Below are 144,179 nucleotides of genomic sequence, written 5' to 3' on the forward strand. Positions count from 1 at the left end.
CACAGAGATGAACTCCGTGTTCCAGCGGCTCCTCCCCCCTAATATGGACTCATACGCAGAGTGCACTGAAACAAGCCCGCCCTCATCAACTGACAGAGGAAACGTGCGTGGTGGCAACGTCGCTGGTAACCACAGTAACAATGCTGTTCCTCAGGACAATCGAAGAGGGTTGTTGCCTGGTGGGAAAGGTCCTGCTTACCCCCCAGGTGTGGCTGCATGGGCGGCCAATACCCACTATCTAAATCCTGGAAACGGATCCGTAGGAACCAACCATGTTTCCTCTTCTTCCTCCTCACCCGCCACCTCCACTTCCACTTCCACCTCCACCAATGGACAGCCGCCACACCTCAAATGGCTGCCAGCCATGGAGGAAATCCCAGAGAATTACGAGGAGGATGATTTTGATAGCGCCTTCCATCAGGGTCACCCGGGCGGCAAGCGCAGCGAGAACCGCCACGAGGCCGGCATTGACACTAGTGAGCTGGTCCACGAGATCAACAAACTGCTGCAGGACGTCAGGCAGAACTAGAGAGAGGAAGAGAGAGGGCAAAGTACGGTTTCATCACATTCTGGCAAATGCTTGTTCTTTGTGCCAACATATATAAACTTTATGATGACTGTTTCTAGTTCACTGTAATGCTTGTCATGTTTATTTTACCAAATATCCTCTTTTTCACTCTGTGCTGAGAGACTCACAGAGAAAAGTCCAGCCGGGCACTGAAGCTGTGACTGAGGTGATTTAAAGGCATCAGAGTGAGCGCTCGAAAAACAGATTGCTTAGTTGTTATTACAGTGTCTCTGTAAGTTGTTTGAATGAGTCATTTCAAATGGAAATCCTCCAAGAAAAACTGTACTCTTTCTTCATCTGTAATGTTTACAGCAGCGTGAACAAACTCCACAGGGAGAAACCAACAGTTATGTGATCTAATTCCTGCTTTTACAGTGTACAGTATTGTACAGTGTGTGTGGAAAAAGGCAAAACTCACTTGAATATTGTGCTGTCTTCTGTTTTGTTATTATGGAATGTAACTGTACAATTTGACCTTTGTATTTTAAAAAAAAACACACTCTTTTTTACTTCTCTATATTTATATGTGTCCATGTATGTTTGTACAGAAAAAGAAAAAATGTCTATTTTTTATATTTGTCACTGCATGTCTTAATATCATTTATGTGTCTTTTTTCTTCTGCCCTGTTGATTTTATAAAACAACTGTATTTAATTTTGTTATTGAATGTGTGTGTGTGTGTGTGTGTGTGTGTGTGCATTAAAAATAATCACATTCCTAATGCAGTTCCATGTTGGAAGATGTTTGTATGGTAACACTGTGACCATTGGATGATAAATAAAGTGGAGAGATTCATAACAGAGTTTTGTCTGAAAAATATTACTGGTGTGTAACACTAATTCTGTAATGTTTTATGTGTTTTCCTCACATAAGTGCGTCCATTTGCCCCCATCTCTTAGCACCCCCTAATGTCCAGCAGCAAAACTGCACCCTCTGTACGCACAGCCAAAATCTGCTATGTGCTTTTTCGGCAAACGCTCCCCAGCCTCATTATGCCACAATCGACATGCGTGACTCTGCTAATAAACACGCCATTAGCGGTGAATTTATTCCCAAATGATCTCTTTAGATTAAAATGCATTTAGGCCTTAATTTAGTTTCAGAGTGGGGATTCTCTGTTTCAATGTCTCTCTCATCCATGAAAGCATCACGTTTATGGTAAATATGCTGAGCAAATGAACAGCATCTGATAATAGCTGCACATGATGAGAAATCACAAGCAAAATATTGTACACCACAGCCATATGGACTCATAATTTAATTAAATACAAAGTGAGGGGTGAACCCCTCCTCTCACTCACCCTGTTGGTGATCATGAGGGCTTAACTTGGGGATGATATACTCACGAACACAAACACTTTAATGTTACTCACACACATACACACACTAAGTTAGAAATAGGGAACATTCAACAACTAAGGCTAAATGAAGCAATTAACCTCATGAGACAGAGCTTTAACAAGGTAAAGGTTACAATTTGCATTCACACACGCTCACACACATGCAGCCACTAAACACAAACGCCCTCAGGACCACACACATAGACACTCACAAGGATATACAGTAGATCGGAAAATTCATGTGAACACACACACATTTACCCTCACATGCACATGCAGACACTTAGACCTAATAATGAGCTCATTTGTCTTCATCATTGAAGAGGCCAGGCCTCAATAAACAACAAGCACTGATGGTGTGCGTGAGTGAGGGAAAGTACACCATGCTAAAGGTGCTAAATAAGCTTAGCCTATACTGTAAATCAAACTGGCTTAATATCTAAGTGCAGCAGAGCAGCAGTGAGCTAATACTCTGCTGAAGAATATCTGTGAGTTACTGGTCGTGAGATGATGTAGGGCCCACATGGCTCTAAAGGAGTATATTTTGGGAAATATGCTTAAAGTTGTCAGCCCTGCGACTGACTGGTGATGACCAATCCAGGGTGAACCCCGCCTCTTACCTGTGGATAAGCAGTATAGAAAATGGATGGATGGATGCTTAAAGTTAGATAACTATATCAATATGAAGCTTTAGCATAACATAAATACTGGAAACAAAACAGGTGGAAACAGGTGGCTGGGCTCTGCTTCAAAGCTAACAAAAACCACCATGTATGGTCATTACTGTTGTCAACTATATCTTTTATGCCAGGTTAGCAGTTTCCTCCTGTTTCCACTCTCTTTGTTGTACTAAACTAGCTGGTCGTTAGCGGCAACTTCATTTTAGCAGACATGACTTGACAAGAAAGTGAATAAGCCCGTTTCACAAAATGACAACCTAACTGCTATCAAAATAATAACTAGATTAAGCTTTAGCGATATGGCCCTGGTTAACATGAGAAAATTAAGCCCACAAAGCAGCATAAGCTGGATGTATTTCAACACAATGTGTCTGTGTCACTTCAAAATTAGATTGGCAATGCATGATGGATGATCTTTAGCAACAAGAAATTTCTTTGGCATTGGGTAATGGTGTGTGTAATAGAAAAAAAACACACAGGGTGAGAGATCCTGTAGCACTCATTTATTACCATGCAGATAATTCATTTTACACAAATACAGCAGAGACACTGATATGATGTTGAAATATAAACTTCATGTTATTATTGTCTTAGCAAATCCACCATTAAATTGTTTGTCAGTCTCACTTCCCTTTCATGCATTTTTACATTCAGACCTGCTCTCTTCCATCTTCTCTCTCCCCCCTGCATACCTCCATATCTCACTCTCATCTTCTGGCTATTTCTGTCTGTCCATCTGTCTGTTTGAGACACAAATACACACACCAATAAATATTCTCCCTTCACACACAAACACGCGCATCCGAGTCCCAGCAGCATGCTCAGCTCATAACGCAGCCCTGTGTCCCCACAGACATTATAATTTGCAATGCTTTTCTCTACTTCATCTCATCTCAGCTCGTCTTGTCACTGTCTGATTCCCCACAATCATTATTTTGCTAATTGTTTACTTATTATTGTCAGAATGACACATTTGTTAAGTCCCACCATGCTTATTTCTTTAGAGAAATAATTTCTAACCAAACTTCCAAACTACCTCCTCATCTCTTTGCCTGCAAATTGTGTTGATTGTTATTATGGCAGGAAATTACGAAGACTTGTGTTATTCAGGGTTACTGGGTGTGCTGACATGAAGTCAGCTCTCATCTTAAGTCAAACACACCACGGTGACCCTCAGTGCGCACACTCAGTACAAGTGTCAGGGACACAGGATATTGGAAAGCCTGTAATATAAACAGAACTCAGGTGTTGTGTGTACCACAACAAGTCGCTGTGATGAAACTTGCCGTGATGAAATGTCTTCTATGTCTTTATTTTTAAAAGAATTTCACACAGATTTTTACAAAGCTGGACCAGACCTTTTTTCTCTTCTAATAGCAGCCATGTGTTGCAGTGGCTTTCTTGCCCATCTCTCTGCCAAACAGTTTGAAGGCCAATTTATACACAGCTTGATGGCAAGTGCAGCCGATTCCTTTAATCATTGTTTGACATCATCCCCAGATTACAAACCACTGACTTGTTCCATTTTATTTTCTGGAATTTGTATTTGCCAACATGAGGATTTAACTGATTTAATTGAGTCTCCACATTTTAATAAATAACATTTTGGGGGCAAAATTTTAGTAGTAGCTAAATTTGAGAAAAACAAAAATACCAACCCTGTGTAAAGATGCAATCATAAAGTATCTGCTTTCTTACGCTGAGCTTTTCCACAAGAGACATTTTGATTTGTCGCAACAGGAAAAGCACAGGTGTTACTAATCAACAATGGTTCTGTTGTAGGAAGTAAGGCAGTGCAATTAGCCTTGTTGTTAATCACACTTGCATTTGATGAGTCAGAATGTAGGATAAAGATGTCCTCAGTCCACAAATTGTCTATTTAACTTATGATTCACTCCACGTGGTAACAGGTATGTAGAGCGCATGTACACCTAGCACAAATAACTGGCACAACTGAATATGTTCTACAAGAATTATATGCAAGCTTTTGTCATAAAAAGTAACACATTCCAATATTTCTGCAATATACACACACACAATCTATACATGCTTTGTTGTCCATGCGCAATTTAACACTGAATGAATTATGTGATGTTGTGATTCAACTGTTATGAAGCAATTAGAAAGGGATTTGTCCAGTAGATGGCACTGTGGGACCTGTCTTCCAACAATAAGGGATATGCATGAACAAGGACTCCCGAAGAGTGGTAGGGAGAGAGGGAAAGTGTTATGGCTGAGTCATTTTGTCATTCTAATTGCATCTTGGTTTATGTATCTAAAGGTTTTTGTCCCATTTCATTTCATGCAGCCACAACTTGTAAGATGTGTTTTTTCTTTATTTGTTTGTTTGTTTCTTTTTGTTTTTCCTGAGTGAGCATGCACTCGTCGTTGTCGCTACTAATGTGTGTGAAAAAGTGCTTGTTTATGTGCCTGCATGTGTGAAGCTGTTGTGGGGGTGTTAGTATGAGTCTTTGCATGTGCATGTGTGCATATGAATGTGTGTGTGTGAGTGAGTGTGGTTGGCTGTGTTTGCTGTACTCTCACCCTCTAATAGATATCCTCATCTGGCTTGCCATTTAGAGCTGGAGAGCAGCCAGTTGTACAATGCTATCCCTCTCAGATTCTCTCTCTCTCTCTACCTCCTCTCCTTCCCTCTCTGTCCTCTCGCTTACACCGTCTCTCTTTGGACAATTGGATTAGGGCAGAGTGATAGAGACTAAAGACAGAATCTCACCACTGCCAGTAGTCTGTCCTTAAGCCACATCATATAGACACAGGCACATACCCATAAATTGCACATGCACATACACACACCACCCCACTGCTGCCTTTCTACTCCAAGGCTAAGCTAGCTAGTTTGAGATCCAGATGGCTTAATTACTGTATGTGTATAGACAGTCACACTAGCAATGTGTGTGTGTGTGCATGTGCATTTGTGTGTGTGCGTGTTCATTGGAATTGGAGGAGAGTGGTTTGTTGTGGGTTGTGACTTAATAAAGGGTCAAATGTAAATTATTTGAAGGTAAAAATGTGTTAGAAAGACAGGATAATGAGACAGGATAATCATTTGATGTAGGTTCAAGTTGTTCCTGTATTTTAACTGGGAAAAAATGCATCAAAGAAAAGGCAGGAAGGGCACGAAGGATTCTCTCATCTGTCTTTCTGAAAAAGTGAGCATGTTCCTGGGGTTTACCACTATCCATATTCGAAGACAAATCAGAATCTCCTACAGCACCTGCTGCTAGAATTTTAATCCTATGTAATTTTAAAATAATTGAGGATTAATTTGTGTCATCATTGTTTTTTTAAAGTTACAGCTCCCAAGAATATTTACTAGCATTTTTAATGTTAACTACTGTTTCCTTTCCTCTCTTCTACTGTCAGCTTTTAAAAAAGGTGTGCTGTTCACCAACCCGTGGCCACGGCCATTTAACTGGACCCAGTATGTCAAGTTGGTGACATTTAACCTGGTCAAGGTCTTGTGGGAAATGTTGTCTGTTAAATGCAGCTAAAAAGAAAAATGTGGGGAAAAATTGTTTGACATTTTGAAAAATTGATTCTTCAACTGTCCTGTGGAGAATTAGGTGAGGAAATTGGTAGGACTCGCATGTATGGAGTAAGAGCCAGGAGGCAATTAGTCTAGTTTACTATCAACTAGAAATAAGTGGAAACAATTAACCTGCCTCTGCCCGAAGTTCAAAACTAAGCCTTCCAGCACCTGTAAAGCCTTTACTGTATCTCTACATACTGTATGTTTGTTTAATCTGTGCACAATCTGAAATGTTTGTGGTCATATGGTTTTATGTCCTCTAATAATTTCTGGCCATAATGTGGCAAGTATTTCACAGTCTCGTTGTCACCTTGAGGTTTCTACTTCAGGATGTGAATTAGCAAATTTCTCCAAACTATTTGTACTATTACAAATATGTCATTTTTGAAACAAAACTTGTAAGGTCTGGTTTCATTTGGACTCTTCATGTGGCTGAACAGCCTAAATATGTTTTCATAGACATAAAGGAAAGACAAGAATTCTTACCAAGTTTCAGTGATCACCTACCGGCATGGAATCTCACATTTGAAGAATTGCAATTGCACTTAAACCATTTTTATACATTGGAAACTTACATTTTGAATAAGACTTTGGTTATTACTATTCAGGAGACATGCTGATAAAACAACTGAAACTGAAGTGTTTTAAAAACAGCAGGGAGAGGATAGAGAAGGCAGTGATACTGAGAGGAGGAAGGATACAGACAGAGAGAAAGGTAGTGCAACTGCAGTGTTATTTCCCTGATGACCTGTCTCCCCCCATGTGACCTACTTCCACATGGGTTACGTCAGATCCCATCCACTAGGTAATTCATCTCCCTTGGTGTGTGCGGGGATCTGCTTTTGTGTGAAGGCGTGGGAGGGGGGATCTGTGCCTATGCCTTATATTTTAGAATTATTCTTCAACCTTTGTGGCAGTATGGAGGTCTGCTGTGTGTGTGTCTGTGGTGTTTAGAGAAGTAAAGTGATTCTAGAGGCCGTTTATCCAGAGATCACAGCAACCATGGGTCTGCTTGTACTGTCTTATTCTTACCAAGAAATCAACCTTGTGTGGACAAAAACCTGATATTACACAGCTACACTTGGGGACTCCCCTACCTTATGGGGACAAAATGTAACTCCCCACGGGTAAGTGATTACATTTTGGAGTGATTATTAGTGAAGATTAGGTTTAGGTTGGGATTAGGGTAAAGGTTAGGATTAGAATTAGGCAATTAATGGTTATGGTTATGCTTATGGTTGGGGTGGAGTAAGTCTCCAGGAAATCAATGTATGTCTATCTAATATCCCCATCTGGCTTGAAAACCTACCTGTGTGAAAACATGTCTGTGTGCGTTCCCGATAGCAAAGAATCAAACAACCTCACTACAATGCATTTCTCTCGTCTAGTTGAGGATCCTTCATGTTCCAGTACAGCTCAAGCATGGTGTCATGCATTTCTCAAGTAAACAAGCTATTCTGGCAGGTTTAGAGTAACACAAAGACAACAGGCGTGTTTTTGTGATGTTTTTGCCAGTTACAGCACGTGTCAAACACACTTGCCTGTGACTGTTGCATTATTTAAACATGTAAGAAAATGACATGTCCTATTTCAAGCACGAACAGTGGAACCATGTATGTGAAATAATGAAAACCCAACACAGTTCACAGCTGAGAATCAACGCAATAGAAGTGAGTTGTAAGAGAATTTATAGATTGGAGAGTATTAGGGAGAGCCACAACAAAATGTGGGGTGTTTTTAAGGTTAGTTTAAAGTTAAAATTCTTTCTAAAAGATTTCAGAACCCTACTTAATTACTCCTATTCAAAGTAACAATGGGCCCCACTAGGGGTGGAAAACAGGGCTACTTTGTCAGAAATGCAACAGAAGAAAATAAAGCAACTTGTTAATGCTTACTGCACATTCATCATTTTTTAGTCATCCACCAAACTTCGTCTTTATAATGTCTAATAGCAGCTGCTGTCTTTAGCATTATGTTCCATAAATGCATGACTTGTTTCCTGTGAGTGCACACCATAGATTTATAACAGAAGATAACAAAAGATGGCACCCATTCAGTTCAGTGAGAACTGCTGGCCTCTGGCAGACAACAAATTTTAGCTTCCTGGTTTAGTTCCTGGTTATGTAGCTCACTGAATATGCATAATGGTTTTTCTCCAACTGGCCTCACTGTGCCCGTAGACTTTGCCTTGTGATGACATCATAAATCTCTTCTCTTTGCCTCCCGAAAGTTTTACAAACATAAAAAATAAAATGATAACAGAAAGTGTAATAATTGACCTTGTTTGTAGTTCAAGATGTCCTGTCAACAGTTTTACAAATGCTGCCTTCATAATGGTTGTGCAAAATGTGTGAAATGATTTTTGGGCCACAGAGACATTTTTGTGGTTATACCGCAACTGTCCACTGGGAAAAATTAGAAGTGAGGCTGATAGGTGCCTTTGTATTGACTTTGAAATGATTCATTCATTGTGTGCACACATTGGAAAGCTGACAACAACTATTTTATTGGTAACTTTGTCTGTCTTTGATGCTGGACAAGTAGCTGGATAGTTTATCTGAGCTTTTTCAATAAACAGCTGCCTGCTTCTGCTGGAAATTGGCTTGATAAGAATAAAATCGAGGCTGGAAATACTTTAAACAGGCGCCTGTTTGCCAAAGTATTCACTATAACAAGTTCATGAGCAAAGTGTTCCACTGCCTCCAACTACAAAATAAATAAATAAAAAAAAATCAGGAATGCAGCTTTTAGAATTGTAACTTTGATATTTTGTACTGGTTGTACTGTATTGTGTCTATTTTGTTCTTTAAAGGTAGAAAACCCCTGGTTGAACCCACATGTTCCACAACGTTCCATACATTAAGTGAAGAAAAGGTGGACATTTTTAATATGTATAAACAATCCCTCTCTCACCCCCTCTGGGATGGTGTGTGTCTGTCTCAAAACCAGAGGCCTGAGAGTTTGAGGTTTCTTTGCAGTGTCCTAGCTGTACCTAGGACTGCGCTCTTCTGGACAGAGATCTCCTGTGTTGTGCCTGGAATCTGCTGGAGCCACTCTTCTTCTTTTGTGGTCACAGTCCCCCAGTGCCCCCATTACCACTGGCACCACTGTTGCTTTTACTTGCCACATCTTTTCAAGCACTTCTTTCAGCCTTTGATATTTTTTGAACCTCTCGTGTTCCTTCTTCTCGATATCGCCACTGCCTAGTGTTGTTTGTCGTCCACCACAATGTCCGGCTGGTTGGCCATCACCATTTTGTCAGTATGGACCTAGAAGTCCCGAAGGATTTTAGCTCATTCTCAACCACCTTGGGAGGTGTCTTCCATTCTGACCTTGGGACTTCCAGCCCATACTCAGTGCCGATGTTCCTGTATACTACGCCAGCCACTTGGTTATGGCATTCAGTGTATGCTGTTCCTGCCTCCATCTTACACCATTTTATAATTAATAACCTTTCGTGTCAGGGTAGTTAATGTTAATTTGAAATGTTACATGTTCCATATTTAATTCGTACTATTATATACATACATACAGGTTACATTGCTGGTGGGAACAGCCCATAAAAATAATAATAATAATAAAAAAACCTCTTTGTTTTATTCTCTCGCCATTCCTCTCTCCTTTTCCCTCTTTGTCAGCTCCCTGCTGTCAGAGATCTGTCTTAAAAGTATATGTCAGAAATGGAGGGAGAAGATGAAGAGGTGGTAATAGTAGCAGGTGCTATGTCTCAAGATGTGTGTGTGTGTGTGTGTGTGCATTTCTGAACATGTGTGTGTATTTCTTAGCGTGTGTGTGTGTGTGCGTGTGTGTGTGTGTGTCTGTCAGTGAGGTCCAGGTGCTCTTGCAGTGTCAAAGAAAAAGGCAGGCTCAATCTGGGGTCAGCTGATTGGCCAATTACGGACTGTTTCCATGTGACATGCGGCAGTCAATTTACTCTCCCTTTTTCACTGTTTCCGTCCCTCTCTCTTTCACCCTCATCCTTAAGTGCTTCCGTCTTTACTGCTATCCAATCTGTCTCTTCCAGTATCTCTTCCCCTTTTTCTTCCCCCCAGTCAATTTGTTCTCTCTTCCTCACTTACCTAGTCTACTTCAACCACTCACACCCCAAAACTAAACTCGCTTCTCAGTCTCATATCTCTTCTCTAACTCCCTGTTGCTCTTTTGTCAGCTCCAGTATCCATCTCTCTCTGCCTTTTCATTGTCCCACATTACTTCAAATCTCATCTCCCTACATTACAGACTAATGGTGCACAGTATGGAGCTTAATGACTGATACGTCTTTATTTGAAAGGCAGTTATGAATTGATTATTTAACTTTGTATTAAAAAGGCTATTAGATTTTCTTATTGATTTAATTTAAAATGTTGGAGTAGAAATGAACAAATAGAAAAATATTCTGCTTTTTGTTATTTTACTTAATTAATACCTTAAAGACATGCACAGAACAGAGTGGACAGTGATCCTAATTGACCCTTTATCATTTAAAGGCAAATACGTCTTTAAAAGTGATCAAGAAATGCAAAGGGATCAAATAAATTGTGATTAGGGATAACGCAATACAAAGAATTTATAAACTGTCCATTTGCTGAGCTTTCTTGCATGGCACATTTGTAGTTTTCAGTGATAATGTCGCATTTACCTCTTGTTAGTCATTTTACCAGCTGAAACTGACAGTTAATTAAGCTAATGTTTTTCTCTGTGGCTTAATTGAAAATGCTGTCTCCTGATTAGTTTTTAATGATTCCAGCCTCATGACTTATTTTTATTAAAAAGGTCTTTTTAATAATATATACTGAAATACACCACACAAGCTAACATACCCCATACAAAAACATGGAAAGAAATAAAAAAATAACTTAGTTTGTGTGTATTTCTGTGTAAACCTGGTGATTTCTAGAATTGTTAGTGTGAGTGGAATAACTGCCTTGTGGTTGTATGTCTTCAGCCATGAGTACAGCTGTTAATACGTTTGTGGAGACTCAAATAATATATGTATTGAAGACTTTTTATATTATATAAAAGGTAATACATGTAGTTCTTGGCAAAATGGAAATCATCACTCATCATAATGTGATGTATGATTCCAGTGAAAATTACCTGTGATAAACATGCTATTTTCACACTTTACAAAAGGAGCAGAGAGGACTGCTGGAGAGCTTCATCACATGGTGTGATAACAGTGTGAAGCCTAAAACCAACAATCACTGCTGTATGTCTGTTAGTGTGTAAGTTTATAGAGAAAAGCAAAAAGTAGAGTGCACTACCTTGTGTGTTTTCATATGCTCGGCCAATAAAGCAGATCCTGATAGAACATGAAGCTACAAATTCTAAAACATGGATGTTTCACACACACATCTTCAACCCAGCAGCACAGAAGATCTATAGAATCAGCATAATTTCAAGTTGGACACCCACTTATGGCCAGGAATTTTTTTTCCTCAGGTCACTTGATCTTTGATCACCAAATTCTAATCTGTTCATCCTCGAGTCCAAGTGGACATTTGTGCCACATTTGAAGAAATCCCTGAAATATTGTTGAGATATCACATTCAAGAGAATGGGATGGAGGGACAGACAGAAAGATGGACAAACGTTTAAAGATATTAAGATGTCTTCAGCCAATGCATTAATTTAGAGTGGTGAACAGACAGTTTCATTGGAATTCCTTAGTAGGTGTCCATTGGAAGGATGGGTACCCTGGAGTCAGTCAGAACTGAGTATTCACCCAGACTGCGGTATCTTTCCTTTAACTCTGTTTAGCTTATATACTTGTTTGTATTTTCAAACAGTTTTCACCATTAATGTTAAAAGAAAAATGGTTTTTGGGATGAAGACTAACTGGTGTGTTTGGCAAACACAGTGCAATCTCAAATTTGGCTGAGGTTTCTGGAACTTACCCAAATCCAATAAAGAGCTAAAGTTCAGTGTAAACTTTAATAGCATCCAGGACAAGCTTCCCTACAGAAGGGAAACTACTTCACACTGTATGTACTGGTCATAAACAAGCTTTTGTTTATTCTGTAATCTGTAACCACAAAAGTAATGTAGTTTGTTAGTGATGTGCTCCTTGTTGTAGTAAGTAATGTTAAAGTATAAAGTAAAGTAAATAGTTGTTGAGAAGTACAAGTCAGGGTTGGGTTATAAAAAAAATATCCAAATCTTTGATCATGGATCAGGCAAGGAGGGCTTTAATCAGAGAGGCAACACAGAGACCAAAGGTCACTCTGATGGAGCTGCAGAGATTGGAGTATCTGTCCGTAGGACCACAATAAGCCGTACACTCCACAGAGCTGAGCTTTATGAAAGAGTGGCCACAAAAAAGCGTGAGACTCGGCAAATGTGTGGAGGACGGTGCTCTACTCAGATGAGACTAAATTTGAACTTTTTGGCCACCATGAAAAACTCTGGCGCACATCTTGGCACAGTGGTGCAGTGGTTAGCACTGTCACCTCATAGCAAGAGGGTTCCAGGTTCGAATCCTGGCCTGGGCCCTTCTATGTGGAGTTTGCATGTTTGCAGGCGAGTGACTGGCAACCAGTCCAGGGTGTACCCTGCCTCTTGCCTATAGTCTGCTGGGATAGGTTCCAGTCCCACCGTGACCCTAGAAAATGGATGGGTGGATGGCACACATCTCACCAACCCAAGAACACCATCCCCACAGTGAAACATGGTGGTAGCAGCATCATGCTCTAGGGGTGTTTCTCAGCAGCTGGGAAACTGGTCAGAATCTATATGGAAGGTGCTAAATACAGGGATATTCTTGAGCAAAACTTGTCTCAGTCTGCCAGTGATTTGAGACTGGTTCACCTTTCAGCAGGACAATGACGCTAAGCATACTGCTAAACACTTGAGTGGTTTAAGGGGAAACATTTAAATGTGTTGGAATGGCCTAGCCAAAGCCCAAACCTCAATCCAATTGAGAATCAGCGGTCAGATTTGAAAATTGCTGTTCACCGGCAGAACCCATCCAACTTGAAAGAGCTGGAGCAGTTTTGCCTTGAGGTACGGACAAAAATCCTAGTGGCTAGATGTGGCAAGCTCATAGACAGTTATCCAAAGAGACTTGCAGCTATAATTTCTGCAAAAGGCGGCTCTACAAAGTACTGATGTAGGGTGGTGAATAGTTATGTACATTGAAGTTTTCTGTTATTTTGTCCTATTTGCTGTTTGCTTCACAATTAAAAAAATCACGTCTTCAAAGTTGTAGGCATATTCTGTAAATGAAAGGATGTAAACCCTCAAGTAACCCATTTTTATTCCAGGTTGTAAGGCAATAAAAATGCTAAGGGGGGTGAATACTTTTGCAAGGCACTGTTCTTACTATTAGGTAAGCAAGCATTGGGTAGTAAGCTAATTGACCAGACACACTAACAATTCCACTGACATTTGAGTACAAGGTTTCTCTGTCTTTTTAAATATTGTCTTTTTGTTTCCAGATTTATTGTTAACAATTTCAGGGAACACAGATCACTAAGAACCCTAACTCCATTTCCATATCCACAGAGAGACACTACACAGATGTAGTATTTTATCCGAAATAACCAGAAATTATCAAAAATCTGTGGGACTGTCAGTGATGTACTCACAAAATGTAGATCAAAGTTTCAGAAAGGTATCCTTTTGTGTGATTTTTTTTTTCAAGAGGAACAGTGTTCTCCTACAAAACCATCTATTAATGAGGAGAGGAGAATCAGATTGATCTCCCCATAGAGGGGAAATATACAAACAATTTCCTTAAATTTAATTTGGGGATTATTAAAAGATTTTCTGATATTTGTGAAATTCCCCAACAAGCAAATCTAAGGATCTAATGTTTCATTCTGTCCTTACACTCTTTCTCTTGTGTTCTGTGAAACAGGGAAAAACACCACCCTCCAAACTCCTTAAAAGCAAACTATCACTCTGTTACAGCCAACGCACACCTCTTTAATATGTGGAGGAATATATAGTTAGCAATTGTTATTATATGATAATACCTATGCGAGGTAGATTTTGGTAAATGTTCAATTGACATGCTTTTATTCAATTTATTAACATTACTTAAAGATTTCAATCCATATTTGGACAAAAAGGGCAGTGTTTTACTTGAATGAAGACTGCATTTCCACATAAGCACTGCCTACTTGTGCTGTAAAGACCTTGATCTCGCTAGTGTGCTCATTTGGAAGCAAGTGAAAGAAAGACGCAATATATTTGTAATGCTTTTTTTATTTTTCAAGATATCAGTAAGTGCAAAGATTGACAGCTCCCCCAAAACTGATGCATTAAAAGCTTCCCTGCTGAGACTGCTGCCCCTATGACCCTGAGCCAAATAAGCATGGAAAACCAGACGAGAAGAGACAGTAATTAAAAAATAATGATAGATAAATAAAATTATCTAAAGAAAAATCTCCTCCTGCTTCATTTTAATTGGCTAATGCATGACTCACTGTAAAGCTTTGCCTGGAAAAATGTAAACACAGGCTCTTCTGATCTATATGCTGTAAATCATTTTGTCTGATTTTGAGGGGAATCAGGCCCAAGAACAGGCATTAAGAATAAGTATGCAGAAATAGCCGATTTTCTCGCTGATAGTCATGTTTTCTTAAGTAGGTCATATAGAGGCATCAGTACTAAATTGAGAAACACTGAAAAAGCTTAAAATTACTTCAGTGAAGCCTTCCTGAATAGAAAGCTTTTCCTAAATATGATAAATGGCTTTGGGTTACAGAGAGTTGCAGTATCAGGACTTATGTACAAGAGAAACACAGATGAAAGCAGAGAGGTAGAGGATAGTGGGAGAGAGAGAGAGAGAGAGAGAAAGAGAGAGAAGGAGGTGGGAGGTATTTTGCTCATTGCAACCACTGGCTCTCAAAGGTCCTGATTCTGAAGTCAGTTCAACTATTTACAGTTGAGGTGAGGCAATTTCATCTATGTTGGGGTGTGGGCAGGAAAGTGTCTAAGAGATTAAAACCGAGAGAAGGGATTACAGCACCAATCTTTACATTCACCAACCACCTGGTTATTTGCCAGTTAAGCCTTGCCCTTGTGCAATGGGAAAATACTACTCTTCAATCTGATGTATTTAAGGTAACTTTCATTTTTTTTTTTTTTTTTTACTCTAACAGAAACAGAAAATTCACCCTGTGTTTAAACAAGAGAAAAGAGTAAACCAAGAGATTGGAACAGAAAGAGACACAAGATCTGGTTTTCACAATTTCTTCTGTATAAAATTCGCCTGTGCTCTTCACTGCGATCTGTGCTGCAACACAATGGCAGTGCAGTTCAATAGCTGCAAATTCAGAAGAGAAAATGCAATAAGCTTTGATTCGAAGAAGACTCCTAAAATTGTGGTAGCTCCCTTTGGTTCATCAAGGCCTACAAATGCCAAACATATTTCTACTCCTGTTATGTTGTAGCTCAAATGGCTACAGTACACGTCTTAATCAATACGATGTAGTCGAGAAGAAACGAAATAAAAGCATTGCCTGGTTGTAGAAGGAAATTCTTGCAGCCAAGCCATTTAACATGCTCATATCTAACTAAACATACTGTTGGTGGGACCTCTTAGTCTCTGCTTTGTTGGCATTTTGGCGGACTGCCACTAGTGCGCCGCAAACTGTTTTGTTTTCCAACATCTCCGTTTTTGACCATCTGTGTTGGTAGCCTTGCTTTCTGATGCTCGGACAAGTTGGGCTGCCAAGGGCTCCTCTGCACATTGAAGAGAGAGGAGAACAGTGTTTTGAGAGCCGTCTCAGCACTCCACAGTTTTACACACACACATACACACACACACACTCAGAGGCACATATGCAAACCCAATTTACACATACAAATAACTGCTGTCGCTCAACGACTCAAAGACACAAAATTAAAAGACATGAACAGAACAGTGTATGCATGCTTGCTAAAACCACACACACACACACACACACTCTGTATGTCTGCGTCTTTGTTGCCACTCCAGCTCTTGTCTTCTCCTCTGGTGCCCCTTGTTGAGAGCTTTGATATCGTTTCCAAGCCTGGTTTCCTCTGACCTGCTTTGATGCTGCTGTCTAGTTGTCTTGTCATCTCCCCTTTCTCCTCTTCTTGTTCTCACTTCCTCTCTCTCTCTCTCTCTCTCTCTCTCTCTCTCTCTCTCTCTCTCTCTGTCAACAGGGCCACTGGGAGTTACTCGCCACTCAGCGTTTTTAATCTCTGTCTTCCTCTCTCGACATCTTATTTTCTCCGTGTGTCTCTGTGCATTTTCTTCCAGCTTACATCTCTGTCTTTCTATTCCAATGTATATGTCTGTCTCGTGTTGCTTTCACTTTTTATCTCAGATGTTTTTTTGTTTTTTTTTTCCTGTATGTCCTCATACATACCTTTCACACATGAGCATTTATATGGAAACCAGTATAAACAGGCTAATTATTTATTTATTTATTTATTTGCCAATTCATGTCATTTTGTTGTGGACTAGTAGTCAGTTTAACGGATTCACAAATCTTTTGACTGGAAAATTTATCACCATCTGCAGCAATTTTGATAATCAGTGAAGTGACTGATCTAACACAAGTTTCAAATATTTGGTAGTCCTTCCTGCTCAATTGAAAGGTCTGTCCTCTCAAACCAAGAATTCTAAAGAGTTCTAAAGATGTCCCATTGTTATCATTTTTCACCATTTTTTGAAATTTCATAGACAATGCAAGTATGCATCTATTAATAAAAAAGAGTAAAACCAAATCCAACCCAATCCAAAATGAAAGAAATTTGTGGTTCACTAATTGCTATTTAAACTGCCTTAATTGTGTACTATAAAATAAACTGCAATGCCTTTGTTCATCGTAAAACAAAAAAAGAATATGCCAAATTGTGCAAAAATTGCATCAAGCTTTATCCTTGAATGCACTTTCTGTATCTCTCTTTCTCTTTCTTTCTCTCTCTCTCTCTGTCTCTGTCTATGTCTCTCTCACACTACATTGTTTCTGTCATACACCTCTGTAATCTAATAGTTATAATGTATAAATAACCTTTTAAAACACAGACCACTGAATGTGTCAGTTGTTAAAGGTTGCCTACATGCTCACAGATTTATCATTCATCAGACAACCACACTGAGATGTTTATCTTACATCCTCCCTCATAACACATTACAACCAGTGCAAAAATAAGGAAGGGAAATATCAAAGCAGCAAAAAAGATAATGTTAAAGAAAGATGCTGACCTCTTGGAGAGGTCTTATATCCAAATGAATGCCAGTGACCATGCTTCATGCTGATATCCAGACTGCAGTCTAGAATTACAGACAAGATGGATTTCATTGTGGTCTGGTGCAGATATTCTATATGCAGCATCAAGACAGGTTTTCTGTTCTGTTGCATGATTCCCTCATGACATATCACTTTCTATTTTGTCTTATTTTCTTAAATAACATATTAGTCTCTCTCTCTGAGGAGCAACAGTGTCACGTTTTAGAAGACAATGCTGCAGTTGAAAGGGAAAAATTAAAGTTTAAAAAGTGAATCAAGGCTAAAGGGAGAGGAGAGGAAGTCAGCCTCGTAGCTGCACTCTAGAAATGAAAAAGTAATGACTGACAAATTACTTTTTTGTAACTTCCTCACTTTTGTTTTTATCCCTGCATATTTGTGTGCTTTTGTGTTTTGCCCTCGTTGTCCTTGAACGTGTTTGTGTCCATTATGTGCATGCTTGCACTCGCTGGTTCATCAGAGACAGATCATTTGGGTTCAGTCTTTCCCTATTACCACACCGAGTGACGAGCTGTGAAAGCAAGCCACGCAGACAAAGGTCACGATGTAATTCAGCAAGATTATTACGCTGGTCACTGGATAATTACATTATTATACGAGAGCAGACAGGTAATGCAGCCAAAATGACCAGGCAGCACTTTTACTGGGGAAGCGGGTGTGGTGGAGGAGCAGGGGGAGATCTTTGAAAATGTCTGTAATTTCATCTAATAGCGTGCTCTTATTGGGAAATTAGACAGCTACGTTGCTGTGGTTGTGGACTGCAGGGGACGGAAGCTTTTGTAAAAATCAATAGGTTTGATTTAGGCTCATTTTTTTTTTTTTTTTTTTTACCAGACTTCTAATCATAATTTTGTATTTTGCAAAAGTGTGCAGACATGTAAATTTTGTGGATATTCAGGTTACTCAGATATGGCCATTACACAAGAACTGATTACTAATATAAACTCCCTCTACTGCTTTGTCACCCACCAAGAAGAATTATGTTACAATTCAGGACAGACACATAGTAGGCTATAACGTCACTGGAGGTCTTCATAAATTTGAATGTCCTCTGTTTTGATGGAAGATGGTTAGTTCAGAAATAATTTGTTCTGGAAAGATGCACATCCTCAGGTTATTATGTGACACACCGAGTTTCGCATTCTCTCTTGTATCACCCACTCTCTCTCTCTCTCTCTCTCTCTCTCTCTCTCTCACTCTTTCAGAGAGAGAGACACACACGCACACACACACACACACACACACACACACACAACACACGCACAGTAGGTGCTTTCAGCGATAATAACTGAGCAGAGGTCTTAGCCATCTTTATGAAAAGAATCTGGCCGCGGGATGGGATATGTCTGTTACAATCACATGGTAGCTTCTTGAAAATGGTTACAATAGTCTTAATTATGGCCCCAAGCTCCAGCAATCTTAATGACTTTGGTATGTACCAATGTGTACATTGTTTGTGTATGGGTTTGTCATATGAATGTATTTGCAGAAGGAGAGGACAATGCATTCAAATGACATGCTTGATATGCTAAGGAGGCGTGACATTTTGTACATATGTAGGCTTAGCATTAGATTTCAGCATATTTCTGTATGTTCATGCCCTGGCATTGTGTTCACTTTGCCTCTGTCTGACATAAGGATTGTTTTGGTGCTGTAATTTTTACTGTGCTACATTTATTTGACACCTATAGCTACAGGTAACCACATCACTATTGCTAGATCACATTTTTAGATCGTAGTGATGCAGACAGGCTGACTCTCGTACAAATGCTACAACAGTTGCAAGTAACAGAAAAGACAAAGAGAAATTGTTTCTCCTCTCTCTGTCACTCTCAACAACACTTCAGCAGCAGTACCTCGTTATGGACAAGTGCACAGGACACCATGCCCTGCCTCTCAGCCATCACATCGGAGGAGGTTTTGACTATCCACCCATGCATCTATCCATTTTTAGCCACTCATCGAAGTAAGGGCTGCACTCGCAAAACAAGCCAAATGTCATTTTTCTCGCAACTTCATCCAGCAGCTCTTGGGGCGTCACAGACCACATCCAGGCCTTCTGAGAGATGTAATCCTTTCAGTGTTCTCTGTGTCTTTCCTCAAAGTCTCCTTCCAGTCAGCCTTACCTGTTCTATGTCTACAGGGAGATGTCTGAGCAACATCCTTGCCAGGTTCAGCTGGCTTTACCCAGAGCAGAGGAGCAGCTCAACATACAGGTCCTCTTGGATTTCTGAGCATCTCTCCTTCTTACAGAGATTGTGCCAGCAGCCTGTAGAGAAGCATCACTCTGACATCCTGAATCTTTGTTCTTATTCTTTCAGTCACTGATGACCATAAGTGAGGTTTGAGAGGGCAACCCAAAGCTGAGTGAATACATATTGAGAGTTCCTTTGCCTTGTAGATGGGCTATTTATTTACCAGCAAATGCTGGTAAATAAATGAAGGTGTGGCATTACTGCAGCCTTCACATCTCACGAGCAGTCATTCTTAGAATCCCTTTTTACACTCATGTCACATTCATGAATTCATCACCCACCTGAATGGACAAGTTACTGGAAGGAAATAATGCTGTTTGGGGCTATGGATCCTCTTCACTAAAATATAAAAATGAAATAAATGGTCAAAAGAATAATGTCATAGACATAATAATAGACATGCTTGAAGTCACAGAAGTTGGCCCAAGTTGCACTTTTAGGTGCAGTTTACACATTTACTCAAACAGAGGAATGAATATGACTTATCAATATCAATAAGACACATGAAACAATTAGTTGATCAACTGATCAGTAGATGAGTAGAAAACATAATGACTGTTGTGATGCAGGAAGAAATGCAAATCAAAAATACTTCTCAAATGTGAGGATTTCCTGCTATTTTGTTTCTTTTTTAACAACTAGAAACTGAATATCTTTTGACTGTTGATGTAGGGATTGATTTGAAAAACAAGGTAAATAATAGATTAGAAGGATAAAGGGTAGGATAGGCTCAAACCCAAGGAGTGAGGGTGAATATAATGAGGAAAAGGTGACTTGAGAGAAGGAGGGATGTTTTGCTCCTGAAACTAAGTGGCAATGACTGAGCTTATGTGGTAAACCTTTCACATTATTTTGCAATACAGTACAATCACTATTAAGATTGTTTAAGAAAAAAGGCTTATTTATGATGATTTAAGAAGAAACTTACTGCAAACTCTGTTAGGCTACCCACAGTTTTACAGTGTCTGTAACCTGAAAGTTGCTTCGCAGTCATTTTAAAAGGACATTTTAAAGACCCCTTTATTTAAAACACATCACTTTATACTCCACAGTGTGTTTATAAAGAATTTTTAGTAATTCATAATTTGGAGCAATTAGATTGTTGGCTTCACCCTTCACATGTGAGCGAAGCAGCTTCATCTGTTATTAACTGAAACACCAAATTCCCAGTTCGTAAAATCCATGTGAGGGGGAAAGGGGTGAGTTAAACACAACATGCCAGCAATATCCAAAGCTGTTCCAGGACAGCTCTCATCCACTCTTTGGTGCTCTTACGTGTGGATAAGAAGGCAAATTGCAGGGTTAAGAAGGGCTCTTTTAATGACTGCACTTTTAGAGGAGGGAGAGAGAGAAAGAGCAGGAGACACAGAGAAACAGGCAGTAAGGCAAGGCAGCCATTTGCAAGTCTAATGGCATCCTGGCTGTAATGAACAGTGTTTCTGGTCATCCTGGGAGCAAGGAGGAAATAACAGCCTACAACAGGTTAGAAATAGGCAATGGACTGGGAGTGAGTTGGTCAGGTCAGGAAAGGGTGTCAATAATGAATAACAAATAGAAAGGATCAATAAACAGCCATGTATTTGTTTCAAGGGGACACGGCATGCTTGTGTGTGTGAATGTGTATTACTCATGTTGTAGGGACATAAATCTGTTCCACAGTCACAGTGTGGAGACTTCCCCTTGAAGACAAAAGACAAGTCTGCATAATGTAAATGTAAATGGGCGAAGACTTAGACTAAGGTCATAGACTAAGGAAATGTTAGAGTTAGGCAAATAGTGGTTGTGTTTAGTGCATGTAATGTCAGCTGAAGTAGTGAAAGCACAACTCAGTGTGTGTGTGTGTGTGTGTGTGTATCCCCGTCTGTATGCACAGATGTACATTTTAGGAGACAGCACATCAATGATTTTACATAGCTCACTTCATGTCACTCGCTTCATTTTTCCCAAACAAAATTAAAAATTGATTTTTGTACACTGACAGTATGCAATTATAGTGTGCATGTGTCTCCACCCACTCACGTATAGTTTCCAGGAGACAGATGAGTTTTTAAGCATGTGAAAGAATATGCTCTTCATTACATTCATTATTCACATATCAAACTGCCATAAAAACCAAACAGTCACATTTCTAATGGGTCAAAAGTGCATTTTAATTCGCATATCATTTTTCCTTGGGGAGTCTGTAGCGTGTATTCCTTTATGTGTGTGTAGTTATGTCAGCTTCTCAGTGGCAGCATGTACATGTCTTCCAATAGGTCAATGCATATCACATTTGTATTTGATTATCTGGGAGAAATGTGTTGCATTCTTAATAACTGATTCTTTCTGCCACCAGAAGATGGCAGTAAAGCCTTTCCTCTCACAGCCAGCTGTGAAACTCTCTTTCAAAGCGAACTGAGGCATCAAAATAGAGACCTCTTTTATAGCATAGCCACAGAATCAGAAGGTATGTTCCTAAAATATATCTTTTTGGCCATATTTTTTGTCTCTTCTCTTCTCTTTTCTACTCTTCTCTTCTCTTCTCTTCTCTCAAACCTCCATATTGTGTTTCTTTGCCATCTGCTGAAACTCTACAACAAAAGAATTCTAATTACTACTGACACTATTTATGTCACCCACAATAAGGTGCTTCTAGATGGGGAAGATATAATTGTGATAGATCATTGAAAGAACAGAAAATGTGAAAACAACCCTATATTAACCCTCTCTCTCTCACTCTCTCTCTCTCTCTCTCTCTATCGCAGGTTCACAAAGGAGCTACTAAACAAGACATTAGGGCTGTGTAAAATGTAATTCTGGAGGTAGACAAACAGCACGTGTTAAATACTGTCACCATAGCAACAGCTCACAGTAGGGAAGAGCAATCACACACGCTAAAAACTCCTACACACACAAACACACACACACACAAACACTCCTGGAAATGTGTATTTCAAAAATAGTCTTTGTTGCAAAATATATGTCTGACAGGGAATTCTACATCACGATCAACTGCAGTATAGCTGTGATAGTTTTGTGCTTTCTTTGATTTAATCAAAAATTTATACTGAAATCTAAGTATGTGCGTGTGAGCACATGTGTGTATGTAACCATTGCAAGTCATGCTCTAATGTATGTATTATTCATTAGCAACAACCAAGGCTGTTTACGAACTTATAAGATTGTGAAAGTGGAGGTGAATGTGAAAATGTCTATATTTCTCATTTTTAGTGCATGCTTTTACGTTTACGTTTCTGTTGCAGCATCTTGGCTGCTGTGCTAGTGGAAAAGGATGAAAATTGGTTAAATCCTGACATTCTCTTAATGTTCAGCCCTGCATTAAGAGTAACTGCATGGAGTTTGTCAATAACACAACAGCCTTAATTTTTTGTTTTGTTTTTTTCGTTTTCAAATTTGTCCGGTAGACAGTGTGTGACTCCTGAGATCCAGAATCTATTAAAATGATTAGAAACGCTGATGTGAGCCATGATTACACACCCCCATCACCACCTCTAAAGCTGCTTTATAAATAGAACCTGTGTAGAGCTGTAAAAGCCAAAGGAGTGCTATTGAACAGTTAATCCCATAAAACCAGCAGATTACTGAATATTCTTCGCCAGTCAAGGCAGTAGGCCATTAGCCCAAAGTGCCTTCCTAGTCTCTACTTGTTTCCATTATACTTTTCTCTTTAATCCACTCTCACTCTTTTTTAATTGTCACTCCTGTGTTTTACTTATTATTGAACATGCATAGCCCATATTTGTCCACTTTACCATCACCATTATCACTGTATTTATTATTCTCACTTTTTATTCTTATGAATATTTTACACCTTTCATTGGTTTGAATTTTCTCATTCTACAGTCTTTTTCTGTTGCAAGCAGGCTCAACAAGTGAAACCTCACTCAATCAGCTTTGCCAGCCAATCCCCCATCTCCTATAAACTAAAATCTCCCATTAAGCAGCACTTTAGAAAATAGTAAATTTCATCCATCACTGTTAGAAACTGAGATGAGAAACAGGGCTCCCGGTAGACAACATCCTCATTAGCCAGAGAAGAGATATGGACTAAGGGAGAGAGCTGGGGAGGGAAAATGGAGAAACATCTTAAGAGGAGTTATAGACAGATGGACCAACTCTTTGCCATTGAGCTAAATGGGTCATAGAAAGCAGAGAAAATGAGTATTTGCCATTTTAAGCCTCTTGGAGTGCCCATAGTGTTTCAGAAAGCTGTATGTTGAGTATGCTGTGTGCGAGCACATTCACATTAGGGACCTACTGTTCTCGCAAAGACACCCATTTTCTACCAAATGAGACTGTAATGACGTGGTTCAAGTAGCACACACAAATGATGCCGTGTTAGTAATTGCAAAGACACACTCTTTGTGTCTTTGTCAGGTCGGGATTTCTGGTGATCAGCTTTGCCTCTTGAAACCAGATCATCACACACGCTGACAGCTCTGCTGGTGTCAGTACGGACATATTGTCATCAGCTGCCCATATGAGTGTGTGTGTTAGCATTCATGAGTTTGCTGGCTTGTCTGCCTGCCCATGTACTTGTTTTACCGTTGTTGTTGTTATTTTTTTGTTGTTGTTTTTATGCAGCTATGTGGCACTCCAAGATAAACAGAGGAGGGAGTATGTAATTATCAGCTGTCTATTCTCGGCCTGCTCATGTTTATGCTAAAATCACACTTTATGAACTCTGCTGTCACTTTAATTTACCCTTTAACTCTGATTACAGAGAGAATTAGGGAATGGCAAACAGAGAGGGAGAAAAGATGGGTGGATGGATGGTGTGAGGAAGGGATATACCTGTATTAAATCCTGTCCTTCTCCAGTGATGGCACAGGCAGATATGTCTTTGGTTATCTGCTGTTTCTGCCTCTGGCATAGGGCTGAAGTACACACATTCACAACAACAGACAGACACACCTACACACACGCACACAGGACAGGACTAGGCGGTATGGTGCCTAGCTGTATCGATTCAAGGAGTAACACAGTTATTTCTGCAGGTCTGTCTCCAACAGCTGTCCCCTTATGGCCGCAAGTGAAATAAGGGTGGGGGGTGGGGGGTGGGGGGTGAAGGTAGAAGATAGGAGACAAAGATAAAAAAACAAAACAAAATCGCAACAGAGGGACATTCCAGGGGAATGAATGGGATACCGGAGGGAAAGGAATGTTGGGTATAAACATACTGATGGAAGCCAGGGAAAGAAAAAATATGAAAGGAATGAGATGGAAGACTGAGAGGAAGAGGATAATTGTAAGGAGAAATCAATGATGGAGGCAAACAGGAGGGATGTGTCAAGGTACAGTAAAGAAAGTGCAGGAAACACGAGAGATGGGAGAGGAGGAATGAAGAAAACCTGAGGTGAGAGAGTGCAAGGGGCAGACGAAAGAAAAAACATGAGCCAGCAAAGGGAAATAAAGTGGAATGGAGGCGCAAGACAGAGGGCTATACTGTGGGAGACCGTGCAGGATGAATTAAAGGGGAGGGGGGTGGCAGGACAGCAAACGGAGGGAAAGAAACCACCAATACTATCCACATTCATGAACTGGATCATGTGACTTCATGTGAGATGCTTCTGAGCAGTGCTGGTGAGGAGATTAAACATTATATGTGTGAAGGCAGCGCGCTTACCATGTGCGTGTGTGTGTGCGTGTGTGCGTGTGTGCACCCACATTTTCCAGAGGTAATAGTTAACTGTCAGAGTGGAGTGCCACTGACAGAAATACATTGATGTGGGACAAAATTTACAACCGGCCTCCTCCACCTCCCAGATTCCCTCACCGCCCCCTCTCATTCCAGCCACCCTGATGGGCCAAGGTCGGCCAATTACCCTTCACTGACAAGCATACACACACACACACTCACACACACACACAAACAAACAGAAGTGCGTGGCACATCAGCTTGTGTGTGTCTGAGTGTAGTGTGGTGGACAGCGGCCTGGCATGCTAGATTCATGGGAAATATGTCAGCCATCAGCCTGGGCATTTCAAACAATGCCTCACAATGTGCTTGACAGCCCTGAAAAACAGCCTGGTGCTTGGAAACTGCCAGCCCATCATCTCAACTCCCTCATCTGGGCTCTCTCTCGCTCTCTTTCTCTCTCTCTCCCTCCCTCTCTCTGTTTGTGTGCTCATCTCTCGGCATCTCTCTCTATATCTCATTTTCTCTCCTAATTCACCCTCCAAGCTCTCATTTTCTGTCACACACACTCTATCTCAAATCCTTCTCCTCTATAGTTTCATGTTACCCATTCCCTCTCCTCGGACACATCCCCAGAATTACATCGCCCCCTCCCCTCCACAAAAAGCCCCTGTCGTAGAGTGGTTTACTTGTTTTTCACAGCCTTTTCCCTATTCCGTTTCTCCTCCTCTCCTCCATCCTGTAAAACAGTACCAGATGCCCCTTATTAGGAGCTGAGCGGCAGGTCACCCGGTAGTTAAGTACATAACACACATCGAAGCAAGCACACGCACACACACGCACTGGGCAGTTATGTACATGATGGTATTATCTGGCCAGGTGGTGATATATCTTGGTGAGACACCAGCCCATAAAGCTGCAGGGACATGTGGTCCCCTTCTCTCCTTTCTCCTCCCTGCTTCCCTCCAGTCACACGCAGTAACAGCCAACTGGCTGATTCACAGCATTCAATTTACACTGGCTCGTAACAGGAGGTGATGGGCTCTCAGGGGTTGGAGGGGGGCTAACGGTAGGTAGAGTTCGGGCATTTAGAGGGGAAAGGGGCAAAAACAGAAAACATGTGGGGGAGAGGAATAACAGTGAGGTTTCACGTGAGAAAGGACTAACAATAAGCCAGACACTGCAGACTAACACCACTGTGATTACAAAGGGTGATGCCATTACAGATTGGGACGTGTTGCATTTAGATTAAAGTCTAAATAGACAATTATGTAACTCTGTTGATGCCAAAAAGCAACCTCAGTGTCCTCTCTCTCCCATTCCACAAGCTTCAAAGTGTGTGTGTGTGTGTGTATATGTTCTGCCCCTTTTGTGTCTTGTGTGTGTGTGTGTGTATATATGTGTGTGTATGCACACGGGCGCGGAAAACAATCCAAAGAACAGGCCGACCCCAATCCTATCCCCCGTATGAATATGTATCATTCCAAAAACCCTGATCCATATCTGTTTGCTGTAATTCTAAACACTGCAGTCCCAATCCCCTCCACCTTCCAACTCCCCACCCCCCAACTCCATGCACCATGCTATGCCTATATAAACTTATAAAGCTGTTTCGCTTCAACTGCGCATCTACATCTGAGAATTTATTTCTGAACATAGTTTTATACTTGCTTCTGCTGAAAAGCCTTTTCAGATATGATTTTTTTTTCCTTGCTTGAGAGAGAACTATTCACTAATGGCTCTTGGAAGAAAATAATAAAGAAAAAAAACTGTTTTACAGCCTCTTGAAATTCTGAATAAACATGTTGTGGTGTGTATTTTTCATAGAATCCAAGGTCAAATGTATCCAGCTGGTACACAAAAGAAGAATAACAAGAATTTGTTAATCCTCTGTATTAATGTATTCATTCATCACCGTTACGGTTATACTATTGAGTATTTGCATGCAGGCAAAGTGTTACAGGTAGGAGTAACATAATGCAGCCTTCTTAGTGTGGTAGACTGAGCTCCAGCACAGTCTCTAGACGTGTATTATAATATTGCTCCCCTGCCTATGGGCATTACAGTGATGTGCAAGGTGGGAGGTAGTAAACAAATAGTGTAGCATCTAAAACATAAGCCCACTGGAACGTTGAGACATCCACCCTTATGAGTACATGCCCGCAGAATTATGAATGATGGCAGACGTGTTTGTTTTTCATATCACCCTGCCATTTAAACGAGATTTACTAATCTGAATGTATCCAATCAAATGTGACTATACAGAAAAGGTGATGAATTTATGTGCTTACTCTCAGCATGACAGACAGATATACTATACTGCATCCTGTCCAGAGAGACATGCCAGCCACCTCTGGGAGTTTGCTGTGTGATTTTTATCATTATTTGGATAATTGATTGCATGTGTAAATGACAAAAGCTTTGCACGCACATCACTCACATACGCACGGCCTGCTGAGCGAGGCCTGATCTTTTGACATATCAGCATATGAGAATGATGGATGCACATGTGGGCCCGATAGTTGACATTCATGGTCAGCTGATAATTCATGAGCTTCATTGTGCATGGATCCTCCTGTTTTCCCTGAGACTGACAGAGGAAGTGGAGCAGCGGGGTGCACTGAGGAGATATTTAGTATTCACGTTTTAAAGTGTGTGTGTGTGTTTCAAATGGTCAGTGACACCAACTGCAGATGATTCACATTCACAGGGTATATTTGTGCCACGCAGGTAATGGTTTCTGATACATGCTGGATCATTGAGATTCATGGTGCTGTAGCCACAGACCTGTCAACAGACAAACGGGGGAGGGAGTGAGGGACGTGGGATGGAGAGAAGGAGGGACAGAGCAGAGATTTGGCTGTCGTCTCTGTCATTTCTTACTTGGAGAGGCAGACCCTTGGGACCCCCCTTCAGTAGCAAATGGACAGAACACACAAACACACACACTCACGTACGCACACGCGCACGCACATATACTCACAGATGCACACAGCGTAGCTGGTACAATCTCTGTGGCAAACCAGTAAGACAATGTCCATATCAATGATCTGTGCCCATCAGGAGGGCCATCCTGGCTGACATATTGGCAGGCCCGCCGTTGGTGTTTAAAAATATTTGTGAGTCACTTCAAGATTTATGGCTTCTTACCATTCACAGTCACATTAGCAGCAAGGAAAGATGACTAATTAGCGACATATTATGAAAACTTATGACATGAAACATGGGGCTTGTATACAAGCAAAAGATAACTGTGTGTAAACAATGGGGCCTAGAATATAGACACAGAAAGCTTTTGGCTACTTTTGGCACAACAAATGCAATCCTTCCTTCCCCATCTCTCTCTCTCTCTCTCTCTCTCTCTCTCTCTCTCTCTCTCTCTCTCTCTCTCTCTCTCTCTGTCACACACACACACACACACACACATATCTTTCCACCTTTGTATATTTGTCTTTACCCTAATGTCTGCACAGTCCTTGACAATACTTGATTTGACACTAAGGCACACTTCTACACACATCCACAATGACGCAGGCACACTCACGTAAACACACACACATGGCAGATATACAGAACATCAACTTTCTTATGAGGCTATTGTTTCGGAGCTGCTCATCCCAGAAAGCCATCCTGGCAGCATCAATGTTTATGTTCTGTTAGAAAGGATTTTACAGTGCATCATATTTCTGAACAACTCAGTGGCCTCCTTACATTAGAGGCTGCTTCAGGCTGCAGATGAGTGATCACAAATGGAATAGAATTGAACAAGACAAGGTCAACAGGTGTGAATCCTGCCCATTTCATTGCTGTATTTTGGAAGGTAAAACTGCAGAAAATTCTACATAATTGCAGAACGATGAAGTGGAAGGCTCTCAATTTATTGGAATTTGTTGAACTGAATATTTTGTTGAACTACTCACAAGGACACAAGTGTAATATAGAACTAGTTCAGTTTCTTAAATATAATTAATATTTTTCATTTTTTTTCTATCATTTTTCATTTTTCTATCTTAACAATGAATCAAATAACCATGGGTTACAAAAAGGAGTTGCTCATGGTGATGACCCAGAAGAGAAATATAATCCAGTTTTGCAGTTCCCCCGGAAATTTTGTGTGAGTTTTAGTGTCTCTCAGCTTATTGCTTTGGTTTCACAGCCTACAACTTCACTGTTTTGACTGATTCTCACCGCTTCTAGCAGCAGCTGGCAGCTGTTTTTAGTAAAAACAAAACAAAACAAAGCAAAACAAAACAAAAAATATCCCGATGAACTAACCGTTCATGACCTGCCCAGCACCAAAACCAACATAATGAAGCATTTAGCAGTAAAAAGTTGATGGAAGCCAGTGAATATTAGACTAACATCTGTCAAGTAAAGTCAAACTCTGCTTCAAATGAATGCTAACTGTCTTCTCAATATGTAAATAACTGTTTTCCAAAATGTCTGCCATGAATTTGGAAGACACTAATAATACGATCAGTGAAAAAAATAATAGAATAATAAAATAAAATAAGAATAATTTCAAAAATAATTCAAAGAAACAGCTGTAGAGTTTACATCTTTTTCTTAATGAATGTGATGTGCATCTTAACGATGCACATCACATTTCATATTCAGTTATATCAGTTCACATTCAAAGCAATAATGCCGTGAAGAAAATCAGTTGTAAGGCAATTTTTTAAACCTTTCTAATCCTTTCTTAAACTGACCTTTAAACATAATTAACCAAACAGGCCACTGGAAACTAATTCTTACCAATCTAATCCTCTTTAACACCAATCAGCACCCTGCAGCACCTGCGAGAAACATGTTTATTCAGAAACCAGTCTGTAACACTGCATTAAACTGCACAAAATCTGAAGGACTTTTGTGTTTAAAAGCACAGTATATCCATTTTGAAATAAAATGAAAGATTACAGCACATGGTGTAGGGCACTGACAGCAGCAGTGACGTGCAGTCAGGGGAGGCAGGAGAGGCCTTGCCTCACCTGTCATCATGGAAAGAAAAAAATGTAAAATGAAAAAATAAATTAAATGGTTATATTTATCCAGTGATTTGTACTATAAAGTATATAGCGGTGTATACCGGTTTTACTTCTTTTTTTACATTCACATTTACAGGCTGCTGCCTGTGTGGAGCCTCACCATGGATTGCGCAATGACTCGGCTAACTGTGTTGGCATGCTAGGCATGTCGCTAACACTTTTGCCATATGAACTAAATTTCCATAGTTTAGCTGATGTATATAATGTATCGTGTTTTTTGTCAACAACTGTATGTGTGTAGCGTGTTTCTTTTCCTGAGCAATCATAAAACGGCCGTGAAAAGGCACGAGGTGAGGCACGCAGTTCTCCTGCCTCATGGTAGGGGGCACTCGTGAGCCCAGGGATTCTTCTTGCGACTCCTCGACTGCAGAATAAGTGACAGCAAGCTACAATCTGGAGTTAGCAAGTCAAGTGCAGCCATCCGTTTATTTTTTCTTCTCGCCTGGCCTTACTTTCAAAATAGAGGATTACATGTACAGAAGGAGCGGTGCATGGACTTGGACATGGAAAAGGTAAGACAATAATAACGATTTTTTAATTAAATGTGCTTTTTTGTGTGCTACAGTTTGTATGTGTAAAGTATGGTGATATGAGATCTTAAACATAACCCGGTAAATGCTGCCAATCTAATGGTGAATAAGCTACTCTGTAGGGTTTACATGTTTGTAAATCTGTTTGTGATGAAGTCACTGGACAGCAGCTACATCTGGAGCTCATGTACTCATGTTTTGTTGTATCCTGTGTCAATGTAAATCCATTGGTACATTGTGAACTGGCCTTTTTCTTGGGAAATGTTAATGGTTGCAGTAGGTCAAGTATACTGTGCAGTATTTAAATCTAAGAGAAGCAGAGTTAATCACTGCATTGAAGCCAGAGATGTTTGACTATAATGCACCTCACTTTGACTTTAACAGTGAAGTTTTTGCTTGGTTTCTACTGGTAATCTAGAAGTTCTACAGATAAAAGAAAGGGGAAAAAATGTGGTTGTTTAAAGATGATATGGGAAACTGGAAGCGATGTGATGTAAACCACATGTTAGATTCATAAAGTCATTCATTCATTCATTTAGTTGGACTCTAAGCCCCCTCATTAAAAGACATGCCAGGTTCTCTTGCTGCCTCCTCTCTGCAAACTGCCAAGCTGACACTGTTCGTCCTTGTGTTAAGCTGTTATTTGATTTGTCTTAAAATAGATCAAATTAATGTGTTGGCCTTATAAACCTGTGCTCCGTGCCAAGACACACTGTTGTAGATAAAGGTTCAAATGGTGAAAATAATTTTTGTAATTAGTTTAGTGCTTCACAGGTTGAAATTAAAGACATCCATGCAAGCAGGATAAGCCACTAGAGTAGGTTTCCCTTTCCAAACCTGCTGTGCGATAAAAAAAGAAAAAAGAAAGATTTCAGTATCTCTTGCCAATTGATATTTCTGTTACCAAAGAGGATTTTTTTTATTTTTTAAATTCTTGCTATTTTCCTCCCACACAAGCATTTGAAATAATTCTTAAACACAACTATACAAATGCAGTTACACCCCCGAGCCAATAGGAAATTCATTCTCACTATGGTACTCAGTAGACTTTGAATGCAAGATTAATGTAAAGCAGATATGAGGGATAACAAAAAACACAGTGCATGATGTTATTTTCTGTTGGGGAGTATAAACAGTAAACTACTGAGTGTAATTAAGAACTATGCATTAGCTTGTTTTCAATCTTGTGATCACTAGGTGGCGGTGGTGAGCATGCATAACAATAGGATCTTACTTTTTTTTACCTAACATCAATTATGTTAGGAATAACTAATTCTATACATATAAGATGTATCACTGTGAGGAACATGAGGCTTTGTTCCTTTTTTTTTTGATCCACCAAGTGCATACTTAAGATCATTTTTACAGGGTTCTTGTTTGAAAATGAGTCAGGTGGAACCTTTGAAAAGTCATCCAGAAAGTTTTCAACTAAATCATGGAGCTAACATTAATGCTAGTTTAATTAGCCAGACAGCTGATAAAATCTGCCAGGTGCCGTTGTTATTTTATCTGGCTAAATGGATTGTTGCCATCAAGAAGAGAGAAAGTGAGAGGCACTTGCCTTCCTCTGTTTCAGCTGTTGTTTAAAGAGAAAAAAAAACTGAACTGAAATGAACTGAAAATGAGTCCTAAATCAACCACAGTCATTATAAACAAATGTGCAGTGCAAAAATAGAAAGTTTGTATTAATTTTTCATCGAATAATATGGTGCTTTCGTGGTACTGAATACATGTAATTGATAATTAAAGATGCCTCTTTCAATGTTAACAATGTATATTTCATGTCAGCTACCAGTATCTATGTTAGTATTACGCTGTATACAGATACCAACAGACTGTAGGCCTACGGACTGGGTTTACACCGAACTGGGATCTGAAAACAATACGAGCCAAAATAAACCCAGATGTGGTCAGGCAGACACGATCAAACTGTGATCTGCATCAGATCAAATTTAATACCAGGTGTGAATGGGGTCAAATGTGAAGAAGAAACAAATGACATGCAAACTTTCACATATTTCACAGCACCATAGGTTAACGGGTGGAGTGGAGGAGTGTTACCCGATCTCGCTCACTGGTTCTTCAGTATTGCTGTGGACACTCTTGCACTGAGAAAAGCAAAAAAAACAACACTGGTTCAAGGTAAGACAGCTCACCCTGGTTACTGTGTGTTAAAGTTTATCGCTGGTATAATGAGCAGTAAACCAGTTAGTCGGGTCATCCTTGTCTTTGCTAATTAGCAAGGAAATGCTTTGTATAAAGTTTAAATGCGTCAGTGGAACATGCCTGTTAAGAGTGCCTCAAAGATGGCAGGGTGCACATAATTGATTTAGATGGAAAATTATTCAAAAATACTAGAGAAGGCCACCTGCAGATGTTTGGTTGGATTCACAGGTGTTAATTAAACAAGTTGCTGTGTCCTTGCATGCATTTTAGTCAGTGTGAGCCTTTGGTTTGTCTGTTGACACGTGTGAAGAGACGCTGCTGCTAAATTGAACAGTTCTAACCGTATTTGTTGCTGTTATATGGCTGCAGCTAAATCTGTGACATCAACTGGTGACATGCAGGCATCCCATCCACAGAAAATTAATTAAGAAAATGTGCATATCTAGTGTGGAAGACACCCAGTCTGTCAATTTCCAAAAATGTTCCAAAAAGTCTATAATTCATAGGACTTCCACTTTACTGAATCAGATTATTCAGTCATCAAACCACCCGGCTCTCAGTCTGGTCATTTCCTGGAGCTGAGAGGAGCATATTGGACAGACTACAGGAGGTAACTCTGAAGTTGTTGGAGAATCATAAAGTTTGCCTATTTATTATCTTGACAAAACAAACAAAACAAAAAGATTCTGGATATTTTTGTTGACATAAAAAAATCATTCATGAGTTGAACTGTCAGCTTTGTACTTCCTCCTTGGTGTAGGACTGCTGTGAGTATTTTTTCTGGTTAAATATTTAGTTATCACAATGGATTTCCCATGTTTTTTCATGGTATGGGTATTATAATTCTGTCAGCACTCTTGGATTTCTTTTCAAATCTTTATAAGATTAGGATTCTTCTTAGTAACAAATTATTTGGTGTTAGAGCTTTAGATCAAAAGTGTTAATTTGAATGAGTCTGATAATTAAATATAGGAGCTGTGTGAGCATCAGTGTGTTACCTGAAAAACTGTAGATTAGTTTAGCTTTTTTTAACACTTAATTTGAAATATCAGCCTTTGAGTACAAGTGTTAAATTCTTTTTACTGTGTTTATTCATACGTGTTTATTTCTAAATGACTGCATGTATAGGTGTTATACCACTTGAGTTTTTCTCTTAATATATGAGCTCCATCCCTCCAGATAACGAGGCCACCACACAGTCAGTGTATCCCTTTGTGAATAAAGATAACTCAAGACACTGTGATAGATGTTCACCAAAAGAGACAGATATCAGTAATTCAAGTTTAAGAGCGAGTGTGTGATCTCTGGCTGAAGGCCGTCTGTCTGTCATCTCTGTGAGCACCCATGGGTCCCTGATTTCTATCTCACAGCTGCCATACCTTTTCTGCTGGCCATTTACTTCTGGTCTGTTCCCTCTCGACAACTGAAGATTTCTTCCCTTCTCTTTCTTCCTCTTCTTCCTGTCCTTTTTTTTTTCTCCTTTATGGTAATAAAGCCTCACTGTGCTCTGCGCAGCTGTTAATCTCTCCCTCTCTCTCACACACACACACCCTGACCATTTCACCTGATCCCATAAGCACCATTTTCACTTGATCTTTCCCCTCCGGCTACACATTACTGATCATCCCCTTTGCACCTTCCTCTCTCAGTCCTTCTTTTCTTTCTCATGCTCCCTTCAACCAATCACCTATTTTATTATTATATATTTTTTTAACTGGTCAAAAAAAGTTTCATTTTAATACAAATCCTTTTGGGCTACAGTCTCCACTTCTCTGCTCTTTTCCGCCTCTTTCTCTCTCTCTCTCCCTCTCTCTCTCTCTGTCTCTGTGCTTGCGGCCCCTGCGGTGACATAATTTAATATTCCTGGTGTCATAGTAAAGAGAGAGGAGGCTGTGGTTGTCAGTGTGGCGCAAGGGCCCACATTGATTTAGTACTAGCATCACAGAGGGAGCATCTCTCTTTATTTTATTAGTAGGCTACGGTCAATCTGATGCAGTGACAGGGAGGTGGGGCAGTATGGCTCAAATAAACAGCTGGAGGGCAGAAGTAAAAGTAGCAGCATGTACAGTATTTACTGTATTTTCACAGGATAACCATGCAGGCACCATTTATATTGAAGCACTTAATGAATTAAGAAATCTGTTGCGTCTGCTGTCTCCATACTAGCAGTTTTTCTCATCTGTAATTACTCAGTGTCTGCTGTCGATGCGGTAATTAACAGAGGTACGCTTAATGTCTCCTAAGCAATGTGTAATGCATGTGTTTGACAACAGTTAAGTGCTGCAGTCAGGGCCTTAATGATAATTAGCATTTGTGGTTAGGTTGGAGTGGCTTTGTTCAGCTAGGTGTTGCTGTTCAAGCATGTGGCAGACATGTTTGCATGTAAATGTATTACGTGTGTGTATGTGTGTGAGTGTGACTGTAAAGACATGACATTGCAGGTGTCGAGCTGGGAGTTACAGTAAGTTTGCTGGTGAAATATCATTGTCCCCACAGTCACCCCCAAAAACACACACACATTAGCTAAATATTGAGCATGTGCCATAAGTGAATTCACACAGAAAAATGGATAAATAAAATGACAAAAACAGATAAAATGTTTAAATCTATTATGCAGTTGAGTGCATACATAGATTCAGAAAGACTTCAAACACACAGTCTTTTCTCAAAGTGCTGAGGGGTGAACAGAGGCAAATGGTGCGCTACAATTTGTCAGGACAATGGAATCCTGGTGTCAAGCCTTGGATATGTAACATGTTACCATTCTGAGGCATTTTCAGGAAAAATCATGTTTTTGGATTCTTTTCAACTGCTTTTCCATTTCTCTCTGTATGACTGTTGTCCTGTCAATTTGCTACAATTTCTTGTTTCAGTGACCTCAGTGGGAACCATTTTTTTTACCACAAAGCACTCAATCCTAGTGGTCTAAATGTGCAACTAGACATGACATACTGACCTCCCTTTGTGTGCTGATTGCTTCAGCCAATGAGAAGTGACTGGCTCTGTTCCCTTGATTTGGTATTGAGTACAACTGTTACTAGCCTGTATATAGCATGGCCTGTGCTGCAGTGGCTTCTATTTAGACTTAGACTGACCATATATTTTCATTGTTTGGTTGGTTTTGTCTATGGTTTTAATAAGTCTCTCCTGTTTTATGTAAAATTTCTTGCATGGACTTCCTACTTTTCACAGTTCCCAAGCCAGTTTGTGATAGACAAACGCATGACGTCATGTAATTATTTTCCTGTAGAGGCAAAATATGTTTAATATGCACTAGTAAAATCTTGACTCCTTTAATACCATGAGCACAACCATTGTAGTGCTGGAGATTAATCAAAATCAAAATTGTATTATTGAACAGAAAAGTCACAAGTAGATTGAATATGAAGTCAGTTCTCACAGATCAGTTTCATAGGGTTCGGACATTTTTTTCTATACATTCAGTTCTCAAATAATTTTAGCATCTCCACGTTTAATTAAGGGCAGCAAAAATGCTGCCTTGTCACTACCATCAGGTCTTTATGGTAAAGCTTGTCATAGATGGCATTTACAGTGTGTGCTGCAGGTGCAAGTATATGAAAAAGAAAGATTCATTTTGATACAAACTGACATGAGTTAGTGTGAACTTTTTTGTGGTATTAGACAGTTTCGTAGTTTTAGGCAGTAAGTGAACTAAGCATGGTGAGGGACATTCTAAGTAAATATCCATCTCTCTTTGTGGTCAAAAGCTCCAATTCATTTTGCGTTCAATCTAATTACAACAAAACAGAATGCCCAAAAAAGCCTTCAGAAGACAACGGGCGACTTCATGGTTTTGCTTAGACTGCATCAATATATTGATGTCCATCATGTGAACGATACTCTGTAGGATGTCGGTAGGGATTCAAGGGTACAGCAAGTGATGGAATATGTCATGTTGCATTCGATTTCATGTGTGTTTGTGCCAAATGGCTGTGGAGGCATCGATCCACTGTGCAAAATGATGTATCGTGTGATGAGGTATGGGGCCAAGGTTTTAGGCTGAGAGCTCTGTAATTCATTTCGGCTTTGTGAGCGTTCACGTGAGTGCATGCGTGTGTGTGGGTAGACTGGTTGTGATGGAACCCACCCAGCTATGAGGGAACTCATTAGACTCCTGTCGTCTTGCCTCCCGTTAGGAAAAATACCTGGCATCTGGGAGTTATATTACCTCTTCTTTACAACTCGCTCTCTCTCTCCCTTTCGCTCTTTATTGCTTCCACACCCGGTGCCACAAAATTCAAGAGCAATCACCAATCAATCTTGTACACTCACCAAGCCCTCTGTCTGCTGCTTACCACCGAATGCCTGTTTTCCTTCGCCGCACCCTCAGCCTCCTCTTCAGTCACATTCAAACACATCCTCTTCTCCTGCTTTTGTATTATATCCTATTAAGGCTCATCAGGCTCATCGCCTGATCCTTCTGTAATCATGTCATCCATGCATTCTTCCCATTCTCTGTTCTTCAGCCCAGTCATCTGTCACTCTCTTGCCTTGTCTCCTCCACACTTATTGTCTACTTTTATAAAGCTCCCAAGTGATTGCTTGTCACCGCTGATTGTATGACTCTGACACCTCTTTCTCCTCTGTTCTCCTCTCACCTAACCCACACCTATACTTTCAGTTTGTCACCATAGAGATCCTGTCTACTTGTGCAAATCATGTCACAGGTTTAGTGCAGGTGAAAAAGATATGCAACTGAGTGCATTTTCATGACAATTCACATCGCACAAGAAAGTGAGCAAAAGAAAAGAGCAATCAAGGACAACCAGGAAGGCATCGGAAACACTTTTCAGACTTTACAAAATGCACCTGTGGAATACAGCTACAAGTCCTCCTCCAGAGAGGACTTATTTTAGAAATATGTAGCTCTATGTTTAGCTGTTTGAAGAATCTTACAAAAAAAAGTTGAATGTAGGACATAAGTTCTATACTTTTGGCAATTCAGAACCACCGTAAAACATTTCTTATTCAGTGAAGAATACAGATCAATGATCTCATTTCAGATTCCTTCCAAGAAAAATAACATCAGTCATTTCAGAAAATTCCTGATGATGACATAAGTTAGTGTGGAAAAGGCCCAGGCCACAGGAAATAGGCCTCTTGTCCTTAGTAATGTGACATTGTTGCACAAAGCAAGATGAACTTCAGCTGGACGTTCAACAAACAAGTGTTATTTTTGCAACCGTAAATGAAACATCATTTCATCACTTATTCAGACAGATTTAGTATATGGCAACAACAGTTATTTACATGAACTATGAATTATTTCTATGATCAAATCTAGTGCTGAAGTTCTTAATATATTAGCTGATCAGTCAATTCATTGCCTCACTGCAATTTTTAAAAATAAATTATAGATTGTTTAAGTTATTCATTAGACAAAAATGTCTTATACTGACAAGCAACGGCTTCTCAAATGTGAATGTTTGTTGCTTTTTCTTTATGTTTCTTATGAATCTTTTTTTTTTTTTTTTTTGACTGTTGTTTGCACAAAACAATTAATTTAAAGGAGCTCGGGTTCTTGGAGCAAGTGTGATGGTGAATAACCGATTAACTGGTTTACAGAAGAAAAACATGGATGAAATACAGATTAAATGATACTGAAATATTGGAACTATTAGTTGCAGTCTTATTTGTGCTTTAGTTCAATGTAAAAAAAAAAAAATCAATGAATACATAAACATATTAATAAATATCCTTGTTTTGGCTGACCAACAGCCCAGAGTCCAAAGACATTACATTTCGAATGACTTATGAGCAAATTCTAAAATTTGATGTTAGAATGAGAACATATTTGGAATTGCGCTTAGTAAATGATGAATTCCTCACGTTTGCTAATTTTCTGTCACGAACTAATTGTTTCAGCGATAATTAGTTGCAAATTAGCTTTGACACAACAGAGATTATGACATTTCATCTTTATGGCTCTTCACTCTGTTGTGTTTAAGTCCACCATGTTTTTCCTTCTCTTCACAATCTTCTCCCCCAGCCTCACTCCTCTGCCCTCTCCACCCCCCCCCCCCCCCCCCCCCCCCCCCCCGCTCCTTCATGCCCTCTCTTTAGCTGCTGCGATCCACAGGGTAATGGTGCTTGTCGTCTGGAGTCTGTTCCATCAATATGTTGCCCCTCTGTCTGGACTGGATGGGTCAGCCTGGGTTTACACTCCCATCCACTCCTCGCCCATCCACTCAGCCTCCTCCTCGCTCATCTCTGTTAACTCATTGTTTTGTCACCTTTGTTGTAATTTTCATGACATTTTTGTAACTTCTGACCATTTTTAATCATCATCTCTTCTTTCTCCAAGCCTATGAAGTTAATACTGTACATGTTGCACAAACAAACACTGTACCACAGCAAAAACTGGTTGTAGCACAACAACCTGGATCAACTTTTGCAGGGACATTCCTTATGACCTTTTTCTTTATAATGGAAATATCAGAATCCCCTTAGATATCACATCAAACAAAGAATCCTGCAGTATTTCTGTAAACTGCAGAACCCCCAATGAGGCCTTTACTGCCTTGGAGTAATCACCTGCAAGCCACACAGGGAGAGGAATAAGGCATGCTAGGAACAAAAGGAGAACTCATAACCATTAAAGTCAGTACAGTAATTGAATGAAAGGTGGGCTGCTGTTTTAGTGTCTGGGGGCAGGTATGTGTCCTAACAAGATAGCAGGATGCAGAGCCTTTTTGTTTGTTACAGTAGGTTTTGCATCATTAGATTTTAAGGGCTGATTCAGTATTTGGATTGGGCTTAGTCAGATGTGAAATGGCAAAAGAGGTAATGCTGTTGTTACGATGGGCAATTTCACACAATGATGGATTGACAGAGCGCACACTCCAAGTTCGTTGATCATCACATCCTCGTGAGCGCTCCTCAGTGTGTGAATACCTGGCTGTTTGTGTTTCCTGTGTTTGACTTTGGGGATATGTGCACTGATGTGGCTCAGTGTGTAGGTGAAGACACTCCGCCAGGCATTTCTATCAGCTAGTAAATTCTTATCTTTGCAGCCAACATAAACACAATTGCACATCAGTATGCAAGAAAGGACCTTTGCAGTGGGAAAGTGGAACAGTTATAAAGCAGGAAAGATTTCAGTACGTGCATGGGAATATGTGTTTGCGCGCATTTCTCAGCATGAGCCTAGAGAGCAGGTTGTCAGCGACCATGGCATATGGTGTGCACCCAGGTGATGAGCCAGTCTTCACCACGGGCCTTTTTTTGTCTGTGCATATGTGAGGGTACACGGGTGTAAGTGTGTGTGTGTGTGTGTGTGTGTGTGTGTGTGTGTGTGTACACGTGTGCGTGTACCTCTTTCACTCTGATGACCATCTGTGCCCTGCTCTTCAAAGCAGCCCTTTCTGCCCAGCCCCAAAGACAAATGAATTATTTAACTTCTTTTGCAGGTGACACCCTAACCATTTGTTACCTCCTCTCTAGCGAGGCAGACGCAGACTTCAGGAAACAATCGCTCAGAGTCTGTGGCCGTACCCTCCCACCTGATCTCCTGTCATGTCTGTGTGCCCCTCTGGTCCACTTTCTTGTACCCATACTGATCTTTGACATCCACTTGTAACTGTAGCACTCCTTTAACACCATTGTCTGCTTATTTGATGTCTCTCTGTCCTTATTACCCCATTGCTTTGCTTCTCAAATGACTCCATGCTTAATTTGGCCTCTCTCTCCCTCTCTTTCATGTCCTGTCCTTCTCTTTCTCACTCTCCCTCTCATTCTCTTGCTGTCCAAAAAGTCAATCTTTCTCCCAGCTCTAGCCTCAGGGACTGCGACCGCTTGAGGAATCCAATAAGGTTGATTAAGTGATGACAGTATAATTACAGTGATGGCACAGGCACAATCAATCTCTTGCTTCCTGAATAGGATAAATGAGCTGACCTGGGTCATCAGCGTATATGGGAGATAACTTCACCCTGTGCATACTCAGAAACTAAATGAAGGAATCTGAGGTGAAGAAAGACACAAGGTCTTTTATTCAATAAATATTCTTGACTATACATACCTACTTGTACAGGTAACACTTCAAATAAAAAAAAATACCTGAAAGAAATGTACATACCTTCATTTCATTTACTGAAATATTGACTCCATTGACAGAAGTAAAAATAAATTCAATACACTGTTACTTGAAAAGTTTGATGTACACTCTTTGCTTATCTTTATTTGGAGCATGATCTCTAATGACTCAAATACTTGAGATGCAACAGCATGCCATTCACTGTCACCTGAACCTTGAAATCATGCTAGTGTTCCCCACTGTTTCTCAAAGAAGCAAGACGAGAAAGGTTTAGCTTTATGGAATTTTCCTCTGATAAGACAGTTGTGCTCCTTTTGATTTGGCATGCACAGAACTGTTTATTACATTCAGCTGTGAAAATGGTTGTAGCCACCAGCTTCACTATTCTCAGTGATACAACCTGAACGATCAACAACCATGCATGGATGCCTAAACTTGGGAAATGAAGTCCTTCTTTGTGCACCAGTATCACGGCAGTGTGACAAAAATGAACTACACACTCAGAATAACATGTATCAAGCTTGTGAAAAACCAAAAACTGCCTGCCTCTCTGGATAAGTCTGTATGTACACATTGCAAGACAGTGTAGAATGTAGAACAGTTATTGGCATTTATTGGAATTAACCACATCTTGAGGTGGTCTGATGCACTCTGTGATCAGATCTATGCCAGGTGTAAATGCAGTCCATACAGTCTGGTCAGTTTCTCATCCAACAAGCTGAAACTGACTGACCAGACACCCATTCCTGCATTGCCTTTGTGAAGGAAAAACATTAGGACTTGCCTAGTTGGCAAGGGTGCTGAAAATGCAGCATTGGCCTAGCTTTTTACATCATAGCAATCCATATTCTGTATCACTACCTTGGACCTGAGGCACGCAATATTTTAGGACAAGTCTGCCACTAGCTCTGTCTATCTAATTTCATTATATGCAGAGAGAATCAAGATAATGAGACACTTTATTTACCTGTCTTTAAACCCAGGTAACTAACAGCAATTTCATACCAGGTGTAAATGGGAACACGGTTGCATAGTCTTCATCACTTATATGGCTGACATCTGAGTCATTTGCTAATCCTGCTTGATGAATTCTACTCCCTAAAAGAAATCAATAAAGGGTTAATTATCAGGTGCAGTGCTCCAGCTCTAGAAACGAAATACAGGGTTGCAGACAAAAGGGAATTTTCCTAAATGGTCTGATTCTTGATGAATCTGTTGTGGCCTTTAGTTGATCTTACCTAAAGGAGAGCAGAGTGGGGAATCTTTTTCCTCCTGTTTGCAGTTGCAGTCTTTGCTGTCTTGTTTTCTTGCTGTCTAGGAGCAGGTGGCTTGGCATCTGGTCAACATGCTCATAACCCCCCAACAAAGCTCATCTCACCACTTCATCTTTCCAGTCCTGTGGTCATCATTAGCAAGTGTTTGCAGATATGGTAATTTTGCTTGTGAATTTCATTGATGGGCCGTAATGAAATTTCTTTGTGACTTCAACAGATGGGAAACCAGGAGCTCTGAATGAAATAGGTTATAAGCCTGAGCGAGTGAGCTAAATGCGGGCTGACTTATTTGAGGCGACACAATTCATGAGTGAGGTTTCAAAACATTTCTTCGATCATCAAATGAATATGTTTATGTCTTTTACATCTTAATGTCTTCAAAAACCCTATCATCTATGAGAACAATTCAATTTATTATTAAAAACCCTTTCTGCACTTTAAAAGGGTCAGGTGTGCTGGGCATTTGACATGGGAGCAGAGGGTGCCTTTCATCTTAAAAGACTTAGGAAAAGAGCCATATTCATGGTCATAACTCATTGAGACTCTCCCACTCCTTTTGAAGGGAAATTAAGCAGAGTTAAAAGGCCTTTGTCAAGGCAGACAATCAAAGAATTAATGGAAGCTTGGTGAATATTTTAATAACTACAAAGAAACTGGATCTGCCATCTGTTTCACTTTACTAGACTGTGAATAATGGCTGTGGAAATCCATATCTCAACAAGAGGATGATTTTGGTTCCAACAGATGACTTTCACAGTCAATAATATGGCTGAGTGTATCAAGATTGACAAAAGTAACTTTAAAAAGACAGAAAATAAAAATAGCAGGAGATATTTTGTAATATCAGACTGATATCAAAGTAATGCCAGACATGAAACACATTGCACGACTTGTCTGTTATTGCTTGTTGTTGAACACGCACACACACGAAGCGTATTCTTAACTTGATCATCATGTTCCCTCCATTACTCATGGACTCACTATAGCTTGTTCCACCTCTGTCTCTCTCTCTCTCTCTCTCTCTCTCTCTCTCTCTCACTGTCTCTTAGTGTTCCACCATGCCTTTGAAACATCTGTCAATATTGACTTTATTTATTTAATTGACATTGCTCGTGCTGACACTGGGACCTTGCATAAACAATGACGCAACGGTTTGGAAACTCCTCGTGATGAACGGAAAAGGGGAGGGCAATAAGAGAGAGAGAGAAGCACTCATTCCTCGCTCCTACCCTCATCCCTTGTCAGTCCACTGGGAGGAGAAGCTTAAGTACTTTGGAGCTGGAGTGTCTGTCTTTCACACATCAAACGATTTGTTTTATCCGGTTCATATTCTCCCCTTCAGACCCTGCGCAGCCTGATAAGGCTTTGATGATGAAACGCAGAGGACATCCGTGCATTATATCTGAATCGGCATGCACGAAGGTGTGTGTGTGTGTGTGTGCGTGCGTGCGTGTGTGTGTTTGTTTGGCGCTCTACAACAATGCAATTTCGGACAAGCTCCCGCTCATTCAGCCTACTTCATTTTCACCACCTGTGCTGCCCGAAGAACTCGTGTCACCTTTCACTTCTCTTTTTCTCACTCTACCCATACCTCCCAGACTCCATCCTTCGCTCTGAGTTGTTTGAATACATGTAATGAAATGAAAAGAAGGTAATTACGAGCAGCCAGGATTTACTTAACACATATAACAAGCTGTTGCAGAACACAAAGCATCAAAACTAAACCGGATATGATCAGTATGGAGGATGAAAGGTCTTTGTCTGTGAAGCTTGCTCACACAAATACCTACATTGCTCAACTTCTGCGTGCATGGCGTGCATTATTAGCTGAAAGACATTTCACTGCAGTCCCTTTGTACTTGATTAACGTCTTTGGTGTGATATGTTAAGCTAATCTATTCTACTAATACAGACTAGTACAAAACAGCAATATGGAAAGAAATGGACAGGCTTCCTTAGTGTTAACTCTTTGTTGTATGCACCTCACCTTAAGACTGCTTACTTATAGTAGAGTTTCAGTGTATACAATATATTTTTTTATAGCCAGCCTAAGCCACACTTTCTTAAATTATTTATTAAATGCTGATATAAATAATTTAATTACCAAGTGCTTTGTGACCAATAACCGACAATCTAAAACTCCAAAGATTGTGTTAAAATAATTGATAGTTTGCCAGATACCAGTGTTACATTGCCATCATATCATACTTACATCGTACTTAAAATTAACTAAAAATGTATCCAGCGAGCTCTCCATTACTATGCTTTAAGTGACTGCTGAGTTTGTTCAGGAGTACTAAGAGGCATGCAAGGGGGGGCAAAACATCATCCTGCATCTGACAGAATGTGTACGATCTCTTTGCTTCTGTACATCTTCTCATCTCTGCCCAGACTCCAAGGACTGTGCTTAGGTTCCTCTGTAGGGTCCTGATGAGCCTGCGTGCAACCTTCACTTACTGAAAATGTTGCAATTAAACACATAATGAATAGTTATGAATCAAAAGAAGATAACTACAATGGTGTCAAATTAATTTTACCTTTATTTTTAAGTCACCCAGAGGCGGTGGATGCTGCCTTAATAATTGCAGTATGATTTGCACTGTTTTTCAAAATGAAAATGAAAATGAAATTCTTGAAGAGGGTTCTTTGAAAGTGGCCATATGCCTCACATCATTCAGTGAGTTGTGAGTTGTAGGCAAGGGCCAGTCTGTGGGCAGCATAAGTCACAGCAATAACCTTTGGGAAGTTGTCTGTATGTTTGTTCGTAACCCCACTAACACTGAGTTAAAATGATTTTTTTCAGTGACAAAGATGGACACAACAACAAAAGAATCTCACATGTCATTACCCATCAGTCCATATAGTTTTTCTGTCAAAAGTCAGCTTTGTCATGTGTAACAGGGACCAGTTCCGGGAATTAATTGAATACATTGCCCTCTTGGACCCAGGATTTATGGGATCAAATAAAATAATTGTTCCCCTGTCTGACATGTAAATCAAATTTCATGGACATAGACACATCTGTATAAGAGCGGGCATAAAGGACTGCTTCACTGAAATGCCTGTAAATGGCAAAATGATGGAAAAATTATTTGAACATAGTCACATCATATTATTACATACCTGCTGTTGAAAATGAAACCTACCAGATGCAAGAGGTGCCTAACATTTGATGCTCTCCTCTTGTATGTTTCTCAATATACTATACATGTTAACCATGAATCACATTCTCCAATTGCTCTTGGTAGTACTAAGATATTAAGTGACACATAAGGCACTATAGTGTTATTGAACTTGCAAGCTGTACTACGTGTGTTGAGACTGTAGTGTGACTTGAAATTGTTGAGGCTCGAGATCCGTCATCATTCACTTCCGAGCTATCAAGCTAAGTGAACAGAACAGTAGGCCAGTCAGATGAGATTGCGCATTTGACGTTGTTTGTAATTAGTTGTGATATATAAAAAAAATCATACTGAATTTCTTGCTGCTGCAGGGTGAGATAGCTGCTTTGTATTTAATCACTAAGCAGCCTTATCTTTATTCTATAAATGTAGAGCAATATTTTGTGTGTGTGTGTGTGTGTTTGTTGTGATATTTGTTGCACCTTTAAATAATAAAAACATTATTTATGATTGATTATTCATGATGTGTGTGGTACAGTCAAGGCATAGATATTCAGTGCTTTTCAGTTTGTATCCTATTCAGGCAGAGAAGACATAAGAACTCCTTTCCTGAGAAATGTGCTCCTCTGACCTGCACTACTTCTACATCTTCTACATCTCTCTGAGTCTACTGTCAATCTCACCTGTTGCTTCTGTCCTAGCTGGCTCTCCCACAGGAGCATGTTGGCTTCTATCTTCCTCCTCTCCATCATCTTTCTTCATTAGTTACAGCGAGCCCTTCCTGACCCTCTTTTTCCAACTGTGTAATCCACCTAGACCAATCTTCAAACCTTAGCTGCTTATATTCCTTCTGGATTTATTTCATGGGCCAGCTCGCTCAATCTGATTTTTCTGGTGACCAGCTGGTAAACCAGTTTTGTGAAGCTGGTTGGGAGGTGACCAGCCAGGTCGGCAACGCGGTCAATTGATCGCAGACCAGCATGGTCACACTTGTGTAACTGAGTACGTTTTCTCTGAGATTAAATACTGGATGGTGATGAAAGAATACTAATTGCCTCTAAATACATCACCTGCCTCCAGATCAGCCACACACAAAATTCAATAGCTGACTCTCAACCTGTGGAGGGCAGTTGTCATGCATATTTATAACACAAAATGGAAATACTTTGCACTAAAATGACAAGATTTTGGACCTGAATCGGTCAGTAACATTACTAATTATCTATTTAAATTGCTTTTCAGCAGTTTAGTTACTCTTTTCATTTCAGTTCATGTTAGTTTGTTAGCATATTGGCTGTGCTGTAAATTAGCTATAAACACTGCACATATTTTCAGGTACAATGTAACTAAGTTAACCACCCCAGTAAAGCTATGAAACTATTTTAAATAAATAAATGATAAAAATAATTGGCTTGTTTATATTGCATAATGATGTAAATACACCCTTTAAAAGAGCAATGAAGTTCAAATTCTTAATAAGTCACTGAAATTGAATTCCGAAACATATAGTAAAGTGTTTGTACATTTTCTAAGAACGAAAAACAAAATTTGCTGTATTGCTTCTTAAGAACAAGGACTATTTATCTGCCTGCCTGCGTGAGTGTGTGTGAAGATAAGCCAGAAAACAGATAAACCTGAAGTCCATCCTTCAAGAGAAGAGAAAAATCCAGAGGGACTACAGCACTCACCCAAGGGAGATGGTCATGAGGGATGACAAGAAAAAAACAACTTGTTGACTGAAGCACAAACAGGAAATAAAGCAAAATCAGGAGATGAATGATCTAAGGAAACAGATTAACAACCTGAAAAAGTTATGGAAGTAGGCTTTTTGTCCTGAAAAGATTCTGTGGAATGCAAAATGTAGTATTTTGTTGGGATCTGTCAAACTCTAACAATATTAAAAATACTGAGATTGTGTTGAGATTTCAGTTATGATTTATATATCAAAAAAGATAGGAAAAGCTCAGTGACATTGAAAATGTCACACAAACACACACACTCACATAAGCAGACTGACTAAGCTATATTACCTGTTTTAAGTAGAGCTAGATAGTGTATCAATCAACAGTGATCACACAACAAGGTCTGTGACTACAAGTACAAATTGTTTTACCATGCTGCCAGGGGAATGAGTGACTGCACTGGTTTTTCTGTACATCAGTTCAACATTTAAACATTAGTAGTTAGGTTGTATTTCTAACTTCCCTAATTTGGTGGCTATTATTTAGAACAGTCATTTATTAAATTAAAACTTACTACTAAATATCAGGATGCAATTGAGCTACGCAGGACACATGTGGAAAGTAGCACTAGAAAACTTCATTTATGTTTTTTTTTGGAACCAAAATGTTGTTAGGTTAGCCTTGCTGCTACACACTGTGCCAACTCTGCATTTCTCTCACTCTCTTTCGCCACTGTCATCTGATGCAGTTCCAGATACTCCACCTCGTGTAGTAAGTAAATGTTGCCAACAAATCAAAATGGGCCTTGATTTTAAAATCTGGAACGCGGATAGCCACTGATTGCCATTTTGTCGAGATGAAAAAATAAGCTGAAAATGAACCAGCTTGTGTCTCTTTGAAAGGAGCCCCTGGGAACAACAGTCAGCATGGAACTAATGTACTGTTCTTTTTTGAATCTGAAAAACTCAGACTTTATCCATCATAAGACATTGTTATGTGGTCATAGCCGGATACTCATCAAGAAGCCTTTTCGTTACATCATTGAACTAAACAAGGGGAAGCCAGAAAGTGGTTCTCTGCTGACTGCCGTTATGTTACGTTAATCTCACATTTCCTTTTGACATTTTTACCTCTTGCAGGGTTCATGCCTGTTAAATATACGCATGCAAGGAAAGGAGATTCAAGGTTCTTTATTGTCCTGTCGGGTAAACACATCAAGACAGTACTCTGGGTCTGGTTTAGCAGCAAAGATAGCAATAATACAATAAATCAACAATAGCAATAAATTAGATAATAAAATAATAATGAAAAAATAAATAAGATAATAAAACATAGAAAACCCCACATTAGATACAAAAAAGCTGTTACCAGGAGCCAGAGAAGCCACTGCACTGCTGTGTGCCGCCATCACCACAGAAGAGTCAATAAAGGTTTTTCAACTTTATGATACACATAACCTCGTTTATACCGTGGACTTGTTCTACCATCATATATCGAGTAAGCTACTACATATGAAAAAGGCAAGTTATGAACTAAGTTCAACACTTACCTTTGAAAGAACTCCACCACCTCCTCCTTGTACTCCATGTTGGATCTGCTCACCATCCAGGGCCCAATAGTCAAGCTGAAACAAAACAAAACGTGTCACATCAATTGTTTTTTTTGTCTTTGAACTTTTGATATTTAAATTATCTTTTAGTCTTTGTGAGGGAGTGAACTAATGTTTGAACTGTGGTTAATCAGAGGCATTGGTAACAAATATAGAGATAAATATAAAGTCCACAGAATATGCCTATAATTCATTCATCACATTTCCTGCTTTGAGACATCTAGAACTTCTATGCCCCATAAAGAGGTGTGTCTGAACACTTTTGTCTATATAGTGTAATTGAAATAGTCGAAAGAGAGAAAACATTTTAACTAAAGTTTAACTAATACTTAATGTCTTTTATCGAGTTAAACCAGGCTAAAACTATGAAGGATAAAAATAACTAAATTTGTCTACATTTTGTTTCGTCTGCAGATTAAGATACATCCAAAATTGCTACTTTTTCTCCGATGCTGGCACAGGGCTAAAACGATAAGTGGAGATACTGGCTAAGACTGAGTGACAAGTGACTTTAAAGACATTTAGGAACTATTTGCAGTATTAATTGAATGCCCTAAAATTTAACTTCACTTTCAAATTTCAACTAACTAACTACTATTTGCTTGCTTTTAAAAAGGCCTGTTTTACTGGTATTATTATCTGTCCTAGTTATGGTCTGATTTAATGAGAAGTATTCGTTTCTTATGTTCTCCTCAGTGGTTTCTTTGTCACACAACATGTTAGGAATTGGTGTGACAGCATTGGTTTAGACTTGCCCCTAAACCTAAGAACACAATCAATCCAGAGTTCTCCTTCGGGAATGGTTTTTAATCCAACCAGGGAAATGGCAGTCCGTGTCTGGCACTGGAAATACCAGCTCATATGTCTCAAAGCTATCACTGTATGAGACACTACATCATGACCATGAGTCAGACTCTAACTAAACCTGCATGGCCTGAAGCCACTACATGTGTCACCACAGCGGGCTGGAAATATCACAGAACTATACCCTTGCCACTGCTGTACTTTGGCATGACAAAGAGGCAGTGCTCTGGACGTGCACAAAATCACAAAACGTCTGTCGCTAGTCACATCGTGGCATTACACTTCCTCTCCCCCGCATCCCCTCCTGCGACCACATTCTTCCATCCCTGTTTCTGTCAAAAGCCCGTGATCAAATGCAGTCACTTAGATTTATATAGTTCCATTGTGCCTTGGCTACGTTTCCATTTCACCCCTCCTCCTTTCACACATCTCCCTCTGTGCTCTCTATCCCTTCATTTCTCTGTCATCATGCATCTCTCTCTCACTATGGGTCATCAGGTGAACATATGCATTTTCTCTACAAGATGCTGCGATATTAAGACTTTTTCAGCTGTTTGGAAAAAAAAAGGCATTTGTCAGGAAAGTGAGGCCATGCAGCAAGCGCACTGATTCTCTCACTGGTGATAGATGGTCAAGCTGAACAGTCTCAGCATCTCCCCTGCTGCTGAAACAGCATAAAAATAATTTTATTTGTCAAGCTCTTCAAAAAATATTATTGGCATGCATGTGAACAAAATGGTAAGATTTCTAATAATGAAAAGAAAAAAACATTGTTAGAGCTGTAATACAAGATAAGGTAATATAAATAGGATTTTTATACAGACACATTTAGAAAGAAAGAATATTAGCTGAAGAGATTTTGTGTTCAGCAGAGGGTATTCTCTGCCTGCATGGCAGTCTGTTAGTGCAAGCCTGTTTTGAAAAGCAGGGACTCTGATAAGTGATATTAAAAGGCATATACTTCACTTAAAGTTTCATTTGCAATGGTTAAGAGCAGTTTTTCTCTCTTCTTTTTCTTTTAGATTCCTCTAATTTTGCTCTTATCTTTAAAATCAGAGTGACCTACACTACAAACCTGTGCTGTTCAAAATTCTTCATATGCTTTTAGTTTGTCTGCTGAACAACATCAAAAATCCTTATCAGAAAAGTACAGCTAAGACATTGCATATTGCTTACATTTGTATCGTTTGGGACCTATGATCTTTTGTGTATCAAGATATTTATTTAAATGTGTATATCTGTGTAGATCCACTTACAGTGGACTACAATTCACATTTGAAACCCATCAGAATGCATCTCCTTTATCTATGCAGTGATAGTTATAGCTTAGTTGAAGTGATGCTTGACTGTGTTGACTGTGATCAGGAAATGGAAAAATGAAAAGTAGTCTCATGTTCAAGTTGGATATTTTGTTGTCCCATCCATCTTAATATCCCTGTGTGGAGTAAAAGTCATCTTCTGCATTTTATGTCACCAACTCTGTTTCTGATTAAGATACACTATATAGACAAAAGTATTGGGACACTTGACCATTACACCAACAGGGACATTAATGACATTGCACTATAATAACACAGACAGCTTTGCAGCTATAACAGCTCCCGCTCTTCTGGGAAGGCTTTCCACAAGATTATGCTGTGTTTCTGTGGGAATTTTTGCCCATTCATGCAGTAGATCATTTGTGAGGTCAGACACTGATGTTGGACCAAAAGGCCTGGCTCACAATCTCTGTTCCAGTTTATCCCAAAGGTGTTCGATGGGGTTGCGTTAGGACTCTGTGTGGGCCAGTGAAGTTACAGCCCCACAAAGAGGTGTGTCTGCATACTTTTGTCTATATAGCATTTTTCTGGGATGCATTTTTACTATTCCCATTTGCTATTGGAGCTGTGCAGCTGTCATTCACACACTACAACCACTTGCAACACACACACACCAGAGAGAAGTAAACAGTAAAAAGTGTGGTTACACTTCAGTAGAGTCTATGCCCTGAGTGCTCGTTGCTACAAGTGCAACAAGTCTTTTGTGTGAAAGGGCAGATACACAAGCAATCTGTCTAAACATCTAGTGATAGTGCTTCATGTGCAGGCAGAAAATTGCACAGTTTTCAATAGCCAAGCTCGTAGTTCATCTGTTGTTTCACAGATATGTTATGTACGCTGGCAGCCTGGGGGCCACACAAAGTCATTCAGAAATTAAGTTTCAGATCACTCAGAGTAGGAATGGATTGATGGATTTTTTTTATGGAATGGATTTTGTAACTTACTCCATCACTTCACAATTCAGTACAATGTCCATTTTCACAGCACCAATACAATCATTATTATGGTTGCTTACATTTGCCACACTTGTTTTACAGTTTGCTTTTAAACAAATGCTGCAAGTACTACAAAAATTGTGTAACCAGAAAAACACAGATTGAAAAATACAGATTGTAGTGGTTCACCTTAAGGAAAATAATAGCTCATCTCTTATAAAAGCCTTCCTCAAATGAATGCCTTTTTTTGGGAACGCAAAAATATTAACCTCTGCAAAGAGAAAAATGTAGTCATTTGAGGTTGAATAAAACTGCGTCAAAATAATTGCCAGCTAACAATAATAGCTTCTCAACAAGCATTAATTCGTTTGAAACCAATAATAAATAGACACTGACGATGCAACCAATTTTCTGACACTTATATCTAACACTTCAGCACGGATACAAACAGGAAAATATCCTGAAATAATGTGTGAATTAAGCTTGCGCTTTTATATGACAGACCACAAAAAAAACAAACAAACAAAAAAAAAACATTGTTTTACAATATATTACTGGTTAAAGTTCCTTACTTACCAAATAATTCAGACAATGGATTGCCTGAACACCTGTGCACATAGAGAAGGGTGGAATGGCATCTCTTCCCCACTGGCATTGCCCATACTGCACATGCGCAAGTGTGGTAAGCGTGTTGGTTCAAGGGCAAATGCTTTTTTGTATCAGCTGGTTGCATTGGTTTCAATCAGCAGTACTACTGTACGTAGCATTAAAATCTCGTGTTGTTATTTTAATGCAACGAAACCTGCTTGTGTAGAAAGTCAAAAATCTAAAAGTTGTTGTAATTTCACCATGAAATGATTACGTAATGCAAACAACGTCATTTCTTAGAGTGTAGGGATTCAAAAGGATTCAGATTTTATTTTATCCTGGAGGAAGAGCTGATAAAATGCTAGTGTTGCCAGTTAATAAAGTAACAACTTTAACCAAAACCATAATCTTTCCTGAAACCTAACCAATTTCTTTTTGTGTCTAAATCTAACCAAGCCTTAACCACAGCAGTGTCACAGCATAAAAGAGATTTATTTTTCAAAGAGTGATTTGTAACATTTTTGGAGGGCACAGTCAAATGGTGATTGTGTCAGTAGGGTTGTCAGTTCACATTCCGATGCATTAGAACTGCACAAAAAGTGCACAAGGTGAAAAGCTTAAAATCCATATTTTATGCACAAAAATCTCCCCTACAGGAGAGCCAGCATTCTGGTCCTGACTCTGGTCTTTGGTCGTGTTGAACTACAAAAACACTCAGTTTCAGTTATGAAGTGGTGAGCCATAAACGAACTAGCTAAGTGAAGACACTGACTTGATTAACCAGACAGAAGTCAAAAGTTGAAGTTAAATTTAACTGACTGAATGCTAGTTAAATTTATTTGATAAAATCTGCAGCTAGTGATGTAATTTTTACCTGTAAAAAAACTGACTGTGTCTGCTGGTTAAAAATGAGTATAATAAATAAAAGTGTATATTTGGTTTAGGAGTGAATAGAGCTCAACACTGTCAGTTACCAACACACACACACTCACACACACAATCAAAAGCCACCTGAACAGCTGCTAATAAATTGTGGTTGGACGCATTAATCAACCTTTGATTCTCAGGGGCTCACCTCAGCCGCCTTAGTAAATGCAGACGCAAATTGCCTCCATTATAGAATGATGACAAGAGTTAGCTTTGTGCTCCCAGACACAGATTTCAATCCAGTAATTATTAATGCAATTTAAATGTGAATATGGAACAAAATAATGATTTAAACCCAAATCCTTCACATAAGAAGGAAGCTGAAATGCAGAAAGACTTTAAAGGTTTTAGCTGGAATTCATTTTTTTTTGTCTTCTGAACAAGATGGCCAGCATCAAAGAAATGCTGTGATTGAGGGCAAATGACAACACAATCTGTGACTTGAAGTGCAATAACATTTAAGTGATTCCACTTTAGTTGAGAGATCTCATGCTTTGGCTGATGCAGTTTCTTTCATTTACTGAAGGCTTTTGAACAGGATGCCCAGAAGAAATGTGATTGAAAAACAAAACTGAAATAGCATTTTAAGAACTCAATGCCAAATGAAAGATCTCCAAAGTTAGCCACATGGAATTTAAACACTTGCAATTTTTCTCCTTTCTGAAATTTAAAAAAACCTGCATGACACCAATCATTGATTCAAGCCTAATGTGCGACGAAGGAAGAAGCTGTTTGAATGTTGATCAAACACAACTGTGCTGTATGACTTGCAAGGCTGTAAAGAAATATTTCCACCAGCCTCAACCGTTGCCAAGAAAGGGGCTCCTCTCATTACTGCTCTCTGTGATGGGTGTGAATTTTCCCGCTATGGCAGTGAGCTGCCATCTTAAGCTGTCATAGCCCAAAAGATATGGGACAAAACTTACCCTTTAATCAGGAACCATCACATCCCCTTTAATCAACTCAACTGTCCATGCCATGTCACTCTCTGCTGTCTGTGCACCCTGTACACATGAGGATTACCTCCTCTACTTTGTATCAGAACTCTTCCTTAATAAACATAACATACTGGAATTGCAACAGAGTTGGACATTTTAAAAACAGACAGATTTCAAAGGAGGTTTTGGACTGTGATAAGTTCATTCAAACTTGGATGAGGGACACAATGCCAGGGCCGGACTTGCAGGCTAATGAAAAACATGATCATAAGATGTTGCGATGGAGTCGTAACAGTAGTCAAAAGAAAGTTGTTGCCACTGTTTTGACTGTAAAGTAATCAAAGTTGAAAGAACAGGCTGCAGGGAAAAAAAGACACATTACTCACTATGAATAGCCTCAGAGGTGCATTTTGTCCCTTCAAAATGTCATTGAAAATCTTTTTCACCATGGTAACACCCTGCAGTGCATTAGGATGTAGTTGTTTTGTGCATGTGTATGTGTTTATGGCTGTGTATGTGTTTATGGCTGTGTATGTGTTTGTCTGTATATTTAGATCTCACAGATACTTTTAGTGAATTCTCATATTAATTGAGTGTATAAAAAAGTGTAATTTTCCATTGGACTCCATTGTCCTTGAGTTCAAGTCTTTGCATTACAAAACTTTGCATTACGGGTACCAAAAACAAGTATTAAATGGACCTGGGTGACATTATTAAAGACCATAGTACTGATGACACACAGACTTAGCAGTAGTGATTGTATCACTGTAAATATGGGTGCCTTCGTAAATTCAGTCTTGAAAGTCAGAACATCATCCAAACTGTCCAAACTACATCTTCTGGATACATCATTGCAGACCAATGGAGAAGTGACCCTTAGATGGTTAGCTAACATTTTAGCTAAAATTTCAATTATCACATTTTAATCTGTGTGTGTTTATGTAAATTATGATCTTAAACTTTCTTTCATTGTTTTGTTATTATGAATACAGGTGTTTTTTTGTTTTTGTTTTTGTTTATTTTATTCTCTTCTCTGTGCAAGTCCCATGGTCACCATAATAGGGTTCACATAGTGGCACTAATGTTAAGTTCTGCTATTTGTGGAGACCCTGCAGCTGCTGCAGATGATTAAATCTCGCCAGTTGCTGACCTCTTGCCAAAGATCCCGCTAAATCTCCATAACCACATAACTGCAAGACCCTAATCTGCACTCCCACCTTCAAAAAGACCCTCTCCATTCCTACAAGCATTTAAATGATAATTAATACTTAAGCTACCAATTGTAACAGTAACCCACAAAGAGAAGAACCTGCTCTGTGCCTGAATATTTTACGCTCGAGACAAAATAACTGTCCACCCGTAAGGCTGACAGACAGGCTACTTTCAGGCCCATGAATAACAACTAGCCTTGGAAAACACTGTGGCCTCACTCAAGTAGGTGTCAGGAAGTCAAGTGGGTTTTGTGTTATCTCTTCGTACTTTCAGCTGCCTATTAGCATAGCTATTCAGACGGCACGGCCCATGGCCCACAATGGGAATAGGAGCGGGGAGCCAATCTCTCTCTCTCTTTCACTTCCCTCTTTATGTCTTTCACTCTTTAGTCTTTCTCTTTTCTCGCTCCCTCACTCCTAGCTAATCCGCTAAGTCCCATGGGGGGCTAGAAGTCGTTGAGTTCTGAAGTGGCTCTTTGTCTTTTAGTGTTGGGAAGTGGGAAGTCCACCTGCTATAAAGAATTTCAAAAAGGTAATGTGAGTGGACTAAGCGTGTCTGTGTCTGGGAGATTTGCTGGGAAAGTGGAGCTGGTGAAATATTATGTGAAGTTAGTAGAACTATATTCAAGGACAACTAATTTCAATGAGGGAACAAAAGTCAGTTTTGTGTCTTTAAGTACACCTCATGTTTGTACCGACCCTGAAGTTTTGTAATTTCTTCATCTCACAGTCATTCATGATTGCTGTAAAGAAGACAGGATTACCTTTAACAGATGAAGTTCCTTTGAGCAGACAGATAGCATAAGTTATTGTAAAGAGACATGTTCTTTAATTTGAAATAACACATCTGTAAAGGTATTTTTATTCCAATTCAATCATATTCATCAACAGGTGCTCTTTTCAGAAGTTTTATTATAATACAGTCTAAAACGAACCTCGCTTTAACTCAATGTGCACAACAGCAAGCACTTTGTGTTTAGTCCTTCCTTCAGTTGTTACATTGTTTTGATTGTTTGATTGTACATTGTTTGGGGCACTTCTTTTTACAGCAAAAAACACAGGTTGTTATAAAGCTGTGCATATATGAGAGAAACTTAGAAAGTAAATTTCAAAGAAGTTCTTGAACTGGATAGGTTAACAATCAGTAACCTGTTTTTAAACTGTCATTGTGGCCTGTGGTCATGGAAAAATCCAGACAATCCAAAAGTGCTCAGACTCTCTTTTATAAAAAATGAGCTGTAACTATGTATGTATTTATGTACTTGATGAATTGTTTTGTCTCAAAAATGTGAGCTTTTATTACCCAATGTCCAAGATCATGTATTCAAACTGCTTGTTTTGTTCAACAGACAGTCCAAACACTCCAAAAGATTGTGTTTACAAATCAGATATGACAAAGAAAAGCAGTAAGTCATCACACTTGAGAAAACTTAACCAGCAAGTGGTTGGAATATTTGCTTTTAAATGACAATGGTTTATGGATTAAAATGTACCAATTTTGCCCAGAGAAAAATTTCACATCCACCACTGAAGTGGACTTACACTCAGATCAGAGACAATATGGCTCAGAAAGTCAATGATTTTTGTTTTCATGTTGATTGAAAATTTGTTTTTTTCTTAACGTTGATATTGCAACTTCAGCTGTGCCCCCAGCTGTCTAAAGAGCAGCTTCATTTGATTTTAGCCACTATTTAAAAAGTTGATGTTTTTATGTGGTTCATACATCATTAAGGAGCAAATACCAAATGGTGGCCTCTGCCAACAAGTTGGCCTGAGCAAGTGATTGCTAAAAACATGGAATGGAAGGTGTTTGTGTCTTTGCAGTCTGCTTCAGTCACTGTGCTACTTGATTGTACTTGAATTTATCATGTATTTACTGAGGATGTTGGCTGCTCCCAGACAAACTCCTAGATGGCAGCAGCTCTGAGCCTACGCCTACGTCATTTTGAGTAACAGGTCACCTTGTAGAGTGAATCATGTAACTAGTTTTATTAGGACAAACAGACATTTTGAAAGCTAATACATTATGTTTGATACATTACGTATCAAGTACATCATTATCTGGAACTGTGCGCTTTTTATTTTATCATGGCACATGTGCTGCTTTGTTCTCTACTCGCAATGCGTAATAACTATGTGTGGATTAGGTGTCAAATCTGTGACTTTTTTCAACTGGTTTGTGTAGTGCTGGCTACAGGAATGGAGTTAAGGACGAATAAAAGACAATATCTCTAATTCTGCAGCATTTTTTTTTTTAAATCGCTCTTCATGAGTTAGACACTGTTATTTAAGTGCAGTGCTATACTGATGGAGTGCTCCTTTAAATAAGTTGAGTCACCATCTGCCGACAAAACCCCCTACCGCAATAAAACCACTGTACTTTCTGCACCTCTCTAGTCCTGTTTTTGTTGGTTAATATTTTCAGTTCTATTCTGTTATTCACAGAGATCAACTGCATGTTGATAAATCCAATCAAGAAAAACTGAACTTAGTATACCTGCACTTTACCATCAATTGCACAATATATGCAGAAAAGCAATGAAACTATTGTTACTCAGTTTTATTTTTCGTTTTATTTTTGGTGGCTAAACCCGTTGCCCCAGTAAATGACCATCTCATCATTAGCCACAGCATTGTTCCTCTCCTGCTTCGGCCATTCAACTGACCTAGCCAGCAGCCCTCTGCCATCTTTCCCGTAAAATGTGTTTCACTGTTGCTATATCGTATTGATCCTTTCCCTCACTTTCCTCTCTGCCTCTGATGGCTTCTCAATAAGTGCATAGATCTATGATTGATTTTACCATTGGATGTCTCCGTACAGTCATTATGAGAGAATTTGCAGGGGCCATAATAGAATCTGATGGCTGTGAGTGTTCACAAATCACTTTCCCATTGAACCAAAGCTGGATTCAGGAGACTTCAGATGAGATCTTGTACCAGGGAGTACCACTCTAAACACTAGCTGTTATGTTTTGTGCCAGTACACAGAGATTTTACCGTCATAGTACTTAGATTTTGTATCTGTAACTTTAGAAAATAATATGTTTTATATAATGAAAATTCACTCCAGCTGTACCCCTTCCCTTTCTGCCTGTTCTCGTGGCCTCTTATTGTTACTTCTAAATCCTCTATTCCACACCATTCCCTCTCCCTCCCTCTGTCCCTCGCTAGCCGATGCCATGACCTTTTTAGTGCCTGCTTAAACAGATTAGCTGTTATTAAGAGCTATGCACCGCTGATGACTCTTTCATGAGGTAGGGCCCTGGTCCCGCAGGGGAAAGAGATTGGAGGGAAAAGAAGAGAGAGGTTGGATGCAGCGGGGTGGGGAGTATGTTGGAGCAACAACCAGGTAGGCATATAGGTTATGGAAGAATGAGTCAATTCTGGGGAAGGAATGCAAGATATAACACAGAAAGGGCGAGGGGTAGGGCATGTAATGGATTTATTGGGAGAAAGGTTCATGGAGGGAACTCAGAGATAAGTGACAAACATAGCAATGGAAAGAAGGTGAGAATAGAGGTCAAACAAAATAGATAAGTAGATGGAAAGGGTCACGTGTCAGTGTAACTGATAGTGGAGATATTATGCCAGTAAAACAAGAATAGTGATTCTGACCGGACACAGAAAATATATTTCGTAAAGTACCACAGTTTCATCACAAATTAGCCTTCACACACATACATTACAGTGTGTAAATGCTCTGCCATATTCACGTTACCCCAACTGAGTGTTATGATGGCATAAACCATGCAAAGCCAGGTGGGAATTTGTATTAAGGTGGCCATCCTGTTTAATAACTCCCGGCCAATGTCGAAAATCAGTGAGCTGGAATGATTAATGGCGGGGTTCAATTTACAGAATTTTTGCATTTGAGCAACCTTGATTAATCAGGTATTAAACTCCCTTGATATCCTTCAGACTTGCCCTGGAAACCTGTCAGTTGTACATGATTACATTTTTGCAGAATTCTTCTACACAGCTCAAGTATGAATAAAGCCAACCCTGTCTCCTTTAAGTTACCCTTATGCACTGATCTGTTTTTCCCTTTGTGTTATAAGTGGACATAGGCTACCTAGATGATGTTCCCTAATAACTCTTCACAGAGAGCTATATTTCTGACACTAGAGACTTTCACTGGTTTTACTGTTTTCACTGTGGGGTTTTCATTGTTTTCAATGTGTTGTTTGGTTTAGGCATTAAAATAATTTTGGTCAAGGGTAGAGAAAGATGGTGGCTATGATTAAAATGACATGCCTCCAGTCATCTTTCCCTAACCTCAAACAACAACATGTAGGGAAAACAATTCAAATATGCTGGCAGTAAATGTGCTTAGTATTAACATTTTGTGATGTGACGGATACAAACCGATCCTCAGAGATGTGACAGTGACTCTTTAAATGCTGCATCTAGATAATAGATATTATTGTGTAGATTTAGGGAACTGCTAACCATGCTGAGGACAAGATAACCGCTGAGCAACATGTTTCAGTAAACAGTTTCTCACCATGACTCAAGACGTGTAACCCACACTGGATGTCAATTGCTGCTCAATCCGTAATCAGTCTGTTATGTATGAATATAGTCAGTATAGTACAATTCCATTATAGGGATCTATGGGTAAAAGCCAGAAAGCAGATGTGCATAGATAAGTACACAGTCTAAAAAAAATTACTAAGAACATATTTGATCCTTAGGGATACTTAAGCAGCAAAAAGAGGAAAAATACTGCTCACATAATGAAAGAGGAACTTCTGAAAGTAAAATGTCCCCCAGAGGCTCAGCACCTAATTAACTCCAATTTTTGTTTTCTTCTCCTCCCCCCCCAAAAACTCTCATTTGACTCTCTGAAACTTCCCACAATAGGTCAATTGCTGCGTGCGTTGGCCAAATTATCAAACACATTCCCATTTCTCAACTAAATTGATTCACTCCCACCACACACACACACACACACACACACTTCCTATAAATTGTAGTAAAAGAACAGTTCCATTCAATTTGCAGGTTTTATCGATCCTGAAAAGTAATTAGTAAGAGTTATTATAAACAGAGAATGATCTGTGTTAGTTGTTGGATGCGTCTCAGTGTTATCCGGTGACTCATGCACACAGTGTCACATTTAAAACTCGTTTTTTATTCCCCACTGCTGACAACTGATTGTAATAACCATAAAAATGGTTCCTCATGGTTCCTCGATTTGCTTTTTCCCCTTTCCTCTTTTTCTCCTGACCCAGCACCATTCATTATTCTGATGCAACAAAGATGGAAAAAGAAGAACTCAAGGTCACATTTCATCAATTGCTGTTTGTGCCAAAGCATATTTCTTCCTTAAAACACCTTGACATTTCTGTTATAGAGCATTTTTCCCTTCTCCTGGTGAAATATGCTAGTCAATCCTGTCTGTGTGTGCATCTGTGCGAACATGAGGGAGATATAAAGTGTGTGTGTATTTGAGTCTGTGCACCTGTCTGATACCTTTTTGTGTGGGTGTGATGTACAATCAGTAGTAAAGTGAAGCAGTGTGGGGATTGTGTTATCGATGGATCAATAAATTGATATAGAGTGTTGGTTATGAGCTATGTCAGGAGGTGTATGTCATTGCTTTATGGACTGCATTTATGCTATTGTCATCTGCATCCAATATATATCTTCCCACTGGATGCAATTAACATTTAGTGACATTCTAATGAACACTTTTCTATAATCCTCAGTGATTTCATAATCAGTGAGGCTTACAGCAAACAACAATAAGATTTCCCAACTGTTGAGTCCCTCAACTGAGGGACTAAAGCCCCGAAATGTCAAGTATATGATTTGACAATTTACTGGTAAACATCGCAATTTTCTCCAAAGATTTGAAGAAAATACTGTCACATTTCTCTGCTTTTTCTCCTGTTGCAAACATCACCATGTCACATTCCAAAGTAGGTATGTGTCAAAACTGTGATACCTGTCAACTAAAAATAAATAAATAAATAAAATAATAAATAAAATAAAACAAGAATGGAAAATAGTATGCTAGAAAAAGTAAATAAATAAATAAAACTAAAAAGGAAGTGTTATAAGTTGTAAAAGTGATGCTTTTAATTATCTCAGTGCAGAGGGCTCTGGCACAGATTAGAATCAGTCTGTAACCATGGGCGACAGCAAATCAGAAAGAAGCACTGGTCATTGATGTGACAGGCCTCCTGCCAGAGGGGGCAGTGCGGCCAGATTTACCCCCTCACTCTGACAACTGTAAAAGGTATCATACATATTGTTCTAATGAGCACCAGACTGGCGGTCCTCTGTGCCCTTCACTCTGCACTGGGAAAGGAGGGAGGAACAACTGCACACAGAGGGGAAATAGGTAGCATAAAGGGGGTCAGTAGCTGAGTGGGAAATATGATCATACATGAAAGAACTGAAAGACACTAAGGCAGGAAGAGAGAGTTCTTACACTGACTCGAAGACTAGCTTAGGTTCACATAAAGACACAGGGAACAGTGTGAAACAGCTTGGCTGTCTCGTTTTCACACTTCAGTTTTTGTATGGGTTAAACACATAAGATTTAACTTGTGAATCAGTGAACTTTGGAGGTGCACATAAATGAATTTTGTAATGTTTATACTGACTGGCTGCTGACAGTATCCTTATGCTGTAACTAGACAGATAATGATAGTTGTCCTCTCATAAGCTAACTATGAAACATTAAGTATATTTCTCAAAATGTCAAACTTTTGCTTCAAGAGAAAAAAGAGAGTTTCAGCTGAGATGACTGACTGATTGTAATTTGAGTTGAGGGTTTCATTTTTACTTCAGCAGAGTAAATTAATGAGGCTAATTACTTACTGATTAATTACTCACTAATTACTGAGTGTTAAACATGCTTTTACTTATAACAGAAAAGTAATGCACACCAAGGACTGTAGTATTTATGCTAAGCTATGGCAGCATGTAGCATTATAATAAGGGGAAAAATTTCCAAAATGATAAACTATTTCTTTTAGTGAAACCCAAGCCTTTACAGTCAGACCAAAACATAGGCTGCCCTTCATGGTGGAATTTGGTGGCAAACAAGCCAGTGTTAACAAGTTCTACTGTTAAGTTCTAATGTAAGACACTGTTTTGAATATCAATAAGCAATTTAGTATGCATTTGTGTCTCCACAGTCTAAACTGGCACAAGGACAGAATCAGCACGAACACAAAGCTAAAGCAAAACATCAACAAATGAGCCCCACAGCTAAAACCCTCTAAAATTAATGAATGCATCTGAAAATGCACATCCACTGCAGACCTCTCAGCCAGCAGTCACTGCAGACATTTTAGTCAAGGTAGGATTCACTAGTGACACACTGTAGCTCCCAAATTGCACAATATGTACAGCCAAACAGCTTACAGACAGTTTTAGATATCATTAATGTCAATAGCTGGCTATCTCAGGGGCATGATGATGAGCCATGAACAAAAAGCTGGTCCCACTGAAGTAATGTCAGAGGAGGACCTTGCAGGCAGTGGATACTGTAAATACATTGTCATTTTAAATTAGGAAAAAAAAACAAACAAAAACATTACTCCCTGGCTGAGGTCCAATTTGCACCTGTTGTTCGCTTGTTCTTTCCATTGTCTCGATTTTCTGCTAATCGCTATTATGTTTCATTGGAGATTCTGTTCAGATCACTTTCAAATGCTTTCACATTTTCAGCTGAAATAAAAATATACTAGTATAATAGAGCTTTGAATTGCCCAGTTTATTCTGAGAGGGTTCAAAGCCCTTGTGATTTGCCATCAAGGGATTGTGTGGTTGTGTGTGTGTGTGTATGTGTGTATGACAGTGCAGTCTTGTTACATTCATGGAGTAGTGATAATTATGATTCAGCCTTATCCCCATTTTAGGTCACCTCAGAGTTTTCTGTATGCTGAGACGTGCTCTATTCACAGCAGGCGCTATGTAAATGTAAGGTACTCTCTGCTAGTCTCTCAACATTATTCAGAGAGCTCAAGGCAGACAGTTTTTCGCACCTTAAGTCCCATTTAAATACATCATCAGGCAAGTGTCTGCATTTTCGTTTTGGGGGCTTGAACAAAATATGAAGACAGAGAAAGTGTCTTTTAATGCTAGTGCATCAGTTCGTAACCAAGACTCTTTTGGGCTAAGCAAAGAATGTACACCCTATCAGTAGCTGCAGTCCTTATATGTTTGTCCAACACAAATGTCACAAAACCACTAACATGAATTAATTTTTAGCATGAGCATGATGAAGAGTCTGTGAGGCATATTCAGCTATGTTAATGTCAGCATGCTCACAATGACAGTGTTCATGGGAATGTTTTAGCATGGTCACCACTGAAGCATGCATGCATGTTAACAAGCATGTTCATGTTTAATGTCAATTAGCACTTCTCATGTACAGCTAATGATGAAAATTTAATTGGAAACTGACCTTATGATGCCATAGGATGAAAAGTTAGTGGGTCATTAGTTTACATTACAGTTCATCCTCTAAAAATTCTAACCATTTCTACTAGTGTTTATGTTTTTAATGTAGCTGTCTAGTGTGTGTGTATTTTAGTTAGATGTTAGTTATTTGTCACCACCAGAAATAAGGTCAAAACTCACACAGTGAAACACAAAACACCAATAATAAATATAAACAGCCATGGGTGCCACGTGCATGCAGCAGGTGATGTAAGTAATACAGGAATGAAATATCTGCCACATCAACATCACCGAAGGAGTCCACACAGAGATGTATATACAGTATAAACTCCACAACAGCTGCAGCAACAAACACATCTATAAAAGCAAAAAGATCTGAACATTTTTTACACAACACAGAGTACACACAATGCTATGTTGCTAGGTGACTCGGTTGTTATTGATGTCTCTGTAGATCTCGTGTCTAACATTATTCTGTGAGCATTGCTCACCTTAAAGTCCTCAAAAATCTGATTTGGTTAAACTCATTTGCTTGACCAAGTGCATTTTATAGGAGAAAATATGTTAGGAGGAGACCTCTAAAATTATCCTTACTCCCCAAAGCAGAGGTGCAGCAGTTTTCATCTACCATCTGAGAAGCGAGATCACAATCTCTTAGTCTCAAAGCAAATAATCAAACTACAAGGTCAGTGAGCTGGTTTCACACTTGACACCATAAGGGTTTGTCGATGGTCCTTCATTTGTACACAGATGAAAACAGAGATTTGCTGTCAGCTGCTACTTTTCAGTACGTGCTGCTCACTTGATGGGTTAAGCTAACGGTTCTTCCTGCTCTCTTGCCTCATTATTGCCTCATCTTTTCTCACAATTCAGTTTCTGTTTTATGTTTAAAACATCACCCTTTTCCTCGTCTGCTCATCTCATCTCTCTCTCTCTCTCTCTCTCAGTTTTCGCAGTGGGCTCGTTTTGCTCTCGCAGTAGTGGGTAGACTTTGATGTGGGCTGACAATGTGACTTGTACCTCTGCTAAATTTAATCACATTAGCTAGTTAACCATGCCACCACTGTGTGACCCACTGACAAAAACCAAGCTCCTTCTGATTACTCTCTCTTCTTCTCTCTCTCTCTCTCGTCTAATAATCTAGCCTTGGGACTGAGGAGGAGCACAGAGCAGAGTGCTCTTAGGACATACTGTCAGTGTCTGTGTGTGTTTGTGTGCCTGTGTGTGTGTGTTTGCAAGAAACAGAATAGAAAAAATAATTAAATCTTATGTTGCCATTACAGCATTTCTCTTTAATTATTAACCTGATATCACTTAATAGAGCAATTTCAGTGATTATTACCTCCACACTTCTGTCACAGACAAACTTCTCTTATAGACAGTGACTATAAGTAAGTGTGACTAATATTTCTCTAATAGAAGTCATTATATATGGACATTGGTGGATGGCACAGAATGTGACAGGGGCCTGCATGGCTACAGATGCCACTTAATACTCTGGTGCAATCTGTCTCCACCTTCAAATCCACAAGAGAGAGAAAAAGACCTGCATGAAAAGTTGACACTTCTCTCTCTCTCTCTCTCTCTCTCTCTGTGTGTGTGTGTGTCTGCAAGTCTGCAAGTCTGCATGTATATGTCAAAGTGAATGTAGGAGAGAGGATGAGATAACTCTTGATTACAGCTGATAGGTTTATTTGAGGAAGGTCAGGAAGATTTGGGAGAAGAGCAAGACACGAGTAGCTGATGGGTATGATAGGAGAGTGATGGAGAAACACACACACACACACACACACATGCTCACATATACACACATATCTACACTGACACACGCTGAAATCGAGACCAAGACAAAGACAGATGGTTGTAAGCATGAAAAATCAGTATTATATGAAGCAGAAAGTGAATCGCCACAGAACAAAAATGAAGAACGAACATTTCAGCACCTTCATCTTCTGTACTGGTGGCGTCCTTCTGCGGGTCTTAGAGATTGGACATGCCCACTAGTGCTGAGTTGTCAGAAAGAGTCTGTCTGACAGCAGTGAAAGCCCCTCACGGCTCACCAGAAGTGTCATACTGGAGAAGCTGCATGTCTGAGGGAACGAATGATAAATTTGAAGGTCAAAAAATAGGCAAATGAATGACAGTTTGGTGAACAGATGGAACAGAAAACAAGATTATTACAGAGGATCAGGAAACTTTTTCTACAAGCGAGAGGCTTTTTTCATATAACTGGCAGATGTCTCATTGTTTGACTTTTTTATTTACAGAGAGAGATACCTGGTTGAAAATTTTGCCCCATTTTACAATCAGAAGGTAACCAGGAGCAACCCTCAAGGCATGGCTGACTCTTGTCCGCTCTGCTCTGCAACAGTTCCTGGATGGAGGAAGCCCTTCATCCTCAACATATCATTACCCCGCTGGCCTGACAGTGAACAAGCTCAGATGGTAGCCTGCTTTTGATTATTGTCGTTGTTTCCCCCCTGGCATCCTATGTTTGATTACTCCTGCCTTGGTGGTTTATCTTCGTATGATTACTCTTGCTGTTTGGTTCGTTCTTGTAATCACAGGCTCACATGAAGACCAGTTTTTGTTTTTGACAGAGGTTTGTCATGGGGCCTTATCTGTGTGTAAACATATCTTTTTGGAGGTTTGTCATGGGGGGGGGGGGGGGTGATTATTGATAGCTCGAAGGCTTTTGCTGGTGTGATTGCTTTTGCCTGGCAGGCCAGCGTTTAGAATAATTGGTGCCCTCCAGAACCAGTGTTTATTTTTGTCAACATTCCAATTACATCAGACCAATCAGTGTGGTCACAGCCCAGTCGTCTCATCTCCACATATCAGCTGTGTCAACATCCGCTATCATCTCTGGCTGTCACACTGATTGTAACTCTATCACTCAATCTTTTAATTACATTTGGATCCTACTGTGAGAAAATAAGCCTTGTCCACACTTTATTTTTTCCCATAAAGTATTCTCATATTGTTTAAGTCCTATAATCCCTGTCACAAATTGGGAAGGAAGACTATCATCCATATTTCCAGTGAGTGAATTGTCATAGCTACTGAATTGCAACAAATTTAGTGCAGGTTTTTCTTTTCTTTTCTTTCCCATCACTTTTAGTATGAGTTCTCCTGTAACTGCAATGACCTAATTCTCTCTGACCATTTCTTTGGCAAGCCAGGTTGATAGGTAATCGTTTTTGATTGACTCAATTAGTTCCAGTGTGACTGGTGAATTCAGTTGATTATATTCCTTCTGTCAGACAAAACCCTTAACACATTCTTCCTTGTCAATCAGAAAGCAAATGGAAAAAAACAGTTTTCAGTTTGACAACCATGAGTTTTCTAATTTTATCACATTTCTCTCTGGTTCACTGATCTGTTCCCATTTTGTCTTGCTAAGCACAAAATAACTACCGTTCAACTAAACACATGAAAATCATTAAAACCACTCTTACATTTTCAATGAAATGCATTTCTTCATAAAAACAGCTCTACTCAGACATGTGGCATTAAGGTGGAATTTTGGGATTAGGCAGGATTGAAATAATCCTTCCAGAGGAGGGGAAAGAACCAAAACGCAGGTTAACCATTAAAAAGCAGGAGTGGGATAAAGACACCAGAAAAAAGCTCCAAACAGAGGGAAGGCAAACAAAAACATTATCTCTTAATGTAATAAGTGAGGTTGGGATAAAACGGGTTGGTGTAGAAGGACACAGAAAAACAGTAGGTATTGTTTTAATCCTGTCAGTGGGAACCTTCTAATCCCTTGTTGTGAACATCACAGAAACACGTTGGTGTTTTCGTCTTTTGTTCCTGGGGCTAATCCCCGGCTTGCTGGCCCTCCGGTCTGGGGTAGTACATTTATGACACAGTTATACAGCCTATATTTTACACAAACCAAAGGACACACATACAAAAATACCTTACCTGATGTGTCAAACAGGTCACCCACATCAGAGGCCAATCTGAATAATGCTAAAGTTTCAATAGAAAATCCACACAGTTTAATATACATTTTGATTCAGTGTTATTTCTTAACATAAAATGGCTCAAAATTTGAATAATTACAAAGATGATATTGGTATAGTATTTTGTTAAACAAGAAACTGAAATGAAATGTTAAACTTTAGGACAAAATGAACTCGGCTAGTAAGACAGAACCACACAGGAGTTGGATGCTCAGTGAGACTTTTCATTTATAAAATTCTTAAAGCCGATTTGGGGTTTAAGATAAGAGGATAAAACATTTCAAATAGAAACAGTTCTTTCATTCTTAAATGTACATTGAATGTAAAAAAAAAAAAGTGGATCCAGACATCTTATTCCTTCAGTTCAGCTGAGATGTCAAATGGATGTCGACCATGGCTACTGTGAAAACTCGTTTCTTGTGAGCCAAGAGTCAAACAATCTGCAGTTTACAAAGACTTATAAAATCAAGAGTAAATTAAACATTAATAAAAACTTTCAGTGACTTTTTGCCCCAAGTACAATCTAGCATGAAGTCAAACAAATAGATCACTGCAAACCTATATGGAATTTTCATCTAAATCCAGCCTATATATAGGTTGTTGATTGGGCCACAGTTTCAATTTGATTAGCTGTTACTGTTGTTTTTGTTTTTCTTTTTTTTTGCTGTGTAAGCAACATCACACAGCATTTCATGTTTCTATTGTCACAACAAAGTTAGTGAAATCTGTGAACATGGTGTCTCTCAGTGAAAAAACTAGTGAAAACAAAAGACATAGTATGATGACATAGCAAAGTAGCGTGGGATGACGGTCGGGCAGTCGGGCAGAAATATTCAGGAATGAGCTAATGTTTTAGAGTTTTACATGTACATTTAGTCATGTTCACTGACTTCCTTTGTCATGGAACAGCAAATGAAAATATGAAACATACTCTTTGCTGGAATAAAATTACAGCTTTTTTCTGTTTTTGAACATTGTTAGAAACATTTGGGATAAGTTAAGCACAGTTCAATAAAATATGTAACAAAGGTCTAGTTGTTTTTAGATATTTTCACAACAAGAATATTATATCTTCAGGAGACATGTGTTCAGTACAGACAACGGCACAACACTGCTCCCACTGCTCAAATCGGAACAATGGGGAGGCTTACAGTGATCAGCAATGTTTAAAGATTTGCCAGCTTTGCACTGATAAACACCTTATGGGAGCAAACATTAAATCTAAATCTCATCATGGTTGCATGTCAGGCAGAAAGAAAATAAAACTACAGTCATAATATGTCATTATAACACCTCAGTGTCAAGTGATGATGGCTTTACACAACTGGCACAAATGCACACACAAATTCAAAGAGACCTGCATTCATTTTTGCTCCTCGGAGGACAGTTTGACATCGCCTTGCCTGGCGGCTTAAAGTTATGATGTCGGTGGGTCATAGTGGTTTATGGGATTAAGCCCCCGGAGGAAGTCAGAGGCTGTTTAAAGACAGGACAAAACGGCCTCTAAATTTAATTGAGGTTGCAAGTGGGTGCAATAACAATGATCGCCTTTATCGTAAAAGGCAAGGAGGCATCATGTGCTTCAGTGTTGTTCATATTAACAAGAAGACCCAGAATGGTTTTTGAGTGGGTCTGACTGAACTGTGAAGAGAAAAAGACGATGGTGTAGAAAGTTACAGGCATGACAAGTGGCAGAACAACTGTATGGAAAAAAAAAAGAGGCAGGAATTGATATTTAAAACACTTGTTGTCTTGGGGAAAATCCACAATGGTCTGCTGACGGCTGTGTGTGGATTCTCTTCAGTACATCAGCATGAGAGGAGAGCAGATGTAGCACAAAGTATAAGTCTTCCATCAGTCCATATTGTGACATTTATGCCTGCACATTTTACAGATCTGTCTGAAATATCCATTGCAGCCTATATCAGTTGAAGCTTAGAGAGGAATGGTACTGTGAATATTTTTGCCTTGAAGGCTTCAAAGCCTTCCTAACAGAACTTTGTGAGTCTACAGAAGATCATCCTATCTCCAAAATCCATAATCAGGAGTTGGTACTGTCTACCGCTCAACTCAAAGTTCTTCCCCCTGTGTGTACTGGGCCTTTGAGATTCCATTATTCCAATTTCAGAAAACTTCCTCTACATTTGAATTTGTCTTGTATTCCATCTCCCCTAAAAAAAAAAAAAGAAATAAAAAAATGCATTTTTGAGATCAATCCTCTCTCTTTTCTTAGAGAGAGATTAGCATAATTTTACAGCAGGATTTCCACTGGCTAAGACTTCAAATCTGTCCTGAAATCCCAAGTGAAGTGGAGCCTTTCCCTTTCATATCTGTTTGTTTTTCTGTATTGGCTTTTTTCTACAGAAATTCAATAAATGAATGCAGTGAGATTGGAAGATCAGCAGACTAAAGGGATTATGGGTATATTAGAGGACAGAAATGGATAACATAGCGATTTATGTTTTAAGTGAGTGCGTGTGTTTGTTTGTATGCTACACATTTGCCTTGCCAAATGCACAGGTGAATTATCGTATCCGTAGTTCTGGTGACACACAGTCCCAAGAGACCTGCACCACAGAGGAATGCAGTCTGAAGTCAAAAAGGCATCAAGCAGCACATGGTGCAGTGAAAATCCACATCCCAGGTAGAAGGGCAAGTAACACAGGAGAGTACAAAGAGGTGCAGTAGCTAAGTCAACACATGAATTAAATATATAGTCCAGAATCTTACTGTGCTGACATAGCACTTTGATGGTAACAGGTGTTTTTTAGGTCAACTCAGTTTCTCTCACTCCAGTCATGCATTCAAAGATCAGCATTGCTGTTTTTTTTAAAACAGTATTAAAAGTGTTTTTATATCAACCGGCTAAAACTTTGACATGATTTGGTATTTGAAACTATGGAATACAAATGGTTAAAATAGCTTTCATTGTTCTCACATCGGAAGGGCGCGGTGGATAATGCCGAATACTCATTTGTCATATTTGACATCTCTAGAGATATCTCACTCTGGTCTAATTTTGATGAAACTTGGAGAAGTGATGCATCTTCATGCTCTCATCTGACATTTGAAAAATTAGATCGATTGGCCTAATGGGAACATGGTAGTTAAAGGTCACATTTTCGAACTTGCCAACTTCATATAGTAGCAGCAGAGCTTCCATTTGAAAAAAGCAAAGTAAGGGATGCAGAATGGCAGGATTGTTGGTGTTCTAGTGTCACACAGTGTTGACTGGCCTTGTAAAGGTATGCAGTAATTAAATCAAACTCAACTATGATATTACCAGAGACACCACTACATATTTTGAAAGAACAATGTAATTTGTCACTCATCAGGCACTTAGCTTTGCCTGAGGTTGTGAATCCACTGTGTGTTGAATTTTATTTATTGTCTTTTTAATTGTTCTGATATGAGTCAATCCGGATAAAAATGAGTATTTTCTTTGTGTTGTTCTCAACTCATTCATCTCCTGCACGGCAATCTGCTGGACTTGCGGGTCAACCAGTGGACCACTCGCAGCTTCAGTATGAGACTAACATTTGTTGTTTTGAATGAAATTCCTTGACAACTATTGGACGGCCTGAAGAAGACATAAATTAGTCAAAATTATATTTTGTCTAATACTTTGGTTTCTGACCAAAATACCTGAGTAACGAATGGCCATCATCGTCAGCTGTATTGTTAATAGGTTAGCATGCTAACATGCGAAATTACAGCAATGACCACGGCAAAAGTTACACCAGCTACACTTATCTTTTAGCTGTGAGCACCATTGTGCATAAGTGCAGCCTTACAGAGGAGCAGAGTGTGTGGCTGTAGACTCTTAGTCTTGTTTACCTCATAATCAGATATTTAACTGTAAATTACACTTTTGCATGAAGAACTTTTCAGATTTTCACAAAACTTGAACTTGAAATGGAAATGCCTTTCTTAACTCAATTGCAAGTTCTCTGCATTTTAAGGGAGATAAAGGCTCTAAATTTGAAATGACTGTGATGTTTAAACACCATGTTAGCATCAAAAATCTGATGAGCTTTTGTTAGTTTTTGCCACATCACAACCTCCATTATGATAAAATCGTTTCACACAATACTCAGTTTATAATCTTGTTTGTAGCTTACAACGACTCAAATTAACATGTAATAATGTCCAGAACATCTATTTCTATGTTTCCCTTCCACATCTCACTCCATGCCATTAATATCACAGTGTTTCGAGTCTCTTCCCAGTGAGTTTTCTACTCCTATACAGCATTAATACACATTCTATGTTTGATATATCCAGCTTCTAGCTTTTCACAGAAACATTGTGATAAGTTATAATAATAATAATGACATAATGAACAACTTCTGCACTGACTTAAAGGGGCCTCTTTTACCACTTGAGTTTCATGCACAGCACTTGTGATCTGGTCACAGCATCAGAGTGTTTGCTTTCTGTAACCATTCATGACCATTTGTTCAAAGACCTGACCTCCTGTCCCTCCCTCTCCTGACATCTGCACAGTCTCTGGTGTCCTCATGAACTCCTGCCATACTTCTCCCTAACAGAATAAACTGCTATACTGCACCACTGTTCTCAGAGTTTATTCCACTCATTCATTATGAAGTGGCATTGTTTGCACAGTCTGCAAAATGCGTGTTTGAATACTACACCACTTTTACCTTGGGGATCTGGTCCATGCTCCTTAATGCTCATGATTTATTTTTCCATCTGATCCTACTCAGTATAACTACCTCATGGTGCAATGCTTCAGTGAACCCCTGCACACTCACCATCTGCCTCTGCAGCTGCAACAATACTGCTTTACATGCTGCTTGCCTATAATGACTAATTTGCCGAATTTTCTATACCGCCCTTGTACTTTGCATTGGGGATGATGATGACTAATCATTTGAGTAATTTGATTATTCATTTAATCAATTAAATATAGTAAGACATATAAATAGACAAAAGTCAAGAAAACACTCTAAACTTTCGAAGTTTGTTTATTTGTCTGGTTAATAACCTGGAGTTACAAGTGTGTGTGCTGACTGTCTTTACAGAATAAATAAGCACCCCTGTCCCACTGCCCTCCAGATAAAAGGTAATTGTGCACTACTGTGCTCACTGAAACAGTTATAAGAGTGAGCTAACTGCCCTGACCGAACAACCAGTCAGTAAGTACTCTGTCTGTGACTCCTACAAAGTAACACCGTGAATACTAGCAAGTTATGATCATTCAGCTGTCCATTTAGGAGAGGAGGCTCCAGAGGCTCATGCTAATCCCAAAGCAATAGCAATAGCCACCTTTCTTTGGGCATGATTCCTATTAATTGATATAAGTGAAATGCTGAATGACTCTGGCTGGTAAAGTTGGAACAACAGCATTTGTGACTCTTTAAAATCATGAAGCAAAAGTGTTCTTTCTGTCCTAAGTGAAAAGAGGAGACCAAAAGTCTGTTGTTGATGGATCAGAGTTAACTACTGTATGTTTGTAACAACTATTAAAGACTACAGCCAATTTGGTTGATACAAGAAAAAATGGGGTTAGACCTTGTTTCAACTGCTACACTGAACCGGCTGGTTCTTTATTCGTGTCTTCTAATGTCGCCTGAGGTTTTGCAGCATTAGTTGCTATGATTCATACAGATATTTGTTGAATAAAACCCATAAGGGGTTGGAGCACTGCAGTTTTAAGTGCCAACAATATTATTTTGTTGTTATAGCTTATGTTTATCTAATTTATTAGTCAAATACCTTATGAAGCATGCTATTATGGAACAATGTGTTGCATAATCTTTAACAATAAACTGATTATTGATTGTTGTCACGAATGACTGATAAAGGAAATCCACGCTGCCTAAAAGTAGAAAGAGTTGGGTTTTGTTTTGAGTCTTTCAAAACAGTACACTAGCTGAGTTTCCAACTTTAACTGTTTTGGTGGTTTTTTTTCAGAAAAATATGCCAAGTTTCATTGTTAAATTTAAAACTTTTTTTCAGATTATTTCACAAAATATCAACTCAAAGAATACGTTTAAAGACTAAGAATCTGAGAAAACTTCCTATAACAAGTTACAATACTTGACAGCATTTCATACTCGATGCATCATGTTGCATGCTGGAGTTTTAATACCCTTCCCTACAGTGGGATATTTCTCTCACAAGAAAATACATCATTTGAAAATATAATGACTTTTTTTTCCCATTCAAAGCCTCATTGCACTGTGTGTTATGCAAATCTGTATGTTTCGAACAGGGACATATGGAAGCTGTTCCATGTGTATGAATGTGCATGAGTCACATCAGACTGTCGCCTGTTTGATCAGAGACGCCCTCAGATGTCATACGGTTTTAAATGTGCTCTTCAGACGAGAAGTCTATTTGTAGAGGTTGAGGGATGTCGCTCTCTCTCTCTCTCTGTGTCTTCGTGTGTGTGTGTGTGTGTGTGTGTCTGAAGCCCACTCAGAGTTCCCATTGTAGACACTGAAGGTCTCTTGTTCTCCCCAGTGGCGTTGATTGGGAAACAGCTCCAGGCAACCTCTGGGCTCTGCCTCTGCTTCCTTTATCTTGTGTTTGTGTGTGAGCACAAGCATCCACAAGTGTATGTGTGTGTGTGTGTGTGTGTATATGGGAGTGGGTGTGCGCATATGTGTTTATATGTGTGCATGCATGGTTTCTCACTCAAACTGCTTTGTCTTGATTAGCAGCTGCTAACTTCTGATGAAAAAATCAGCAGAAAGAATACAAAAGAAGGGTGAAAAAGACAGTAGAGCTTCTGGGATTTCGACGGGATTCAGAATCTGATGTAACAATAGTGGATTTCCGAAAAGAGAGAAAGGAATGAAGGTAAAAAGATGAGAGGACTACAGTTAAAAAAGAGGAAAACATACCAAAACTCACTGAGCAGGTGAACAAAGAGTTGAAAGAACAGTGATTAAGACAATTAAGAAAGGGAACAATGAAAAGGGAAAATGGTCAGAAAGGAGGAAGGAAGGGAGACACATGGGAGGAAAGCGAGGATGAGACCAAGGTGGAAATACGGAGGAGGAATAAATCAGAATGTAAGAATCACTGCCAGCAGTTTGAACTTTGAGAAAGGCAGTATTTGAGGATAAAGCATGAAGGATAAAGGTTTGTTGGAGCCGAAGGGGATTCTCTCTCTCTCTCTCTCTGTCTCGACCTCTCTTGCTTCCCCCTCTCTGTCTCTTTCTCTTACTCTGATAGAATGATTTGAGCTTTTACCTGCAACTACTGTCGCACACACATATACAGCTGGACTCCCTGTGTGCTTGCATGAGACAGCTTTATTATAGGTCTGCAGATTGATTTGGAAGTGTCCACCAAGGCTAAGTGCAGTAGAAGATTATGGCAGCTAAATAAATGATGCACAGAAGTAAAAACGCCACACGTCATTGGCCCATCAAACTAAACAATTTCAAGTTTGCTGGATTACAAGAAGGTCGCCAGGTACATGTGCCATCTTGCTTTATCGGCCCCTGAGGAGAACTTTTCTCAATGTGAAGGTAAATGGTTATAATTGACTTCAAGTTATATTATGGAAATAAATATCTTTCAAAAATATAAGAAAAGATCCCTGCCAGCAACGTTAGATATCTTATTTATTGCCTCCAGCTTTCTTTGATGCTGATGGAACTGTAAAGATGAGAAATAACACAATATTGAATCGATCTGAAAATTATATATTGCACCCCCACCTCGTGCTAACCTTTGATCACATCACACGTCACAGCATCTCAGCGCACAGGCTTCAATTAGGTTGAAAGAGCAGTGGGAGTTTGAACAAGTGCGAGAAGTCTACGAATACGGCGCACCAACATAACAAGAGTTCGTCTCAAACAATGCTCTTCATCTCTCAGAAAGCTTTCTATACTCTTTTGCGCACTCACAAAAGTACACACACACACACACACACACTCGCTCACAGATCTCAGGAGGGAAGTAGGAAAAGCATTAGAGAGCCGTCTCCATTCACTTTCATCTCTCATCTCTTTTTAATACCTCCTTCTTTCTGGAGTTTTCTCTTTCCGCTCGCACTCCCGCAGCTGTTATTTTACTAGCTCCAAGTGTGTGTGAAGTATATTCCCAATCAATCAGCGAACGGTTTCTGGTTGAGTTTGAAAGATTTAACAGCTACTGCCTGCCTTCGAGGCGTGTGCATGTATTGTGTGTGTGTGTGTGCGTGTGTGTGCGCACATGCTAAATCATGTCAGGCCCATGCTCTTGCCTTGTATTCCTTCCTCCCTTGGCCTGGCTAACACAGCTGGCTGCCTCATAATAATTAAGAAGTGCTCTGCAGCTCCATTCCTTTGCTGGGTGTCACAGTGCACTGAACACTGGCCTGTATGTGTGTATGTGTGCGCGTGTGTGTGCATGCGTGTGTGTGTGTGTGTGTGTGTGTGTGTGTGTGTACATTCAGTGTTGGAAGGGAGCATGCGTGTCTATCTGTTGAGTGTCGGAATGAATGTGTGTATGAGTGTGTGTAAGTGTGGGTGTGCGCCCTTCAGACTGCTCACGCTTCATTTGTCTGCTGAATGAGACCAGAATCTCTCACTATTCACTGGAGAATCCCGCTGAATTCTCTCTTCACCAGGGTACTGCTTCAGTAAGCACTCTTAATGGTAACCCAAAAATGTGTGTGGCATGTGTGCACAAACGTGTACGCGCATAAATCAGAGTATTAACGTAAATTTGTTCTAAAACTATGTGTGCATGTGTGTGTGTGTGTGTGGAAGGGTGGGTGTGTGTAGGTGTAGGGATTTTATAAGCTACTTAGGTCAGTAGAAGTACATCAAAGAGAGTTTAAGGTCAAAAGGGCTCAAGAGAGGGAGATGAGAGGGCCAGTGCTCAGAAATAAAGAGAGCAAGAGGTGAAATTAGTGTTTTCTCTCTGTATTTTTCCTTCAAGCCTCTCACAGCATCTTCCACACTCTCTAATTTTCTGCCTTCATCTCGCCTTTCTCATTACCCTTCTCCAACCTTCTCTGAAGTACATTTGCCTCTTGCTTTTGCACATCCGTGCACACACACACACACACACACACACACACACACACAAGCATATTTCCTGGTCAAAGTTGCCCTGAAAGATCACCCATATAAAAACATGTGAATCCTCTCCAGGGAAAACAAGGGCACTTTGCGCCAGTGGTGCAAGTTTTGATTTGCTAAGTACTTTTATTGTTCCTCCTTTCTTGCTTGCGTGGTCGGAGTAGACCTCAACTCTCAGTATGATGTTGCTGTTGTGTGATTATGCCTAAATGGGACCCATGCTGGGAAAATTGGCCCAAGTTCAGCACGAGGATAAATGACCGAAAAGGCCTTATAATAAGCACACATAATGACCTGTGTGCATACGTTTTTTGACTGTTTGTATTTGCAAGCATGTGTTCGCTCTGTGCTTTTTATGTGTGCGCTCATCTGTGCGTCTGCATGCGCTTGATAATGATATCTATGAATTATGCATGTGGTGCGATGCTTTTCATTCAATTTCAGCTCTTATTTTCCCCCAAACAACATTACAGAGGCGGGTCTCTGGGCATTTGGCTGTAAATAAACTTGAACTAATAGACTTCAACTCTGGGCAACACCCATCTGCAAAGCACTCACCAGGGATAGAGCTTAACAAACTGGCTCCAGGCACTGTTCTGAGGTCAGCTCTTGAGTATTATGTTTGACTGTTGGGGGCGAGGTTAAGGAAAACAGATCTGAAATCAGCACTCTTAGGGCAACTGTTCCTCTGTTCCAAAAAAAAAGAAAAAAAAAAGGATAAAGCATAGCACATGAGGTGATAAGTTAACAAAAGCTAGAATTGTTTGAATATTTACACACATAAATTAGCATAGTTATGTCAACAAAAGGTTTTGTGCCCTGAGCAGAAATAGATAAGTAAATCAAACTACTTAATTGTGTGTGGGTAGATTTGTGTCTTCTGGGTATGAGCTTCCTCTTTTAATACATATAGGGCATATAAACATGTACATAGGTGTGTGTCATGGGGTTCAAGTTACATGTACTACATTCTGTGAAGTGCAGGTGCCGTGGTGAGGAGGTGTGTTGTCATACATGACTGCCCATATCTTCCTTGTCTATGATCTTTGACCTTGTCCTCTCTCATCACTTGTTGTTTGTGACTGCACTGTAGCTCAAGGCGCTGCCCCACGTCTTTTCCATCTCTCTGCCTCTCTTCCTCACTCACTCACTCCCTTCTCCTATCTCTCTCTCTCTCTCTCTGTCCGCTATGCTCTGTTGCTCACCGAGGGCCCTGGGCTCCCCCTTTAAGTGCTTGCGGCACCCAGCTCTGCACTTGTGACATTGGAGGTATGTGTGTATGGGTCTGTGCGTGTACGTGCGCATATGCATGTGCATGGCTGTGTTTTAGGCCATGTGAGAGGAGTCAGTCATATGATTTAGCAGGAGACAGTCACCTGCAGGTTTGCTCGAAGCGATGGGAATCACATGTCTCCTGCCACAATGTCACACAATTGAGATTGTGAACTTTGATCATTAGTAAGTTTTTGTCATCCCACCTGCAAAAAGTGGCTAACTGCATGCCTTCTTTTCTCAGACTTTTACTTACCGCATCCATGTTTTCACAATGACAATGCTGATGTTTGTTCACCATCTTAGTTTAAAATTGTTATCATCATCTGACCTGGGGACTGCACAAAATGAAAAGTTAAGGGTTCATTGAAATTCAGCCTGGTGATAGTGATGGACTGAACTGCCATCTACACAGCAACGTGGCTAGCCTAGCACAACTAAAAAAGGGATCAGTCCTTTAAAACTATATTCATTTTATTCACCTTAAGCAGTGGGACATCTCAACTCTTTTTATCATTTTTTTCTAACAGCACAAAATATGCATTAATGCCAGAATCTCTATGTGCTATATGTACAGTATTCATAAAAAGGAAAATTACAGTAGCAGTAGTAGTAGTAGTGACCATTTGTGTGACTACTGTACAATTACAGCAAAGGTAACACCGGATAGCACAAGGAAAGAATAACATTTTCATGAATCATTTATCAAAGGCCACTGCTGTGAGTACATTCAGGCAGAGAAAGCAGTTGTAACTGTAGCTGTTTTATGTAGAGGACATCACTTTGCCACCGGCATTAGCGTCTCTACAATGGCAAAAGTGTATTTTTCTTATGCTGTATCATAGATACAGATCATAACACAATACCATATTTAGCTACAGTACAGTACCATTTCTGTGTGTGTGTGTGTGTGTATGTACCCAACTCTGGGTAACGTGACTGTGGTGAGCTCCTTGACGACTCATCTACAATGCAGGAATGCTTGAGAGATTCTCTGCAGGTCTCCCTAATACAGAACAATGTTGACATTGTCAGTGCGAGAATACAAAGATTGGACTCTGGAGAATAAGTTCATGCTGAGGTGAAACCACAATTTATAATGCAATTCATTTTAAGGTTTGAAGAAAGGCATTCATAAACGGTGTTCTGATGCCATGTGAAATGACTGTGCAGCTGGGGTTTACTAGTAGTACCAGTCAGTTTTTTAGGCCATCAATTAAGGGACGACTTCAGAACAAGGTGAACGCATCACAGTACCTTTGACATATCACTGATTTTTAAAGTTAATAGGGCTAAAGTGTTAGCAAACTCTTGTGTACATTCAAGTTAAGTTTCTAGCCACCTGGAAAATGTTAGTTGAATATTCACTCTCCTCCTGCATGTGTTTTGGTCCTCCACAACTGCAGAGATGTCAGCCCTTTAAGCAGTCAAAATCTGCACTATAAAAAAAATCTGCACTGTGTTCAGCTTGTTACTAAATTTCTCATCTGTTTAGTACTGGGTAAGTAACATGCCGTGGGTTTATCAATACTGAAAACAGCTGCTACTGCTCTTGGACACTGGGCTGATGATAGGACAACACTGAAAGATAAACCAGCCTGGCCAGTATGTCAGTAGATATTGGCTTAATGCAGATATATCAGTTTTGCCATCAACAACTGCCATATACGGCAAAGACTTATTTGAAAATTTACTAGTTTATATAAAATGCTAAGTGTTACTTTTTGTCAGAGGCATTTTTTTATTTTAATAATAATTTTATAATTAATAAAACTAATAACACCCTCGACACCCTAGATTCTCTGTAGTGGGATAGAAGTGTCAGGTGAATCAGTAACAATAAACACAATCCTAGATTTCATTCATATGCTTATTTCTAGTTTGTCTTAGTGCTTCTTACAAATTTCTGTTGAAATATTGTCTGATTGTCTGGTTCCTTGATATAGACAACCTGCCTCCTGAACCCCCTGGCAGCCAAAAACTGTTAAAGGGCTCTGGCCATCTCTGGGATTATAGCATCAAATAATGTAATTTTTTTCACTAACTACTTCTACTTTCTCTTCTTAACAAATCACACCTTGACTCTCGATTCATTCTTTTAAGTACAGCCCACTTAATCAATAATAATCTTTTTTCAGGGCCTGTCATTATACTGAAACTGCACATATTAAAGTGGTTAATTACATTTTACTCAACAATGACTGAAATTCTACCTTGTTGCTTCTGGTACTGGATCTCAGTGTAGCATTTTATAACAGAGATCATGGCAAAATCTTAGACTGGCTCAAAAGCCAATTTAACTTGAATGAATTTTCACTTCTACGCTGAGGATACTCAGTTTTATGTGCCAGTAAAGGCAGACCATCATTCTCAAATTTTAAAGCTTGCTTGTTTTTTCTGCTCGTGATTTCTGATAAAATTAGGATCTTGATCATTGTTTTAGCTCAACATAGACCCCTGTTCAATCAAGTACAGGCACTCTTGATAACTGTGCAAATTAACCGTCAAGAATCTCAATGCTACATTTGTCTTTTCCTGTCCTTGGTTGATGCAGAGATCTTAAGGCATGCCTGTGTTTTATCCAGACTTGAATACTGTAATGTTGTCTGTTCTATCGCCTGTTAGCACTAAAAGTCCTCAGATGGCTCAGAATGCTAATGCTAGAATCTTAACTAAAACAAAAAAAATTTCATATTACACCAATGCTAACTTCAGTTCATTGGCTTCCTATTCGTGTTAGAACAGACCATAAGGTGATTCTGATGACTTACAAAATTGTAAATTGTCTTGCTCCTTTGTACCTATCTGACCTCATTAAACCTTATATCCCTCCTTGTGCATTACACCTTCAGAATACAGGGCTTCTGACTGTCCCCAGAGTAAATATGATGTCAGCTGGCTGCAGGGCTTTTTCTATTGTGCCCCTTTCCTCTGAAATGATCTGCTTGCATCATCAGACAATCTCTATTAAGACTCTATTGAAATCATCATTATGATTTCATATAGTCATTTGAGACAACACACTGTTTGTACAACTTTAAGATTTTACAGGAGAAAGTAGTAATAAAAAGCAGCTACTATCCAATCAACATTAATTATATTTTGACAAATGATATCATGTTATATTTAGGTTATCAGATCATGATTTAACACCCACAACAACGGCACATATACTGTAGTTCCAGAAATTTCCAGCATTTTGCCTGTCTCTTGAAGTGTCTTAAGTAATTGAATCTTTAAGTCTATTTTTCCTTTTAGTAATGTTTCTAGCTGCAGTATAAATTATCATGTGCGGGTCTAATCAGCCCCTATGCACTCTCTTCCTGAGTTTTCACCAGCAAATTGAACAGCTCGAGAAAAAATTATGGCAAATGAGAATGATTTTCAGAGGGGTGCTCTTTCTGAGATACTTTCCTTTTTCAGGTGTCTGGAATATCCTGCCGATGATATGTAATTCAGGAAGTGTTATGACTCACTGTCAGCCCTAAGGGTTATGCTATTATAGTTCCCAAGTGAAAAACTACTCTCACTGTGTTATTCTGCCCCTGAACTATATGCATGATACCCACAGCAAGCCATTTCATTAATTCTGAATTGTTTTTGAAATAGAATTGTATTGCTCAGAGAGCCTTACCAAAGCAAATAAGGTATACTGTTATTAAATTCTGTGCATATAAAGCATTACCACAGGCATAACTGTTAAGATTTATGAAAGTAAACTGCTCCGTGTTCAAGAAAACAAAGCTGACAAATTCAGTCTTAATTCTGTTTGTTTTTTTTTTTCTTTTTGTAACCCTGTGTATGTTCCAATGACAGCTCAATTAAAGCAATGTCTTTACCTAACACAAATCATTCCTCTCATCTCTCAACAATACTTACCATAACTCTGCCTACATGAGTCTAATATTCCACTCACGTCTCTCCATCTGGGAGATTAAAGACACAAATATATCCCAATTGCATTATTGATCCAATCAATCATGCCTTAGAGTACAATACAGACAATAAAAAAAGGAGAAAGTATTCCAGAAACCCTTTCCACTAACTTTATTTTTCAGGGAAAACTATTCCAGTCCATTTGTCAGGATCAAGTTGAAAGACAAGAGAAAGCACAAGGGAGATCTATAAAAGGACTTAAAGTTTCCTTTGAGGTTTTTATAAACCATAAAGCATGTAGCTGAATCTTCTTATGTCTGCAGTGAGTGGCAGATTCTTGCAGCATCAATCAAAATAATGAATCTGTATTAAAGCCAGATGTTCCTCTTGCTGACATCCATTTCTTAAGACACATTCTTCGGTCATCATAGGAAAAGGGAGAACAAAAGAAAAAAAACCAGAATGTATGGAGGAAAAATATGAATATCTAGAACTAAAAATGAGACACGTACTGGATGTAAATGTGATCAAGAGCAAAAAACAGGTCAGTTGATCGTTGTCAGATGTTGACAGTATGTACTATGTATACGTGTGTCTACGTATGAGTTCTCCTATCAGTCTCTGGGTCAGTCCCATGAAAGGTCACAAATCTGCCACTACAGTGACTCTCAGCAGGAGATGATTCATCCTCTTTTATGTATTTGTTTGTCAACACTTGTTACTGGAATGGACTCGACTCACTTTTGTTACGACTGCTTTGCTTATGACATTTGGTTTATGTCACAGCGGAAGCGGAAACAACACAAGCCCAATTAAAAACAAACAAACAAACAAAAAAAAAAACAGTTTTACAATAAATAAATATATTGTCATTTACTAAAATAGACTCTTTTAAAATTATGTCTGTATGCCTTAGTATTTATCGCGATATACATGAACCCTTTAAACCCCACTAAAACCTTTAATTTTTCGTTATACAGCATGAACTAAACTACTGGTTGCCTTTGACTGAAGCAAAACTCTTAAGATTTTAGTGTTCTTTTAAACACCTTTTCTATTGTTTAGTAGTTTAAATATATAATTCTATTTAGGGGGACACTATGAAATAAGGTAAGCAAAATGAACAAATGTGATAACCATGATATATAACTGTGCCGTGACCCATAAAAGCACTAAATAAAACCTAGCTTGGTCCCATCATCAACCCATGTCAGCAGACTCGTGTAGGGTTGAAAAAGGACTATGGGTTACACAAATGGGCCCTGTTTGGAGCCCAGTCACCTATTTTATCACTATAAGCTATTATATTGATTCAACAATATATCATTTACTAGTACAGTGTCTTCCATGACATGATTTTAATTTGATTTATTTCAGGTACTTTTAACTAACTGTAACCGGTTAAGTGCGGTGTGAAGTTCACCTTAAATTGTCTTTACTAAATTGTAGTGGTAACTTTTATGAAGGTGTAAAATGCTGTGTTACATAGTGACGTAGATTATCGTATGGAAGGGTCTACTACTGATGAGGTGTTTCAGGCATTTCAGGAGCAGTGTTTTACATGTACAAAATGAAGCTATATAACACTCTTATACGAAGAGGTAAACCCACCAAGCATAACACAGTATTTCCCCTTAAATTCCAATCCTGGAAATTAATGGAAAATTAGGCTAAAACGCCTATCCCAGTGATACCCAAAGTAAAGAGAGAGTTATTTGGAGTACAGACACAGTTTTAGGCTCTTTTGAAAGCTATGTTTTCCCCCAAACAAACAGAATCAGTGAGTTCTACTGGCATTGTTAGAGAAGTTCGAGCACACTGAAATATAAGGTCATCTTCATCTTTGCCTACATTTTTCTATGAAAAAATAAGCCTGCAGATGACATATAACTAGCCTTAATAGGTGGAAAACACACTAGGGCCACAACATTTGGTCCGACTGATCGGTCAGACTAAGCAGTCACAGAAAATGAACACTGTATTTCTAAGAATGTATTTAGTCATATGGCAAAAAGGCCCACTTTATGGCCCCAAAATACTCCTTCTTAAGAGTAACAGAAGCATAATCACACTATAATGCTTTATTTCTTTCTTTACACTAACTTGGTGCATATAATTTAGTCAAAATCAAGTGCTTTGGGGGATGCATTGTGCTGCAGTGGTTAGCACCACACCTCACAGCAAGAGGCTTCTGGGTTCCAGGTCTGGACCTCTCTGTGTGGAGTTTGAATGTTCTCCCTGTGCCTGCAGGGGTTTTTTTCCTGGTACTTCAGCTTCCTTCCACACTCTTCAAAACACGTACATTAGGTTAACTGGCTGCAATGTCAGTAATTGCCGAAACTTGCAATACAACATAAATGTCCAGTGTACACACCATACAAAAATCGATTATTGTAAGTTATCCATAGGAAATGGTGGAATTTAATTAGTAGTTGTGTCCTGGTATTCTGGCCTTTCTGAGAGAGGATTCCAAGCCAGAACTGCTGGTAATTGGGAAATTTGTTAACTGGCAAAGCTATTGAAAATTATTGAAAATGTGACTGTAGTGGACAACTTTGTCACTTGGAGCAGGAGAAACCACCTACAGCTCAAAGGGACAACGACTAAGGAACTGGCGGTGGACCTGAGGAGGACTAAGGCTCCAGTTACCTCTACCAGCATCAAAGGGGTCAGTGTAGAGGTGGTGGAGGAGTACAAGTACTTAGGGATGTACTTGGATCATAAATTGGACTGGTGCAAATATGTTTACGAGCTGCCTCTATTTTCTGCGGTGACTGAGATCCTTCAACATCTGCAGGACGATGCTAAGGATGTTTTATGAGTCGGTGGTGGTCAGTGACTCTCTGACAGTGGTGTCTGAAAGGAGGATGTTGTCCAAAATAAGGACCCCTCTGGGATAAATAAAGGAATTCTATTTCAGATTTTTCTTCTATGTTGTCCTTGAAGAATTGCATCACATAAATGGACATGAATTATGCCACTGGTTTTGGTGGTTTGGTTTAGTGTCAGGAAAGGAGGAATATATTGCAGGAACCAAGTGCTGGTTTAATCAACTAACCAATGTAAGCTATTGTACTGCACACTGTGAATACTGTCTCCAACAAACTATTACTTAAGTAGATACTGTTTGTCTACTGACACTTTGACATGAATTTGGTTTTTTTTCAGGATAGAGAAAGTGTTGAAGCTTCATGCAGTATACTGTGTGGCAAACCTACAATACAGGTGCGCTCCTCAAGTTCCAGCATACTTCTTACATACTTCCACTTAAACTCATTTTGATCACTTGTGCCTGGGGTTACATTATTTTGATCACATCCAGGTCAATGAAAGTCTTTAAAGATACTGTTTTGTTGGCCTGGGGGATAGTAGATTTCCTGTTACTTGTATACTGCAAACTAGGTGGCATAAATGAGCAGATAAACTGCTGCTGACACAGTTTTATCCAGTAACAAAAATTCAGTTATGGCACCTGTAACATAGATGAGCAAATGCCACAATACCACTGTAAACAAAACCCTTTTTCAACTGATGGAGCATAAATGGAAGCAACTTGGGCTTACTTGACTGTTATGGTTTCCTCACTTAAATGTTTTTGGTTTTTTTTATTGTGCAGACATTCTCTTTCAGAAAGGAAATTAAGTTTTGTTTAGGCTTACATAAAGTCGTTCTTATGAAAAGACTACAACATACTATATATACTATATAGACAAAGGTTTTGGGAGACTTGACCATTACACCAACAAGGACTTTAATGGCATTGCATTCTAGACACATAGATAGCTTTGTAGGTACAGTATAACACCTTCCACTATTCTGGGAAGGCTTTCCAATGTTTGAGTGTTTGTGCCCATTCGTGCAGTAGGGCATTTGTGAGGTCAGATACTGATGTTGGACAACAAACCCTGCTTCACAATCTCCATTCCAGTTCATCTCAAAAGTGTTTGATGGGTTGAGGTCAGGGCTCTGTGTGGGCCAGTCAAGTTCTTCCACACCAAACTGCAATCATGTCTTAATGGACGTTTCTTTGTGTACTGGGGTACAGTTATGGTGGAATAGGTGAACTTGGCATTAACATGTTGCTAATGGGAGTCTATAATTCCCACAGGCTGGGCAAAAGTTGTATGTATTGCCTGTATATAAAGATGGACATGAACCGAACTAAAAGCTCAAAGTACACAATATCAAATAAATTTTTCCCCAAGTCCCCTGTCATGTTAGTTCGTTCTTATCGCACTGGTGTTTGTTTAAGTGTTCATTTTTCTGATAAATTTAGTTTTAATTAGTGTTGTGATCCAGAAAGAGAAGGTGAAATATTATTGACAGCTGAGTGCTGTACAGGCTGCACAAGCTCCAGGTCCCACTGATGTCATCAGAGCAAGATGGCATCACCCATATCTGTGATATTTTGGTTTCACTTTTCTACAGCAGGAGGAAGTGTTGTCATCCATCTTGATTTATGATGGACCCTGTTCATCTCTGGAATCCTCGCTGGTGTGTGTGTGTGTTTGTAAGTGTTGTTGCTGTATGTAAATGTACACCAATCAACAATTCTGTGAGAAAAAGTGGACCAGATATTAACCAGCATAAATGACTTTATTGCTCTCCTGTCACTTAAAAACAGTATTCACTGGTACTGGTTACCCTCACCTCTTGCACTTAACTTGAACTGTAAGTTTTTAGTAAAATGAAGTTATTTCGTTAGGCAATTATTTCATAGATACATTTTGAACTGGACAGTGATGGGCAGTTGAGCTATAATAGTAGGCTGGCATTTTCTGAGACAGGTTGAGACAGGCTGAGAAGGTCAGCAGAGATTAGTATTATGGGACTCGATCACTACATCATGTCTTGTGAGCTGAGTTTGAGTGACTGGTGTGAGCTTATAATAAGGTGCTACATCACACAAAAGAGATAATATAGTTGCAGTTGTGTAGTGTTTCATTTTGAGGTTATTTTTACTTCTATCTTTAAATTTGACACATGACATCTAATTTCATCTTCTCACCTTGTGTCAACCGCTTCTCACCTCTCAAACCTTACACTCCATGTCATCGCCTTAACCGCCCCCGCCAAAACCCAACAGCCACACATACTCATCTCTATCTCTCGCTTTCTTACGCGTGACACTGCAGAACTGCTTCTCTCAAAACAAGATTTATTATAATGTTGTTGTTTTTTTTTTAAACAAGTCTGATTCTTATCCTGCATCTCAACAGTGACAGCTCCACCCCTGCACCAACAGCAGTCTATCATTTGCTTTGGGCTTACCAGGATCCTCCTCTCTGTAAAGAGCTGTCATCTGAGAGGGATCACGGCTGCTCTCTCTATTCTTCAAGTCATTCATATGTGAGAATTCATACTGCATTAATCAGACCTTTTAGGGTGGACTGGGTTATGGTGATTTGATAATGCAGACATGGTCATTTTATGCAGTGAATCGAAAGACAAATCTAATGATAATTCCATTTTAATCTGAGGAGGAAGGTTTTTGGTGACTGCAGATGGTCACAATCAAGAGCAATTATTGCAGTTTTTATAGGCGTAAAGAGGGATATTAGATGAGAATAAATGATTGGACCGCAGTGCAGATGGTGTGGAGAGACTGGAAATGATGGAGAAAGATGTTATTAAAGATGTGCTTGTTTTGGTTTTGTCTCCTGCAGTATCTTCTAGTGAGACATTTAAGGATTGTCAAAGTCAAACCTTTCATTCTGCTTGCATGAATAAATACATTTTAGGCATATTCTCAGTGACTTAATGACTTAAATGACTTGAATCATTTAGTTTAGGACAATACTGAATCAATTTGATCGTCAGTAAAATGATTCAAATTCAAAAAAAACTATTTTCAAGTTCTTTCTACTTTCTTGCATTTCAGTATCATTGCTGGAGTCCATACAGCCTTTGAGTTCAGAGGCAAATAAGTTTAGGAAAAAGCTATTTTATTTTCCACACTGCAGACATATCCCACAGCTCGCACACAAACATGCAGAGTAACATACAGAAATATTCACCCTCTTCAGTCTACCACCCTCATCTCTGAAGATAAAATATATTGAGTTGGTAATACAGACAGTCCCACTTGATAAGCGCCTCAGTCATGCAGAAAAACATCTTCCACATTCTCATAATGTAGACAAAATGCCATTTACATGATCCATCGCCTCAAGATAATGTCTCCCTTTGTGGGTTTGGAGGTGTTTGTGTGTGAGTGCTAATGCATGTTTGTGTGTGTGTGTGTGTGAGAGAGAGAGATACTCCAACACCAAAGGACTCCTCTTTTCTTTGTGCCCTTTCTATCTGTTTGCTATTGATGTGAGTATAAAGTTTAACTGGGTGGGAAGGAAAAAAAAAACATGAAATATACGATTTTTGTGCAAGAACCTGAGACTGATCAAACAACATCTTTAGCATCACTTGAACCCAACTTTTGATAGGTTCTTTTCTGCCTTAACAAGATTAGTAAGTTTTATGCTTCACAAATAGATAAACAAATAGGATCGTTCTTTATTGTTAGCATAAGCATGCTGTTTTTCGTCAGTAGTAATGATTTCTCATTAGGGGCTGTAATCTAACCAGTGATCGATACAAGGACTGTACAACAACTTTCTAATGCAGCAAGGTGTTTCTTTCCTCACTCAGAACCTCAGCAATTTCCCATGTATTAGACTGCTTTTCATTATAGCACTCTTTGCTTTCATGAACAGTTTGTCACAAACCCTGCCATTGGTTTTCCAATAGCATAACAAGCCTGGTGTAACAGGGCCTGCCTCATGTGACACTTGATGATGATGATGAAGATGAGCTTAAATGTCTCTTTCTCGTCGGCACCGTAATGCTCAGCACCTTCACGAAAGCAGCAAAAAATCAATATCCTGCACATGATGAACAGTTTTTCCTACCTGTCTGGGCATTTGAGTTTTTTTTGTTTTGTTTTTTTTTTTTATTGGCTGCCACCTTTGCTATGAATTTTGAGAAAATGGCAAAGACTGTTGTCCCTTTTATCGGCAACTGCATTGATGCATTTGTACGAAGAGCACACACATTACACACAGCACTTGAGAGTGCAGACACTGGGGGAGTGACACATTCACAGCTTTTGCAAGATCAGGGTGAACATTGAATTGCCATCATTGGTGGGGCAAACAAACGTTTATAGTGAAAGCCATGTTAAGTTACAGATTTAAATTTGACTGCATATGGAATCTTTGGCCTACTTTTGAGTGCCAGTACTTGACCGACCATTTTAGTCGTGCAGAAATGCACCATGGTAAAGTTTGTTTAAAGATGGATATTTGGCAACCATTCACTCAGGATCCAGCGACATGTTCTCACTCAAAACTCAACCCAGTAAACTGGAAGTAAGAGGAGTTCTCAGCCCACACTCTTAACCACAGGGGCATCACTAAAAAAAATGTCTAGAAATATTTAGTTGTTCTAAATTGGTATTATGTAGCACACTGCTGACTGCTATTGTGTTATTTTCATGAATATTTGAATAGAATATAATTGCACTTTTTTCAATAGCATAAATGTGTTGTGGTCCAGTAAAATTCTTTTTTTTTCCCAATAGCTTCCATGTCATGTGAGCAGTATCTTGGTGCCTTTTTGTCCTTGTATGTCTCTTTTCTTAAGCTAAAAGGGAAAAAAGCAAATCACAACCCCCCCCAGCGCAAAACACACTCTAAAGGTGTGTGCACAGTGTTTGATTTACATGCCATGTATGTTGCCCAGTCTTTGCCACCTTCTTCTCAAAAAAAAAAAAAAAAAAAGAAATCCTGGGGTGACAGAAACTTTCACACATGTCAGCGAGCTAAATATAGTACCAGAAAGAGGGAGGTCTTTGGGGTTGACCTCTGTTCCTGAACCAGGCAGGTGTGAGAACACCTCTCAGGCAGGTCACACGTCTGCCTATGCTGTGCTATGGTGAGAAAATGGCTGACAGTGTGGTGGAAGACTACTGCAGCTGCAGTATGCATGATGGAACTGAAAATGTGTATTTAGTTGTGTTCGGAATTTTAGTTTTTTAAAATATGCATCGTTTTCTACAAATCTCCCACCAGATCTGCCTCTGTCAGTCCGTAACTGACATCTCTCTCTCTCCCTGGATCTCTCTCCCTCTTCTTTTCTCTTCTTCTCTCCCATTCTCTGTCATACAAAAGAGGGAGAATGTACAGTTTATGTAACAACCATTTTGAAAGGGCACATTGGGAACAAAAAAAAAATGACGATCATCAGATAGTCATATATCTTCACAGCTACTCATTCACGGGATAAAGCTAATACATAATGCAAACCTCTCATCTACCCCGCCCGTCAATGGCCCCCTCATCCATTATAAGCTTGGTCCAATATGTATTTCTAGTAAAGGGTGATCGAAGGCATGATGGGGCTGAGGCGCCTTGAAATAAATGCAACTTTGACCCACATCTCTAACCATCCCTCTAAATTAGAAATCCATACTTCATTTCTTGGGCAAGAACCCTTGTTTCTGTGAGGCCGACGGCTGATGTGGGGAGTCATGATAGGCACTCAGTCAGTGTTCAGGGTGGCTCTTGGTCTTTATGCCACTGTACTAACTGGTGGAAAACTCGGTATGATGAAGGGAGGGATGAGAGGAGGGAAGCCTGACCTTTAGATAATCATCTCAGGGCCAGGTTTAGGATGCACAGATTTTGTGGGAGAAGAAGAATTATATTTGACTTTCTGGTCTTAGGGGATTTGAGTTCACACTAAAGTAGCCAAAAGAAAGTGCTAATGAGTTTTGTCTATTGTAAACTGATGAAGGTTGTTGTGGGACTTTATAATTGAAATTGATGCCATTTCAGGGGAGCTTCTACCATCTTGAAGGTTCTGGAATCAAAGTATGAAATATCACTGTCAGGGTAACTCATTTTGGATGTATGGCTGACCCACTCTTGAGGTACTAGATGAAATTGAATTGAACTCCTTTTTTCCTTCAGTTCACCAAGTATCAGAATCAGAATCAGAATTCCTTTATTTATCCCTGAGGGGAAATTCTTTAAGTACACATTATTTACATGATACAACCCCAAATGCCATTGCAATACATCACTGGGATAGCTCAGCAGAATCTGAAAATACTACAGAAAAAGGAACATCATAACAACTAACAAGCCAAAAACCAAAAGATATACATTTTATAATATTACCATAACAATACCACATACACACTACATACACATCCAGAAAAATATTTATTTCACTTATTTTATTTTGTGTTACCTTATTCTATTTTATTTTTATTTTTTATTTTATTTTATTCTTCAATTATATGTTACTGTTATGTTCTATGTATGCACCAATCACCAAGACAAATTCCTAGTAATGTGAAACCTCTTCACTTACATGGCGATAAAGTCTTTTCTGATTCTGATTCTGTTTCTGATTCTGATTCTGATTCTGACATCACTCACTACTTTCAAACCACCCAAATGGAGCATTATGCAATGGTAAGTAGAATAGACATATTTTGTGTCCTTTCTGTTTTCCTGTCTTTATGGTAAACTATCTGGCTGCTTGCTGTAGCTGTATATTTCCCATATTAGATTGGTATTGACCTGTTCTGCCAAATCTTTGTATGTCCCTAAAGTCAAACTGTGTATTTAAATTGGTCGACTACTATTGCTCTTCAACAACAAACTGTTGTCTAAACTGATTATTTGTTGCCAAAGCTCACCCATGTAGTCTTGAATAGTAAATGACAATGCAAAAAAAATAAATAAATTGGAACAGCAAATTCATTCAAAGTAAAGTAGTTATAAATATTGCTGGAAAGCCTGGTTACATGAATGTTTTTTGTTTTTGTTTCTGTTTTTTTTTTCTTAAATCAAAAATCAACAAACTATACTATATACTGTGTCAGTGTATACAGTATGATCTGAGATGGGTTCCTGTCGCCACAGTCTGTGTACAATCAGGTGCAGCCCACGCTTTCCAATGAATGTCCACACTCCTGCATTGTTAACCACTGGGAGCTGAACAAAAATGCTATATTTCTGATGTATAGGCAGAAGGCTACATTCAAGGCCAATCTGACGCAGAACTAAACATAACAAAGGTTGTCAAAAACAAAATAACAAAAAGAAACAAAATGGAAACTATTATTCAAAATAATCAAAATTATTTAGAGAGAGAGAAGAGAACAGGAAAATTTCACTTGCCAAGATTTTTCTTTATCTTAAAGGTAGTGTGGCCAGACTAAAACCATTTGTCTGGATTAGAGATGCGTGTGTCAGACTCTGTTATTTCACTAGACAAGGCTAACTAGAGCACCTGTTATTAGCCTGTCTGTGCAGCCATTCAGTGACTTTAAATTCAGGATTAGCTGCTGCAGTGATACATACTGACATAACTTAAACTTAAATGTCGTGTCTTCATAGCCAAATGTTATTTTATAAAAATTAAGCATATTTTACTAATGTTAATAATGCCGGTTAACTGTTGTGTCTCAGATGTTCTCAGTTTCAATGGCTCTTATAATGAACACAGTGTTTTTTTTTCTGGATTACATTTAATGTTATAGATCAAATTGTGCCCAATTTTGACTGTTTTCTGTGCGTTTTCTTGCTTTTGGACTAGTCATCTTGTCTAAGTGTAAACCTCCCATTTAATTTATTACTAGGAACATCCCTAAGATTCAAAATGTATTTTCTCATAATGCAGGAAAATATGCTTAGATGTAGCAAATGTTAATGTCATTGTCTTGAAATGTGGCTATATATTAAGAAATTGTATCTTAAAACCAGATACACTCAAAACAAGTACATTTGTCTGTCGATTTGTTATATATTACTGCCTATGTTTTGAAGGTACAAAGCACTGCACCACTATTATCTGAGGTATAAGCAATAGCAACTTAGCATCCAGTGCTATTGCAGTCATCTTGAAATTAGGCCAAATACTGTGGAATTTACTTATTTAAACACAGTATGCTATTAGAATATAGTACATTGTGCTGATAGAGATACATTTATTGTACTACAGCTTGCTAAAGGAACGAATTTAATCTCTGGAAAATGCATTTCAGCAGCAGGTTCAAACTCAAGTTCAGACTTTGCAGAGTGAACCAAATTTGAAAACAGACTTAGAATAATACAGAATTTCTTTTACTTTGAATATTTTTTCAATGAATAATTCCGTATTCAGTCAGGACTTTCACAACTATTTTCTAGCCATAAAACGCAGCAAACATTTAAATATGTAGGTGGATAGTCTCATTTTGAAGGGATCCTTTAGAGCTGATTATTAAATTCCGTATTCAGGTTGATCTGCCCTGGATGTGAGCCTCTGACCTTCTGATTGCCATGATGACATTTACCTGCTTATGCACACATACTACACACATTAAGTGAGGGTCAGGGGTTTGTGTCCGACTGTAGGCTAATGGTGAACTGTGTGTCATATGTCAGCTTGTGTGCCTTTTTCACTTCACTGGCATGACCGGTATATGTAATTAACCATCATGTAATTCAGCAAGTTGACTAAACGCGTTTGGTTTGTGCAGTGCTGCAGGGGGCAAGTTACGGGGTGAGGGTCACACACACTGACATGTGAAGCCATCACATATTACAAGTGTCCATTGAACAGATTAATTATCAATAAAATAACACTTTTTTAATGGCTCATTTTTGAGTTTGGTTTGGTAAATTAAATCAGCAGTGGTATGGTTCAGCCACATTAAACTGACTGGTTCATGCCTTGTTTATCACAGTGTCGACTTGTGTAGGGTGACGCCGATGAGCTGAAGACCCACCGAGTCTCCTCTTCATGCCTGTCTGTTTTCAATCAGGAAACATTTTTTGGCAGATATGCTGCAGCTTTCTTTATTAGATTTGAGTGACCACATTTTAGATGCTCATTAAATTCTGTCTTCTTACAGAAAACTTTCCAAGCTTTTTTTTTTTTCTACAATATTGCACAAAGTATCAAATAGAGTGGGTCAGATCTCTTGGACTGGAGCAGACTGCATGAATCAGAGGTCCTGTGGAGCCACTACCAGGAGAACTAAAAAGCTGTAACATTTGATTCACTTAGATATCCTTGTTGAAGTGAGCTGATACAACAAAGGAACTCAAATTACTGCCATTTCTAGATAGCATTCCTTTTTTAGACCTAAAACTTTGATTTATTAAAATCTTGTTTCTCCTCAGCTACCAGGTGTTTTCCACTTTCATGTCCCTGCAAAAATTGCAGTTACCTCATTTTTGACATGGAGGAAATGAGAAATGATCACACTTCACACCAACCCCATTTCAATAATAATTCTTTTACTTTCTAGCATAATCTGTCTCTCTGCCATGGACTTTGCGCTAGAGGAAGAGGTCAAGGGAACTGGACTACTGTCGAACACCCAATGGGATGCATTTGATACTGTCAGGAACAATTTGGTGGTGGTGCAGGGTGTGCCAGGAGCATGTCAACCTGATTTAGGCTTCCTCTGTTGGGGTAGCGGCATCACGAATATTCCCTCTTAACTAACCATGACTGGAGCTGGCTGGCAAATGCACAGGGATTACCGTCACGCTGCAATGGGACACTCCTCCACACACACATCTACACATATATAAGGTCACACACGGCATACATGAATGTCTATTTACATAGAAACACACCCATTGCCAGCATGAGAAACACAAGCATAATCTGATAAATATGCACATGTACATATTGCACAACTACACACGTGTGTGTGCACTTGCAGCCACACATCTGCTGGCCTGTCTCATTCGATCACGGTGCAGGCCCACAGGGCCTTAGTGGGGCTGGGGAGAAAATGCACAGGGAGAGGTGTCCTAGCATTTCACAACATTACAATGAATGCTCTGCTCTGTAGAGAAGCCGGCGATTCATGAAATAATTCAGCACATCACAGTATGAGGTAGCCAAGCGAGGACTGATCTCGGGGAGGGAGGGAGAGGAGGAGACACTGTGGACTCATTCAATTAACTTTTATTACATTTGTATGAATATATGTGATTTAATGTGGATTATGCCTGAGTGCCTTGTATTGAAAGGATTTAAATTCTTGATTCTTTGCATCTGAAACACACCCTTGAATACACACACGCACACACACACACACACACACTTGAGCTCTCGCTTCAGCCTCTGTTTCTGTGGTGACCTCAAGAGCCTCTGAGTTCATACATTACATGTTTGCCGCCTGTTAACAGTATGCTTTTGCAGTGGTTCCCTTGTGGTCTTCTAAGCTGTACCCTCAGCCCAAATCTGTAACCTAGACATGAAAAAATGTTTTATCTATTTACACCTAAGATGCCTCTACTGCATTTCCATATTTAATCATAGACACTGTTGTAAACAGTGCATTTCATACAGTGATGAATGACACAGCAGCACCTCTGTTATTGCTTCCTAATGAACCCCTCTGGGTTCACATGTACATATGTGCACATATGTGAGTGTGAAAGAGAGCGAGTCTATACTGAGGTGGGAATCACAGCAGACATCAATTCATGAATTTCATTAGTGAGGTGAAAATAATTTCCTTGGCAACTAGTAATGTAATTCAGCTATTGTTGTTAATTCAAATTTAATATGGTGAAAATGATTACAGAGATGGTGCAAGAACAGGGCGGTGGTGCTGCTGGTGCATCTCTGTAGTGGATCTCACTGTATGCAAGTGTCTCCTTGTCTCTTCCGACCATCTCTCTTTTCTTTGCTCTGTTTTGTATTTTCTTATTTTTCTCTCCAACAAAAGCTTGTTTATTCGCTCCTCTTTTCCACTGCCCTGTATCTCTGCACCGAGCCACTTTCATCTTCCATTGGCTTTATAAACCGTGATCATAGCAAAGAGTTCAATAATGTTGATATTAACTTTGAAGAACAAGCCTACTGTGTAAATCAATGCATATGAGATCATTCACCAATATTTTGGTATTGTGGACTACATGTATTGAATGGATACTGATTCACTTGAAATTCCACATAACTTAATCAGAATCATAAATAAGAAAGCAAGAGAATTACACATTTTGTCTTTAAGTTGCAGCAGTCATAAGAGTGACTCATTTATCCATTCAGATAAGAACACATAGTGACCATTGAAGGGAAATAATGTAATTGCTGTATTTAAAAGAAAATACCGTCTTTGTGAGAAAAGGAACAAATGTTCTTGTAAGGAAATTTACAGAATTCTCAAAAGCAGATTCCAAAGCATGTGCTCGTTGAAACTGTACTCATTTTTCAAACTTCTCCAAACTCACAAGTTGAGCTGAGGTAGTAGTCTCGCTTTATCTTCCTCTCACTGGGGAGTGGGTGCTCAGGGTGTATATTTCCTCAACAGAAGGGGACAGTGGCAGGTTATCTGTGAAGGGCTGTAAGGGCAAGTTCAACTTCGCACACACAGAACATAGCTGTGTAATGTATAGTTCAACTTCATGCCTCTAGAAGTTGTAGGAATGCACTGATCGAACTTTTTCTCTACTGATACAGATTCTGCTATTTAGACTAAGCACATCTGTCAACTAAGGGTGTCACCACCATTCTTGGGAGACGTGTGCGTATTTTAATTAAATTGTTCAAGACAGTTCATAAGATTGTGTTGTGTTGCAGGTTAAAATTTCAGTGTGTGGCATTTATGGGCAGAAAAGTAATTTAATTATGTTTTTATTTGTGCACGAAGACCTGAAATTAAGAATCACTGTGCTATCATTAGCTATGAACATCAATCAGGCACAACATTAAAACCAATGAAATGAATAAAATAAAATTAAACATATCTTTACAATTCAATGTTCTGCAGGGAAGCCTTGGCATCTGGCAATCATGTGGATATTCATTGACACACACCACCCATCTAAATGTTTCAGAACAAGTACACTGCCCCATGGCAACTCTTCCTGTCAGCGGCAACCTCCCCACAATTTTCCCTACAGAAGACTACACAGTAAAGATGGTTACTTTTATTCACCTCACCTGCCAGTGGTTTTTATGTGTTGGCTGATTGGTGTATATCCACAAAGGGTCTCTTCCATGGAGCCATGTTGCTCTGCTATGTTTCTACAGTAGCCCAGACTGGTCAAACTAAACACTGGCCATAGAGAAGTTTTAGTGGCCACTGTAGGGCCCTCCCCTCCCTAGGTGAGGGGAGTTCAGTTGAATGCCATCTGCAATCTCACCACTAGATGTCATCAAATCCTGCACACTGGGTCTTTAAATGTGTAGTCATGCTTGGAGCATTGCTGTAGGGACACTACGGTAAGGACGGACAGTAGAGTTGGTTGTTCCACCACTTTGTACCAGACTAAAATCCATCAATGCAACTATTGGATGCATTATGGGGGAGTTTTGTACAGACATTCATAGTCTCTAAGAGGATAAAAACCCTTATGGCTTTAGTGACTTCTGGACTTTTCATCCACTGCCAGTAGATTAGTCTAATTTTTGTGGAGATTTTTAAGGTTCCACGATAACATATCCTGATGACTTTGGTTATCCCTGTCTTTCATTCAGTGCCACCATGAGGTTGACATTTGAAGATTTAAGACAAATACTGCAAAGTTTGGCTGGCTGTTGGAGGGATTGTTATAAAATTTGATACACACATTTCTGCACCCCTCAGGATGAACTGTAATAATTTTACTGATTGCTAACAATTTCGTCATCACAATTTATCATTGGTCTACTAACAAAACTAATGTTGTGTTAGAACTAATCATATCTCCATCAGACTCAACAGGGTCTTGTGTTCAGTGCTAATTATCAAATGTTAACATGCTATATTAAATTGATGAACATGCAACTACCAAATGTCAGTATTGTTACCGCAAGCACATTTGCTCGCTGACATTAGCATTTAGCTCACATCAACACGGGGCACAAGTACAGCCTCACAGAGCCGCTGCACCACTGTGGAGTCTTGTTACCATATCCTGACCTGAGTGCAGACGCAATGTCATGTTCAACTTGTCTAATGCTCGTGTTATGTACAGATACAGAACTCACAAACAGTGCAGAGCTGTGGGATCAGCAGTCAGCAAATGAATGAAAAAACACTAAATACAGAAAACTGCATTTGGTACATGGGGCTACATTTATTTTACATTATATTACACTGTTTTTATTTGTTCTTATATTTTATATTTTATGCTTTTGAGCCATGGTAGAAGAGATTAAAGTCAGGAAACACGTTTTATTCTGTAGGCTAAACTGTGGGCTGACAATATTATAATCCATGAGTCACGAATGTTTTAAGTATTAACTAATATCTCAACTGAGCAAACCATTAGTAGAACAAACAAACTAAAAACTCATTGATTTAAAGTCATGTCATTGTTGGATAGATGAATGAAAATTTTGAAAAATGCAATTGTGAAAGAAATTTATATCACTTGAAACATTGCCCTACAAGCACTTGAGAGTTTACAGACAATTTTCATTCAAGCAGAAGTGCAGCAGAAAAATATAGCCTTTGGTGTAATTATCAATCACCAGGTCTACGAATCAGTCCAATTAGGCTTCCAGAAATTATAATTTCAGTGACAGAGACCTACAATGTGTTGGGTGAGGTCACACCTCAAACATGTCGAGTGCTGCGAAGTGAGTGCATGCAGTCTGTGTGTTGTTGTTTTTTATTGTTAATAAACGCCTCTCCTTTATTTCAAGTCTATTAATCATCTGCCTGCAAGTTTAGGTTTTTATGTCACAGTCTTTTAAAAAAGAGATTAATTTGCTTTTACACTCTCATCACAGGGAGACACTCCACCTTATTAAGTCCCTATGGGGACGCAAACTCTTCAAGCAGGTTTAAATTAGTGCTTTCTTTCTCTGTTTGATTTGCATCCAGTGATTAAGTACAGGGAGAGTGAGAGGGGGAAAATAGCTTAGATCAGCAGCTAAGATCTTTGAATGCAGAACTGTTATTTCACCACAGACTAAATCATTCAGATACTTATTAGTCTCCGCCAAGCTATTTCTATGACTCTGAATTACTTGGCCGTACTTCCGACACATGCATCAAAAGTAAGGTAAGATTAAGGTGGTAAATGTAATTTTAGCCAGTTAGACAGTTCTGTTTTACCGCTCCTTTAAGTGAGTGAGGCAACATATGAGGCATGATGTTTAGAAATTAGGAAATCTAAAGGTTTGAGCTCTGTAGAAGTAGCCTACAGTCATATACTCTTTTCTCATACTTCTTAAAGAACAGATCTGTTATTTTTTTGCATGTGTTTATATATCATTCTGTAGCTTGCCAGTAGTGTTCTTTATGTTTTCAAATACGAACATACAAATATTAGCAAGTACACAATTAGCAAGTACACATTAAGATTTTTACAATCCCTTGTAAAAACTTCAATTCTTCAGTTCCAATGTAAGGCAGATTTCTGATAATGTTGCCACATATAGGTCACTGCTGCAGGTCTGTGTCTGTTTGAACATGGCTGGGGCTGTCGTTGAGCTACACACACACACACACACACACACACACACACACACACACACACACACACACACACACACACACACACACATACAATGGACAGGATAAATTGTGTGCTTCACACACAAAAGTCACACAAAATCCAGTAATGCTGCACCTTCCCATAGAATTGTTTTGTGCCTTTGCACATAACCGCCATGACTCATTCATAAAATGACATTTTATTTCTCTGTTTCACTGCTTTGTTCATGCTCTGGACCTCTGCTGCTATCTGTCTGTCTTTGTCTTCCTCTTTGAGCTGGAGAAGAACTTTGAATAGTGTTTTTACAAACAGCAACCAAAAAATCCTGAAATAAGCGTTTAATAATAATGAAATCATCTTTTACTTCAAAGATCAAATCTTCCAAGCTATCACTTTAGTCACTCGTCATGTTTACACTGTCAAAGTACTTCGGCCTCTGTGAGTGTGGGCTGAGGGTTGCATTAGCACTGTAACCTATGTCACTGTTTTTCATTAATGGCTGAGAGTGAGTTTCCACTGGAAAAAAAAATAAATAAAACTAAACTAAACAGAAAATGTTGCAATGTGAGTTTGCCTTTAAAGCTGTAGTATAGCTGTAATATATTACACCTCTATCAGTTGGCATGGCATGGATGGATTCGTGAAAGATAGGTTCTAATAAATGAAATAAAGAAGCTGAAGATACTAGGATTATTTTAACATTTAGTCCTCGATCATTTCATTAGATCCTCACTGCTTAGTGAATTATCCTATCATATCTTTAAAACTTCAGACACATTTTTTAACAACTTGTTTCCATCAGTAGTTATCCTCATGACTTATAAAACTTGGTTTGTAAAATTGATGGAAATTCCTTTCAAACTGTTCTAAGAGAGACCAATCAGCTACATGCAGCTGTATATGACCAAATGTCCAACACTTCATCCAAATCCCATTACCAGCCAGACAAGAATGAGACCTTTTTTAAAATTCTTACATTATATAATATATAAAAATGGAAACTACAGATTGTTTAAGGTTAGCGAAAGACCATTATGGTGGTAAATAAACAACGGGTATGGTGCAATTTGAGTTAGGCACCTGAAACACTTGGTTATGGCTAGGGAAGCATTGTCGTTCCATTGAATTAAATAAATAAGTAAATTAAACCTCAGATGCAAACTTTAAAGCCTAAATTACATGCTGACCTTCATACTTTTTTCCATTTAGCTACACAAAAGACTACTTCCTGCTCTGGCACTGGACATAAATCTGGAGTTCAAAACAGAAACATGCTCTAAAAAGAACACATGACAAAGTACAATAGTGATAAAGTAAAACAGAAATATCCCTTATGTGATTGTTGAATTACAACACTAATTAGTTTTGCATACCAGCCTAGATTCATATATCTCCAAAGCTTATTTTCTCTACATACTCACAAAAAAATAAAATATAAAAACTGAGAGAAAGAAACTAGAGAGGTCTTGCCAAGTCTGACAGGCAGGGAAGGCAAGCTAATTATCTCATGGTGCTTGGAAGCTAAAGTGCTCATTGACAATCACAGGACTGCTCTCAGGGTGTATATAGCTATTAGGCTGAGAGACAAGGGTTGGCCAAAAACACTCATCACTGTGGTCACGCGAGCCAAGCCAGATCAACCACTAGCTTGCAGCCATTTGAAAAGCAGCAGTACAGAACAAATCTCTGCATAATTTATCTGACTCTTTGAGTATTTGTAATTTGCTGTAGGTCTTAACTAGAATAGAAAGGGGTAATGGGAACAAGAATGCATTAAAATATCAGTAACCATGAGAAATCTAGATGTTAATGAAATGCATCAACATGGGATGCGGTTTCCTCTAAACGCTATCAAGCTTTATATGAAGTCAAGCTAAATGTGTTTCCGTGTCAGTGCAGATCCTGAAAGTCTGTTAAGCCCTTGACACCGGGCATTAATTTAGATTGCAATCTGATTGGTATACATGCACCACAGTGCAATGGGAACAGATTAAAATCAGGAAGTGGTCATCAAGAGATGGTTGAGTCCCCATTCCCTTTCTAAAACATTATATCCACTGCTTCCTCACTAGGATAGTGACCCAGGTGGTGCTTATCATCTTACAATAGACTACAGCAACTCCTTCCTTGCCAAAGCACCAGCATTTGATGTTTAAACTCCACATCTACAGCAAGCTTCCCCATTCTCTACACAGGCCCCATACATAGTAGCTTGTATCCATTTGTTATTATTCATTCTGCCTCTATCTGTCTGTCATTATTCCTAACATGCAGTTAGATTGAATCAATTATTTTTCATAATTACTGATGATACAGGGTGATTGGCAGTATAGCTCTATAACTTCATATTACAACTCTCTTGATTTGCTTGTTCAAAAAAAAAACAAAAAAAAAACACCAGAGCTTAAAGACAGCAACGTACTTTATTTTTTCTTTGATGCTGAGCAAATGAACCACATTAAAGGTGTGAAAGAGTCCCAAAGAGCCCAGGTGCTAGCCTGCAGGGCAGTGAAGAGAACTGCTCCTTATGCATTAGACTGAAAGTAAGAGGTCAAGCTCCACCAATCTGATCCACTGGTTCAATAACAGTGCCAATACTGACCTTATTAAGTCTAGTGGCCACATGTATATTAAGCAGTTTCCTTGTCAATACCGTTACAAAATTCAATGTTTCTGGTAACGGTTTCATTTATTCAGTCACAGTGGATCAACAACCTATATTTAGTGCTACGGTGGTCCGTGGTACATAATTTGCCCCCTTAATCACATATCCTGAATTTATGTATCATGGTCAGTATAACATGTTATGTTTAGTAAGTGGACATTAGTGCATAATAAAGCTTTTTGATAGACCGTACAAATACAATGTAGGTGAATCAGGATGAATCACATCCTAACACATTCTCAACACAAAGCACCTGAAATGTCAGATGTAAATAATTTCTAGGAATTCAGTTACATGATTGTCAGTCAACACCGCAAAGATGATATTGATAATCAGAAGAGAAAGTAGCAAAAGATGAAGATATTAAAGAACTGAAGTAAAAGAAGAGTTGCCGGAAGTAAGAAACAAAAAAACTCTAATCAGTGTGTGTGTGCGCATGTGTGTGTGCTTGGCTTACAAAACCTATTTATTTAGGCCATCAAATGAGTCTGATGCATTGCTCATAACTCTATATTAAGCACAGGGGTTTGATGAGGTTCATTTTTATCTTAATGCAAGGGCATGTTGAGACAAACTCATAGTCTTGGACTATTCATCCAATTAAGAGTAATTGAATGGCTGAGGTACTGCAATCTACTGCTAACAGCAGCTCCTCTCCACCCTCACCGCACGCACACTGACAGAAATGGACTTTGAAAAATAAAAGTGGTTGAAATTTGAATCATGCATCCAATCTTGTACACTAACGACAGATTTATGCAATTACCCCCGTCACATATCTCTCCTGGATTGAGTTGAGTGTGGAGGGGGGATGTAGGTAATACCTACAAGGTTCCCATCTGGATATAAATATGCGTGTTCTTTTAAATGAACGGCTTTATAAGCCCTAAAAAGCCATCAGAATCCTCACACCTCTGCTACCCTCTGGCGATGTAATCACTTTGTGCATTGGATATTGCATTTATTTTTTAATATTTCACTCTCCCTTGTCTGTTCGTTTCTCTTTCCACCTCGGTTTGCTCCCCTGCATGCATTCCATTTTCATTCTCACTCTAAATGGCATTTCTTCCCTAGAAATTAGATATCAGCTTGGCTGTCCCTTATTATTTGAACCCAGAAGTGAGGACTCCAGTTACGACCTAGATAGCGCTCTCCCCAGCCTTTTCTCTTATTCTCTCCTTCCCTTCTCTCTCCGTCTCTAACCCTGTCTCTTTATCCTCTTTATCTCCATTTTTACCTCTCACCACACTCTCTTCCTCACCTCTGAGGCCTCACCTCCTATCCTGCCTCACCTATCGCTTGCATTAAATCAAATGGAACACATTAAAAGTGGCATTCGCAGCAGACAATGGCTTTTATGATTGCCTACTGTGTTCGGCCTGGTTGTGCTGCACAGACCCATAAAATGCCATTTGTATCACCTCATTTCATAGGGCCTTACTACACAGGCGAAACAGAGAGGGAGACTGAGAGGAGACACAGACACCGAGCAGAGATATACAGTAGTAGGTTGAGCGTGGAAGGAGGATGAAAGAGAGCATGAAAAAAGGGGTGATAGTGTAGCAGAGAGGAAAGAACAGGCCAAAGAGTGAGAAAGTGAGTTAGGCAGAATGTAGAGTCACAGTAAAATGAGAACAGAGATGAGGGCAGGGATAAATACAATCGGATGAAATGGCAAAAGAAAAGCATCAGCATGAGCGACAGAGCCAGACCGACGGGACAAGACAAGACAGGTGAGAAATGAGGGTTAAAAAACATGGAGGGAGGGTGAGGAAAGAACTGGCACAGAACGACAAGAGAAAGGGATAGATGAATGAATAGGAGCAGTGAGACGGGTGGAATGCAGAGAAATATGTGTGAGTAGGAAGGAAGACCAGGAGAAGAAAAGAGAAGGTGAAAAAGGGGTGAGAAAATGATATTGACGAGAGAGCGACAGAGAGTGGAAGAGAGAAGGGCTGTATAGTCACTGAGATTACCCCAGAAAGCCATGACACTATTCGAATAAGAACAAGCTGCCAGGACAACTACAAGGATTTAGAGCAATAAGAAATATATAGCAACCGAGGGAGGGAGGGGGGTGATGAGGGCACATTTCTTGCTCTCCCTCCTTGCTTCCCTTCCTCCCTCTCCATTAGTACAGTGAGCATATTGGGCTTATTAAATTCTAATTGTCTGTAATGGCCGGCCAGGCTCTCTGAGGCACTATGTGACAGGGTGAGAGTGAGCGGAGGTATTTGTTTTGCTAATTGGAAACCGTTCAGCTCCCTTAAGTGTTCTGCTGTTTGCCGCTGTTCGGGGAGCGGCTGATAAAAACCAGCGGAACGATGGATAGATAGCACAGTTACCACAGAGACAGAGAAAGACCGGGAGGAGCGGCGAGCGGCAGGGCAGAGTGTAAGAGGAGCACCTTGGGGGTATTTACCTATGAGAAAGAATATGAAAAATCAATGAGGACATAATGAGCTTCATTTAGAAAGTTGTCAGACACTAGCGCAAAGGCTGTTTAGCATGCCGGCTCCACTGTGTGAAACAAAAGCTGTTTACACAAAACACCACGTACAGTATGTGTTACTGAGGTTTCAGAAAACATTCACAAAGGCTGAGATTGCAACCAAGCAACCTCTTTCAGGATTTACATGACATGATTTATTATTTATTTATTAAGGATATACAGTGTGTGCTGCATGTGCCTTTGCATTGGTCTGTATATGAGGGTTTGTTTATTTCCTTTTGTGCTCAGGAATTCCTTGACGTCCCCCCACCCCCACCCACCACCACCGATATATCCCACGTCCTTGCAGTGTCCTTACACACAGCATGCCTCCCAAACCATTTAGAGTTCTTTACTTCTTTCTCTATACCTCCTCTACACCCTTTCTGCTTTCCCTTCTTCCCTACGGCAATATAAGCAGTGGAAAGACCAGAAGGTGCAAAGAGGTGCAAAAAGCCTCTGCCGTGTTTCCATATGGCCTTGCTTCCGCTGAGCTCTGCACACACAAGCACATGCTGAAAGCAGACATCCAGATAAACATGCACGCACTGTATTCCAGGTCAGGCAACCTTAATACACACAGTACCCCAAGCAACTTTGTGTTCTAAAAGTCCACACATTTTAAGGATTTATTAGGTATTGTGGGAAATGTGGTTATTCACTTTCTTGCATTAAGACAAGACTGATACCACTGTCAACAAAATGAAATGCCTGTTAGTTTAGCTTAGCATAAAGACTGTAAATGAGAGAATTAGGTTGCCTGGCTCATACTAAAGCGGGCAAAATCTAACAACCAGCAATGGTGGAGAAGTATTGTAGTTAGTTATTTTCCATTTTCCATTACTTTTACTTTATTTTATGGTACAGTGGTGCAGTGGTTAGGACTGTCAAATCACAGCAAGAGGATTCCAGGTTCAAATCCCAGTCTTCTGGGTGGCGTTTGCATGTTCTGCCTGTGTGGTTTCTCTCCCACAATTCCAAAAACATGCACATTAGGTTAACTTACTATAGTTGGATAGATGGATACTTCTTCTTCATTACTGTTAAATTCAGAGGGAAGTATTGTACTTTGTACTCCATTACATTTACATGACATTTTACATGCAGTTAAGAAGAGTTGATCAAATTAAAAAAATATAACGCTATTGTGGCTTAAACTTTGCAGCAGTATATTAAATATTTGAAACTAGCCTTATGCCACCTAGCTACAACATTAAGATGTAATTTGCACTGTTGTGTATCAGAAGCCAGTGATCAATGTCCTTTATATACTCACCTATCTCTTAACAAGAAAGTGTATTTTTGAACTGTATGTTACCCTTTTTTTTAATTTGGAGGTTAATTTAGCTTCATTTTTATTTTTATAAATTTGTTCTTGGCACCCAATAAGTAAACCATGGCAGTCTATTGAAATGTTTTCTCCCTTTAGATTTGTGACAAATACCCCGTTCCTGGCTTATGTGGGTGTCCCATTAGAAATAAACTGAAGTGCTTTCGGCTGCCATGTTTCCGTTCCCCTGGAGCCTTTTTAAGTGCTGCTGTGTTATTTTTACATCGCTGTGTGTCAAGGCTTAGATGGATAGGTACTGTATGACTGGCTGTTTGGAGACATGGAGGCAGGTCCCACAGCGATTTGTCTCGGCGATTGTTGGGAAAGTATATATGGGGACAGTGAGTGTGAAGATCAAAGAGTGTGAGCGTGGGGGGCGTGAATGCGGGTGTGTATGCATTTTTGTGTCTGATTTTTGTGTGTTTTTGTTCAAACTTTTTGCATATGCTAGTATGTGCACAGGTGCATGTGTGTAGAGCATCTGACAAACAGTAAGGTGGAAAGAATGTAAGTGGAAATGCAAACGGATATATCTTTCAGAGTAGCGGTGGGGAGTGTATTTGTTTGAATCAAAGAAACGGAAATAGCATGATAACATATGGTGAACTGCACAGTGAATTAATCAGATGTCTCAGGAGATATTCAACTATATTGTATTTGCTAAAGAAGTAGCATATGCCAAAAGGTGTATTTGCAGAAATAAACCTAAAGGCAAATAGCAAGATAGGAAGCATGGATGATGTTACAAAGACAATCTCAAGGAAATTCAATCGCGAGCAGGAACTGATGAAGCCTCTTGGATGAGAGGTGAAACGTCTTCAAAGACAAATATCTAAGTCCAGTTGCTTTCGATTGAATTTCCTTGAGATAACCATGACCTGGATGAATGAGAATATTCACAGGCTTACAAAGACAATCAAAATCAAGTCAGCTTCACTTCACAAACAAGTGTGATATGTCAATAATATTTAAATAAATTCTAATATGGCAAGAGTCCATCCATCCATTTTCTATACCGCTTATCCGTCAGGGTCGCGGGGGAGCTGGAGCCTATCCCAGCTGACTACGGGCGAGAGGCGGGGTTCACCCTGGACTGGTCGCCAGTCAATCGCAGGGCCAACACACAAAGACAAACAACCACACACTCTCACACTCACACCTAGGGGCAATTTAGAGTAGCCAATTAACCTAATGTGCATGTTTTTGGTATTGTGGGAGGAAGCCGGAGAACCCGGAGAAAACCCACGCAGACACAGGGAGAACATGCAAACTCCACATAGAAGGGCCCAGACCGGGATTCGAACCTGGGACCGTCTTGCTATGAGGCGACAGTGCTAACCACTGCACCACCGTGCCACCCCCTATGGCAAGAGTCATAGAATCTAATTAAAAAATCGATCCCTGGATGTAAAGATTAACCACAAGGTCCACTAACTGTTTCTGTTCAGAAAATAGTCTTTGAGTGGCATGCTTTCCAGCCATTCATAACTCTCATACCTTCCCAGCCAATGCTGTCACTGGTTTTAGTCTGGTGTGAGCATGTGAGATGTGAGCAAATAGTTGACTGTCATTTGAACTTTGCTACCCTACCAAGTCAGCACCAGACATACTAGTGCGTTCTTAAACGAATTATTATCATTCTATTAATGTACATGTAAAAGCCGTTTCTACTGCTAAGTGTGTGCTGGACAGTTTATAAAAAACGATCAAAAATTAACTAAATTGATGCAGCAGAACCAGCTAATGTGGCTTTGAGCTGCTGGAATCAGGCAAAGTTGAGGAGCAGGCTTATAGGTCTGGTAAGCTTACCTCTTTCTAACTCCACACCTCCACTTGAGGCTCTGTCACTATCAGCTTTCATGCAGTTCCCTGCGAAGACACATAACGCTTTATACAACTTTTTCACATATGCAGTAGTACTCCCAAGACCTATAATGAATTTGAATTTCCCTTGGGATCAATAAAGTATCTATCTATCTATCTATCCGAACTAAAACTTTGATGTGTAAAATTGATAGAGTTTCTCCTAGTGTAATATGATTTCACAATTAAAACACTGGATCATGAATCAGTAAGATCCTACCATATTCTCAAGAAACTAAACACATTAAGTATTACTAATTTATTGTATATATTAAACTCAAAGATACGATTAAAAATAAGTACTCAGTGACCTGAAGGTGTGTGGCAATGTAACTCTGTGTTTTGTTCTTGCGTCTGTGTGTTGTACTGTGCACTTTTTTTCTTTCTTTTGTGTTTTTGTATGAAAGCCCATAGGATGTCCATTGTAGATTAGCTCAGGCTCTGTATGTGGCATCAGACTGTGTTATAAATTTGAAAAACACCCATTTCAGAGACCAAGGTGAACCCTTCATATTTTTTTTCCAACCAACAGTCCAAAACGCAAATGTATTTAATTAACAATGACAGAAAACAGCAGGCAGCAAATCTTCACATTTGAAAAGTTGGAACTGGTGAATATTTGAAGCTTTTGCTTAATAAATGACTTCATGGTGATTGATTAATCACCAAAATTACCCCCAGTGATTTTTTGTGCTGACTGACAAACTCAGTAATTGACTAATAATATCAGCACTAATTTAAAGGAGACTTTTACCAGACTTGATTTCACAAGTGCAGCCAGATGCCTGTGTTGTCTGGCTCCTGTACATTTGCATACTGTATGTGTGCCCTGTCAACAGCCGAGACAAAATACTTTCCACCACCACACACTGACTTGGTAATCCCCAATTAGACACAATAATACTATTTAGTGAGCAGCTGTCCCCACAGACACCTGACACACACACATAGACACACATACATGAACACAGCCAAGCAGACACAACAGCATGCATGGTAGCATGTGCCCACACACACACACGCACGCACATATGGCCTAGCCTGTATGCTCTGCTAGAGCGTGTTAGCTGCCTCACCAGATGCCTACTGGATAATCTAGGTGCCATAATGTGATGTTATGCCAGCCAGTGTGTGTGTGTGTGTGTGTGTGTGTGTGTGTGTGTGTGTGTGTGTGTGCATGCGTGCATGTGTACTCTTCCCTGCCAAGATGTGGGCTAAAAACTTTGTCAGTTGGCTTGTTTGAAATTTATGAATCTTTTGGGTGAAGTTACTCTTCTTGTGCAGCATCTTTTCACTGACTCTCCCCCTCTATCATCTTCGTACCCACCTTATCTTTCATTTTTCCTTCATTTATCACATTTTCCATTCACGCTGTTTCCTTCCTATCCTTTCTGGAAGTCACCCCAACACCTGTGCCTTCCCTCCCCAGCATCCACTTCATGTCTCCTAGCAGCACATGTGCTGCTTAATGTGCTGTCCATTCTCAATGATTATTGTCTCTAATTTGTTATGCCAAACCCAATATTCAAATGGATTTAGATTGTGATGATGGCAGACACTTGATTTAGAGTGGCATGAGCATAGCACAAAAACTGAGGAGAGAACTGCATAAAAAAACAGTAAAAACGTGTTTATTGTAGGTGAAGCTATTGTCTAAATTGGAGTGAGCGATCCCCAGTTTGGTAAATTTATGAGAGTGAAAAACTCTGCTTTGAGTGATTTCCATTATGGCTACTACATATGCATCACACACATACGCTCAAACACACATACACACACACCTCTGCATAATTTCTGTAACAAGTAGCCACTTATTCACAGCAAATCTGCATTTGCCACTTAACTTGCTCGCTCTGGCAGCCCACTGCAGTGCCACAGTCATGGTGCACATTCATCTAAGAGTTCCTCAAGCCACCCTCTAGTTCTTCGGTTTTTGTTTCCTCCTTGACTTCTGTTGAATTACCACTCTCTCTTTCTCATTAATCCAAACATCCAATTGCTCTCCTTTTCTGTGTTCATCATGTGAGCGAGCAATTGCTAATTCATTCTGAGACTGGATCAGATATCATTCATCAGTCTTGGACCATGGTCTCTGACAAACAGCTCTTTTGAGAGCTCTTTCGACATTGTTAAATATGCTAATGTGTGTAGCCAGAGGACAAAAGAAAATACATTTGTGGATGTGTGGGTGTGCATGCTCTTATTTTACTATTTATCAGTAATATATAGAAAGGCTTTAAGTCTTTAACCTGCCATGCTAAATGTAATGATGTACAAAAACAAGCCAGATCTGGCTACAAAGAAGGTGTTATAATGGCAGTTATATTTATGTTTGCAAAACACAAGTAAGTATGTTCACAATAGATACAGCCATTTAATTGAGTGCATATATAATAATTCCTTTTTTTTAAGTTAGAAACTGTTGTAAAAGTATAAAATGGGGCAGAGCACCATAAAATAAAGCTTAAAGCTTCCAAAGCTCAGGGTATCTTTTTCAGTTCCCAGTAATAACTGTTGGCATTGTACATTGCTGGACACTCTGGACATGTTGAAACCTTATCCTGCAACTTTAAAGGTCGACTGTGTTTCAGCTTTACTTTTCACACGCTGTGTTTAAGGTCTGTTTAGCTTTAGGAGCATAAACCATTTTGTTAGGGTGAAAAAAAGCTCATGTTTTGGTGCTAAAAACGGCTATAAAATGTTCAGACATCTTGTTTAAACTATCTCTTTTTTGTTGCTATAGAGACAAGCTGTCTCTTTCCCCACCAACCCTTTGTCCCAAGAAAAAAAAATTCAGCTCTCATATATATATATATATATATATACCACGTACATGTACTTATGAAACATACAAATTTAACATTGCCATGCTGCATAATCGCCAACAATTTGTTCAGGCAACTGAACTATCTGAATAACAGTCCAAAATGCACAATACAGAGACAATAATGCAAATTGTCATAGCTTGAACCAAATATTTTCTTTGTTAACAAATTCTTTGTTATTATCATTTTTTTGTTTGTTTGACCAATTTTCACTCACTTATACCATTTTGCTTTTATAATACAGAACAATTCAGTTTTCCTTCTTTGGTCACACAGTGGTCAGATTATCATCATCTTTTGAATATATTGCTTCAAAGCAAAAATTAAGGTATCAGAACTAATAGACTACAAACAGACACAAAAGTTTTGTAAAGCCATAATTCACTGCATTAAATAAACAAGGATACAATAATGTATAGCATAACTATTACAAGCTTAGAAGCTATTACAACTTTTTTGTTTAACCACAACATTTCCAAAACACAGTACTGCTATCCAGAGCAGTCATTTAAATAAAAAGTACTTCAAGTTGTGTTAATCTTATTTTCCAGCTGTAGATAACGTGATACATATTTGTGACCATTTGCAGTCTAATTCCTCTCCATTTAACAACCAAATAATTGGAGCCCACATTGTTCCCTGTTGGCAACATTTTTAAAATCTAGACTTGATGTAGTGCTTGTTGTCATTTGAACTTCTGCTTGACTGAAATTCTGCACTTTATTTATTTATGTTGCAGAAAAAAGCATTATTTCTATTTGTTTATACCCTTTCATGCTGGTTGAAGTGTTTCACAATTACAGACCAGGCAGTCCGGACACATGAGTTTGATGGGGAGTCAGGCCAATAGAAGACAGAAAGGAATTGTACTTGCAGCAGCTAAAACGGAAAATATCAAGCAGTTTTCAACCAATAACTGTAATTTAACCAAACCTCTTCAGGGGTACTTGACAAGACATATTAAAGAGGGCGACTGCTTTTTACATAACAAAACACAAGGACTGCATCATTTTGGCTGCGCCACTTACACAGAGACGGCTTCATTTCATTCAGGCCCGAATTTCAGAGATTTAAGAAATTGGTGAATTGGTATCTGCGTTTCTCTTGTTGTTTCTCTCTTAACTTTTATTTACACAGCTTGTCAAAGGGACAATGAGTGCAGACAGATCCCAAAATCAATACTGAGAAAAGGAGAAAACTATGGTATCCCCACTGCTGGAGTTAGTGTTCTCTTTCAGCCCATAAGCTTCAGTGATGTGCCATGAACAAGACACCTTCAACCTGCTCCAACAAATTTACTGCAGGGGCCAAAAATGCCAAAGCAGAAAGAAAGCACATATCTTCCCCCACAGACAGAGAAGAAAAGTTACTTTGTCAGCCAACTTCGCCTGCACACAAAAGGGGTTAAAAAAAAAAAGAAGGAGTCAGAGCTCCTCACACACACACACACACACACACACACACATATAACATACAGACAGGCACTCTGACAGACAAGGTTGGAGAGAATAGATGTGGGCAGGTTCAGTGATTCCGATGTCAGAGGCAGTCTGAACGCTCTCTGTGTCTATCCTCTCTCCACTAGACCTTACATGGCAGTTCTCCTCTCCGGGGTGTTCCAAGAAGACAGGAGGAGCAGCGGGAAGAGAGGAGCGCAGGGATGAAGGGAGGGGGGAGACGATGGCAGGTACTAGGGGATTGTTCCAATGCCCTTGACATGACGGAAACGCCGGAAGAAGAGAGAACAAGAGCCAATCTGTGGTGATGGTGGTGGGGGGGGGGTTAGAAAAAAGAAAGCCTGAAGACGAGTGTGTGTATGTGTGTGTGTGTGTTTACATGAAAGAGATTTTTTTTCTTTAGATTTATGCATGAATGTTTTGCATTTGTATGTTTGTAGCCTAGACAGACAAAAAGACCTGTATTTTAAAGGTTCTGGCAGTGAGTCTTGTATGCATTTTTGCCTGAGAGCAATTCAGTGCATATATATGTGTGTGTGTGTGTATGTGTGTGTCCAAACCCAGTATGAGTCCCAGTCCAGGGCTTTTCTTCTGGCTAGCAGATGTTTTGCTCTCACCTTGCCATACCTCATAAAGCTTGATGGCTCAGGACCCTGGGGCCAGTCTGGCACACACATGCATGCAAACACATGCACATGCACGCCCGTACACACACACACGCACACACACACGCGCACACACACACACACACACACACACACGTGTGCCCCACTGCCACAACAAAAACACATGGAAATGCCTACACACACAGACAAATGCAGACATGTAGATCTCACAGTCTTCTGGCCTGTCTTTGCACATTGAAGAACAGATGGAGAAAGTGTTGAGGGTGTCTCAGTGTGAAAGTTTGAATGCCACAGGAAAGGCATGCAGGAGCTGCATATTTCACTCACACGGTGAAGAGGAAAAAAAATCAAAGAATAGAGTGATTTTACTTTAGAAGTAGTAGACCAAAGTAGCACACTCATGACTGGCTGTAAAGCAATAAAAGTGTCAACCCAAGTGTTTTGACATTAGTCAGACAATCATCATTTCACCACAGCAATGATTATGCACCCTCTTGTCAAACTCTTTCATCATGCTAGCATCTCTCCTCGCATCTTAGCTCCTCCCAGCAAGGCTGTGTGTGTGTGAGAAGGAATACACCTGTGTTTCCTTGCTCTTTGCTCCTCCAGAAGCCTACCACACCTCCTGGAAGTGCATGTAAGAGACTGGAAGATCTGATGGTGGAGGGGAGAGGATTTTCAGGTCATTTGAGGAGAGGAGACACAAAGAAACTTGGAAAGTTTGCATGATGAAAGCACCCAAGTTCCATCCATCTATTCCTCTATACATACGTTTTAAAGATATAATAGCATAGTTTCGGTGCAGGTATTTTGTATGCAATTGCCATGAAAACGGAGGTGCAGGAATGCAATCAGAGCTCAGAGCTGTGGGTGCCTAGAGAAACTTTATATCATGATTCCACAATACAGGCTGCACAGCATTCATGCTTTTTGTATGAACTTCAAGAGTTTGAATGATTGATATCTAGCAACGGGTTACACCAGTTTTAGACCATTTTTACATAGTAAACTTAAACACCAAGTCTGTGCTGTGTGTCAATGCGCTAGGGTATCATATTTTTAAAAATGTAAGAAAATAGCCATTGCACACAGCAGAAAGGCATATAACGCAGATGTAATGATTCACATTTGACCTGTGTCCACAGCACTCCAGTGAGAGCTGTCACTCTCACTGCTAGCAGACACTCCAGTCTGCAGCGTAGCTCATAAATGTCACTGCCTAACCGGAGTGTTACAGGCCACATGATCAAAGAAAGTTTTAGTTTCATTTCTCCTTTCCACTTCTGTCAATATTCACACTCTATTCATCCACATGTGTTTCTCTTTCTCTTTCTTTCTCGCTCACACACACACACACACACACACACACACTTATTAAATGAATAAACTGCCAAATCTCCAAATGTTACATCAAATTCTCCTTGTTAGCTGTCACTGTATGGCAGCAGTAATCACAGTTACCTTGCCTACTGTAGCTTGGCTTGATTGAAGTCTCTCCAAGAGTCTGCCTGGCAGGATGTGCCCTCAGTGCCCTGATGTCTTGGTTTTTTTTTGATTCAGTGGGACTCCTATACCGCCCTGGTTACATGCAATTTTAAAGCTCTGACCTGCTGTGAGTCCACAACACCTAAAAGTAAAGATTATTAATAAATAGACAAAACCTTTGAATAATTAACAGGTATAAAATGGACTGCCTGTTTTTGTCCACAAATATTGTTATACTACATGTACACTATGTATCTCAGTAAAAACTAAGTGGGATTGAAACTATTTTAAAAGTTTCAAAGTAGCCTCACGCATCCATTTGGTTTCATGAAAACAACAAATCACACAATCTCTAATTAATAATGTTGCTTTTCACTACATTGGCGCTACTTTTGTTTGTCTTTCAGGAGAGAACAAATGAAATGCAATCACCTGAATTTTGACAGTTTAGTAGTAGTAATTCAGAAGGACAGGCATTTGTTGAAAGCATATAAAATGATTCTTATACTGAAAACATTCTATTTAGCTTGCACTTTATCTCATAGAATTTTAGAATGATGTGCAAGACAGAAAACATTTCGTTTATTTTTTTTTCCCTCCACAAGACCTCATTTCAGTTTTATTGAATTGTTTTCACCTTCATCCCACACCTTTATTCTTAAAGCAAAAAAGAATAAAGGATCAGACAGACAAGAGAAAATAGAGACATCATGGAGACATTAGGAGATACACAAAGACAGACATGCACGTTCACACACAAACACACACACACACACAGACTGACTTGACACACATACAAAGCACCAGCTTTGACACAGAGACCTCAGGCCAGTCAACTCTACAAACAGTGCTGAGATTCTCATTAAAACCCCAGAGAGAAAATCCCTTTTAATCGTGGGAGCATTACCCAGTGGTAATCCACAGTGGATTATACTGTACTGCAATACTGAAGGCAACCACAAGGTGGCAGGATGCCTGGCAATACCCCAGCACACAGGAGGTTACACAAGGACCAACCGAGGTCACAGCTCACTGTAGACATAGAGTGCCCTCACTTTGTCAGTCCATGTCACTGTTGTGGTTTTATTTATTTAGGCATGAAAAATGATAATATGCTTGCAAAATCAAACAATTAAATAGATTTGTTACTTTTTTCTGACCATTAAAACATAAGACGAAGAAAACGACTCTTCCTTTTGTCATATTTTCTTACAGGATGCAAAATGGCACCTCATATTTATTGCAAATGGAATCATTAATATTGTATATAAGCACACATGAACAACTTGGTTTGCCAAGTTATTCACAGATAAACAATGTGATAGTGGTATCTTTTGGGTTTAGGCACATGTGAGTTCGAACTTCCTGTTTGGTCTCTTATGACCAAACTGTTCTAAAAACAAAAAAGATTTATCTGGTGTTTGATATAAGAAAATCTGCTGTATTAAACCATGTTTCACAGCTGGGAAAATACAACACAAGTAATCAGTCATTCTCTTTTGCAGACATCTGAAACATGTCTTCAGTTCAAAATTCTGTTTATATAATTTATTCATATGAAGAAACAAAGAGATAAAACAATATTATAGATGTTTTTGAGCTGTTAAAGGGAGCTGTGGGTCTCCAGGAGAAAACATTTAAATCTATCTTCAAAGATTTCTCACATGTCCATATCATGTACACTGACTGAGTTATCAGTCACAGTAATTGTTTTTGGCTCTCCCTTCTCATAGCAATTGCTAAATGATAGAAGACAAAACATGTAGCAAAAAAATAACCAAAACAAAAAAACAATCGGGGGACCAGCGGTGGGCTCTCCCTCTCCCATCTCTGGGGTGGAAGTTGCTGAGGCAGTTAAACAGCTCCACGGCAGCAGGGTCCCAGGGGTGGATGAGATTTGCCCAGAGTGTCTCAAGGCTCTGGATGTTGTATGGCTGTCTTGGCTCACATGGCTCTGCAACATTTTGTGGACATCAGGGACAGTGCCTTTGGAGTGGCAGACTGTGGTCATGGTCCCCCTTTTCACATCCAGAGGGTGTGTTCCAGCTACTTCATCGAACAATCACGCCCACGCTGGGACGCTGGTTTGCTGCAGCTTGTGAAGCAGCTGGAATGAAGATCAGTAAAAGGTGGAGCTTTACCAGTCAGTCTACGACCCAACCTTCACTTATGGTCATGAGCTGTGGGTGGAGGAGTGGCTGAAGGAACAAGACTGCAAATACAAACAGATGAAATGAGTTTCCCTTGCAGGGTGGCTGGGCTCAGCCTTAGAGATATGGTGAGGAGCTCAGACATCCGGGAGGGACTCAGAGTAGAGCCGCTGCTCCTCTGCATTGAGAGGATCCAGATGAGGCGGTTCAGACATATCGTGGCGTTTGCTGAAGCTTCATATTAACTTTGGCTCAACATTAAACTACATTCTTGCACAAAGACTGAATTTTCTCCTTCATCCCTTCCTTTGGAGGGTATGGGTTGAAGGGGTCATTGCCAGTATGGATAATTTGGAACAGTTATGGTGAACAATAACTGTGTGTACATAAGGGCATTGCCGTTAGACAGAACCTTGCTCTAAGCAATATATAATACAAAGGAGGAGGAGAAGTGTATGTGTCATTTTAGCAAATATGTGGAATAAAAAGAAATCTTTTATGTTTGCAGACACAATATCTATGTGAGTTTCTCATAGGTTAAAGGAATGGTAAGAGGGTTTGTTTCAGTGCAGCCTAACATAGCACACCACCTTTCATCTCTATTTGTGTTTTTTGAAGAACATGCACACACACACACACAGACACAGACACAGACATTCAGAGTGACGAGCTGTCTGTTTTTTTTCCAGGCTCTGTAGCGCTTTCATCTTCCTGTGTGTCAATCAACTTTGGCCTACGTTTTTATCTTTTTGGGTGGACATGCATACTCACAAACACACGGCGAGAAAAGCTTTTATGTCTGCACGCCTAAACTAATATTCAAACCCCAAAACTTTCCGAATGTTATCTCCCTCTGACTGGTATAAATAGAGCAACTTGAGAGGTGTTAGGTTTAATCTTTAGGCCCAACAGAGATGACAGTGCAGTGAAATAATCAAAAACTTCTACAGCCACTCCGCAGGCAGATTCCATTGGTTATGAAGGAGGCCAAAGATAAAAGCACGCCTTTGAAAAGACATTCTATGCAGAGCCACATGTCTCTCCCAATTTAGCCTAAACTGGTTCACTACCCCCCGACGAGACCCTGCACGCATACACACACACATGCAGCTACTGTAATGCAACGACACACAAGGACATGGTCATACATGAATGTACAGAAATATACACCCACAGAAAGACATATATATTATGCGCAGAAGGGCACTTGCCTCCACATGTGCACGCGAACACGCAGCCTCTCACACACACACACACACAGGCAAGGCACTTGTCATTACTCGCTCCGTCAAAGTAGATCATACAGGCATTAATTGAGAGTGCAATCATGCTCTGAGCCCACGGTTCAAAGGAGCTGATAATAAGCTGTGATAGGTCCAGCTGATGGAAAAAGCCAGGCAGCCTGCTGGCATGCGCAGGCACATGCTGGGTTTATGTGTGTGTGTGTGTGTGTGTGTGTGTGTGTGTGTGTGTGTGTATGCCTGTGCTCTTGCATTTCTCTCATTGTGACAAAATTAAGAACATTTTCAGAAAGGTCTTGTTTTGTTTCAAGGTTAGAATTAGGCTCTAGTTTAAGGTTCAATATAAGATTTGGGGACATTTAAATAGCATTTGATTAAATTTTCAGCCCTCACAGTTTCATGCGCAGGGATGCAGCTTGCTTCCATTTGTCCTCTAAAATATCTCCTGACTTTCCTTCATGGTTCAGATTCTTTGTATGGTGAGGAAACTTCATCTTCACACCTGAGTTTAAGCTCAGTGCACCCCAGAATTGTAAACCAATGCCATCCAAGCCACAAATCTGGCTTTGTAGCTATTACCATAACTATAAATATATGTACACACATGTGTTTGTGTGTGTGTGTATGTATCCCCTTGCATCTGTGTGTGCAGGCACTCTAGCCGCTAACTTGTCTTGTAGTCGGCTCTGTATTCCTGGCATTGCTGTGGTCGATAAGACAGTGGCATGCAATATTAATGCAGCCTTCTACTGTGGTTGGTAAGAGCCTCGGACAGCCTGCGCTATTGTTTCAGAGAGAACTGAGAACAAACAGTGAGCCTAAAACGCAGAGGTTAGGACAAAGCTAGAGATGAGAGAATAAACAGAGGAGGGAAAGAACAAGAGGGAGGGTAGGGAGTCTAAAAGAGGGAAAAGGTGATAAAGGCAGGGGATAGAGGAAAAGATAAAGTCAGGGCCTAGTGGATGGAAAAGTAGAGCAATAAAAGGAAAAGGAAAGTATCTGAAACACAGGAGAAACAGAGGGCAGACACAGGTCAAGAGAAGCAGAAAGCTGGAAGGAACAGTGGATGGAAAAGAGCGATAGGTAGGGTAAAATTGGAGACATGAAAGCAGGGTGAGGAAAATGAGAAGGGGATGAAAGACTGATTCAGAGGATGAGTGGGTGAAACTGGAGGCGGGTGGTAGAGTGAGCAAAAAGCCAACAGCAAGATGACATGGAGTGGAGGGAGGGGGGGGTAAAAGAAAAAATAGTAGCTTGAAATGGTGAGAAAGTGAGAATGCACTGAAGAGCTTAGAAAAATGAGAGATTATGAAAGCTGTTAAGAGGGAAGAATGATGAGAGAAGTGTGGTCGCTGCGCTCACGGTAATGAGCGGTATTGAGGACAACTGAGCAGGCAGATGGAGAACATAATTACACATTGTAAGGTCATCTAATAGCAATACAGCAATAAATACTGTCCAAATGTGTGCACAGGCAGCGCACGTCAAACAGCAAACACTTATGTGTCACTCCCAAATATGAGCGCACATACTATTACTCACCCAGGCATAGTCTCTTTAGCCGTTGCCTGGCAACTTTAAAGCAATTAAAAGCAAGGGGTGCCTGTAGGCTGACAGAATATATGAGTTTGGGGAAAATGCTCACAGTTTACATGACTCTTAATTGACAGCATGGAGAACCCTGACCCAAATTTGCACAGTTTTTATATTGCGCTCGGCTTTTAATGTACGATTCTCTGGAGAAAGTTTTCAGAAGTCAGTTCTTCTTAAGTGGACTAGATTTCTCAAGGAACTGTCTCTCATTTGCTATATTACTTAGTGTATATACCTCTCATTTCCCCCCTTCTGGTGCATTCAGTGGAGCAACTCCAAAATAATTTAAGTGTCTAAGAGTGGGAATTTATTCATGTTCTTTTGGTAGGTTAATGATTGCACGGAGAAAGAAAAGAGGCAACCTCCAGCTCAAGTTCAGTGACATTTCCCAGAAACGGCAGTTAAATTATGGCCTCTCAACATGTAAATTCCCTCGGCTGTGAAGTTCACTGATTTGTCAGCAGTGCTTTTGATGGAAGCTTGCATGTTGCATTTCGGCTGGCTCTCACAGGAACCGCGGTGGGTAAGTTATTTTGCAAATAGAAGAGAGGGGTGGGGGTTGACCAGCCATGAATCTGCATTTGAGTAATTCAGTTTCCGGTTAGGATTTTTCATCGCTGTCTGCCAAAGTTGTTTTCATGGAGAGAGAGTTATGTGTGGAAAAATGCATAACTCAAACCCATTACGACTTGCTTTTAGCATCAAGTAACACTGAGTGAAGTACACTGGTGCTGCACTTGATGATGCATTATCAACTCAAGTGGGTGAATTGTAGCCTTGGCTGTATTCATAGCAGTTTTCAACGTCAACGTGGTTGTTAATCCAACAGAAAGGAGAAAAAAAAATATTCATGTGTGCAGCAGAGTTTTAAAAACACTGGAATTTATATCTTCAGATTATAAAAGTTTTTTTTTTTGGCAGGCAAAATTAATTATGATTCCAAACATTTTATTAGTTGCAGAGAATGTGACACTGCTTCAATTTAGCTTTGTGTTCATTTACAATGAGAAAAGATAGAATCGATGATTAACTGTGATGGGATTTCCTGCACAACACGAGCTTTCATTTTTATTTCACACTGATAAACCTATCCTTGACATGGAGACCTAAAATGGACAAAACAATGAAAAAAAAAACAAAATGTGAAGTTGTTGAAATAAACTAGTATGACTGCATGCTCTCATTAAAGAGACATCAAAAGAAAAAGTGGATCATCTACTTCATTGTAATGATTCACTCACATCCTCTTCATTCAACAGCTTCTCATTTTCCAACCCTAGCACACACACACACACACACACAGGTAAATACACACACTTACACAAACCAACCTCTATCTGTTGCTCTCAGAAGCCCACAACTATTTGGTTTTCTGTTTTTTTTCTAAGTCCTCATATTGCCAACACTGTATCTGTCAAACCAGCGCGGTCAATGGCCGTGTGGCACTGCTTTATACAGCATTAATGCCTCCCTCACTTACTCTCTCTTTCATCATTTTCTTTACCTAGAGTGTGTTTGCCCTGGATATTCACTCCAGTGTCAGTTCCTCTACACATACTATCTCTCTCGCTCTCTCTCTCTCTCACACACACACACAGTCAGTTAGTATCTCAGGATCTACAGATTAGCCTTCCAATGTTGCTACTGTTTGATACTTCTATCATATAGAGTGTTCTTGGCAAGAAAACAGCATGCTGTGCTTGATCATACAAAGGATGATGAGTGGGTTTACGTGGGTTAGTGTCTGGGGTAGCCAAAGGGTTGAAGATTGCATATGAATGGGTAACAGAGATTGATTTATTATAAAGGTTTTACATCGATGTTACATAGTTCTGTAGACTGAGGTCCTGGCTTTCAGGCTATTGATCAGACATGATCCACAGATATGGATGAGCACAGAGACAATGTCCTATGGGAGCAACATAATATAAAAAAAGGAGCTGTACTAGTCCAGCTAAACATGTTTGCGAGATTTTAGGTTAAACTCTCTTGACCACCGATCGCCACATCTGGCCCACTGAAGTTTCCCACCCGGCCTGTAGAATGTTAATGAATTCAGAAAATGTGCACATGTAACGTTTCTCACCACTGGAAGAGGCTCAGTCCGTCCTGAGAGTGATCATTAATTAGTTTGACAGTACTTGGACAAGAGCCAACAAGTCTGTAAATCATAGTTCACCCATTCCACAGAGGCATACGGTTATTCTCCAACTCCATCCTCTAAGGATAAGGACTCATTCATTAGATGAACTGTCAGTTTTGTACTGAGCACTGACTTCCACTTTGGTGGAGGTCTGACAGCATTTTCTCATCAAGAATCCAGCTGTCAGTGACTTCCTATGTTTGTTTGTTTTTCTGTTAATACTGATACAGGCTATTAAAAAATAACATTCATTTCGCAGTCACAAAAAAAAAAAGATAAACAATAATGGGATAATTAGCCTAAATAAATGTATTTGAAAGTCCAGCCCCTACGGTGTGTGCTTTGAAAAATTCTGGCTCTTGAACAAATAAAGTTGATGAACCCTGACGAGAAGGCTAATGTAGCTTTTTATTTGCGTTGTGCTGCCCTGTACATCAGCCTTTTTTTTTTTTTTTTTGCCAGAGTGTAAACCGCATCACAAAACAGACATATACTGAGCATACAAGATGACAACACTTAAGCACACTGATTTTAATGGTTTCTCTTGTCTTGACACTTTTTATAACTCGTCACTATGTGAATTCAGTTGTAACCAGCATGAGTTTGTAAAGTAAGAAACTACAGTTTTTGAAGCACTTTTCATGCTGCAGGGGGATGATCATTTGATAGTGAAAATATAGATTTTAGGAGTATCTCTGTTTCCAGTCAGTGCCAACAGACATGCTTCCTGTCTGGCACTGAAAACATACTTCTCTCCTCAAAACTTCAGCAGTCTTGGCAAGCCACCATTCTGTCAAATCTAGCTAGCTAATGAATGAATACGTCAATCATGTATTAAAGGCTGCGCCCAGAGCAGAATTACATATGTGGACACCCTCCTGAATTGAGGTATACAATTGACAGACTGCTCACAATCACCCTTTGGGTCTAGGAACAAAAGATTTTTAATAAATCAAAGGAACAGCGTGAAAGTTGCTGAGGACATTTCGAGGAGTTGACGGTGAGGCCACCAACACAGCACATACCTATGTGACTGCAAAATCAAGATACTGAGAACTGCATAAAGCAAGGGGAGACAGGTGACATTTCCAGCCAAATCCCTTGACAGCTGATCTAATGAAGTACCTGTAGCCAGGATGGAAAGATCACATGTAATCTGGCGTACACAGGAGAGGTGTTTGCTATGCAGTTTGGCTCTGCAAATCATTATTAAATGATCAAGGCCATGCAGACACAATATTTATTTGGCACAATTAGTAATCTCTTGGCAACCTCTGTGCGACTCCATTGTGTCTCTTGTGATCTGAAAGCCAAGTCATAGATAGCAGTAGACATGTCGATATTTAACTACTTTTGAAGAATTTTCATTCTGTTACTTCAGCCATAGTAGTGGTGTGGCTCTATGGCAGCGGTGGTCTGTCTCTTGGTTGGGCGATGGGTCAGGTATCTTAACTAGCATACAGATTGCAATGCCATTTTTGTACTGACATTGCTGATCCCATGACTTTTTGTCTAGCGCCACCAGCAGGTCAAGGTTTTCCCTTTACCCCCAAAATATCTCGACATAGATTGGAAAAACTGAAATAGCATCATATTTTTAGAGACATCTGTATTTACAGACATAATAAATCATAATAAATCATAATGACTTGGATGACTCACAGTCATCTTCTGATGACCACCATGAGGTTAAATGTTTTTCAGATAGATTATTATGAATTTTTGTAGAAATTCATGTCCTCTTTAGGATGATGAAAAAAAAGTATTTGCGATCTCCGATAAATTCTCATCTCGTATCACGATAAGCTCAAAATTTCAGTTTGTCTTTCTCATCAGCCTCAGCTGTTTGAATGCATTTAGCTTAATGCACCGCTGTACAGAAGCACAACCTTTTATAGTTGCTAGCATGGCTATTGACTCTTCAGGCTAATTCATGGTTGATGCACCCATATCGCTGCAGATCCACTACTTCAAAGGCACAGTCACCTTTTGTTTTAGTCTAATGCAGGCAACAGCTAGTTTGCCCTCGTCGGAGATCTATGTGATCTACTGGCAATGTAAGGACGGAGCACATCAGATACGCGTGCTGGTGCCTGACCATGCAAGGCTCTGTAGATTAAACAAGAACCTTAAAATGAAACTTAATGGGAAGCCAATCTAAAGGGGGATAATATGGATGTTATATGAGTCATCTCTGGTTAACAGTCTTGCAGCAGCGTTCTGGGCCATTTGTAGACTTTACAAACTGTATTACAATAATCTAATCAGGATAGTATAAAGGCATGGATGATCATGGTTAACTGAAGTTGTGATATATATAGTCTTTTATAATGAACATTCATCCTCTAATTGCTGTGTTGTATGTACGTGCTTTAAGCATTTATATTCATGGAAATGGTACAGGTCATAAGTTGCATTAGTAAGGTAAGACTATAATTAGAGTTATGGTCCACCTGTTTAAGTATTTAGGACACACTTTCATCACTCCGAGTCCAAAGCTGCAAACAGTATGGTTGAAACTGACACAGTAGGGTATGCATATATAAAGTGAGTTAAGCACCACTGCACACTCAAAGTGAAGGTCTAAATCAGATGCTTTGGAACTGACAATTTACATAATCAGAAGGCTAAATATTATATAAATATATATATAAATATCCAAATTTCTAAAAACGTGTGTGTGTGTGTGTTAATATGTCAGAGTCTTTGGAGAGATGGGCAAAGAGTCTCCCAATCCCCCTTCCTGCCTCTCATTCTCTTTCCTTCTTTTTCATGCGCCATGCAAGCAGACACACTGAGCCCAGTTTGTTTTCTTTCACTTTAAACAAATCTGTAATAAAGTAAAGAGTGCTGTTTGAATGTTGCACTTGCTGCATAGCTTCACTGAGCTGTGAGCTTTAGGGGAGACATTTGTACCAATTTTTAATGAATTCTTCCAAGAGCAATATATCAACAATTGAACATACTCTGTGTCACAGTGTATCTTATTAATACATCTTTACATTAAACAGCTTAACACTTAAACAGCTACCTAACCTAATTTCATAGTCCATTTTCTCACTTCTTTTGTTCCTTTTCTTGATCATATTGAGTCTTCTGTTCCCTTAACTTTCCACCACCTCTCATTTTTCTCACAGGCTTGATGCCTTCTGCCCTAAGTTTTGTCAGTGCATGGAGACCTTCAGACCCTTGGGCATCAATTTCTAATAACACCATGCTCCCCACTCACCTCATGCCCATCTGGCTCTAATATTGGAGACAAATACTAGCACGACCAAAAGCTCCAGTCCACCCACTGCATAAATTGACTGGTTAAGTCTGGAAGACTCCATCACAGGGCCTGGAGACATCCACTGCCACCAGCTCTCTGGTCTGCAGTTGATCTGAAATGGTCTGCCCTAATCACCGCTCCTGTCGCACTTGGTTACCGAGCTGACCTGCTTCACAATAGATTGCCTCCTGCTGTTAGATGATGTCGTCATTGTGAGACCTCAGCACCGTTGGTGATAAATTACTAGTGAGAGGGTCAAGCTTCTTGCAATGATTGAGGAAAAGACGAATAAGAGTAATATACCATATATATTCAAACAAGCCCCATAAATGAAAAGACAGCTGTATCTTCATGGTTTTGGTTTCAGTCCATGTTCCTACATGGGGTGTCATGTACCATGTGTATCAACTTGGTACTAAGAAAGACAGCATGATGCAAAGTTATTATATTATCATTTCAAAATTATATATATTATATTATATATATTGCTATTACAATATTTTATATATAATATGAAGATAGATGACTTAAATGATGTCATACATAATATAATACAGCTTTGCTCTGTTTATCTACTCATTTTGTGACATTTTGTATGAGGGATGGTGATACTGGTCAGCCAGTACCCTATGGAATCCCAAAATGTTCAATATTAAACTGGCAAGAGGCATTTTGTTCTGCTTTAACATATTAGTATCAAGTCAGTCTCTAAGACTCAGTGTAACAGCTATTGAGTAATGACACTGTCAGCTGGTTTGGTTTATTTTTTTGAAATTTTGTCACATTACTGCAAAAACATTATGATACCACAATATAGTTGATCTTTGACCTTTTAGATATAAAAATCTTCACTTCATCATTTTATCCTATTAGATATTTGTGTGAAATTTTGTCATAATTAGAGCAAGAATTAAGTTATGGCTAAAACATGTTCTGTGAGATCACACTGACCTATAAACTATATGAAAGGGCTTAAATAATGGTCAGTCAACTCAGCTCTGCTTATCTGTTGAGAGCACTACACCTGCCATAACACAGTGACAGGTCACTAATGGGCCATAGAGCTGATTAGCATTTAACACAAAACCCTTGCGAGCTGGTGTTTGCACAACATTAGGAAAACCAAATGTGTCTTAGAGGGAAAGGATGTCATCTAAACCTTTTTAGTGTGTGTGTGTATGTGTGTGTGTGTGTGTGTGTGTGTGTGTGTGTGTGTGTGTCTTTGTGTTAGGAAATGCTATCCTGATTAATTCAAATGAAGAGCCACAGGGAACATAGCTAAGAGCCCAGAGAAATGCATGTGAAAGATTATGGATATGGACTGAAATTAGCATATATATTTTTTTCATTTATTATTTTTTTAAATCATAAATGTAAGCTGGACTTCAGTGACAGTATTCATTCATTCAACTGTTATTGGTGCACTAAAAATAAGTTGAATTTCAGTTACATTTGTTTGTGTAGGTTTTATATATTTGAATAATATTCACATATTTTTTTTTAATTATAAAATCAAATTGTAATTTAGCATTTATAGAATGAACATGGTATTTGGTATCTGTAATTACTCTAAAATGAGTATACAAAAATCTCTCTCCACCACACAGTATATGATCTCTATGATCTTCAAAAACTAATCGGGAGTTCTAAAATTCAGCTACTATAAAAATAATACATTATTATAAAAAAGTCACTTTATATTTTTCCATTTTGCAAGCCTAACTAAAAACATCAGGTTTTTAGGTAAATGTAAATATCCACTGGGACACAGAGCAGCTGTTGAGCCTCCTTGTCTAGCTCGACAGTTCTGGCAGTAAGACAAATTCCCATCATCCATTGTTGAAATTTTCCTTTTCACTCTGAATGGCTGTTAGGCCTTTTAACCAGCGGCTGCAATTAACATGTCATTTCTTGGCTGTCAGTGGCTGTGTGTGTGTGTGTGTGTGTGTATGCACATACTGGTGTAATAGCGAAAATGATAATTTGGTGATAATTTAGACCACATATGGACCTTTCACTGTCATGTATGAGAAGGATGTTGTTGGGCTCATTCCAGTTCTTCTCCTCTACATTGCTTACCTTCTGTTCATTTTGACAACATGCCAGGAGACACATGTATCTTGACTGAATCCTCTCCTCTCTAACATACAACATGGTAATCATTAATATAGACAAGCTTTGCATGGCAAGCCTCTTATGTGTATTATCACATGTTGCTGTTTCACTATCATGCCTGCCTGTTTGTAGCTTATGTCAAACCAAGTACAATGTTTTATACTACCCTAAAAGACAGAATAATGGGTTTATTGTTGGTTAGGTTTATTGTGCTTCTACATTGGCATCATGGATTATCACTATCAATTCACATAATTATTGACTTGACACCTTTGCTAAGACAGCTAAACATCAAGAAGGTTCAGCACAAAATGTAACTCATTGGCTAATATGACAGTATGAAGTCTAGCGAGCTTGCAAAGTTCTCTCCAACAGCCAACCTGAATATTACTCTTGTGTCTTGTCTCAAGCTCAGTTGCTGTCATTTTCTCTGCTTAACTTCCTCTGTCAAAGTCGTCTTTGGCCTCTTCGTGTCTTACTTGATGTCCATAGAGACTGCTGAGCAGTCTCATTTCCATTGTCCACTCCCCCAGCTCCCACTCGCATCTGGTGCCCTTTCAACTGATACGGAATAACTGCTAATGGAAAAGTTGTGCAAACAAGTTTTACAAAGGTGCATTAGAGATTCCTAACTAGTCAAGGAATTTATATCATCTGAAGAGATGTTTTCATTTAGTTTAACACAGTTAATCCAATTGAGTTTTGGATCTTTCTACGAGACCTGTATTCAGTGTTGTGAAAGTGCCTGGAAATAAGTGAGACCCGTGAAAAAGTGTTAACACGTTTTCAAAAGAAGACTTTGGTTGCGCTAATAAGGTGATGATGAAGATCAGTTGGATTGTAGTTTTATTAAGCTAATTAAAAAAAAAACTGTAAAAGATGTCTCTGAAACTTTTAATGGATATTTTTTTTAAAGAGTTGAACATTTTGCTAATAATAATTGGTTAAAGACAAAAAAAGAACAGATAAACCACACTGAAAGTAATCAGAAGTTGCAGCTTTGTTCTAAACACAATTAATGGCCATGTCAAACTGAACTGAGTTGTTTCTTGTCTCATATGTATGGTAAAGTTTAGTTGCACTTTCAGCTGATGAAACTTCTGAGGCACTGTCTTTGTAGTAAAGTGGTGTTGGTTGCAAACTGCAAAAAAAAAAAAAAAAAAAAAAAAAAAACCTAATTAAATCTGTCTCTCTAACAAAATAGGCGAAAAGACATGTCATTAAATATATCATCATTTCCTGATTTGTACTGTTGACTTCCATACACTGGCTTGACACAAAAATAATTTGAGACAACTGATGAAATTACATCAGGTGAGTATAACAAGTGCCAGCATCACACCTCTCATGGCACATACTGTACACAGATGGTCTTACTGTCAAATTGCCCACTTTTTTTTATACTTCCGCACAAGCAACAAACACGTGCAGAGGCATTATGTTTTCAGGCTGTCTGTCGGTTCATGTGTCTGTCCGTAGAACTTGCAGTCCACCACAAGCTCATTGCTTTTGAAGAAATTAAGCTTCAAGTGATTGATGTTGCACTATTTGATGAAGCTCTCTTTCAATCCTCTCTTCTCCTCTGTAAAAAAATGATTTGTAAGAGAAAGTAGTGTGTTTCTCACTGGAAATCATGCATGTCTAAACGGTATTAATATTTCACTGAATCATTTTAATTATTATTTGACTAGATGCTGTATATTATTGTCTTGACAGACATGAATGTAAAGTACAAATTGATTGGTTGATGGGGGGCATCCATCGAGTGGTAATTTTAATTTCTCTGCACTTTTGTTGCAGAGGAAGTTGACATTTCAACACATTTAGTATGTATTTGGTTGTACACAGGTAACACTGTTATTCATTTCACAATTGATGTACTAAAGAACACCGCTGCATTTTGATTATAATATGGTTAAATTATGAGTTATAAGTTTAGAAAGCTAACATAATTGGCTAAAAACGTTTTTCACTTTTTCACCTACACATATGTGCCACGCTTCTATCTAAATTGGCAGTGATCACTGGCATTGGCAATTGTACACTGCAGAATCAGCCAGTATAAACTTAAGTTTTACCGCTTTGTGAATGCGCCAATCCTGTAGCTAGCAACACTTTTACCACCCACTTGGGAAACATTATCATTATAAAAGAAGTTACATGTCTCGTATAAAACAATTAAATGGGAAACTTGTCCAAAAAAAAAAGCACTGAACAGAGTGCACAGACATGTTTTAGATAATGGATATGAATAATGGTATAATATATGGATTTGGATATTTTCATAATAAACTTAAACATTTACTGCCATTTTAAGCCAACAGCTTCCTGCATAGAGACAAACAATGGACTATATTGCAGAAGAAGAAGCAAGTTGTAAAGTTAAAATAACAGAGATTAGTGCTCATGGTGACAGTGTAACATGACTGGTTTGTTCCAAAAATGACAGTACAGTAAACATGAGTAGCTTGATACACTGAAATTTTGCTGCTTCACACAAACTGCAGTAGGTACCTCATTTCAATTTGGATGAATTATCTTTGGCCATTTCTAATAATAATAATATAATATAATAATGATATCAAGAGCAGGTGGCACGGTGGTGTAGTGGTTAGCACTGTCACCTCATAGCAAGAGGGTTCCAGGTTCGAATCCAGGTCTGTGCCCTTCCGTGTGGAGTTTGCATGTTCTCCTTGTGCCTGCGTGGGTTTTCTCCGGGTACTCCGGCTTCCGGTGTGTGGTTGTCTGTCTTTGTCAGCTCTGCGATTGACTGGTGACCAGTCCAGGGTGTACCCCGCCTCTCACTGTAGTCAGTTGGGATAGACTTCAGCCCCCCCTGCGACCCCGACTGATAAGCGGTAAAGAAAATAAATGAATGATAACGAGAGTAAAAGTGAAACTGTGCAGATGAAGTGTGGTATACTGGGCTTGTGGAAAAATGTCATAATGTGTCAGAGCCTATAGTCAGATCAGCAGCCAGCCACACACACACACCCACACACACAAACAGACGGAGCTTTAAGCCTCCAGTGTCACTGCCTTTTAATTTTACTAGTTACCATTTAACTTTACAGCTCACAAATTAAAATATTTACCAAGCCCCTACACTGCAAAATGTAAATACATGGGAGTAAGACAAGATATTTGCAAATATTAAAATTTATGTTTAAGAGGAACATAATAAATTACCCGGCTGTAAGAATACTTTAATTGGGTAACAGGATGGGGAAACAGGGGTAACAATATAGTAAGTAGTACAAATATTGAAATGCTAATAGGTTATAGCATTATTTATTTTTTTTAAGTTGTGACATACCAAAAAAATAAAACCTTAGAAACTTATAATTTCTGAAATGTGTTTGATTTAACATGTTAAAAACATCATGGCTGCATGCCACACATAGTTTGGCACTTGTCCGTGATATGGTAAAAGCACGCATACCCTAAGTCTGTTGGTCCCGTGCATGTACTTTGTATTTATTAGCTATGTATCATGTCATTTATTTCCAGGTCTCCTCAACATGCAAAAATGCTGCCTTATTATTTCCGATTTGTCCCTCATATGTATTCTTCGATATCCTGTATGTATAAACTAGTAACATTTGTATAATATATATAATGTCCTAGGTTTATTTTTTTTTCTTATAACATTGCCATTTTTGATTACTGTCATTATTCACAGTACATACAATTTAAATGGAACTAGTTGTGAAGCCTATATTTAACTGGAAATTAATTCAGTTTTTCACTTCACTACTTTATTTCCTCCAGCCAGTGTCAAACCTGGGATAGTTTCCATGTGAAAGACGTGGGGTGTGGCCCAAAGCTGAACTTACTGTGTTTTTAAATGCTAACTCCCACCCACTGTATAATGGGTGTCCATGATCAGCTTATGAATAGTGTATTTATGTCAACAATTTCTGGCATTTAATGGGGGGACTGGAAGACAATTGGGCACAAAGTGAGTGAAGACAGTCTCCTCAGTGACCATGCAGCCTGTTCTGTCTGGACCATCGGATGACATCAGAACAGAGTTTCCCATTTGCTTATCTTCCACAGGCAGCAGGCCTACTATTCACTGAACAGTTGCAGTTGCCCACTCTCATTTAATGACATTTGTTATTTCAGTTCCACTCCAAACAGTTTCCCATTCAAGTTTAGCAAGGGAAGAGACGAAGAGCAGGGAACAATCTCTGCCTTTTACATTAGGATATTGACTTTCTGTTTGCTCAGACTGTGGTGGGGATACTCTGCTCTGGCTGTTGCGGTAGGTTTGTTTTTTTGCTCACTGCTTCGTTTAACATCAAGCAAACTTGGCTGTCAGAAGGTTAAGTTGTAATTTTTGTCTAAATGTTCTGTTTTTGCACAGCCTGTGACAATTTCACTGTGTCACAAGGACATTCGCTTCCATATGCACAAGACACAGGAGTATAATTATTCTTGGAATGTAAATCTGTTGCACACAGTTTTGCTACTATTTTCCTGTCACGCTGTGATTGACAAAGACTTCTAAAATTTAAACATAATCCAATGCGAAACAGAAAACTAATGTACATGAAGTAGAATCTAGATGATCTTTTACATGTAGTGTTAGATTCATACAATCAGTAGACATAGTATTAAAATATTAAAGTGCTTAAAAGTAGTCAAAGTGATTTCAGTTGAATTACAGCTAAATATCTGTATCACGCAACTCCTCTCCCACTTATAATCGCATATGGGTTTCCATGGTGTGTAACTGTGAAATGGGGAAACCACCAGGATTGCTTACATGTGGGTTTTGGGATAAACTTTGGATTTCTGGATTAGCTTTGACATTAGTGAGCGTTAAATGCTTTGGTTCTGGATTAAATTGGTTTCTCATTCAACTCATACATTAATATCAAATGTGTAGCATAGCCCTGATAGAAGTGGTATTATAAGCTTAGCAATTTTACTCAGAAAAGACAAAATTAATGACCACTGCAGAGACTAAGAAGCACTTTTTTTTCATTTACAGTACATTAAAGGGATTTAGCTAGAATATGCATATTGATAAATGACAGCCAAGCTTTACTCCTCATATAAATGGCTGCTTCTCATGCTGTTTCAAAATGTCAAATGTGTGCCGGTACATATACAGAATTTTTAATATCACAGAAATGCTTTGTAGTCAAGTATTTTCTATGAGGCATCACAATGTTGGAAATGACTGGACCTTTGTTATGTATTTTGTTGAGATGTGTGTTTAAATTGTCCTAAATATTTCCAATAATTTACAAACCCAGAGAATCTGTAGTTTCATTCAAGGCAAATGTGCATTTTATTTGGCCAGTTGTATCACTTTCTTTACCCCTTCAAGTTGCCATAACTCGAGTCATACACATGATGAAAAGTCAGTCGAATGTAAATAAATGTGATGTTAATAAAAAATTCAAACATTGCCTCATCCCTGAACGTGACTTTGGCCTGAGTCATGTCAAATAGATTTTCATTGGCAATGATGATTAAGAAAGAAGACAACAACATGATCCCATATTCCTTCACAACATCAACAAACTCTTTTTCCAGAGTTCAACATTGCATACTGTGTGTTTTAAAAAGTAAACAAAAACTAAAGAAGTTATTTATCGCTAATAAGAGCAAAACACAAAGTACAGCAACAGGACAACAGGACTTTTATTTTGCAAATATTTGGCCATAAAACAAAGTATGGCAATTTGACCCAATGAAGATGCAAAAGCAAGATTAAGTGCTTGTCAAAGTTATTAAAAGTTAAAAAGTTCACCAATTTATCCTGGTGACAGCAATATATGTATATGTGTGTGTGAAATTTTCATGCCAATCCACCTTATAGGTGTTGAAATACATCAGTCTGAACTAAAGTGGTGAACCGGCCAATATTGTCATTTCTAGTGCGATGTTTCCAGCATGGTTAAGAACTGGCTTAGATTGTTCCTCCAATGTCAAATAAGATATCTTCATAGCAAGTAGAAAATAATGTGTTAAAGAATTCACTGATTTTATTCTGCGGAGGGACTGCACTTCCTGAAAAAACATTTATTTAAAATATTCAGGCCATGAAGAACTTGGAAAAAGAACAAATCTGAACATTTGTTCGATGTCCTTAATAAAATATCCTTTGTATTACATAGTGAAGAGGTTGCCGTATACATGCTTCTTTACAAGTTAGTTTTCTTTTTCAGATTTTATTCTTCACCATTCTTGATTTACAAAAAGGCTGGATATTAATAAGTGATTTCAGGATATTATTCCAGACACCACAGTTAGACAATGACACAAATTAACCCATATCAATACAGGCCACCTTTCAAACTAAATATACAGAGTGAAGCTGGTCAGACAGACTAATGATGCTTATTGAAACCAAAGTGACAGACTAATGAGGAGCCTAATAGCCCACAATTCCACCAAATCATCTTGAAAACTTTTTCGAACACATATGGTAAGACAGATGGACACATGGACAGACCAACTGACAGCTGAGATGGGTCTTTGCACCATTTGTCATGGCTGTATGTGCCACGTTCAACAGTAAAAAGTAACATAAATCCACTGTTTACATTCACATACAGTCCACACAAACAGAAACTCTGACAGGCTTTAATTCACCAGAGCAGAGGAATCACCTCACAATGCAACGAAAACTATTAACTGGAAAAAGACAACATTTATGTGATTTAATTCCCTTTATCCTAAAACACTCATGAATTAGTTCAGCTCAGTTATCAGTGAGACTTCCTGGCAACATACCTTCTTTTTTTGTGCACACATCCAGATTTATTTGGAAACATCCTCGACAGACCTATAAAGTAATGCTTGACAGTAAAAAGGATTCTTTCATGAGTGAAAGCCTGTCATTATAGACATATCGTCAGTTATTTTGACACGTGTAAGATCCTTCATGTACTCTGGTTTCTTTTGCAGTATCGTTAACGAGGTCAGTCAGAGCATCTTGATATTTGGGAGTGCCATGATATATTTGTATTAACATTAAATATTATATATTATTAAATATTGACATCATGCTAATAATAATCCACACATAAATAATCCAGGGCACATGTTAGGCCGTGTGGATCTTTTGTTAATCAGTTCATTAGTTGACTTTCACTATTTTTTGCCGTCCTCTAAGAACTTCCTTTTCCTCTCAAGCTTTTCTGCACTCTTTTTTCCTTGGTCCTTGGCATAACAAGAAAGAGTGATCAACAAGAAACACAGAAGTTAGTCCTTGTGGTGAAATTTGAGAGATGCACGTCAGGTTGAACACTCACAACACCTACTCTTTGGCTGTCTGTACTCGCTCTATATACCTCTGTGCACAGGAGATATGTGCCATTTTGCTTCTTTTCCAAAGGTTTTTAGCAGAGGGAGCCAAGCCAAATAAGCATGCCAAACTGGCATCACACAGTTGTATTAAGCACTCTTTCATGTAAGTACTGCACACAAACAGGCCCCTATAACAAGTTAAAAGGTTTGTCTTGATAGGATAGCAAGGGGAATTTGTGAGCAATTGTGTACTTACACTGTGACAATGGACTCATCCACCTCTGTACCTGTGTAAGAAAGAAGCATATTATGTTGCAACTAGTGCCAGTGGCAGTGTACATATGGTATTGGCACCTATTATTAAGCTCACAAAGGTTTGATATTGGGGTACCTTGAATTGCACCTTACTCATAATGCTGTGATCCAAATACTCTCTATTGTGCTGTAAGAAACCTAGTGTACCAACTGATTATAGTAGTGAGTATGTAAGTAAACAGATAACTAAATAAATAAGAATATAATAAATGTAATTTTTTAGAAGCTATTTCTAAAGGAAGTGACACTCAGAGCAGATTTGTTTCCATGGAAACCCGTCTTTGTTGGCTATCCAGTTGTCTAGCAATTTTGCAATAAGTGATCTTTGACACTGTTGTGTGCGGATGTGTATGTGCACGTGTTCACACATGTATATCTTGAAAGGGTTTTGAAGGTCCATGCATGGTTTTAACCAATTCACAGTAAGCCCTAGAGACTGTGCTTCTCTACATAAAAAGATCACTGTTGCATATTCAGATGATCTGTCCCACGGGGGTCATTAGAAAGCGTGTTTCGAAGGAGCCAGCTATCTCACACTGCTGTTAATGAGCTATGGTTATGGCTTTATTAAAACTAACACTTGTTAGCCGGTCTTTATGTGGACATCCTTTTCAAGGGTTTAAAATAAAGTGAGGAGAGATACATTACTCTGCTCTGTGTTGAAGTTGGTTTGGCTGCTCACAGAGGCAAATTTATGGACATGCACTCAGCTCGCTGCCAATCAGTGATGACAGACTTTTGAATGTGCAGTGTGCATTAACTGTTCAGTATCAGTACCAGACCTGATATTTTGGGAATGGATATGTGCTGCCAACATCATAAGTGATATGAGACACTTGACAGCATTGTAATTCAGTGCGATGGGAAGCTAGCCACCCGCCAACTAGTGACAGAGCTCTAATTGTGGTGCAGCAGCTGAAAGCCTGTTGACAACCATTTCCATGCATTAGTGAGAACCACTGTACTTTAGTTCCATTAAAACAGTGTCTCTCCAGCCACTCCTGAGCTAACAACAGGGCACTATATTTGGAATCTGATAAAGTGAGATTATAAAGCACTGCATTCTGATGCACGAACACACAGGTATGTGAAACACATATTTATTCAAAGCATATGTAAACAAATGTAAGGGTAATTTCACTTTTAAGAATTGCACTTGAACAGATCTGCCTGCATTTAATCTAACACATGTGGTTTAAAGAGATTTTTTTTCTCATTCTTTGTGATGTGAATCATTTTCAGTTCGACTACAGCAGTGCAATGAAAGCATATGGTAAAGTCATGAAGCTTATTATTCCTGGTTCCACGTTGGCAGCATGAATCTCTTTACCTGCTGCATTCTTCTTTTTGATCTTGTCTCTCCCTTCCTACCTTATGTGTTTGTGTTCTGGTGAGCTGAGTTTCAGTGTTTCCTCTTGGGGAAAAGAAGAACGAGCAAGAAACATCTGGTGGGGTCATCTCAACCTGTTGTGCAATCTACTGCTTCGTCTCTAACTGATACATTTTCCCATAAGCTATTTTTACTGTAGGCCAGACCACCAAGGACAAAATAGATTACTAAACCTTTATTTAAAAGTGAGTCAACATTTTTGTCCAAATTTATGTAATCGAATTTCTCAGTTTATTCATCACCTTTGTTAAAAATAAATTTGTAAGCAAATGACCATAATTTGAATTGACCCATCAGTCTGAATAAGCAGACTTGCTGGCTTATACACACTTTTTGCCTGAGCTGAATTTATAAATAGGGACAGTACAGAAGCAATCATCTGCCATCTATTATTGAAAAGATTCAAAATTTTCCTTCAAATGATGAGGAAGGATGAGGAAGCATGAGGTAATTCCTGCTTGATTGCATGCTTTACCAGATCAGCGAGATCAAAAACAGTAGCACACCTGAGAGGCAACAAGGAAATGTTGATCTCTTCAGCCGTTAATTTTCCTGCTGCCAGGAAGTTCGACCTCACAGACAGAGACAGCGGAACGACAGAAACAGAAACATTGTCATCCCAGCACAGCATATTTTCCTTGTTGTTGAGGGTCAGGTGGACAGGGCCTGAGAGAGAAACCTGCCATGCTCGTCACATCTGCAATTATTCGCATCCACTGAAGGACGGCCTTGACAGAGCTCTCACTGGTGTTCCCACCAAATGGCAGCAACGGTTTGGCAGTCCACACATGAGGATCCTCTATGCCAGACACAGTGCGCTCCACATGGAGGCAGATAAAGCTTGCCTGGTGCCCGGCCACCACTGTGAACATGCCAGGACAAGAAAGGCAGAGAAAATACAGTCCAACAAAGCCATTGCTTGGCTCTTGTAGTGGTAGTGGGTGCTAAAGAAAAGTGGATGATGAGTAGAGCCTCAAAGAGCCAGCTGCTAAACTTGGGTTCATTTGTCTGTTTTCTTGATAACATTAGGATGCACATTTCTACAACAGTATATGTTGGATTTTCTCTTTTTAACAGAAATACTGCTCTTACTAACTAAGCAATTCTGTTGAAAATCTGGTTTCATTTTCAGCTGCTATCCATGAAGATCAACACTTCCTGCACAGATTTTTCACATTAAAGGCATTCTAGGCACAAAGGGCATAATATCTCTCCATCCATACAGCCTCAGGGGTGTGGCTGTAGATTCTTGGTCTTTTTTAGTTGGCTTTCATTAGAGACTGACTTCAATTTGTTCAGCCTGGGCACTAAACTTTTTGAATGCAGGCTTGATTTTGAGACGGCGTATGCAGTATATGAACAGACAAGCTCGAAGAGCCTAAACAGCCTCTTTTAATATCTGTGAACGTATCATTAAAAGATGATGGCTTGATGACCACAAGGAATCTCAGAAACTTTTGAAACTTTGTTTCAAAATCTGACCTGAATTATGTTTGCATTCAGATGTTTACTGGCTAATATGTATTCATCTGTGTCTGCCTGATAGAGTGACTTCATATTCGTTCTCACGCCACATGGGCTGGAAAACAGGTCTTTTTCTTTTGAAGAAAACCACTTACAAACTGCCACTGTTCATAATTAGATAACTGAAAAAAGTGCTCAGTGAAATTGTAGAGGCATAATTATTTATCTTTATTATTTATTAATATGCTTTGGTTTACATCTGATTGCCTCTTAATAGAATAGTTCTATTAAGATTGTATTAGATGTATTTATTTTCATTCCACTGCCTCCAAGATAAATTTCACTTCCACAAAACACAGTGGCATTATGCAAAGCAGAATCTGCTATTTAGCTTTCATTACTTTGAATTACTTGCATTATGAAAGGTACACTGATATGTTTTCACTTTGCCTGTCATCCTGCACCCTCTCCATTTGAAGTGAAATTGGACCGTCACATCCTTCATTGCTTGACTTGCCTCTCTCTCTCTCATGTGGAAAATCAGTGGCTGAGACTCAGCTGTCAATCAAATGGAAAGACTGACTTCTGCCTGCGATGCTTATCAATAATGAAATGGGCAATTTAACAGCCTCTCTCAGGTCTCAGGTCTCTCACTCTCTCTTACTCTGAAATGGAACAATTTGCTGTATTGCTGACACACAGTATAGAGCACCTATATCACCAACAACAGACTTTGTTTGACTCCTACACAAGCCCATGCTTCATCCCTCCATATGTGAACACATGTCATGTATTGCACTGAGGGTGCCCCTGTCTTAGGTTGAACACCTCTCTTCGGATGTGAGCATTACTGTTGTCATAAAGTAAAAGCCTATTTAAGACTGGCAGCTTGCTGTGATGGATGCCAGCTCAAGTAGATCAAGCATTTGTGTGCCACTGGAGAAACAGCACTCCTTGTTCTCTGGGATGACAAATAAGACCATCAACTGTAATAGCAAAGAGCCTTTTATTTATTTATTTATTTTTTACTTTTTCCCCTTATAGTGAATTATTGATGATGAAGTTTAGCCATTTTTTTTTCCAAAATCAACCAGTTGTTGTACATTTTCTGTTACTAGTTTTCATACTGAAAGGTTCAGCAGATCTTAATGTCGTACAGATAACATGCCAGTGTCATTTAACATTGTCCACATTAAGCTTTTCTCATAACATATTAGGTGCATATGTCATAGAGGAAAAAATGTCAGGTGATGTAGTACAAACAGCAAGAAATTCTGCACATGGAGCGGGATGGGGTGGTGGATGAGTCAAACAAACGCAGGTCGGATTCAAGTGTGAGATCGCAAGTGAACGTTGACCTTTTAGAACTTACTTAAAGCTTTTGATTTGCGCTATGTACTTAACAAAAGTTGCATTACCTAGTAACCAACCACCAAGTAAGCAAACACATTTTAGTCCAAACCTAACCAAGTAGTTTTGAAGCTTTACTTGAATCATGATATATCAAAAAGGTCACATGACGAAAGCCACCCTGCATGTCCAAAAATTCCCAAAATGCAAATGACACATGCAGCTTCACAATTTGACAATGCACAGCATATCAGAATCAGAATCGTCTTTATTGCCATGTAAGTGAAGAGGTTTCACATTACTAGGAATTTGTCTTGGTGATTGGTGCAAACATAGAACGTAAGAAAATAACATATAATAGTAGAATATAGTAAAATAAAATAGAATAAGGTAAAACAAAGTAAAATAAGTAAAATTAATATGGTTCTGGAGGTAGTCCAAAGGTGAGGTAGTACAGGGTGGAAGTATAGTGCAAGTAGGTGAGGTAAACAGCGCAAATGGTCAGCAGGTGGATAATGACGTGAGCATAAATCAGTGCCTGTACTGAAGTAACTAAAGTGCAGAGCAGCATGTTAGGCAGTTGGTGTTCAACAGTCCAACAGCAGAGGGAAAGAAGCTGTTGTTGTGGTGTGAGGTTTTGGTCCGAATGGACCGTAACCTGGAAGGCTGCAGCCAATCACCTTCTCAGCAGAGCGCACAGCACGCTGCAGTCTGAGCTTGTCCCTGGCAGTGGCCCCAGTGTACCACACGGTGATGGAGGAGGTGAGGATGGACTCGATGATGGCCGTGTAGAACTGAACCATCATCTTGACTGGCACCTCGAGTTTCCATATAAATTGCAACCACTATAAGCACAACTTTATTCAAATTTTTTATGCGAAATCAAAACAAATATTTACATAGTGCAATATGCTTCCTCAGTTTGGACAGGATTCTTTTTTTGGTAGAGAATGATGAAGCTTGTGTGTGGGATACAGAGCAACCACTTAAGATGTTATGCATTCATTTCAGAACTCTCACACATGGAGTTATAGGTGCTCTGGTGGTGATGAATCATCGTCTATCTGCCGCTGTCATAGTTACCTCTGCCAAGTTCAAATGAAATTGACTGACGAGCTTAGCAGGAGTAGTTTAGTTTTGTTATTATTCTTGAGAGAATCACAGTGTAAGGCCACATTTTAGACTAAGTACAGATTTGGAAAAAAATGGCTGTTTTGGTTGTGCACAGCACCACGGCCATTCTTTTGATGGCTTCATGTCAGAGTTCATAACATTTGTCAAAAGTTTGACCATTTCTTCACCTGTCAACAGCACAGCTAATAATCCCAAGAAAACTTCCAGATTGTGTTTGCATAACCATGTCATTTTGATATATTCAGTGTTCAGCTAAGAGTCAATATTGAAGCTACATAAGGGTATTAGCAATGTTAGCCTAACAGATTAATATATTTTCTCACACAGCTGCTGAATGACTTGTTCATTTACAACTTCTGGGGCACATTCCTAAGCTCCGGGACTTACCAAATGTTGGCAAACTCACAGAGCAGTCTCGCTTCCTTTTTACTTAGTGTCTGTTAGCTTTTACTAATGACCTGCATGCTCAAAATCCTCTTCAGTTCCCTCTGATTGAATATAAAATTACTTTATGGGCAAATAGAAGATAGTGAGAAAGTGAGAGATATTGAGAGAGTCAGAGGTTTCTTTCATGCTGTCCTTCACTCTGGCTTACAGGTCCCGGTGGGTGATTAAGGCGCCTGGCCAGAAAGCCAATAATTTGGGTCCTGAGTGAATACGTATGTCAGCAGCCCGAGCTGTACAAACTACCAGGGTGTTATTGGAATGTATGGCTGGGAAGGAGGGTGTTAATGTCTAAGTTTATTGGCTACAACACAAAAACGAGAGACCATCCTTTTGTGTTATGCATGCCTGGTTTGCCTGGTTAGTGTTTGCTATGCATTAGCCAGCTTCACTCTTTGGAGACTGGCAGCGTCTGCACATAATGTCTCGCTCTGCCGCGTGAGACAGCATGAGGACGTGCACAGAGCAAGCGATAGGGAAGGAGCGACAGAAGAAGTATAAGAAGCAAAAATGGAGAGGAGTCACAGGAAAGTTGGCTGAAGGGGGAGCGAAAAGTTTCTAAATTAAGTGTTCAGAGAGGGAGGTGCAAAAGGGGTAGAAGGGAAGATCAAATCATGTATGGGGAAAGGCAAACAAATGACTAGAGAGAGCAAGACAGAAATACAGAGCGCAAGACACAAGGCATCTTAAGTGAATCCCCATGGATCCTGATGTGAGTGTAGAGTTAATAACTGACATACAAGAGGAGGGAAAGGTCTCAGATCTGAGTCCAGCCCTTTAAGAATGTGACTGTAAACCAACTGTGCTTTATCCATCATCCAGGACACCAAAACAGGTTCTTGATTGAGAGTGACATTTGTCCTTTCTTGTATGTGACACTGTGACAGACACATTGCAACAGTGTCACGTACACATGTAGCTTTTCTCTTTGTAATTTGCTTTTTATTTGGGTCAAAGGAGTGGAAGCCTAGCCTGAATAAGGGGGTAAGAAGTGCCACTGGAACTTCAAAGAGGTTCAACATGATGCAATTGAATGCAATGTAATGCCAAACTCCAGCAACTGGGCCTTGAGAAGCAGGTACTATAACAGAGGGCAACAAATTCTGCCTAACAGTGTGGACAGAAACCGCTGGCTGTCATTATCTCAAACTGATCCTCCTGATATTTAGAATTAGGCTGGGAACGTGGCTTGATTTAAATTCCATTAGGGGCACTCCTCCGCAGCTCCTTTGCAAAAGAGTCCGTGTCATAAGACTAACATTTGAATGAGCTGAAATTAGGGTGCAATCGTGTGACACCACATAAATTGCTTCCACGTGTGAGAAATGAAATGATAACATGGACCCGTGATTAGAACCACGTTGAAGAGAGAGCGCTTTTAGTTTCAGTACAGATCTAAGAACAGAATGAAAGACAAAGCACTGAAACAAAAGAGTAGGATGGAGTTACATGACAAAAATACCTTTCAGACATTTTCCTTACTTCCCCGTTTGATTGTCCAGAGGTTAGAAATTCATAGCTAAAAGTTTGGAGTTGTTTAGACATCATCTAAAGGAGTGTTGTTAAATTGTATATGAAATCCCATTTTTCTCCAAAGTTAGTTAGTTATTACATTCATGAATTAATTTGGAGCATGAAAAAGCTGGTATCACTGACGCCGCATGCAAGAGGTCCGCTTCCCTTAGAGATTAGCCATCTATCAATAGCTGTCGGAAATTATTATTTTTCCCATCTGCAACTGACTGATGTTCTGACTGAAGTAAGGCGAGGAAATGAGGCAGAGGGAAAAGAAACACAAAAACAGAGCGCAGACACAGATCAGTGCTATTTGTCGTGCCCACATGCATCACAGCACTTTGTTGTTTGCCACATTGTAGGCCAACGTTTTGAAGCAAGCTGACCTGCATATGCACATGGAGGAGCTTTTTTGTACACTTATTTACCATAATTTGCTGCGAGCTGTTTTCAAAGGCTGGGGGAAGAAACCCAGCCCTTTGAGATAAGCGGCCCTTTGTTTTTAATCAAAGCCCTGGTTTGAATGAGAAAATGTTCCAAATGACTAGAGTCAAATAAAAAAGGCGGTTTAGGCAGCTACAGCGCTTTTAGGAATCAAATCATCCCTCAGAACCAGAGCTATGCAGGAGAAATCTGTGAAAACAACACACTTCTTTCTGCACAAAGTTTGACCTGATACCCAATTCTCCATCCTAACAAATGGTTTACTAAAATGCTTGAAATGCCCTGGACTTCCCTGACTGAAACATCTTTCGGAATCGTGAGGAAAGCATTTTGCAGTACATCTTTGACACATGTGACCTTGACAGCAGCCTGATGCATTTCAAAGTGCAGCAGCTAAATGCACTATTTTAAAAGGTGTGAAGGCGTGAAAGACTGGCCTGGACCTCTGTAACTTTTCATGACTTTTTGAAATATTTTCCCAAATGTCACTGAGGATATCAAGCTGTGATGAAACATTTAAACAACTAGCAAGTATTGTCATTTCCCAATCATAATAAATACAGTGTGTATACAAGTCACATGTAGGCCATCCTGTATATAAATATGCAGGATAAAAACATTTTCCTAGAATGTTAGCCTCACTTTAATTAGTCAAAATACATACGTAATACAAAATACAAAATAACATAACCAGCACAATAAAACATCAGGAACAAAACCTGTGTGGAAATGAATCCCAGCAATATCTAAGGAGTATTAGCTAATTTCACACTTTTCTGGAGTTCATCTGAAAACCTTTCATTTCATTGAGCACATGGGCAGCCATCAAGTGAATGAGTTCTTTGTTTCCATAGTAACCAGCATGCCAGTGTGACCTTGGTAGAATGAGTAACAGATGCCCCCAACTGTGAATGCCACAGTTTGACTTTTTTGTTTTTTTAATCAAATATCAGACTGCTTTGTTCGTGTTTGTTTTTTGGATTGGTGGAGTACTTGTTTCAGTACAGGTGGATCATTCTGATTTACTTTTTTCAGGTACTTTCGCAGAGTTTTTGAAGGCTGCTTTGGAGATGTGTTGGCTGTATTTTTAGGATTTGGCTAGTTATTCAAATAATATAATGATAAAAGGAGAAAATAATGAATCTGACATGTGCCAGCACACACCCCTGACACTTTGGTTCTTGTGAAAGTGTAACTACACATCCAAGTCAGTTTTTGCTAATTTTGCTCCCCAGACCTCTGTAGTCTCCTGCTCGTCTCTGTTTGGGGCTTGCAGCTCAATGCTAAATTAACCTGTATTATCATAACACGCTCTCTTACCGAACTGTTGGAGAGCAAGCTGCTTTGTGGATAATGTTGGCACCAGATGATATCAGATGATAAGCAAAACAGTTTGAAATAAAAAAAAGGCATATCTGTGGTTTTTATCCTGGACTGTCCACTGTAAATCTGTTATAGGAGTGCAAGTCAGCGGAGTACTCTTTTAATGTAAAAAATAAAATCTGTAAAAAAACATAGAGACCATAAGAATCACAGAAATCAATTTTGGTTACGTTCAGGCTCCAAAGCTTCTCGGTTGGGTTTATGAAAAGATCATGGTTTGGGTTAAAATAAGTATGTGAGTCATGTAACTTCACTTATGTATGTAATGTACCTCACACTACAGACATGCTTGTGTCTGCTGCTAGCTAGCTTGTTGGTAATGTTTGCACAGATGGTACACTACCTTGACTAGGACGCATAATCACAAATGATCCAGCAGTCAAATTTGCACAAATGACGTGAGGCAAAAATTTACTTTGTTTCTGTTTGAACACACCTTAAAGACTTCAGGTGTCAAGTGAATCCACATGGAAAGAAGGAGGACAAGGTGCGGAGAATCAGACAGCCTAGGAGTAGATGGGAAGTGCTAGAGACAAACATGTTCTCTTCACAGTGCCACTGCTGGTGGAACCAGGTTAAAAATGTCCCTCACTCTCTCCATTTCTGAACATCTCTCTAAGCTTTTCAGATGATCAAATTCTCATGTGACCTGAAATGAGACAGCCAGCTCTGGTTCTACCTTTCAGTGTCCAGTAAGATCCCTGCACAATGGAC

General features: G+C 39.3%; 1 protein-coding gene and 2 long non-coding RNA genes across 4 annotated transcripts in view; all 3 read left to right on the top strand.

Annotated features, from left to right (window-relative positions):
* The window catches only part of pcdh18a (protocadherin 18a), an 8,247-nt gene extending 6,877 nt beyond the window's left edge, over positions 1 to 1,370 (top strand). For both annotated transcript variants that reach the window (XM_046403733.1, XM_046403741.1), the window contains exon 4: positions 1 to 1,370. This exon is cut by the window's left edge and continues 298 nt beyond it. In XM_046403733.1, the coding sequence (XP_046259689.1) occupies positions 1 to 529 (529 nt within the window). In that variant the 3' untranslated portion in view covers positions 530 to 1,370.
* A 3,046-nt stretch (positions 1,371 to 4,416) lies between these two features.
* On the top strand, positions 4,417 to 22,732 carry LOC124053568. Its single transcript, XR_006842184.1, has 3 exons — positions 4,417 to 4,498; positions 21,957 to 22,067; positions 22,366 to 22,732. It is a non-coding gene; the product is annotated as an uncharacterized LOC124053568 (long non-coding RNA).
* Positions 22,733 to 30,551: 7,819 nt separating this feature from the next.
* Positions 30,552 to 113,063, top strand: LOC124066903. Its single transcript, XR_006844661.1, has 3 exons — positions 30,552 to 30,816; positions 32,860 to 32,976; positions 112,262 to 113,063. It is a non-coding gene; the product is annotated as an uncharacterized LOC124066903 (long non-coding RNA).
* Positions 113,064 to 144,179: the final 31,116 nt, after the last annotated feature.

The sequence above is a fragment of the Scatophagus argus genome, chromosome 2 (assembly GCF_020382885.2).
Source record: "Scatophagus argus isolate fScaArg1 chromosome 2, fScaArg1.pri, whole genome shotgun sequence".
Lineage (NCBI taxonomy): Eukaryota > Metazoa > Chordata > Actinopteri > Scatophagidae > Scatophagus > Scatophagus argus.